The following is a 144,179-nucleotide window of genomic DNA, read 5'->3' as shown; positions in this document are numbered from 1 at the left end:
GCCATATCTCCTGTCCCTTCCCACACATAATCCATTATTTTCTCCCTTCCTTCTCCCATCCAGTTCCTTCCCTCAATCTCCCTCCAAGACTATTTTATTCCCCATTCTAAATGAGATTCAAGCATCTGCACTTGAGCCTTTTTTCTTGTTTATCTTCTTTGGATCTATGAGCTTTATGGAGGGTATTCTGTAGTTTATGGATATTATGAACTTATAATTGAGCAATTTCAACAAGCCTGCTGAATCATATTTTTATAGTAGTATATCAACATTGAAATTATAGTTCAGTAAGAGTGAATGTCAGGAGGGGCAAAAATTAAGCAAAAAGCAACTTAAACATCGATCAAATCACATATTTTACCAGTTGATATTCTTATAATAATAATACTCTACCACCATAAGTAATTGTTACCTCTCAGGCGATTTTTTAAATGATACCAAAATTGGCAGGTAAGTGATTTTTTTACCAAATAATTATGGTTTTTTTGACTAAGATCAAATATGATAAATATATTGTTTTGATATCACTTACTGGCATTTTTTCTCAAACATGATGTATATTGCATTAAATGTTAAGGTATTATCCTACCTCCGAAAAAAAAAAGAAAAAAATTACGGTATCAGTTTTAAATTTTAATATTTATTTTAACCAAACCTATAAAGTAACAGGTTGCCTTATGTCATGTTTGTAGACATTCAACTTCTTCCTTCCTTCCTACTTTTTCCCCATGCCCACTATGTCCCTAACACTTGCACTATTCTGTCTGTGTTATTCTTACGTTTACATTCATATTCCACATGTTCAATAACATCCAACCCATACTGTTTAAAACCCTACTCTCTAATTTCTTGAGATCCATTCCAGTTTAATGAACTCAAACAACTAACAGCTTCACATAAATACAAGTATAAGAAAATGAGATTCTATTATCTACATTGGAAAGAACACGTGGTATTTGCCTTTCTGAGTCTTTGTTACCTTACTTGGTATATTTTCTAGTTGTATCTATTTTCCTGAAACCATCATAGTTTAGTTTTCCTAGGGGTGAATGAAATACCATTGTGTATATAGTGTCAATCTTGCCTATCTACCTATCAATGAATATTCCTTACTATTCTCAATAAAAAAACAATAGATTTCTTTATGAATAACGATGAGAAATCTCAGATACATAAGTCAAGATTTATTACTGACAAACTAAGAAAAAAATTTTGAAAGATAAATATAATAACATCTTTGTGTTTATATTAACTAGAGATGTGTATGTTGATAACGTAGTATCCATAGTATTTTATACTAATTAAAAATGGAGAATATTTAATAATTTAGAGAAGGTTTGTAAAATTGTCCATCATTAAGTGATATTTCCACTAAAAATTTATTCTTTTTATAAAATATTTTGATATATATATACATATATATACATATATATATATATACATATTTAATTTACCTTCAAAATAAAGCACATTAAGAAGTTACTGGAATAAAATTCAATAAGAAATCCAAAGACCTGTTATATGAATAAACAGCAGACTAGGAATTATTGAAAACCTCTCCAGTTAAATTAAGAGACTTAGAAAGGAGTTAGCATTTTAATTGAAATACACATGTTTAACAAGATACAATAAAATCCTGAAACTCTAGCAAGATGGTTACAATGCATTCCTATCTGCTAAGGTTTCATCACACACATGGTACATGAAGAGAATGTATATATGAGAAATATTTATTCATAATTAACATTGTAACTTTCTTCATAAACTCAAGCAGACATGTATCTATTTTGTTGCTTAAAAAGTATGTACAAACTACGGATTTTGATAATAACACTAATATTTCAAAACTATCATGTAAACATGCTAAGATTTTAATACAAAAGCCAGAGGTTTCAGAGCAACCATAGAATCTTAAGATGAAAAAGAAAAATGTTCTACGTACATAGATAGGCATAATGAAGTCCCCAGATAACCAATACCAGAGGGGTCAAATTTATTGTCCTATATATTCCATAGAATTATCTGTCCCAGTTCATTATCCCTTAGCTCACTCTTTTCTTATCTTTCTCTGTTTCTTATCTTCTCAGAGCAGGTTGTATTTCTCACAAAATTTGTTCAAATCATCTGATCTTCACTCCAACAAAAAGAAGCTGTATACTTTAGAGGAAAACCAATTAAAGGTTCTCATTCTTTATTGTGCACCGTTTTAGATTAGATTTTGTATGCTTAATAGACATCTACACCTCAGTGATGTCCTTTCAAGATTGGTCTGAAATCCACCCTTAATTAACAATGTAAAAGCCCTTTAGCTAATCACAGAAAAGCCTTCAAAGTATATATATTTGGGTTTATTTAATAAAAATTCAGCTTGTAGTTTAAGCATAATAGTGATGGAAACATCTTTTCATGCATTTTCAGTGCCTTCACATTATTTTATAGCTAAAATATTGCATTAGACTCAAGATAAAATTGTTAACATCTTACTAAAATAAAATGAAAATTTTTTTCTTTGTATAATACAGAACTTATAATTGAACTTTTTTCGAGACAGTGTTTCTTTTGTATCCCTGGCATTACCAGAACCCTCTCTTTCCCTTTCTCTGTAGACCAAGCTGGCATTGAATTTGAGTTCTTCTGCCTGCTTCTACCTCCCCAGTGCTAAGATTAAAGGCCTGTGCCACCACACCCAGTGCTTTCTACATCTTTAACAAGCTCTTGTCTGATTATATTCCTAATCTTATGAAGTCAGTTCCCTAGAAGTACCTATAAGAAATCCAATACCAACATCATATTTTGCACACCTAAATCCATCATCCTGAGTTACTGATTGATCTAGTCACCTAACAAGCTCTCTGAGGGAACTGAAAACAACAAATAATTGCTTTCATTACAGGAATAAAGAAAAGGCCTTCTCACTGCACAATCTCATGATATCATGGAACAATTCTTCCAACATTACAAAGTGAAATCTCATAAAAATCCCTGTACCTGAAGCCACAGTTTCTTACCTTATGTTTGGTTGTGCACACTATGACTGCCATTTCATTATAACCTGGTTGAACCAAAAGGTATTCTCTTCCCCAAGGATCCATTTCTATTATATTGTCATAATCAGCCATGTTCATTTAAATTTAACCACCTAGCACACCAAAGTGAGGATTTATAAAATACCCAACAAAAAACTGGGAAGAAATGCTACAAAAATAAATTCATGCCTAACAAAGAAACAGAATGTCTTTTACTTGTTGTAACACAGCGTCTATACATTTTCATTGTATTGATTGGTTCTGGGTATATTTGCAAGCCAATAAAATTGTATTTAAAACAGGAAACAACTTGTGAGATTTAGTTCTGTCTATTCCATAGCCTATGAACACTATATTTAGATATCAATAGATATTAATAGAGAGCAATTTTCCATGTTGTGTCATTTCACTGTTTCTCAGATTTTTTTGTATAATTGAAACAGTATAGCTAAAGCTTGTTATTTAATATTTTCCCACTCCATTTCAATTTCTACTCTAATTCTGAATGATAAGTCTAACTGGAATCTGATTACATATATTGGCCCCATACTTATTTTCCTTAAAATCATGAAGCAAAGTTTTATATGCTAGAAAGTATATTTTTGGGAGGACATTTTTTTTTATTAACTTGAGTATTTCTTATATACACTTCGAGTGTTATTCCCTTTTCCAGTTTCCAGGGAAACATCCCCCTCCCCCCTCTTGTTGTTTATGGGTTTTCCCCTCACCATCCTCCCCCCCTTTTCGCACTCCCCCCAAAAATCGAGTTCACTGGGGGTTCAGTCTTAGCAGGACCCAGGGCTTGCCCTTCCTCTGGTGCTCTTACTAGGATATTCATTGCTCCCTATGAGGTCAGAGTCCATGTATAGTCTTTAGGTAGTGGTTTAGTCCCTGGAAGCTCTGGTTGCTTGGCATTGTTGTACATATGAGGTCTCGAGCCCCTTTGAGCTCTTCCAACTCTTTCTCTGATTCCTTCAACGGGGGTCCTATTCTCAGTTCAGTGGTTTGCTGTTGGCATTCGCCTCTGTATTTGCTGTATTCTGGCTGTGTCTCTCAGGAGTGACCTACATCCGGCTCCTGTCAGCTTGCACTTCTTTGCTTCATCCATCTTGTCTAATTGGATGGCTGTATATGCATGGGCCACATGTGGGGCACGCTTTGAAAGGGTGTTCCTTCTGTGTCTGTTTTAATCTTTGCCTGTCTATTCCCTGCCAGGTGTATTCTTGTTCCCCTTTTCAAGAAGGCGTGAAGCATTCACATTTTGATAATCCGTCTTGAGTTTCATTTGTTCTAGGCATCTAGGATAATTCAAGCATTTGGGCTAATAGCCACTTATCAATGAGTGCATACCATGTGTGTTTTTCTGTGATTGAGTTACCTCACTCAAGATGACATTTTCCAGTTCCGACCATTTGCCTACGAATTTCATAAGGTCATTGTTTTTGATAACTGATTAATATTCCATTGTGTAGATGTACCACATTTTCTGTATCCATTCCTCTGTTGAAGGGCATCTGGGTTCTTTCCAGCTTCTGGCTATTATAAATAAGGCTGCGACGAACATAGTTGAGCACGTGTCTTTTTTATATGTTGGGGCATCTTTTGGGTATAAGCCTAAGAGAGGTAGGGCTGGATCCTTAGGCAGTTAAATGTCCAATTTTCTGAGTAACCTCCAGACTGATTTCCAGAATGATTGTACCAGTCTGCAATCCCACCAACCTTGGAGGAGTGTTCCTCTTTCTCCACATCCTCGCCAGCATGTGCTGTCACCTGAGTTTTTGATCTTAGCCATTCTCACTGGGGTGAGGTGAAATCTCAGGGTTGTTTTGATATGCATTTGGGAGGACATTTTAATGGAAATTTAGTTCATCCCTTTTCATTAGTTGTTTCTGAATGACTTTATTATTTACTAATTTGTTTTAGACTTTTAGAAGTATTATATTGTTGTGTGTGTGTGTGTGTATGTACATACATATGTATATGTGATAGTTTAAATCTAATTTGACGAGAGAAAGTTGCTTGAGTGTTATTAATAATTTATGGACACAGTGACTTTTTGTATATGCTGTGTATATAACCTTGAAAATATGTACTTTATGGTTCTCCAAGAGCAATGATCAAATATGTATACTAGATCAAGCATACTAATTTCAGTTTTAGCTTTTTCCACACTAATTTTATCTCATTAGATGTCAAGAAAGAAATAAACGGAAGCATGAATCATCTCTTTACTCCAAATATAGGTAGACTCAATGATATATCTTGCTTTTGTACATGATTGCTCACCTTTAGTTCATAAATTATATATTTAATTTGCTCTATTTATATTAGAAATGTGTGGCATATTGTATATAGGTATTCGTTGATAATTTCCTTCTGTCAACAAACATTAGGAATAAAGGATTTATAAACATTATTACAAATTCTAAGATCATCCAGCTTCTTCCATAGTCAAATACCAAAATGCATAAATATCATAAACATTTTGTAATTTTAACTATTAACAGAAGTATTTGATGTACCATTCCTATAAAAATATTTTGATATTAACCATTAAAATTTTTCAAGGCGTAGTATAACTATTAATAAAGGTAAGTATAGTCAAATTGTTACTATCTTTGAATCACAAATGATGTCAGTATTTTACATAGCCAAATATGCATAAACATGTAATTTTACACCTGGATTCCATAAACGTACATTGATACATTTCCACTCAAATCACCTGGGTCCAACTTACACGCATTCTCACAATTACACTATTACGCACACACACACATTCGTACATTCTTGTAATTACATACTTACACAGACATACTTACTTCCATATGCATATAGACCAAAAGACCAAGCACCAGTGCAGAAAAATGTGTTCCAATCTTTATTACATAGAGAAAGAAATCGCTTCTATCCTTTTAATGCTAAGTGAATTAAACCCAAGTTTGTAAGAGAAAAGGCTTGCTCCTTTTAATAAGAGTGAGCCTGAGTTGGTATTATGAAATAACCATTTCTGTCCTATGGTAAGGAGAAATATGCCTGCACCTTCTGTTCTTTCCAGCGTCTTCTCTTTTCCTCTTCTTCTCTGCATTCTGCATATTACTCTCTTATGTTACCTATAGTCTCTAAGTTATTCTTCTCTACATTTCTTCTTAGACCAGATATTTTTGACTCAGTTCTACTAAGCTCAGTTCTCCTTAGCTCAAAGCTGACTTTTCAGCTCAGCCCCTCTCCAGCTCAGTCCATCTGTCTCTGTCCTTCCAGTTCAGTCCTTCTCTCTCAGTCCTTCTGTGTGTCTTTTCTTTCTCCTCAATACATAAACATATTTCAGAATACATGATCACATGTTACAAAGTTCATCACTAGTTCATATGAAAGATCAAACCATAAATTGTAATACAATTTACAACCGAGAATTTTTATATGAATATCCATCAATTATAATTATCTGGCTAAACATTCGTCACTAGGGTGAGCTCTACAGGTTCACTGAATATCTAAAACCATCGTTGATAGAGAAATTATTTCCAGACAAACCCAGGAAATATCTTATCCTCTGTCCTTGCACCTGTAACAAACCGTTTGTTCTCTTTTTGTGACTGTTGATAACTGTTTTGCAACCTCTTGGAATGTGTTCTGAGTAGGAGAAAGTCTGTTTATTATCTCAGAACAATTAACTGGTGACACCTGGGAGACTGGCAGTGTTCTCACTGCAATTTTGATTATTACAAAGAGACTTATAGCAGTCCCACTATAAAAGAGCTTAATATCCATTGATATAATTTTAGGAATTATTGTAGAATCATTATTAAGACTAAATAATTCATCTATTTGTCTGTATAGCATCACTACAGGACAGTACAACTTCATAGGCCTGTAGAGATCTGCTCCAAAGGGGTGTACTCTTACTCAATGATTGTTATATATGTCTAATAATAACAACATGAATAGCATTTCAATAGCAGGAAGCTTTCTCAAAATGAATCCCTTACAGCCTTACTTTTAAGGGCAAACCAGTTGTGGATTATAAAATAATCCAAGACTATCCATATGAGGATGATCACCTGCTAGTTATTAGCTTGTCCTGTTATGGCTCCTGACACTTTCTTCTCAGTCCCACACGGTACCTTCTCCAAAACTGACAATATGATCCATCACAAAACAGGCCTCAACATATACAAGAAGATGGAATTTATCCCATGCTTCCGATGAGATCACTACAGACTAAGAATGGACTTCAATAACAACAAGATCCACATGTACATGGTATCCGAGGAATGATTTACCAAAGGAGAACTTATTCAAGGAAGAAATAAATAAAAAAAATTGAAGACATTTTGAATAACGAAAAAGACAGTGTAACTTGGAACACAAAAATGCAATGCCAAGAGGAAAACTCATAGCTCTGAGAGGCTCCACAATAAAACAGGAGCTAATAAAGACTAGCAGTTTGACAGAACACCTGAAAACTCAGAATCAATAAAATTCCAAATACACCAAGAGGACTAGACAGCAGGAAAAAATCCAACTCTGAACTGAAATCAACCAGGTAGAAACAAAAGGAATTATATAAAGAATCAACAAAACCAGGAGCTGGTTCTTTGAAAACTCCAGAAGATAGGTAAATCCTTAGTATTCAAATTAAAAATAACAAAATCAGAAGTGAAATAGAGATCTAACCTTAGAAAATGATGAAACTCAAAAAATTATCAGATCATACTATAAAAGTCTATACTTAACAAAATGGGAAAGTAAGGATTAAATGGATAATTTTCTGGACAGATACAAGGTACCAAAGTTGAATCACGATCAGATAATCCATCTAAATACTCCCATAACTCCTAAAGAAGTAGAAACAGTCATTAAATGTCTCTGAACCAAAAGATCCCAGGACCAGAAAGGTTTAGTACAGATTCTCTCAGACGTTCATAGAATACCTAATACCAATATTCTCCAAACTATTCCACAATCTAGACATAGAAGGAACACTACACAATTCCTTCCCTGACACCACAGTTATGCTTATAACTAAAGCAAACAAAGACCCAACAAAGAAAGAGAATTTCAGTCAATTTTTTCATGAATATCCCTGCAAAAATTCTCAGTAAATTTCTAGCAAGGCAAATCCAAGAACACATCAAAGCAATGATCCATCATGAACAAGTAGGCTTCATCCTGGAGATACAGGGATGGTTTAATATACAGAACCTGATCACTAATCAAGCTAATCCCACTATAAAAACAAATTCAAAGAAAACAAAACAAACAATCATCTCATTAGATGCTGAGAAAGCATTGTCCAGAACCTACCCCTTCATGTTAAAAGTCTTGAAAATACCATAAATTCAAGGACCATACTGTACTCACTAAGAACAATATACAACAAATCAGTAGCCACATCAGACTAAATGGAGAGAAACTTAATGCAATCCCACTAAAATCAGGAACTAGATAAGGATACCCACTCTCTCCCTACCTTTTCAATATAGTATTCGAAGTCCTAGCCAGAGTAATTAGAAACAATTGGAGGTAAATGGATAATATTGCTAAGGAAGTATTCAAAATGTCACTATATGCAGATGATGTGACCCCACAAATTCCACCAGTGAATTTTTAAGACTGATAAACAACCTTGGCAGAGTGGCAGAGTATAAAATAGATTCAAACAAATAAGTAGCCTTCCTCTACTCAAAAGAAAAACAGGCTGAGAAAGAAATTACAGAAATGACACACTTGACAATAGTCAAAAAGCATGTAAAATACCTCAGTGTGACTCTAACCAAGCAAGTGAAAGATATGTAAAAGAACACATGTCTCTGAAGAAAAAAAATTGAAGATCTCAGAAATTAGAAAGATCTTCCATGTTGTGTATTGACAGGATTAATATTGTAAAAATGGACATTTTGCCAAACGCAAACTACAGATTCAACGCAATTCCCATGAATATTCCAACTCAATTCTTCACAGACATAGAATTGGCAGTTTGCATATTTATTTGGAATAAAATAAATCCCAGGATATGGAAAACTATTCTGAAAAATAAAAATATTTTGGGGAAATCACCATCCCTGAGCACAAGTTGTATTACAGAGCAATGTATGATCGAAAACTGTATTGTATTGGCATGAAGACAGGAAGGTACATAAATGAAATAGAAGTGAAGCCCAGAAATGAACCCACACAGCTATCGCCACTTGAAAATTGACAAAGGATCTAAAACCATCCAGTAGATAAAAAGATAGTATTTTTTTTAGACTGTGCTGTTTCAACTGAAGGACAGAATGTAGAAGAATGCAAATCAATCAATTCCTATCTCCTTGTACAAAGCACAAGTAAAAGTGGACTAAAGACCTCCACATGAAACCAGATAAACTGAAACTAATTAATGAAATAGCAGGGAAAAGCCTTCAACACATTGGTACTGGGGAAATTTTCCTGAATAGAACACCAAAGGCTTTTGTTCTAAGATCAAGAATCAACAAATGGAACATCATAAAATTTCAAAGTTTCTGTAAGGCAAAGGCACTATCATTAGTTTCATACAGCAACTAAAAGATTGGGAAAAGATTTTTCCCAATCCTAAATCCAATAGAGAGCTAATATCCAATATTAAAAAAAAAAAAAAAAAAAAAACTCAAGAAGATTTACTCCAGAGAATCAAATACCCTATTTATTAGTGGGGTACAGTTCTAAACAAATAAATTCTCAACTGATGAATATTGAATGGATGAGAAGCAAATAAAGAAATGTTCAGCATCCATAGTCCTTGTGGAAATGCAAATCAAAACAGTCCTAGATTCTACTTCATACAACTCAGAATGCCTAAGTTAAAAAGTCAGGTGACAACAGACTCTGGCAAGGGTGTGGAGAGAAAGGAACACTCTGTCACTGTTGACATTACAAGCTCTTAAAACCACTCTGGAAACCAGGCTGGAGGTTCTTCAGAAAATTGAACATAGTATTTAGTAACTGAGGACCCAGCTCTACCATTCGATGGCATATACCCAAAACTTGCTCCTACCTACAACAAGGACACATGCTCCACTATGTTCATACAGGCCTTATTTGTAAAAGACAGAAGCTGGAAAGAACCCAGATGTCTCTCAAATGAGAAACAGATTCATATAATGTGGTCCATTTACACAATGGTGTGTTACTCAGCTATTAAATAGAATGACTTCATGAAATTCATAGGCAAATGGATGAAACTAGAAAATATCATCCTGAGTGAAGTAACAAAGTCACAAATAAATGCCCATAGCATGCACTCACTGGTAAGAGGAAATTATCCTAAGAGCTCAGAATATCCAATATAAACTCATATACACTCTGAAGCTTAACAAGAAAGGCCAAATTGGGACTGCTTCAATCCCAATCAGAAGGGGGAAGAAAATTATCATGGGAGGCAGATGGAGAAAGGACCCTGTGTGGGAGAGGGGAGTGAAATAGAAAAACAGGAGAGCAGGATCAGATGTGGGAAGAGACAGGAGAGAAGCACAGAGGACCAAGACAATGAGAATAGAAAGAAGGAACAGTGGAGGATTTGGGTAACCTCTAGAATGTCCCAGATTCTAAGGATGTGACAGGTTCCTGAACCCAAAAGTGATGACATTAGCCAACATACACAACAACAATGAAATTAAACCTGAAGACAACACCTGCAGTAGATAGACATGTCCCCCAGTGCAAGGATGGGACCAGTCACCCATCTCTTATTAAATCAGAGTTAGTCTGTGTAATGGAAATGCAGGGGCAAATATGGAGCAGAGGCTGAAAGAAAGACCATCCAGCAATCTGCAGACGCCAAAATAGACACTGTTGCTGATGCTGAGCTGTGCTTGCAAACAGGAGTCTGGTATGGCTGTCCTCTGAGAAGCTCTGCCAGAACCTGACTGATACAGATGCAGATATTCACAGCCAACCATTGAACTGAGACTACACTTCCCAATGGAAGATGAAGGGGAAGGGCTGATGTTGCTGAAGGAGACTGTAATTAGAGGTAGAACAACGGTATCAATTAACCAGACACCTTAGAGCTCCCATGGCCCTAACCACCAACCTTAGAATATACATGGTTTGGTACCCTACATATGTAGCAGAGAACTGCCTCATCTCACATCAGTGGTAGGGGAACCACTTGGTCCTTTGGATGCTTGATTCCCAGAAAAGAGTGATTCTAGAGGGGTGAAGAAAGAATGAATGGGGCTTGCGTAGTCTCCCTCTTCGAGACAAAGAGGAGGAATATGTGGAGGTGTGGTTCATGGAAAGGGGATAATATTTGAAATATAAACAAATACAATGCTTAATAATACTACTAATAAAGGAGTGGTATTTTCCATACATTACCTTACTGCACAGGTTAGCTTGGAACATTTATTGTTGCCTAGATGCATATTTCTTCCTACAGTACCTGACATCTTGTTTCTCTGAGGAGTGTAGCCTTAGATCTTCCTCTTCATTCAAAGAAGGAATAAATCTTAACTACTTTCTCCAAGCAAGGGTGATTGTAGATATGTCTGTAAAAGGCAGGAGGCATTTGTAAAAGCTAATTTTTCCTTTGATGATAATGAAGTGTCCTTCCTTATGCTTTTTGATGACTTTTGGTTGAAAGTCAATTTTCTATAATATTAGAATGCCTATTCCAGCTTGCTTCTTCAGACAAATTGCATGGAAAATTGTTTTCCAGACTTTTACTCTAAGGTAGTGTCTTTCTCTGTCCGTGAAGTGTGTTTCGTTTAGAGCAATACCCTGGGTCCGAATTATGTATCCAATGATCATTCTGATTATTTTTAGTAGCAAATTGAATCCATTAACGTTGAGAGATATTAAGGAATAGTGATGGTCCCTTTCTATTATTTTCATAATTGAGGTTAGTTTATGTTTGTGTGCTTCTCTTCTCTTTGTTTTGTTGTGAAAAGATTAATTTCTTGCTTTATCTATCATTTTACTTGCCTCCTTGTTTTGGGGTTTTCTAGTTAGTGTCCTTTGTAGGACTGGATATGTAGAAAGATATTGTGTAAATTTGATTTTGTCATAGAATATCTTTGTTTCTCCATCTATGTTAATTGACAGTTTGGCTGGATACAGTAGCCTGAGATGGCGTTTTTGTTCTCTTAGTGTCTGTACAACATCTATCCAGGATCATCTGGCTTTCATGGTATCTGGTGAGAATTCTGGTGTAATTCTGATAGGTTTGCTTTTATATGTTACTTGACATTTTCCCTTACTGCTTTTAATATTTTTTATTTCTTTTCCCCATTTGTTGTTTTGTCTATGATGTAATGGGAGGATATCCTTTTCTGGTCCAATCTATTTGGAGTTTTGTAGGCTTTGTGTATGTTTATGGGCATCTCTTTCTTTAGATTTGAGAAGTTTTCTTCTATAATTTTGTTGAAGATATTACTGTCCCTTGATGTTGACAGTCTTCACTCTCTTCTATACCTGTTATCCTTAGGTTTGATCTTCTGATTGTGTCCTGGATTTACTGTATGTTTTGGGCTAGCTGCTTTTCCATTTTACATTATCTTTGACAGTTGTGTCAACGTTTTCTATGGAATCTTCTGCTCAATAGATTATGTCTTCTATCACTTTTATCCTGTTGTTGATTCTCACTTCTCTAACTCCTCGTCTCTTTCCTAGGTTTTCTATTTACAGGGTTTTCTTCCTTGTGCTTTCTTTATTTTTTCTATTTCCATTTTTAACTCCTGGATGGTTTTGTTCATTTCCTTCTCCTGTTTTGTTGTTTTTCCAGTAGTACTTTAAGGTAGTTTTGAGTTCCCTCTTTCAGGGATTCTACTTGTTTACTTCTGTATTTTCTCTTGTTCTGTACTTTCTTAAGGGAGTTATTTATGACCTTCTTAACATCGTCCATCGTCATTATAAAACGTGAATTTAAATCTAGATCTTTCTTTTCTGGTATGTATAGATATCCAGTGTTTGCTTTGATTGGAGATTTGGGCTCTGATGAGCCCAAGTAGTCTTCATTTCTGTTGTTTGCATTACTATGATCGCCTCTAGCCTTCAGGTAGAATCTGAATTTAGCTTGTCTTCCTCTTTCAGACAGTGGCTGGACCATCCTGTAGGCTAAGGTGTCAGGACTGCTGTAGACCCGTTTTCCTGTTTTTTTTTTTTTCTCAGTTAATGGAAGAGAGTATTTTGTTCTCATGCATGCAGTTGCTCCTGTCCATGGGCTTTCATCTGTCTCTGTGGGCAGGACCCAGAAGGAATTTCCCATACTTCTCCTAGGTACTTCTGTGATGGGAGGGCATACAGAAGGCACAAGGTGTTTTCCTCTTGAGTCAGGAATCTGGGCAGAGAATAGTCTCCTCTAATTTCCCAGGAGTGTCTGCTCCTCTGAAGGTCTAGTTCCCCCACCATCAGGATTTTTGTGCAGAGAGCACTTAGTCCTGTTCTGCTCAGATCCAGGCACAGTCTGGAACATGGTGCTCCTGCAGTTTTACTCCTCCTATATTCCTGTGTCCAGAGGCACTATGCTGTTTTGTCTTGGGCCAGAAATGTGGGTAATGGTGGGCAGAAGTGGAAGTCTCTGTTCCTTGTAGGCCCACTATTGCCAACATTCCTGGGTGGTTAGCTCTCCCACAGTGTCTAGGAGCAGGGAGATCTGGGATGGGATCAGCGAGGGTCAGGAGCCAGCTAGAAACTGGAAGTCCCTTGTCCTAGAGGAGTTCTGCCTTTGCATGTCCGAGTCCACCAGTCAGGTCAGTTAGAGGAGAAAAGTTGGACTCACCTCTGGTCTTAGGCCTGAACTCGCTCATTGGACTGACTTTCAGCTTTCAATGAGGGCTGCAACCAGAAATGTCTTGCCCCTACTGCTCCTGGGTCCCTTTGCCCAGGAGGCCCAGATGGAGCTGGGTGGTTTTTTTTTTCCTGAGTCAAGAATATGAGCAGAGTTCTCAGGGTTTTTTGCCCCTCTGATGGTCTAAGACTTCCCCACACCACATGAGATTTGGGTGTTGAATACTGTTTGCACCAGTTCATATCCAGGTGCAGTTTGGACTGCAGGGCTCCTGCAGCTTGACTGCTCCTATATTCATGTGTCCAGAGGCACTATGCAGTTTCCTCTTGGACTAGGGATGTGGATAAAGGTGGGCAGAAGTGGTAATCTCTCCTTCCCTTATTTTTCAGTATTGCCCACTCTTCTGGGTGATCAACTCGCTATCCCTCAGAGTTTCCAAAGGAGTTTCAAATGTTCATTCCCTATCCTACCTGTCTGCAGTCTTTCCAATTCTCTCCAAAGTGTGTTGAAAAAGACCCCTCTGGTCAAGGGGAGGTACAACAGGCCCCATCAGACAAAGAGGACTTCAAAAGTTATTCTCTTAAAGGTAATCTCAGTGATTTCTCATATTCAACAAATGGGTTAAGTCAAACCCACTCTCCACATGAGACTTTACTACCTTCTCCAGCTTTCAAAGCAGTGCAGAGAACTATGTCAACTCAGAAAGACATCAAAGACATCCCCCATCTCCAACAATGTGCCTTATACAATCTGCTTCCTGTAAATGCGTTTGAAACCTGATTCTGCTGACAAAGGGGATTTCAGAACTTCTCTATTAAACCAAGAGGACGTTCAAGAGTCCTCCACTCTTAAAAATGGGCTTAAATCATCACTTATGGTCCAAGGGGGACAAAATACATTCACAAATCCCCAAGTGAACCTCATAACACACATACCAGCCCAAGCAGAGACAAAATTTTCTACATGTACACCAATAGATCAAGGATCATTGCCAGTTTCAGAATGTGATCTTGAGTGTTCCACACCCATGCAAGATGTGGTAGAAAATTGTGAGTCCATCCTAGGGACGCTTGTGCATTCTGCACATAAAAAATGTGATCTAGCACACTCACCATCTCCCCCAGTACTTCCAGTGTTCCTAAACAACAGAGAATTATTCAAATATCCTCTACCATTGAAAAGGATACTCCTGACTTGTCATCAGGCCCAAAAGAGACAAGTTTATCACAGCACACAGTCTATGAGCCATGGAGTCTCCATATTTATACAATGTACAGAGATGATAAAACATCAACTACCACCTCAGGGGACTCTAGGTCGTTCTGTCCTGAAAGGAGAGGCTAGAAAATTTTCCACATATACATCAGAGATGCTAGAATTTCCCAAAACTGAGCAGGATTCTGAGTAGTATTCTAACTCATAAAGAGACTGTGGGGCAAGAAACATCTACAAAAGGAGTCCTACCCACAGCCTCATCTTTAGAAATGGCTAGTGGATATGACACATATACAAAAGATGTTCTAGGATATATTCCATCTGTAGAGAAGGTTATGGTTATGGATCCAACCATATGCAAACGAGGAGTAGGGGAACATGATATGCAAACTACAGTGTTTGTACCATCCTCAACATCTCAGGAAAGGGATTTCTAGGATGCCAGTTTTGCAAAAGAATACTTATGACCTCCGCAAACTTCACAGGAGGCTATAGCAACTTCCTTATCTCCTCAAGATCAGCCATCTTCCCCAACTGCAGAAGAAGCTACACACTCTTCCAAATATGCCAAAGGTTGCCCCTTCTTTATAACCACAAGTGGACCAAGAACATGTGCCAATTACAACAAATGCTCTGGATTTTACCTTATCTTCTGAAGGGGCTTTGGAACCTGTTTTGCCTATCAGGCAGGCAAGGGAACCTGACATTTCCATACTAAAGTCTTTTTCCACTTCTCAGGCAGAAGAAATTTTTCCTGGAACTTCCACAATTCCACAACAATACCCAGAAACATCCTTATCTGCTCATGAGGCTCTCAGATCTCTCACATATGTCCATGATGCTCTAGGAGTTGTACATCTTCAGAGGAAGCTCTAATACCTTCCCCTGATTCTCATGTCACAGTCAGGATTTCTACATATATACATGGTACATTAAGACCTTCCTCTTCAGAGAAGGATGGCTAAGGACCTACTGCATCTGAACAGCATGCTTTACAACTATCCCCAGCTACCCACATGGATTTATTTCACAAATCCACTCAGGGGATATAAAGTTGACATTCTCCCTCTACCAAAATGGACCACAGGCATCCAGTTTATAGAAACAAAATGTTAAGATTTGATCCTTCTGATGTAGTCTTGAGAAAATTCTCCTCTAAGAAGGACAGTTTCAAACTTACCCCTTCTCCCATCTTCACCTGCCAAAGAGACAACAAAAGCTACAATTACCTCACGAGAGTCTCCCACCTTCTCCATCTGTCCAAAGGTCTTTGGATTTTCCAAAAATGATGAAGGTATTGTGGAAAGTTGCCAATTCTTACAGGGGCATGCTGGACATTCCATATTGTCCCAGATGCTCAAGTAACTCCTCCTTCTATCAAAAAGGCAGGTTCACCATCTGTCCTAGGGTTTCAGGGAATTTCTTCACCCCACTCTAGGGCTCCAGAAAGTGTTCTCCATGCTCAAAGTGATTTGTCATTGTGAAAATTAGACTTCAAAAACACCGTATTTTTTTTTTATATTTCCAAAGGTCTGAGGGATAGTCCACATCGGAAAAACATCATTTAGACCTTGTGCCATTAGCCAAAGTATATCAGAAAAATTCCATATCTTCCAAAGCATCTAAAAATCAATCTGGCTCTAGCACTCTTCCAGGCAAATATTTACCATCAGCAATACAAACCTCAGGACAATCAAAATCTAAAAAGGGGTATCTAGAAAATTTACCATCTGACCAAAGCTATTTAGGAGGTTCAGCAACTTCTCCAAGAGGTCGGTGAATCTAGAGAACAAAAGAACTAAAGCCATCTTCCCAGGGTATTTTCCCAAGACCCACACATTTCTTCTTTTATTTTATGCCAATACAGATGTCCAGCTTCCTTCTCCCCATCTCTGATCTCTTCATCCTATATGTGCTCCCTCTAAAATACCTCTTTACTCTGAATTAGAGGCCAATTATTAAACCATAGTTACGCAGAGGGAATATCTGAGAGGCAGTTGCTGTCAAACAACACTTGTCATGTCACAGAAGAAGCTAGGGCTCTCCAGGATACAAGAGATTTTTCATGGAGGGCCTAATGATGAGGTCACTGAGAACTGCCATAGTCCAACTGCTGAACAGATTTCCTTATTTTGACCAGATTCAAGGGTGCCCTTTCCAGGATGTCTCCTGTGACACTGTGGAAAACTTGACGTACTCCATCACGCTAAAGCTAGAGACTTCTCTCTGCTTCATTACTGGTTAAATGCTCTGAATGGAGAAAGTTAATCAGGGGCTTGGCATGGGTAGAAAAGATCTAGGAACACGGAGATAAGGAGACTCTTCTGAAGATTAATGTTATTCCCAGGTCCAATTCTATGACATAATGTTCAATTCCCTAGGTTTTCTCTGTTTCCCAGGTGCCAGTATTTTCCCTATAGACCTTTAATTGAGTGAATATTGTGCTACATTTTCTGATTATACATTCATTCACATGGGACAATTTATATTTTCCTGCATGTGTACTAAAAAATTTCATTTTTCCAATTACATTTTTTTGCAATGAATATGGCTACAAACGGGGCCCAGCTATAGAGCTAATATAACAGTGTAAATGTTGTGTACCTCCTTCAAATGATAAACTCCCAAAACCTCATTTTATCCATTAAGTAGCAGACATCAGTTAAGCAAAGGACAACATGGAGTACAGAATATGGTTCTGTGGTTCTATTAGATATCAGTTCTCTAATATCGACCTTCCTGTGGTCCCATGGCAAGACAGGTCCACAGGGTTTTGGATGTTTGACCATGATTCATTCTTCAGGCTAAACATCAGTTTTTGGGTGATGGGCGACAAGAAGAGTGGCTTGAGGTCCAGTGAAACCTCAACTTCAATAGGTTGTAAGAACACGAGGGAGTCTATTTGGCATTGTCATTTGTGGATCCTGGATTCTTGACCTAATTACGCAGAATCCATGTAAATATTTCATCAAATCTCATAATAGTAGGAGCCACCAAATAAATAAATATATATATATATATATATATATATATATATATATATGATAGATAGATAGATATAGATAGATATAGATATAGATATAGATATAGATATAGATATAGATATAGATATAGATATAGATATAGATATAGATATAGATATAGATATAGATATAGATATAGATATAGATATAGATATAGATATAGATATAGATATAGATATAGATATAGATATAGATACATTGTTTGATATATTGATAAACCAGTCACTAGATAGGATTGTTGAAGCTAAGAAGAGCATGCTGCCAGGAACTTGATATAGATCTTTCATGAGAGACACAACTAGAGCATGTCAAATACAGAAGTGAATGCTAGTGGCAAACAAGAGAACTCAAAATCGACCTCTATTTTATGGATGTTGAGAAATGATTACTCGAGCTGAATGGGCTTTCAACCCCACAACAACAACAATTTCAACTAACCAGAGATTTCTGGTGCTAAACCAATATTCAGAGACTGTGTCTGGACAGACCTATGGCTCCAACTGCATAGGTAGCAGAGGACGGACTTGTTGGGCCCCAATGGAAGGAGAAGCCCTTGGTCCTCCCTAGGTTTGCCTCCCAGTTCAAGGGAATGTAGTGGTGCAGTAAAGGGGACTATAGAATAAGGTTAGTGGGACTGTTTAGGGATCTCATGGACAGGAAACTGGAAAAAGAAATAATATTTAAAATGTAAATATAAAAATATCCAATTAGAAAAAGCAATAAAAATTGCTAAAAAATAAAAAAAGAGAGAGAAAAAAAGAAAAGTTAACTGCCAGCTAATCACACCTATTCACGCAGAAATCTAAAGGGTAACTGTCAGGGAATGGTAGTCAGAGTAGTACTTGTGGAAAGACTGAGATGATGAAGTCTCCAATAGATGCTCTGCCCTCTCCCAGATGTCAGGGACTGACACAAACTGCACTGTAGGAATACAAAGCAAGGAGGGGTTTACTCCGAGCTGAGGACACAATACTTGTCTTTTCCTTCTTCCTTGGGACCTTTCCCTTCTGTTAAAAATATAAAAGCCATGAGCTCTCAGGAAACAACTAGGCCCTTTCCAACACCTGGCTTTTGGAATAACAAAATTAATGATATAAACTCTCTGACTACAAGGAACCATAACAAGCAAGGAAGTCCAGATGCTTCTGAGAGGCCCTCAGCTCCTGATTCCCATATGTTGAAGGCTCAGATAAAGGCTATCTCTTCAGCAAACCCACTCAACCCCTAACCAGGTCTCACTGAGCTTTCCAATGGACCAAGTATTTCTTTCTTTTTTATACAAAGAGAGAAGGCCAGCTTCTTTCTCCCCAACACTCTTCTCTTTATGCTCTTTCTTCTCATTCCCAAATGGCTGTTTACTCTAAATTAGAGACAATTAGTAAACCTTAGAGGTACTGAAGGATTATCTGAAAGGCAGTTGCAGTCAGAAAAACACTTGTGACATCACAGAAGAAGCTAGGACTCTCCAGGATACAAGAGATTTTTCAGGATGGGCCTAATGATGATGTCACTGAGAGCTGCTATGGCCTACCTGATAAACAGCTTTCCCTACATTGACCAGATTCAAGAGTGCCTTTTCCAGGAGTGTCTCTTGTGACACAGTGGAAGCCTTTATGTACTCCATCTCTCTAAAGCTAGAGTCATCTCTTTGCTTCATTAGTGGCTAGATGTTCTGAATGGAGAAAGTTAGTCAGGATCTTGGCATGGGTTGAAAAGGTTTAGGAACATGGATTGTAGGAGATTCTTCTGGATAATTATATTCCCAGGTTCATTCTTGTCACATACACTTCAATTTCCTATGTTTTCGCTGTTTTTCAAAGACAAGTATTTTTCTTACAGATCTTCAATTGATGAAATATTGTATTAATTTTTTTCCTACATTCCTTGAGAGGGGATATTATATATATATATATATATATATATATATATATATATATATATATATATTCCTGAATATGTATTAAAAATTGTTTTCCAATTCAATTTTTTTGCAATGATTTTGGCAAATATTGGGACCAGGTACACAGTGAGTATGACAGTGTAAATTTTGTGTACGTACTTCAAATAATAAACTACCAAATCCTTATTTTTTTCAAAAATTTTCAGACATCAGTAAAGCAGAGGACCACATGGAGTATCGAATTTTTTTCTCTAGATTTTTGGTATCAGTAGTACAGTATCACCTTCCAGTGTCCCAGGGACAGATTTGAGGGTTTTGGATGCTTTACCATGATTCTTTCTTCAGGCCAAACAAAAGATTCAGGAGAATGGGCAGGGAGAGGAATTACTGAAGTCCAGGGAACCCTGAACTTCAGTAGGTTCATAAGAACAGGAGGGAGTCTATTTGGCATTTTAATTTGAAGATTCTACATTCTTGACCTAGTTGCACAGAATCCATGTTTAAATTCCACCTTACTTCATCACTGCAGGAACCATCAACGTGTGTGTGTGTGTGTGTGTGTGTGTGTGTGTGTGTGTGTGTGTGTGTATGCCACCAAAAATAGATAAGATTGATGAACCTAAGAAGTTCATTCTGCCAGGAACCAGATATATATCTTTCCTTAGAGACATGCACATTAAATGCGAAAGTGGGTGCTAGTGGCAAACCAGTGAACTTAAAATGGATGTCTTGTTGGTAGATTTTGAGAAAGTATTACAAGAGGTGAAGGGGCTTTAACCGCATATGAACAACAATGCAAATCAGTCAGTGCTCTCTGGTACTAAACCAATATTCAATGTAGGTACACAGACAAAACTATGGCTGGTTATGTCCTTCTTAAGCATCAATGGAAGGACAACCCATTTGTTCTCCCTGGGTTAGACTCACAATTCAATGGAACATAAAGGGCCAGTAAGGGGCATAATAGAACAAGAGCAGGAGTCTGGTTAAGGATCTTATGGGGAGGAAATAGGAAAAGGAAATAACATTTGAATATAAATATAGAAATATCCAATTAATAATAAGGAATAAAATATGGTAAAAATAAAAAAAATGAAAGAAATTAAAGAAAAGAGCAAGACCAACTATTCACACCTATTGACTCAGAAATCTAAAAAGTAAGAGTAAGCTAGTGAAAAGATGGAGACGATGAAGTATCTACTAGGATCACTTCTCTATCAAAGAGAAAAGGGTCAGACACAAACTTCACTAAATGAATCCAAATCATGGAGCTTACTCTGAGCTGCGGACAAAAGACCTGTCTTTCCTTTTTCCTTAGCAACTTTTTCTTCTGTGAAAAAAAATAATAAGAGTCAGGAGCTTTCAGGTAAACAACTATGCCCTTCCTAACTCTTGGATTTTGTAAGAAATTAATGATATAAGCTCTCTGAAGTCCAGGACCCATAACAAGCAGGGAAATCCAGATGCTTCTGAGAGGCTCCCAACTCCTGATACCCATATGTAGAAGGGTCAGATCAAGGCTATCTCTTCAGAGAATTCATTCAAAACCAACGCAGGACTCACCAAGCTTTCCCATAGCTAATGTATATCTTCCATTTTTTTTTTATACAAAGACAGAAGGTCAGCTTCCTTCCGCCCATCTCTGATATCTTCTTCCTCTTTGTTCTCCCTCCCTGTTTACTCTGAATTAGGAGCCAATTAGTATACCCTAGAGGTACTGAAGGAATATCTGCGATTCAATTGCAGTCAGAAAAACACTCATGATGTCACCGAAGAAGCTAGGTAAATGCAGGATACAAGAGATTTTTCAGGGAGGGCCTAATGATGTTGTCACTGAGAGCTGCCATGGCCTACCTACTGAAATCCTTTATTTACATTGAGCAGATTCGAGGGTGCACTTCACAGGAGACTCTTCTGTGACACAGTAGAAACCTTTACATACTACATCTCTCTAAAGCTAGAGAATTCTCTTTGCTTCATTATTGGGTACATGCTCTGAATGGACAAAGTTAGTCAGGGTCTTGGTATGGGTAGAAAAGGTTTAGGAACATGGAGTGGAGGAGATTCTTCTGGATAATAATTTTATTCCCATGTCCATTCCTGTGACGTACAGTTCAATTCCTAGTTTTTCTCTGTTTCCCAAGGACACGTATTTTCCATCAAGACTTTTAATTGAATGAATATTGTATTACATTTTCTTATTGTACATTCCTTGATAGGGGACTTTTAATATTCCTGAATATGTAATCAATACTTATGTTTTCCTTTTCAATTTTTTTACAATGATTTTGGCAACAAAGATGGCACAGCTATAGAATGAATATAACAGTATAAATACTCTATACCTTCTTCAAATGATCAACTCCCAAATCCTTATTTGCCAAAAAAATTACGAGACATCAGTAAAGCAAAGGACAACATGTACAATAGAATGAGGTTCTGTAGTCCTATTAGGTGTCAGTTCTCTAATAACTACCATGCTGTTTTCCCAGTGACACTCTGGAGGGTTTTAGATATTTTATCATGCTTCTTTCTTCAGACAAAACATGAGATTCATTTGGATGGGAAGGGAGAGGAATGGCTTCAGGTCCAGGGACACCTCACCATTACTAATTTCATAAGAAAAGGAGAGATTCTATTTGACATTGTCATTTGTGGATTCTTTATAATTGAGCTTGCTACAAAGAATCAATGTAAATATCATTCCTAATCTCATGTGTGTAGGAGCCACCAAATATATATGTAAATAGATGAATATTATCCATTATATTATGATATATATATATATATATATATATATATATATGTGTGTGTGTGTGTGTGTGTGTGTGTGTGTGTGTGTGTGTGTCCAGCCACCAAAACTAGATAAGACTGTTGAATCTTAGAAGGCATGCTACCAGGAACAGGATGCAGATGTTTCCTGAGAGACACAGCTCAAGGACATCCAATTCAGAAGTGAAAGCTCGTGTCAAACCAGTGAACTGAGAACGGACCTCTTGTTTTTAGATTTTGAGAAACGATTACAAGAGCTGAAAGGGCGTCAACACCATAAGAACAAGAATGCCAAAAAAACAGAAATTTCATTTTCAACCAATATTAAAAGAATGTATATGGACAGGCCTAGTGCTCCAACTGTGGAGGAGTATGGCCTTTTTGGTCACCAAAGGAAGGAGAACTCCTTTGGTTTAATGCCTAGGTTTAACTCCCAGTTCATGGGAATATCAAGGGGCAGTAAGGGTGGTTATAGAGGAATTGGATGGGGACCGCTTATAGATCTTATGGACAGGAAACTGGAAAAGGACATAACATTTGTAATGAAAATATAGAAATATCCAATTAAAGAAGCAAATAACTTGTTAATTTAGAGAAAATGATAGAAGTTATAAAAAAGAGAACTGCCTGCTAATCATCCTTATGACTCAGAAACATAAAGAGTCATGGACAATGCATGGTAGTCAGAGTAATACTAGTTGAAAGATTGAGATGATGAAGTCTCAACTAGAAGCACTTCTCTCTCCAAGATGTCAGTGTCAGAAACAATGTGCACACTAATTTCTTCATCCCTCACATAACTGTAGCCTTTTATTTTTGATGTTGAAAAATAAATCGAGGCTTGCATTTGAGAAGCATCATTGATCATAGTATTCTGCTAATGCAGTTTATCCAAGATTCTTTTTTTTTTTTTATTAACTTGAGTATTTCTTATATACATTTCAAGTGTTATTCCCTTTCCCGGTTTCCGGGCAAAATCCCCCTCCCCCTCCTCTTCCTTATGGGTGTTCTCCTCCCAACCCTCCCCCCATTGCCGCCCTCCCCCCATAGTCTAGTTCACTGGGGGTTCAGTCTTAGCAGGACCCAGGGCTTCCCCTTCCACTGGTGCTCTTACTAGGATATTCATTGCTACCTATGGGGTCAGAGTCCAGGGTCAGTCCATATATAGTCTTTAGGTAGTGGCTTAGTCCCTGGAAGCTCTGGTTGCTTGACATTGTTGTACTTTTGGGGTCTCGAGCCCCTTCAAGCTCTTCCAGTTCTTTCTCTGATTCCTTCAACGGGGGACCTATTCTCAGTTCAGTGGTTTGCTGCTGGCATTCGCCTCTGTATTTGCTGTATTCTGGCTGTGTCTCTCAGGAGCGATCTACATCCGGCTCCTGTCGGTCTGCACTTCTTTGCTTCATCCATCTTGTCCAATTGGGTGGCTGTATATGTATGGGCCACCTGTAGGGCAGGCTCTGAATGGGTGTTCCTTCAGTCTCTGTTTTAATCTTTGCCTCTCCCTTCCCAGCCAAGGGTATTCTTTTTCCTCATTTAAAGAAGGAGTGAAGCATTCTTAAATACACAACTGCCATAAAATCCCAGAACACACAATTTACTTATTACTAAGCAAAATTAGCACTTCAAAGAGTATTTCAAGGTTGTGCCATTTTGGTAACTAGAACGGCTAGGTACTAAGTGGGAGTATTTATTTAATTTAGTGTTTAAAAGTATTCTTCTTTTATGTGTGTGTTTGCCCGAATATATGTAAGTTTACCTTGTGTGTACCTAGTCCCTTCAGAAGTGAGGAGAAGAAAATGAGTCCCAGGCATTGGAATTGCAGATGGCTGTGAGCTGTCATGGGGTACTGGGAACTGAGCAAGTTCCTCTCCAAGATCAACAGGTTTCCTTAGGTACTGAGCCATTCATCCAATCCTATTTTAACTTTAAACAAGTGTATTCATTAAACTAGTAGGTTAACAAAAACCTACAATCAGTCCCCTTGTACTGCTCTCTTTTTGCACTCCCTATAGACAAACATTTGTAATTATCCATCCCATTTGCCTCCATAATTGTAAATGTTTTGATTAGTCAGTTTTAAACATTATCAATGAGCTGACAATTAGCTTTTAAATAAAAAAAATATGCCAGCAAAAATCAGCAAAAGGTTTCCATAGGGCATCTCCTCAGTCTTCATTCTGAATTCTTCAGATTAGTTCCTACCCCCTGCCCTAACTCCTCTTCTTGCTACACAGTGTATCCTCTTCTATTTTCATGTCACATGTGGTGATCACTACCATCCCCTCCTGCCTTAATAGCTCTTTTTAACCCTTTCATGGTCCCCTTTCTAGTTTCATTTCACACACACCCAACCTAGGTTCCTCATTGAGAGGAGGCAGGCAGAATTTGTATGACACTGTAACAGGATTTCAGAATGAAGGTAAACTGGACTGCACAATGCCTTCTTCACTTTTTTCTTATAAATTTACGATTATATTTCAAGAAAGTATAACTTTATTTTCTAGAGCATTAAAATATAAAATAATAAGGGTTTGGGGATTTAGGTATGCGGTAGAGTGCTTGCCTACCAAGTGAAAGTCCCTGGGTTCAGTCCTCAGCTCCAAAAAATAAGAAAAAAGAAAAAAAAACAAAATATATAATAATAAAGAAACTGACTGACAGAATCTATTTGCCAATATCACTGTATGGAATTCTACAAATGAGAAGTGTATGGCAGAAAACAAACTAGCATTGATACAGAGCCACTGAACTTACACAGTGAGCACAGGAAACAAATGTGTCCAAGTGTTTACTAAACACAACAACAGTCATAAAAAACCCATGTGTGGTGATAATGAAGCAGCTTTACCTGTCCCTGCTTTCTTTCTTTCTTTAAAACGGTACTAGGGACTGAAATCTGCATCCTGTGTCTGCTTGTGCCTGCATGCTGACACCTGGCCCTGCCCCTTGTTTCCCTTTAGTTGAGAATTATAAAAAAGTATGTTCAATGCTCAGTGATGTTTCCTAAATTCTCATGTGAGGATGACTGCTTCCCTGCAAGGGCTCACACGAGGCCCTGATGCACACAGCATTTGCTTACGTATGCTGCTCCAGTCTTCACAGGCAACTTTCTCTGCCCAGGACCCCACAATCACATTCTTTTCAAAACACAAATTTGACATAATGGTGACATTTTGATATAGGTCAATACATTAACTCAGGCTTAGAGAGATGGTTCAGCAGTTAAAAACACTCTCAAGATGTCCTGAGATCAAATCCCAGCAACCACATGGTGGCTCACAACCATCTGTAATGGAATCTGATGCCCTCTTCCGGTGTGTCTGAAGACAGCTACAGGGTAGTCATATGCATGAAATAATATATAAATCCTTAAAAATTGTTAACTCAATCTCTATGCTATCCACAGCAGAACATTAGGCCAATAAAATTATCAAGAGTTAATGAAGTCTAACACTCTTACTTTGATAATCTTCTGCAGACTTCGCTGTCTGAATGGCCTAGTTGGTGTACAGCTGCGATTGGATAAAACAGCTAGATTCCCAGTTCATGGCTCAATGTTTTCAATATCTAATCACATTTACCTTTACTAAATCATCTGTGTAAGGATTCTTGTTCTTTTAATTTAAAATTCAACATCTCTTAGCCCTGTAACTCTAATATGCCAGTAAAATCAGAAATAATATAATATAATATAAAATATATTATATACAATATATGACATATATATTTTTTCTCCCACTTTGATTGGGTGGGCACTCAATTCTAACAAATGTCCCACTGGCTCTACTACACAAAAAAGAAACAGATACGGTGTTTTGTGGACTATATTGGTATCTGGGATAATTGTTTTGTAATCATATTAGTTAACTAGACCTGTGTCAGTACTGCTGTATGACCTATCTAAAGATATATCTAAGATAAGTGTAAATGTTCCACACATGCTTTTTGGGGGTATAAAATTTCTTGACAGAGGAAATTGTTATCTCCTGCATTCTTATCAAAGAAACCCCAGTCCATCTTGAGATCCCAGATGAGGATATAGCAGGAGCTGATGATGCAAAAGATGACCACAGGTAAAAGAACACCATGGTGTCAGAGTGACTTCGTTCTGGAGAAAGAGGAGAGAAGAGGAAAAGGAAAGAAAAGGTTACTAGATTGAATTACAGTTCCTTAGTGAAGGTAGATTCTTCATAACACCATAAAGAAATCAAACTGTTAAAACAAACATCCTTAAAAGAATCCTTGTCAAACAATGGTTAATAACAAATATGACTTCTCTGATGTGCCTCAACAATCATTGAGCTACCAGTATACAAAATTATACAAATGTTTACTAGGGGTCTGTAGCATTTCAGTGTACTCTTTTGATGTCTAAACATGAAATTTAAACTTCTACCACAAGGTGACAGCTTAGGGTAAAAGATGGGGAGAAAAACAATGCAGAAACCACAGGAAGAGCCTGCACCACTTTCTCTCCAAGAGCATCTGGGGTGTTTTTAACTTTAGAGTATCCTTCACACACTGGATCATCAATGCTTACCCTTCAGGAGCACAGAGGACTCCAGAGAAAATGCTGAGAACACAACAGAGGTTGTGTCACTTACTTGCCCTTTATGTTTATGGAGCCGAGCTTCCCGCAAGCTACAGAGATACATGACATTCCCTCCACGCCTCCCCCAACTGAGGCATCACCCATTCAAAGGCTAATCTGTCTTTATGCTGGAAACTTTTGGCTTTATTCTGAGAACACAATAAAGCACATCAAATCAGAATAAAAACAATTTGTAAACATAGTCATACATTTTAAACTTTTTGGTTTTGAGTGCCATTTGCTTTCGGAAATCCTCCTATGGTTATTTCATTTGTCCCCTTGATGTTCACCAGTTTCAAGATATGGCTAGATAACCAATAAACTGGTTCTGAATTACCAGGAAAAATAATGGTGCACAGGATCTAACCTCAAAATGTTTTTTAATTTTGTCAGTTTCTCATACTGTCTCATGCATTCTCCACAATTTGTCCTATTAAACAAGTATTTACTGTTCATTTTATAGTTATTAATGAGGTGAGTATGGAATGATCCAAAGGTAACTGATAATTTGCTGGGTATCAGACATTTGCTACATAAGTGAAGCTGAGTTCAAATGAAGTACAAGGAGCTGCAAAAAACATTAAGGAGAATGGGAGTTTCCCACAGAAGAAAATGCACACCGGCAGCATTTGTGATATTTCTAGAAAAATAAATATACAATATTGTGAATGCTAGGAGGATAAAGTGAGGTCATTCAAGGTTGAAGACATTTTTGAAAAGGTTTTAGGTATGAAAGTGTGTTATGTTTAAAAAAAATGTTGTTTATATCTAGGGTTTATAAAACATAAAACAACACACAAGATAGTTTGTAACCACTTGAAATAACATTGGAAAAGACATAGGTTTTGATTTCTGAATGCCTTTTTGAACCTTAGGGTCATTATTTTATTCAAATAAATGCTCAGAAATTTACTGACACAAGAATTGCACAGTCAGAAAGAGCTGATACCTTGCAGGCCTAGAACAACTGGAGTCAGTATGTCTTATCTCATAAGATACATAACTGTTTGCTGACACAGTCATTATTAAACGGTAAGGCATATAAACTTACAGCTAGGTATATGTTAAAATAATAGACACTCAGAATGTATCACTTCTTCCTGGTGTAAACTCTTTTTCTCTACCCTTCGCAGGTTGCATATATTCTATCTGGATGATAGAAACACTGTGCATTGTTGGTCTACTGTATATCTTCTTTCAACTCCACATGCAACAGTAAGTGGCATAAAACTGCGTCTGATGGGAAAATTTATATCATGGAAATCAAGAAAGACTATAACAGAGTATTCCCAATCTGTACTCCCACCTCAGAGCTGGTTTATTAAATAAATATACACCAGCATATGACTTACTTAGCTTCCTTTAGACAGTTAGTATGAGGTAAAGGCAAGTGATCCTAATTGGATCTATCAAAAAAAGAAGAAAATAGAGGAAGAGGAGGAAGAAGAAAAAAGGATGAAGAGGAGGAGGAAGAAAAGAAAGAACAGAACAGAACAGAAAGGCTCTGTTTTGATAGGAAACAATCTCCAGGTTTAATTCACTGTGGTTATTTGAATAGGTTTGGCCAAACAGACTGAAGCCTGGGTCCAAAGAGAGTGGCACTATTAAGAGGTGTGGCCTTGTAGGAAGAGACAGCTTTATTTCTGATATGTTCATGCTAGGCCCACTGTAATATACAGTTTCCTTATGTTCCCTTTGGATCAAGATGTAGAACTCTAAGTTCCTTCTCAGCATCAGTCTGTCTCTTCTTTGTCATGCTTCACACCATGAAAATGTATTAAACTTCTGAAACTTGTAAGCCAGCTATAATTAAATGTTTTCCTTTATAAGAATTGCTGTGATGATATTGTCTATTCACAGCAATAAAGTACTCAGAAAGTCATAAGAATTTTCTTCATAAGCATATTGGTCTAAATATTTATATTAGAACACTGAATTTGAATTCTAAGTATGTAACAAAAAACTTGTTATCTAGCTATATTTGGATTTCTTCAGAGGTCAGTTAAGTAGTAGGACTTATCAGCTTCACGGGTAATTAAAACACGCTCACAACTTATCTACCAAGGTTTGCAAAAATAAAGCAAATTCAGGAATGGATTGATATCCAGTCTTCAATATTTAAAAAAATAAGATGGAAGATGCACATAGAGATTAAAAGACAAGATATTTGATGATAAATTAGCAACTTTCAAAATGAAATGTTTATGATAAGCCATGTAATCTACAAATTTTATTTCATTTTAATAATAGTAATAATAATAATAGTAATAATAGTAATAGTAATAAATTAACTAGCTTGCTAGTAAGTGAGGACTTGCACATAATAAAGACATATATCCAGTAAGTCATATGCTGGTGTTTGTCAAGTGAGCATAAGTAGTATCAAGTCTTATTACTTTATTAGTTAATGAAGAAATAAATATAAATTAATGTCAGAGGAAAGTATTAATACTGAAACAAAACACAGTATACTAATCTCCCTGCATTTCTTCATTTTTGGCTTGTCTTTATAATACAATTGTTAAGATGGTGTGAGCAGCTTCCTATTTCTAAGCCCATTTATTCTATGAAACTTGTAGGAGAAACACATTTAGTTGTACTGGCTTTTAAATATCTTCACAGACTATTCCAGAGTAGGTTATATTTTACGTCAGATATCAATGATGCACCCATGCTACATTTGGGACTCATTTTTTTATCTTCCCTATTTCCCTAATAAAGAATGTTCCTCCTTTAAGTCCTCCTCCTTCTTTGGTATTCAGAGGACATACTGGAAGGATGCTACCACCACTTTAGTCCAGCAATTACACCGTAATCTCTCTTGGCTTACCCTGCTAGTCCACTTTAGTAATAGTAAGGATCACAGAAAATCAAGTCATTGCTATTCTGCCAGAGGAGTCTCTTTCTTACTCATCTGCCATATTTGAAGCAGAATATATGGAACAAATTTATAGAACTGATATCTATTGAATTTAAAATAAAAATAAATTTCATATCAGTTGCTGAACAACAGCCATGATAGGAATGAAAGTGAAATAAGAAGGGAGAGGAGTGAAAGGTAGGAAACCAGAGCACCAAACAGCAACCCATCTCTTTTTGAAAGGTGCTTAATGGGGCAGCATGTGAAGGGTGTCTATCCTCTCAAAAGTCTCCTACTCTGATAATTAACACGTTGAAACCAAATTTAGATAAAAAGTTAAATGGGGCATACTTTGGAGTAAGCTGAATTATGCCTGAGGTTTGCGCATATGAAAATTTGCATTTATTCCTATAATCCCCCAGATCAAACTACTGATTTTTGAGATTACTACTGTTCTCTGAGAAATTAATAGGCAGAAAATCTGCAACATATAATAATGTAAAAGCTGTATGACCTCTGAAGAAATTATAGCCTGTACTCTGACTAATTATATGTTGCATGACATCCTCACAGTGACAGGCAGCAGCCGTGGGCACAGATCCAGCAGTCATGAGTTCATGACTCTCAGCAACTGGTAATCCCCAGTGCAAATACTCTGATATGTTGTCGGCTAAATGCATGAAATCCACTTAGACAGACCATATTCTCAATGCTCATGAATTACAGGACACAACTTTCTCAACCGTCAGAAGTATGGGTGCCTAGTCACTGGTCATCAGTGACTTTTAGTGCACATATGATTCCACATGGTACTCCTTAGGTGATGACCATCTTCATCTTTGAGTGTGAAAAGCAGCCATTCTCATTTTCATTCACAGTTAAAGATACGACAATCCGAGAGACGGGAGGTACAAAATAACTGGTTTTGATCTGAGTTGGAAGCCAGACTCTATCACTTCCCAACCTTATGGTTACAGGAGACTTGTACTCTTACATAATTGGATGTAGAATGTGGCTAACTAGTCCTAAGAATAAAAAAGGAAAAGTGAAATAGCAATTCTATTCCGAAAATTTGTACCTCAGAGCATGCTTCCCTGATCCCCTCTCACATTTAAAGTGAAAAGGAAGTCCTAGAAGTATGGAGTACGATTAAAAATATTTCGACGCAAAAATACTCAATAAAATTCTGGCAAACCGAATTCAAGAGCACATCAAAACAATCATCCACCATGATCAAGTAGGCTTCATCCCAGGCATGCAGGGATGGTTTAATATACGGAAAACCATCAACGTGATCCATTATATAAACAAACTGAAAGAACAGAACCACATGATCATTTCATTAGATGCTGAGAAAGCATTTGACAAAATTCAACACCCCTTCATGATAAAAGTCCTGGAAAGAATAGGAATTCAAGGCCCATACCTAAAAATAGTAAAAGCCATATACAGCAAACCAGTTGCTAACATTAAACTAAATGGAGAGAAACTTGAAGCAATCCCACTAAAATCAGGGACTAGACAAGGCTGCCCACTCTCTCCCTACTTATTCAATATAGTTCTTGAAATTCTAGCCAGAGCAATCAGACAACAAAAGGAGATCAAAGGGATACAGATCGGAAAAGAAGAGGTCAAAATATCACTATTTGCAGATGACATGATAGTATATTTAAGTGATCCCAAAAGTTCCACCAGAGAACTACTAAAGCTGATAAACAACTTCAGCAAAGTGGCTGGGTATAAAATTAACTCAAATAAATCAGTTGCCTTCCTCTATACAAAAGAGAAACAAGCCGAGAAAGAAATTAGGGAAACGACACCCTTCATAATAGACCCAAATAATATAAAGTACCTCGGTGTGACTTTAACCAAGCAAGTAAAAGATCTGTACAATAAGAACTTCAAGACACTGAGGAAAGAAATTGAAGAAGACCTCAGAAGATGGAAAGATCTCCCATGCTCATGGATTGGCAGGATTAATATAGTAAAAATGGCCATTTTACCAAAAGCAATCTACAGATTCAATGCAATCCCCATCAAAATACCAATCCAGTTCTTCAAAGAGTTAGACAGAACAATTTGCAAATTCATCTGGAATAACAAAAAACCCAGGATAGCTAAAGCTATCCTCAACAATAAAAGGACTTCAGGGGGAATCACTATCCCTGAACTCAAGCAGTATTACAGAGCAATAGTGATAAAACCTGCATGGTATTGGTACAGAGACAGACAGATAGACCATTGGAATAGAATTGAAGACCCAGAAATGAACCCACACACCTATGGTCACTTGATTTTTGACAAAGGATTCAAAACCATCCAATGGAAAAAAGATAGCATTTTCAGCAAATGTTGCTGGTTCAACTGGAGGGCAACATGTAGAAGAATGCAGATCGATCCATGCTTATCACCCTGTACAAAGCTTAAGTCCAAGTGGATCAAGGACCTCCACATCTAACCAGACACACTCAAACTAATAGAAGAAAAACTAGGGAAGCATCTGGAACACATGGGCACTGGAAAAAATTTCTTGAACAAAACACCAATGGCTTATGCTCTAAGATCAAGAATCGACAAATGGGATCTCATAAAACTGCAAAGCTTCTGTAAGGCAAAGGACACTGTGGTTAGGACAAAACGGCAACCAACAGATTGGGAAAAGATCTTTACCAATCCTACAACAGATAGAGGCCTTATATCCAAAATATACAAAGAACTCAACAAGTTAGACCGCAGGGAAACAAATAACCCTATTAAAAAATGGGGTTCAGAGCTAAACAAAGAATTCACAGCTGAGGAATGCCGAATGGCTGAGAAACACCTAAAGAAATGTTCAACATCTTTAGTCTAAGGGAAATGCAAATCAAAACAACCCTGAGATTTCACCTCACACCAGTGCGATTGGCTAAGATCAAAAATTCAGGTGACAGCAGATGCTGGCGAGGATGTGGAGAAAGAGGAACACTCCTCCATTGTTGGTGGGATTGCAGACTGGTAAAACCATTCTGGAAATCAGTCTGGAGGTTCCTCAGAAAATTGGACATTGATCTGCCTGAGGATCCAGGTATACCTCTCTTGGGCATATACCCAAAAGATGCCTCAACATATAAAAGAGACACGTGCTCCACTAAGTTCATCGCAGCCTTATTTATAATAGCCAGAAAATGGAAAGAACCCAGATGCCCTTCAACAGAGGAATGGATACAGAAAATGTGGTACATCTACACAATGGAATATTACTCAGCTATCAAAAACAACGAGTTTATGAAATTCGTAGGCAAATGGTTGGAACTGGAAAATATCATCCTGAGTGAGCTTACCCAATCACAGAAAGACGTACATGGTATGCACTCATTGATAAGTGGCTATTAGCCCAAATGCTTGAATTACCCTAGATCCCTAGAACAAACGAAACTCAAGACGGATGATCAAAATGTGAATGCTTCACTCCTTCTTTAAATGAGGAAAAAGAATACCCTTGGCAGGGAAGGGAGAGGCAAAGAGTAAAACAGAGACTGAAGGAACACCCATTCAGAGCCTGCCCCACATGTGGCCCATACACATACAGCCACCCAATTAGACAAGATGGATGAAGCAAAGAAGTGCAGACCAATAGCAGCCGGATGTAGATCTCTCCTGAGAGACACAGCCAGAATACAGCAAATACAGAGTCGAATGCCAGCAGCAAACCACTGAACTGAGAATAGGTCCCCTATTGAAGGAATCAGAGAAATAACTGAAAGAGCTTGAAGGGGCTCGAGACCCCAAAAGTACAACAATGCCAAGCAACCAGAGCTTCCAGGGAGTAAGCCACTACCTAAAGACTATACATGGACTGACCCTGGACTCTGACCCCATAGGTAGCAATGAATATCCTAGTAAGAGCACCAGTGGAAGGGGAAGCCCTGGGTCCTGCTAAGACTGAACCCCCAGTGAACTAGTCTATGGGGGGAGGGCGGCAATTGGGGGAGGGTTGGGAGGGCAACACCCATAAGGAAGGGGAGGGGGGAGGGGGATGTTTGCCCGGAAACTGGGAAAGGGAATAACACTCGAAATGTATATAAGAAATACTCAAGTTAATAAAAAAAAAGTAAAAAAAAAAAAAAAGAAGTGATTAAGAAATGAAAAAAAAAATATTTCGACGATAATGCAGGGAAATTATTTTAAACCATACATAGAGGTTAAGGGAGCAGCTCTGTGGTAGAGCAACACTCTGCCTGTGTGAGACCTGGACTTGACATTCACATCAAAAGAAAAAAAAAACCCAGCTGGCGGGGATGTGAGCAATGGGAACATTACTCCATTGCTGATGGGAGTGACATTTGGAGATTTCTCAGAAAACTGGCAATAGTACTAACCCAAGACATAGCTATACCAGTCCTGAGCATATTCCCAAAAGATGCTCCACCATCCCACAAACACTTCCTCAATTTTATTCACGATAGTCAGGAATTGAAAACAACCTAGATGACCCTCAACTGAGGGATTGATACAGAAGACTTGGTACATCTACAGAATGGACTACTATCCAACTATTAAAAAAAATACATCATGAATTTTGCAGACAAGTGGATGGAGAATATCATCCTGAGTGATGTAACCCAATCCCAAAAGGACATGCCTGGTATGTATTCACTAATAAATGATATTAGCCAGAAAACACAGGATACTCATGTTACATTCCACAGACCTAAAGAAGCTAAACAGGAAGGAAGGCACAATTGTGAACACTTCAAACTCACATAGAAGGGGAATAAAAATGTCATTAGAGTCAGATGGAGGGAGGGAACTGGGTGGAAGAGGGGATGAGAAGGGGAATGGGGGGAATTCATTAGCAGGTGTGGGGAGGAAAAGGAGGGATGGCCAAATGGACATGAGAATGAGTGTAAATCTGCAACTGACAGGGGTAGGGGTGGGCAACTCCAAGGTGAGACAGACCTGGGATAAGGGAGTTGACCAAGGTCAATGGGAGCATCCTTAGCTGTGACTCACAGCACTGGGGATATGGTACCCAAAGAGGACACTTCCTGTAGCCAAGGCAGAAACCTTGGTGAAACAAGAGAGACACCATCCCATCCATGAAACTTGACCCAAAATCTATCCTGTCGTCAAGAAATGCAGGGACAGGGGATGGATCAAAGGCTTAGAGAATGGCCAACCAATAACTGGCCCAACTATAGATGCATCACATGGGCAAACACTAATCCCTAACAGCATTAATGAGTGTCTGTTATGCTTACATACAGGAGTCTAGCATGGCTGTTCCCTGAGAGTCTCCACCGAGCAGCTGACTCAGACAGATGTAGGTAACCAAAGGAAAAGAGTTGTCAGAACTTGAGGACTCTTATGTAAGAATTAGAAGGAAGAATTTTGGGACCAGAAGGGGAGTGGAACACCATACAAAGACCAACAGAAGCAACTCATCTGGATCTTTTAGGCTCTCAGAGACTGAATCACCAATGAAAGAACATACCCAGGTTAGACCTAGGCCTCCCTGCACAGAAGCAGCCTGGACTTCATGTCGGTCCTGAACATCTTGCGGTGGGTGTTCCCAAAAGCTGTTGCCTGCATGTAGGATATGTTCTAACTGGGCTGGCATGTCAGGTTTCAGGAGCAGTGGATATGCCTAGTCTTTTAGAGACTTGATGTGTAAGGGTTGGGGGATATCCAGGAAGAACCCTACCTAGTCAGAGGAGAAGGGATTGGGGAATGCGGAGAAGGAATGTGTGAGTCAGTGATGAGGAGGGGGCAGTGGGCAGGATGTAAAGTGAATTAAGTTAAAAAAATAATAATAAAGGGGGAAAAAACCCTAAGTGGTAGTGTCACATATCTTTAATCCCAGCACTTAGGAGGCAGAGGCAGGCAGTATATAACTGATAAGTGGGTTCAATATAATTCTAAAATTAGGAAAAGAAATTAAAAGAGGCAAAACAACCAGGAAACGAATAGTAAGGCAGGGGGAATCTGTTTACCAAATTGAGATGTAATATGCAGTTCCAGTATTGGCAAACACAAAACACAAATGAAGAATCTAGGAATGGACACCACAGCCCCCAAAATGCCTAATTGATCTTGAAAGCTGACGTTCAATAGAGCAGAGACAGCTCTTTTCAATAACACTAGTGTTACTCAAACCTGACAGCCAGATATAATAAAAATTTGACTATTTCAAAACATACATAGAAATTCAATCAAAATAGATCATGGACTTACCTGTAAAACAAGAAAATAGGACACCAATTAAAACGTGAAGACCGAGATAAAAAAAAAGAAAAGAAAAAAAAAAAAGAAAACTTCAGACCAAGGCCTTGGTAAAGAGTCTTCATACAAGGAAATATTGATAAACTAAACTTTGATTGTTAAAGGCCATGTTAGGAGGAAAAGCAGCAGCAGATGTTTCTTTGTGTAGCCCTGGCCAACTTGGAACTCTCTGTAGACCAGACTGATTTGAAACTCAGGGATACACCTGCCTCCACTTCCCTAGTGCAGGGATTAAAGGATGGGCCACGACTGCATGACTGGGGTAATATTTTTTTTTATAAAAACTACCAGATTTTAAAAACTACCAGATGAATTCTACCTAATATGTAAAGAACTCAACAAATTAAAAAAAAAAAAACTAATAGGAAATTCAACCAAGGGTGGATTGAAAACATACACTGATAATTCATCAAGAAACATGAAATTCCAAATGAAACGACTAAATTCCATTTAATCATCTAGCAGTCTGGCACATGTGCTTGCAAATTGCTCTACAGAGTGACAGATGAAAACTGAAGCGACCTCTGATATACTGAAGTTGTCCAGAAGTGTGCTAAAAAGTAGACAAAGCTCCTTTCTGGGACTGGGTCAGTGTTTGAGATGGCTGGCTGTTCTTCCAGAGGACCCAGGTTTAATTCCCAGCATCCATATGTTTCTTCACGACTACCTAAAACTCCAGTTCCAGAAGTTTCCATACCCTCTTCTGACTTCTAAGGACATCAGGCTCACACATGGTGCAGACATACATGCATGCTCAATGTTCACATTCATAAAAATATTAAGAGGAAGAGAGAGACATTCTCTAGTATTTCACTTGTGCTTTCTACATGTTTCTGTCACACCATGGAGCTCAACCAACCAAACTCAGACACAGGAGTCTTACACAGAAGGTAAACCTTACAGGAAACAAAGGAACTGTATTTTACACTTGTAAACCTATAATGTAGATGAGTGCCTCTTTCAGTGTAGCACAGTTCATATGGTAGCAAAGTAAGCCAGTCCTACTCTGTCTATATTTCCAAGGCCATGTTCCAGCTCTTGACATACCAAGGCTTTTCACTCAAATGTTTCTTTAAAATTATTTCTGGCAGAGGACTTGGTTAAATTGAAAGAGGGAGGTAATGAAACCTTACTGTAGGCAATGAAAAATTATGTGGGGGATTAATAAGAAAAAAATTAGAACCTTTTAAGTAGTGTTTGTTTGAAGAGGAAGACTTGGGTGGGGAGGTTTTTGATACAGGGTCTTACTATGTAACTTTGGCTGTCCTCAAACTCAAAATCCTCCTGACTCAGGCTCTCAAGTGCTGGGATTACTGGGCTATACCCCCACACCCAGCTGTGAAGTTCTTGATATAGGAAACAGAATAGTGTTTGTGTAAGTGTCAGGGAAAAGAAGGACCACCCAGCAGTTTCTACACTTTGTACAGTTTTCTTTGCTTTAGTCTTTCTGTACCAGAAATGAGATATGTTGAGTAGGTTATAATATTTCACTTTATTTGGTAAATGTTGATTCCCCTTGTGTAAACACGTAAAATTTTTGCTTTTAAAGAAGATAAGCTCTTTGATCTCCTTTAAAACCATTAAAAAATATGTACCAAGCACTGAGAAGCCTGCCTGAATCAAATGCAAATGCTGTTTCGATGAAATATTAGGTGATGACTAGATTTTTCTTTTCCTTTCCACTAAATAGAACGGAAGCAATATTTTACTGTATGAAACAAATTTTCTTTCCATATTTCAATGAAAACCATATACTGCATACTATTCAGGGTATCACTGAGGAGGCCAAGGTGTAGCTGAGTATAAGGATATGCTTAGCATGCTCAAGGCTTTATTGTAAATCCCCAACATGTGTATGTGCAATGTGTGCACATTTTTGTCCACTACATTTTAAGATATATATATATATGACATGTTTTATTTATTAGCATAATAGCCAACTTCCTAATTTTTTTCAATACTTCCTTTAAAATGTATTTTATTGGGGCAGGACAGATGGCTCGATGTTAAGAGCACTGGCTGTTCCTCTAGAGGATCCGGGTTTAATTCCTAGGACTCACATGGCAGCTCACAGCTGTGTGCAGCTCCAGTTCCAGAAGAATCTGGAGAGAGAGAGAGAGAGAGAGAGAGAGAGAGAGAGAGAGAGAGAGAGGTATAGATACACACACAAATGGTATTTTGTTTCAAATGTGTTCATGAATGAAATATGAATCTTTGAACACAGAGATTGGCTGCTAGCTGAATTCTTTTGTCTCCAAATATCAATGATAGCAAATAACTAATATCAAATATGTTTATTTTTAATATAACAAAAGAGGCCAAATAAATATTATCATAACTACTCTTCCTAAATAGGGTGCCTAAATGCTCACCCACAATGATTCTAAGTGCAGAGTTAATGCATCCACCTCTATCTTAACAAATCATGCAGCATAAAATAAAAACAACCACTTCACTGTATCAATTTTGAAAGTGCACTTAATACAGTGCTGTTACTATGGTAACCCAGGCAGACTAGTTCTTTGAAAGAATCACATCAGAGTCTAAAGAAGATCATGTCATGGTCTTTTACTCTTCTTTCCTCACGAATGTTTCTTTTGCAAAAGCCTCAATAGAACAATATCTACATAATTAGTCATTTTGTCTACCTTCTTTTGTCCCAGTAATTATTTCTAAAGACTTTGTTTTTTTAGGACACTATCCAGTAAAATAACCTAACTAGGTCTGGGGCAATGGCTCAAATGGTAGGGCATCAGCCTAGCAAACTGATGCCCTGAGTTTGATGTCCATCACCACATAATACTGGTTGTTGTTGTTGCACATTACTGTAATCCTAGCTCTTAAGAGGGAAACAGAAAGAAAGGAGTAGGAAGTTCAAAGTCAAGTTTGCTACATAATGAATTTGAAGCTAGTCAGACCTATGTGTGGCCTAGCCCTGTCTTTTTTTAATTTTTATGTGAGACTTGTAATTTTTGTTTTGTTTTGTTCTGTTCTGTTCTGTTTTTTGTTTTCTCATTCAAGACAGTGCTTTTCTGTGTAACTCTGGCTATCTCAGAATTCACTCTATAGACAAGGGTGGACTTAAACTCAAAGATCTACCTGCCTCTGTTGGGATTAAACGTATGTACTGATACCTCCTGACATGAGACCCAATCTTAAAGAAAGAAAAAAGGAAAGAAAGGAAGGAAGGAAGGAAGGAAGGAAGGAAGGAAGGAAAGAAGGAAGGAAGAATGGAAGGAAGAAAAGAAGGAAGGAAATGAAACCTGAACACAATTCAACGACAAAATTTTGCCATGCCAAGTTCTAGACTTTTTGGTACAAAAATGATTTATGTGTCCGATATGCAGCAATATTCAATTTTTTAAAAAAAAACTTTTTGATATGATCAACAAAATTAATAAACGGCTACTCCATTTTTCTCTCCAGGGCATTCATGCAGCAAGCACACCTATAAAGTCTATACCATGTTTTCAGGACGATTCTTACAATGATTCTGTGAAGTAAATAGGTATAGGTATTATTATCTCCACTTTAAAGATATAGCTATGTGTAAGACAAAACAGCCGTGACAAATGGGGTCAAGGGAAACAGAAGAAGGAAACATAATTACCCCTTACACTGCCAGGTGAGACTGGATGAGCCCTGTGGCTCAGTGACCACATGGCACACCACACTCAGGATCCTGAGCAAGAGCCTGGTATCAAAAAATAAAATTAAGGAGCGAGACAGGGTTACTCACTTCTGTAAACCCAGAACTTCAGTGGATATGGCAGGAGGACCAGACCTTCACGGTCATTCTCAGCTGCATGTCGTCTGAATGTCATCTTTTATCTGTGGTCTTGCAGGATGTGTGAGAGATTTGTGCTAAGGGTTTTACTGATCACTGCTCACAAAAAATAGTATAATAGAAGCCTTTCAAAAATATTTGGTTTTAAACCTCCACAAATTTACCACTTTAACCATTCCTTAGGATATACAGTTAAACAAAGCTCTATTATTTTAAATCAGATATAAGGAAATAATAATAATGTAATCTCACATTGTTTTGTTTTTGAGAAAAGAATATATTTACTATCAGTTTACATACATATGCAGTAGATAAGTAATCAATGCATCAAATATATTAATGTAAAACTCTACCACATTAACCTATAGTTAAATAGGAAATATATATATTTATTAGTACAGAACTGCTTCATTTATAAATAAATTTGCTGGCTCAAACTTCTGTTCACATTCCCTAGCCCCCTGTGATACTGGGGACAAAGCATCCATTTCCTCATAAGCCAACTGTTCAAACACAGAGGTCAGAAAACAACCTGATGGAGGCAGGTCTTTTTTCTCTACCATGGGTGCTCAGGGACTGAACTCAGGCTGTCAAGTTTTGCTTCAGGTGCCTTTACTTGTGAAGCAATTTGCTGGCCCATCCCAACCTTCATTGTATTTCTTCTTACATCGTGCTAAGGAATGACCACAGAGCTCCATGAATGACAGGTAAGCTATATTATTTATTTTGAGACAGGATCTTATTATGTTGCCAAGTTTTTCTGAACTCACTCTGTAAATAAGACAGGCCTTTGACTTGTAATCCTTTTGTGTTGTTAAAGTTCTTTATGTAAACATAAGTTCCTCAAGGCTGAGTCTCAATGCTGAGCTTCGTGATTGTAAACGGTGTGAAGACCCTAAGCCGACTTCCTTAGACTGTCCCTTTGAAAGTCACTCACTGTTCACGCCTGAGTCTGAACATGCCTGTGACTATCCAAATCTGTCAAATGTGTTCTCTGTGTGTGGGGAGCTTGGCATCAGTGTCTTCCCAGGCATTTTCTACCTTATTTTTTCAGACAAGGTCTCTGATTGAACCTGCAGCTCAATGACACCATAATATGACTGGAAAGCAAGTCACACTGTCTATCTCCCCAGAGTTGGAGTTATAGGTGTTTGCTGCCTTCCACAGCCTTTACATGGGTGTTAGGGACCAAATTCACTACAGCCCTAAAATGTATGCTTAGCAGGGCACCAGCCCTTACCAATCTGAAAGCTAAACATGTGACCAGACATCACAGATCTACACAGAGTTCCCCTTGTTTTGCTGCAGCCTGCTTATTTGCAGTGACCACCAATGTGATAAATGCACTGATTTATGTTTTTTTTTTCTGTATCAAATAAAATATTATGTGATCACCTCCAGTGGTTATAACCTGAGTCTGTGCTCCCAGGCTACGAGCACTTAGGTTTTCCTCAAGAATTAACTATCTCTTATTTCCTGGGGTGAGTGCTGTATTTTGTGTCAATAGCACCTACCAGCAATTTTAACTTCCTAATGAATATATTACTAGTATAATTTATCCCAATACTCATTTATATCTGAGACAGGATGCAGATGTTTCTGATTATTTAGTAAAAGAAGCCATATAGCATCTTTTACCAAATCAACTGTCAATTCTATGAATCAAGGTGCATACTGGTGTTGACTACTGGCATTCCTTAGGAGGAACTAAAATTATGGAATTCATGGGGATGTGTTTCCTTCACTGAGGTACTAAATTAAATTCTATCACTTAACAAGAATGGATACATTTTCAATACTATTCTAGCATTGACCCTATGTCATAATATGAATGTTCAGGGACACCAATATCATGGTACTAACAGTGCCCTCATCTGACATAGCATCAGATACATGTTAGAGCAACAGTAGTTTTGTACTTCTGAATATGTCTCCCAATAGAGCCACACAGAAAAGGTTACTGAGAACAATTTACGTGAGTATTTAAAAGCACTTTACTAATCTGCATTAGTCACAGCTCTTTGCACTGTATAAGGTGTGGGCTGATGCCCTGTACTCAGCAGACAAAGAAGGAATGCATTTTAGTGCAAGGATGGGATATCACTGATTGACAGTTCTTGGAAAAAGGTTAAAAATTCAAAAGGAGCGTCTGCATTTGGTTCTGAACTTAAAAGCTTTTTTTTTTTCTATTCCCAACAGAAGAGCAGTAGCAAGTCATAGCAGGATGCCTTGGAGATGAGAAACAGGAGCGATCAGAGAACTCAATTTGCAATTAAATGGACTGTAAACAATTCTTACAAGTTCATCAAAGAAAATGATTAAAAATAAACTTGGTTGCGAGAGGGATTTTTATGCACCTAACCATTTCTTAACCTCATTAATAAACAAGGAAATTTCAACCTCCCCAAACCCCCCAAGAAAAAATTAACAACAAAGTGCTCAAAAAAAAAAAAACACTCTAATGAACTAAATTAAAACCCCAGGCAGCTATACGTTTACAGCCACTGAGCAACAGACAGGATGAAACAGCATCACAATTCTTACCAACTGACTGCAAGTCTTACTGATAATAACTGCTAATTGAAATGAGATAAAAAACTGTATTCAAGGCTAAACTGAGATAACCCGGGTCTGGAGCCTCAGCAGAACCAACAGCAGGGATGGCAGAGTCCAGGGCAACAGATTGCAGTAGTAAGGGCTCAGATGGGAGACCTCAGCCTACCTTTGTGGGTGCTGTAAAGGGCTGGAAATGTCACGATGAAGAAAGTCGTAGAGTATTTGCCAGGCAGCATTTACTGGATGAGGAAAGGCTCTTCTTGTGTCACAGTACCAGCACAGGCACTGAATGAAATAAAGCCAAGCAGGAATGCACTGAACAGTGGCTCGCACTCTGTATGTATATCTGTGGCAAAATTCTGGTTCTGTGAAGATTTCAAAGAAGAAGGAAAACAATATCACAATTCAAATAAATTAACTGTTCATACCATTTAGTCTCACAGTACAGGTAACCATCAACATATCCGTAAAACCCTAACCCGTGGGTTCACAGTCACTTTCTCCTAGGCAGACACCGCTTGCTCGACCTCTTTAGTGGATGAGAAACCGGAGAAGCTGAGGTGACTACTGGGCAATGTTTTTTTGATTTCTGAATATCCTAGAACCAATTCAAACAATTTTGTACTTTTTTCAGTTGTAATAAAATTATAGGAAAAGAGTCTATGAATAAAAGGAAGAAAAGCACATGCTTTGTTCTATGACTTTAAACATAGGAAAATGTAGAAATATCACGGGTACTGAGACAACTTTGTAAGTGGCAAGTTACTATAAACATACACCCAGAGCACGCTCTCTATGGCCTCCTCATAATCATAGAATGCTTATGGCTCATTATTGTTTTTTATTGCTGCTCTGCAGTAATTTTTATTTTGGGGACAGGATTACATTTATGCACCCCAGGATGACCGACCACCCTATGGCTTCAGCCTCCCTTGCAGGGATTGCAGGGGCGTGGTGGCCTGCCACACCCAATTTATCATGATCTTTTCTGAGTACAAGCTAGATCTGTCTCCATTAGATCTTTGTTATTAATGCAGAATTCCTAACTAAATGAACTTGGCATCACCTAAGCATGAGTAAAGAGACAGAAGAAGGTCAAGACTTCTGAATTGACCAGGATGTTCTTTCTCACAGCATCTGACATGATTCTAAGCAATCAGTACATGGACCACTGGCACCTACAATGGCATCCTGAGCATTTCTATGAGGACAAGTTGCTGGCACTCTAGCAGTTGTGATACAGCTCCCAACACATATGAAGGTTGAGAGATTACTGCTGAATTCTTTAAGTGTAAGTTTTAGATATATTGGCAAGTGGTTGACTAAAATCATAACACAACCTAAAAGCCAAATAAATGTTTTCAGATAAGGAGATTGCTAACAGGGTGACAAACACATTTAATTAGATGTGCAATGCTGTTGGATGAGTTTTCATCATGACCTTTACTGGCATAGTTATCATTCCCAATAGTTCTTTGTTAATGCTGGCAATTCACTAGTGTGAATACAAAATTATACACTAACTTGTGGATCATTTGGCAACCAGCCCGCCTCTCATCCCATTTTAGTTCTAATTGTTAAAACAGATCATATATTCCAGGTCCATGTGAATCACTGACAGGCTGATCATCTGATCAGCCAACCAGAAATTTTAAAAGCCTACCTAATGGAAGGGAGCAGTAAATACTGGAAACTGAGAAAAAGAAAGGAAAAAAATGAGAAAACATAGAAACAGTTCTCTAGTTCAAGGCTGACCATTCAGAGTGACTGCTGGTAAAAAGGAAACCAATAAATCACACAGATACACAAAGCTCAGACAACGAGGGTGGGTAAAGTAGTAAAGTAGGAAGGAGTTGAATGCAAAATTGGAAGGTAAACAGTGGATGAGTGTGTGGTTGTTGTTGAGGAAAGCAGGAAGGAAGGGGAGGGAGAATATGCTAGCCATAGTGGTTCGTTCCTGTAGGCCTTCACTTAGAAGGCTGAGGCAGCAATGCAACAAGTTTGAGGCTAGTCTGTGCTACGGAGTAAGACCCTTTCAAGAAAAAATAAGTGACGGAAGCACAATAGGCAACCTGTTCTTAGGGTACAAAGCATTTGCTGGACAGGGGAGCACTTGGTTGACTACAAATCTCTGCTTTGCCTATAAAAGACAGGAAGGGCCAGACAGTGGGGGCTCATGCCTCTAATCCCAAAACAGGGAGGAAGAGGCAGGCAGATCTCTGAATTGGTGGCCAGCCTGGTCTACAATGTGAGTTGTAGGCAGCTGCACAGAAAAACCCTTTCTCAGAAAATCAGGGAGAGAAAAACAGGCAGGGAGTGTGATCATCTAAGGCCTGTTGCATTCTCTAAACTAAATTACACTCTTAGAGCATTGGGTTTCAAGCCCAGGGTCTTATGCACATGATGTATGCACTCTACCACTTGACTGCACCCACAGACTATATAATATTGATTTCACTAATGAAATGGTAATGACTGTGTTCGCCTTAAAATTTCCACAAAAATCACATCTGACCACTATTCTGAATATAATGATAAATCTTTTAAGCAACTAACTCATGCAATATATTCCCTTAGAGTTTATTGAATGGTATAGCTCAATTCTTATAACAATTCTCTTAAGGAGAATAGGTTGAGACAGAACTCACTATGTAGCTCAGGCTGACCTCTAACTTGAAATTCTCCTGCCTAAGTGCCAGGATCATAGTGTGTAACATCACTCCAAACTATGTCAATGGCATGTTTGCTGCTTTAGAGACATTAAGGGAGTTTTACTTTTGCTACTGTGAATGCTATCTTTTGATCAGGAAATTTTCATAGTACATTATTGAGGAATGAATATGTAGGTACAGTGACCATTATGAAATCAATTTCTCTGTCACAAGTTTAAGTTTTACCATAGGCTCCTGGAGTACAGCACCCTGGGCCCCATCACTGTTCTAACTGTAGGACTTGCTGTACCTTTTACTTCAAATTACAATACTAATTTTCCAATGTTCACTTCATTTTCAAGAGGCATATTTGTCTTGCTTCAACGGTTGCTTGCTCTCTTCTAGCCCTTTTCATATTTGTTTTAACAGACTTGATTATTATTATTCAGATTTACTCTTCGGATTACCACTAATGGCCTTCTTAAATCTCCTGTCCTCCTGGCTTTCATTCAGATTTCTATTTTCACACTAATTTAAACTATTACTAACCACTGTGACTCGTCAATACCTCCACATCCCTCTAATCTTTTTAAATCAAATATCTTGTGCGAACTGAGTGACAAAAGCACACTTCAACATCTGTCTAGGTCCAGGGCATCTAGGACTATTGGAGTAGAGATATGATAAGTCCATAAAAACTATTTTAGAAAAAAAGGAGGTTCTGAGGTACCCTGGGTGAAGTCACTTACTTTTATAGGTTTTCTGGCTTCTGAGCTGCTGCTTGTAGCCCAGCCAGAAAGTCTGGAATTAGATGCCCAGAACCACAGTACCTTGGTCAAGGTCAGAATCCTAAGGGAGGTGTGTGGAATGGAAACTGACTCTCAATACTATTATTGTTATCAGACAGAGATCCATAAATGGACCCAGAACTTGGTTTTTATTTTCCAAAATTATTCAGTCCCTCTTTTTTGATATGAACAGGGTGGCCAGTAACAGTTTGCCTGCATTGCCTTTGGATTGATTAACTTTAAAAACATTCTATAAAATATAGATGAGTGTCTGAGTTTTCTCATTGGAAGAGAGTTTCTTTGTGCTCTATTTGTATTGTTCACTGGATCTTAAGGAAACGCTTATCATAACTCTGGATAGAGGCTCTTTACTCAGATCTTTTCTTCCCAAAGGAGAAAGATCAGAGGTTACCTGTAGGAAAATAATTGCAGGAGATGCACATTCTGAAGCCATATTCGACTGTTGAGGACACAAGGAACTTAATTGGATCAATCCTAGGTATGCAATGAGATACTTCGGGAGAAGAAGAGGAAAGGGCACTTGGGCATGGCTGATGCACAGCATGATGTCATCAATACTAAAAAGAAAGAGGGTTGGTGTAGTTCTTCCTTATGTTAATAAATGTGTATAATTTTTTTAATGTTTTTTCTCTCCACGCATGGTTACGGAAAGATTGACATAATTTATTTATTATTATTTACATTTTAAATGTTATTCCCTTTCTCCGTTTCACCTCCAGGAACAAACTATCCCATCCCTCTTCCCCTGATTCTATGATGGAGCTCCTTATACACATACCACCTACTCCCTACAACCTCCATTCCCTGACATTCCCCTACCCTGGGACATTGAGACTTGACAGGACAAAGGACCTCTCCTTCCAAGTCCATCCTCTGCTACATATATGGCTAGAGTTATAGGTCAATCCCTGTGTACTCTTGGGATTGTAGTTTGGTCCCTGTTATTTCCTGGGGGAAGGATATTTTTAAAGTTGTCACAGATATAATTTTAAGGAAACAGGTGCAAAGCAGAGAGGAACATGTTGTTATAAACATAAGCACACATCTATGGAAGGAAACTAATTAGAATGTCCAGTAGTTCTTATGATGCCCAGCCATACTTCTCCAGATTTCCAGTGTTTTTTTGTCACTGAACTCAGCCATTTAACATTAAAGGAAGGCCATTCTAACTCAAAGAATCCATACACACATCCTTGTCTTTATAAGTCTTCAGGAAATAATAAAGATATTATCCCCAAGGAGAGAACTGCTTATTAGTTTTAATAAAAATTCTCAACTCACAATGACAAACAACAGAATGTTCAGAAGAGACAGAGATAGACAACACATAAACAAATGTATATAAGGAGACAATTAATGGTGGCTACAACACAATCATACACTTCCGAAAAGGGTCATTTGGAGACATCTCACTAGAATCTTGATGTCTGTTACCAGAAGTAAAAAAATGGCCATCACTATGTTCAACAGAAGGTGTTATATCGAGTAGTGAAGTGGCAAGATAAATGACAATTTCTATAGGCAATTTAGACCAGGGTATCACAGGTGAATGAACAACTCTGTTGAGTTTCTTTGTCTTGGTTCCCTGTTGAATGCCTCAGGTTGCACTTTGAAAGAATTCTTCAGATATCAGGGTCATAGTCCATGATAAAATGTATAAGTTGCTCAAACTGGTTACAATTTCAAAAAGACAAATCTAAGGCTTCCCGATATTACAGGGTAAAATCGACAGACACCTCAGAATGACCAAAGCTTGGAGGAAAACATTTTCAATAGACTAACTCCAAATGCAAATTGCCAGATTGAGTTTTAAAGACACATATCCTGTTTGGCTATTGAAGGGGGAAACAAGAAAGCAGTCTAACAAGAGTCAAGAACATGTGGTTAGCTATGTCATCTTCTCAGTTTCTAAAAGAAAGTTGGGTGTTCTGCCATAAAACTTATCAGGCCAGGGGGTAGAATCACGAAACAGCTTGAGCTTAGAAAAGATGGAGGGATGTTTGTCCTCATAGCCAATGTGAAAAGATAATAGACAAACTAATGCAGAATGACAAAGGGTGCAAAACCACCAGGCATGGAGATTGGTATCTAATGAAGTGCTTCTAATGGGTGAAGAAAATAAAACAGGGTAGTGAAGAAGGTATTTATAAATATAACCTAAGGTTGTATTTACACATGGTTGTCTAAATAACCATAACTAGTTGTAGAAAATGATTAATAATTGAAATCAATAATTGCTTCGTATTTTGTTAACAAAGTGTTTCTATAGATTTTTGTGTTTTCTTTCATCAATTACTGTACCATGCAATATAATAACAATTAGGACAATACAATCATTTTCATATTCATTTCAAATTTGAGATAATAAAGAGTGCCATAAATCCCATTTCACCTATTCTAAATCTATAACATGTTTGACATTGTGGAATTGATAATTATATCGCATTCAGTATAACTATGACCTGGTTTAATATATAATTCGTTTCGATTTGTATGTAGCATCATTCTACTATATCAAGGTACCATTATAATCTGGTCATTAATTTCATTTACAAATTATTCACAATATAAGGAAGTATGATGTTGTCTCAAGTTGACAAGAAGTAGACTCGTGATGGCTAATTTGGTTGCCTACTTGACTACAACTGGAATTATATAAAACCATAAAATAATGGGCATATCTTTGAAGAACTTCTGCTTTCATTCAATGTGACAAGATCTACTTCTAGTCTGAATATGTAAAATACAAAAACACACATTGAATCCAGATATTTAATTCTGCTACAAAGTGAGCAATTCCTTCTATTGGAAGCCTATATGAGGACATGGAAGAAAGAGGTGTTTGTTCTTATCTTGCTTGTTCTGTCTTGATAGAAAGTTTATTTCATTACTGGCATTAAATCTTAATTTAAAAGAATTCCAAAACCACAGAAGACAACTTAAGACATCATTCTTGGTGATGGAGCAACTATAAGATTCTTGAACTTAACTTTCACAGCCAGTCATTGTTGGATTAACTGGACCAGAGACTGTAAGTCACTCAAATAAATCTCTCCTCACCCCATATGTCCACAAACCAATACAGGCACACACACACACACACACACACACACACACACACACACACACACACACATATACATATATATATATATATATATATATATATATATATATATATATATATCAGATCTATACTTCTCTATCTGTTCATCTACCTACCATGATACCTAGATACCTAGACATATAAATAGACACAAACATTAATGTTAGGTTGTGTCAAATTGGTATAGACCCAGGATAGAGTAGGTGCCTCCAACCAAGTCACAGGGATTTGGTGCTTAATTCTTCTCAATCCAAGATATCTGTTACTGCTGTGGAAGCAAACTTCCTCCATAAATAGTACTCAGTTAAACAGGACATAAACAAAACTGTGCGAGAGTTTATAGGTATCTTAAGAAAAAAGATAAAGAATGCCAATAAAGAATTTTGGTTTCAATTAAACTTCATGCATTTAGACTCCGTCTTTAGCACTATGTTTCACGGCTCAATACTCTACTTTTTTTTCCCTGAGGCCTACATGCACAATGGACAACCAGGAAGACACTGCTTCAAGCACTTGCCAGCCAAATCCCCTTAAAGCACACTCTGCAGGAGTAAACTACACCCTCAATCTTGCACTCCATTTTCTGATGCACAACTCTGACTGCTTTCATGGAGACCAGCTGTGACTAGGACTAACCACATAAGGTCCTGCCCCAATTCCTTGTGTAACAAGACCCCTTAAAGCACACCCAGGAACCTTAAATAGCATCCTAATCCCTAGGGTCCATTATCTGGAGAACAACTTCCACCTCTTTGCTCTAGATTAATTTGGTGACAGAGTCCCCAATCAAAACTTATACTAGATACCATAGAAACAAGTTAAGCACCCAAAACCCAATAGGCCACATAGGCCATAAACATCTGTGGATAGACTCCTACTGGCCTTGAACTTTTGCAAGTAACTGGTGCTCTGGGACACACAGACTAGAAGTTAGAAAAAAAACAGGAATCAATGGTGTGGGGCATCCAAAAGCACTTTTCCAATGATAATCTCAGAAATAATCATGTAAATCAATAATAACTGCAAAACCAAGAGAGCTAAAGGCCAACATAAGATCACAATCAATAACTCCAGGGCAATTGGTAAAACCATGTTCTAGCTATCCTAAAGCAGCCTGTCATGAATATTAAATCACAGCTGCAGCAGAAAATGACCTTAAATCTAATCTTATGAAGATGGTAGAGAACTTTAAAGAAGTAATGAATAAGACCTGTAAATAAATATAGGAAAAGACGATCAAATGAGTGAAGAAAATGAATAAGATTGTACAAGGCCTGAAAAGAAAAATACAAGAAATGATAAAAACATTAAAATAAAGAAACCCTGGAGACAGAAACCCTAGGTAAGAGAACAGAAACTATAGACGCAAACATCAACAAGGGAATATAAGAGATGGGAGTGGCAATTGCAGCCATAGAAGACAGAAGGAATTAATCTATCAGTAAAGAAAAATAGTAAATCTAAAACCTCCGAGAAATATGGGACACTATGAAAAAAGTAAAAAACAAACAAACAAACCTAAGTGCAATAGTAATAGTTGGAGAAGATTCTCAGTTCAAAATTCCAGGAACAATTTTCCACAAAGTAATAGAAGAAACCTCTCCTAACCTAAGGGAAAAGATGTCCATGAATGTACATGAAGTTTACAGAACAAGAAATATGTTTGACTAAAAGAAAAGAAATCAAACAAATGTGTCCACATAATAATCAAAACACTTAATCTACAGAAAAAGGATATTAAACGGTACAAGGCAAAAAGCCCAAGAAACAAACATAGGCAAACTTAACAAAATTATATTAATTTTCAGCAGAAGGTCTAAAAGCCAGAAAGGCCTAGCCAGATGTCTTACATACAATAAGAGAACACAGATATAGGAAAAGATCACCATGGATTAAAGCTAGGATTAAAAATCAAGGAAAAGTCTCTACAAACTCATATAAATTAGACAACTCTTTACCGAATGACTGATGGCCTCGAGAGGACATACAGAAATTAAAAACATTCTAAAATTCAGTGAAAATGAAGGAGTAGCATACAGAAACTCATGAGAAACAATGAGAGAATTGCAAAGAGGAGAGTTCACTTCAAAAAGGGCCTTTCCAGTCCAATCAGAGAGATCACGTACCAGCAACTTAAAAACACAGGGGAAACATCTAGAAGAAAAAAAAAAAGAAAAAGGGAGGGAGACAGAAGGAAGTTATCAAACTCAAGGCTGGAATCAGTAAATTAGAAAAAAGGAACACAATAATATTATCAAGGATCCCAAGAGTTGATAAAATTAACAAGTTAGCTAATCTAATTCAAACATGGAGGGACACTATCCTAACTAACAAAATAGAGAAATGAAGGGAAATATAACGAGGAACAATGAGATAACTCAAAGAATCCTTAGATTTACTACAAAAGCATATACTCCTTAACATTAAAAAATCAGAACAAAATAGTCAATTTCAAATTTAAATCAAGGTAAACAACTTAAATGAAGGTAAAGCCCCTAAGGAAATAGAATCATTAAAAGTCTCCCAACTAAAAAAGGGGGTGTAGAGTATGGCAGATTGGAACACATGTGGGAATCCTCCATCTCTAAGGCAAAGGATAGGGAGCAATGGAAGAGGAGCATTTGAGAGTGGGAATGGGATGAGAGGACTTGGAAAAGGCTGTAGTCCAGATGCAAAGGGAAGAGATGAAGGGAATTAAAACAAAGGAATTACTGGCCATATGACCTAACTCTCCCGCAGTTTTCCTTACTGTGTTGCAGTCTTCCTTTCCCTAACTTATGTTCCTTGTCTCACACACTTGTGGGCCCCTCAGACATGGGCACAGAGCTGTCACACAGAAGAGCCTGGAGAAATATTTGTTGATTGTCTGCTGAGAAGAGGGCAAGCTGTAGAACACACCTCCTCTCATATTTTGATTTTCGCCAACTAGCAACCTTCTAGGATACTTATGGAAGGTGATTCCGACCAATTGTGGATGACAGAAATTTTCTTCAGTCCTTTAAGGGGAGAAAATGCAAAGCTGGGAGTAGGTGAGAAAGCCTTCTGAATCCTAAGTGAAAGCTTTGTGTGGAGTTCCTCTACTTGCTTTCTGGTAAATCAGGGAAGAACCAGGCAAGAGTGCTTTCCTGGCGTACTAGGATATTGTAATCTAGTTTGTATGCAACAGGGCCACCAGGGGAAAGGATGGTTAGGAAGGCAAGAAATAACCAAAGAGCCTTGTAAGAGTCCATTGTCTTGGAAGTATGTCTGACTAATGCATACTACACATCACCATTTAGAGCTCCTTCTTATGTCACAGTGGGAGCCTGTCAGTATATGACAATTGCGGCACCCTGACTGTACAGAGGATCTCTGAGACATACAATTCTTTATACACTAATCCTGATCTCTATAAGGTGTCAGGGGAGTGACCTTGGAGCACAGAGACAATAGGAAGACATAGCGCAAAACACACACCCACACACACACACACACACACACACACACACACACACCAACACCACCACCAACAACAACAACAAGAAAAACAAAAACAAACAAACAAACAAAAAACAGCAAAGAGGTAATTTGTTGTAGAAAGAAAATTAATCCCAATCTAGTGTTTTTACCCTGTCTTTGTCCATTTTATTCCCTGTTAAAAGACACACACACAACACACACACACTCGCACACACACACACACACACACACAACAAACATACATACACAATTTTATTTAGATAAGCTATTATGAGGAATGGAACTGGCCAGATATTTACACTCTATCTCATTAAAATCTATTGTCTATCTATAATTCCACACTATTAGTATGTTTTCTCTGGCCTTATCTTAAGTCCAATTAACCAGATGGTATGTCCATGCTTTTTTGAAACATCAACCATTGCATGTTCCACCTCTTTCACTCTTTTTCTCTTCTGGGTCTAATATGCCTTCCTCCTCCACCCTGACAGTAAATTCAGCCTCAAGTCTTCCAATGATCCCTTTTGGCTTCTTCAAACATCACACATACCTGTGTGTGTGCATGGGCATATGCATGTGCCTGTGAGTTTGTGTGTGCTTATGTGTGTGTGTGTGTGTGTGTGTGTGTGTGGGTGTGTGTGTGCGTGCGTGTGTGTGGGTGTGTGCATGCACATATTCACATGGTTAAAACACAAACAAACTTTGAACATAAAAAGAGAACTCATAACTCATTTGAAACAGCACTATTAGATGAGTTTATCAATCATCAAAAAAAAGTATTTCTGTTCTCAACTGGTGGCTTTTTACATACATGTTGGGAATTCAAACTCAGGTCCTCATATTTGCATGACAATGAAATCACCAAATATGACATCAGCCGAACAAATTACATTTGAATTTTGTAAGCTTCTTAGGTTTAGTCTACATGTTAGTTATAAATTCAGATACTATTTGTTTAAATACAAGTTGTATGGTTGCATAGAAATTTTTAAGAGTCCTCAGATGCCTGATAGTGTTGGTTCATGCCTTTAATTCCAGTACCTGATAATGGGTGGTTGTAACTGTGAACTAAAGGCCAGCCTGGTCTATGTAGTGAGTACCATGATACCCAGGGCAATACAAATAAAACACTGTTTAAGAAAACAAAACAAACACAAAGACAGACAAACAGACAAAAGTGGCCCTTTGTCTGGAGCAATCTAGGAAAGGCTCAGGCTAACAGGTGACCCTCCTTGATTTCTCTGACCATTTGCGTGGACTAAGATGCATGAGCTAGAGTTCCAAAGGGTCAAGAGTCTTCATCTGGGGATTGCTTCTTGCACCTGATTTGCCTTTCCTCTCAGACTTACAAGCACAAGAATTGCTGTGCATTGCCCTGTCCCCCAACAGTCCCCACTGAGTATCTGTCCTGCAGATCAACATAAAGATAAGCTTTCATATAATAATGTTGGTTAGATGAATTAATGATTTTATAGACTTCCTCATTTGCTTCAGATAATCTTAGAAATTAGGATTAAAGATATGATTTTAGTTGTTTGCTAGAAAGATGTAATAAAGCAAAACTAAAGGATAGAATGAGACCATTCCACTTAATAGTAAATAAAGGCTATATAATTATAAATACAAAAGTATTTCATTATTACTCTAAAAAGAGAAATAAGTTGGGGACGAATTTTTTTTCAAGGTAAATATTCAGGACCACGTCTTAAGTCACAACTGTGCATGAAGTTTAGGCAATGCCATAGGACACTGTTTCTTTCAAATTATAAAGAACATATAAAATGAAACAACCCTTTGAACATCCTTCTCTAACTCCCATGATTTGTAATATTTTATATCTGAGGTATTTTTTAAGATCATTTGTTTAAGGAGACATAAAAATGCCATTGAAAAGAAATAAGTTTGGTGCTTTGGGGGACTCTTTCTCTACCCTATCAATCCTTGCATCGATCCAACGATCCACCCAAATGTATTGGTAGGTCCTCTACGTTTAATATCCACATACATGGAGGTATATTTGTATGCATTTAAGAATGCAGAACACCTGTGGATGAATCAGCTGTTGGACTGAATGACTATATATAAAATGTACACCAGTCTAAGCACATTATCCTATGTAAAGTATTTAACAATAACCTTTGGAACATTTTACCTAGATGGAATTCTTTTTTGCATAGAGAGAATATTGTCTAAAATCTATGAAAAGGTAAAAGCACTAAACAAAAGGTTGTGCAGCTTTTTTTTTTTTGGTTCATCTGATATATATGGACATTATATATATGTATATATATATGTATATATATATATATATATATATATATATATATATATATATATACATCAGTGGGAGTGATGTCTTTCTTTCCCTTTTATATGAGGTTCAATAACAGTTAAGGAGCTCCCCAATCAGGGAGAGGCTCCTGGCTGACTTGCCAGAGAAAGCAGGAATAAATATTTTTCCTGAATTCCTTCTGCTAAATAGCATGTGGTAATCAACACATATTAACACTTGTTTAAGAACAAGTAATGAAGAGCTAAGGATTAGCACAGAACAGTAGGACAAAACGGAAATAGTTAATAAAGTGTCAAATTTGATGAACAAGTGATTCCCATATTTCTTTATTTATACTCATTTGGATCTGATCACAATCTATGGATCTGGTAATCAACTTCTTTGTTCTGGGTGAAGGTCCCCACAATGACTCTTCATTGCTCAGGGATGCCATCTTGTATTTACATGCTTTTGTGCTAATTTAACAATAATCCAGAATCATCCAACCTAGCTGTCAAATATCACATTATCTGATGTTTCCAAGCCAAGTAATTGCTAGTCCCTACTGGCCATGGCATATCACGGTGTTGAAAATCCATTGTAGCCCTCAGCAATGCTTCTTCAAAACTTGTCAGCAGCTGCTGTACTAATCCACACATCCTTTCATTCATAAACTTTCTCCTGTGAGAAAGAATAACCTATACAGCAGGCATCCTGTACTCTGTTGTGTACGATGTTATTCTTTCAGCCGACACATTTCACTGTGTACTTATTTTTTTTTTATTAACTTGAGTATTTCTTATATACATTTCGAGTGTTATTCCCTTTCCCGGTTTCCGGGCAAACATCCCCCTCCCCCCTCCCCTTCCTTATGGGTGTTGCCCTCCCAACCCTCCCCCCATTGCCGCCCTCCCCCCATAGTCTAGTTCACTGGGGGTTCAGTCTTAGCAGGACCCAGGGCTTCCCCTTCCACTGGTGCTCTTACTAGGATATTCATTGCTACCTATGGGGTCAGAGTCCAGGGTCAGTCCATGTATAGTCTTTAGGTAGTGGCTTACTCCCTGGAAGCTCTGGTTGCTTGGCATTGTTATACTTTTGGGGTCTCGAGCCCCTTCAAGCTCTTCCAGTTCTTTCTCTGATTCCTTCAATAGGGGACCTATTCTCAGTTCAATGGTTAGCTGCTGGCATTCGCCTCTTTATTTGCTGTATTCTGGCTGTGTCTCTCAGGAGCGATCTACATCCGGCTCCTGTCGGTCTGCACTTCTTTGCTTCATCCATCTTGTCCAATTGGGTGGCTGTATGTGTATGGGCCACATGTGGGGCAGGCTCTGAATGGGTGTTCCTTCAGTCTCTGTTTTAATCTTTGCCTCTCCCTTCCCTGCCAAGGGTATTCTTTTTCCTCATTTAAAGAAGGAGTGAAGCATTCACATTTTGATCATCCGTCTTGAGTTTCGTTTGTTCTAGGGATCTAGGGTAATTCAACCATTTGGGCTAATAGCCACTTATCAATGAGTGCATACCATGTATGTCTTTCTGTGATTGGGTTAGCTCACTCAGGATGATATTTTCCAGTTCCAACCATTTGCCTACGAATTTCATAAACTCGTTGTTTTTGATAGCTGAGTAATATTCCATTGTGTAGATGTACCACATTTTCTGTATCCATTCCTCTGTTGAAGGGCATCTGGGTTCTTTCCATTTTCTGGCTATTATAAATAAGGCTGCGATGAACATAGTGGAGCACGTGTCTCTTTTATATGTTGAGGCATCTTTTGGGTATATGCCCAAGAGAGGTATAGCTGGATCCTCAGGCTGTTCAATGTCCAATTTTCTGAGGAACCTCCAGACTGATTTCCAGAATGGTTTTACCAGTCTGCAATTCCACCAACAATGGAGGAGTGTTCCTCTTTCTCCACATCCTCGCCAGCATCTGCTGTCACCTGAGTTTTTGATCTTAGCCAATCGCACTGGTGTGAGGTGAAATCTCAGGGTTGTTTTGATTTGCATTTCCCTTATGACTAAAGATGTTGAACATTTCTTTAGGTGTTTCTCAGCCATTCGGCATTCCTCAGCTGTGAATTCTTTGTTTAGCTCTGAACCCCATTTTTTAATAGGGTTATTTGTTTCCCTGCGGTCTAACTTATTGAGTTCTTTGTATATTTTGGATATAAGGCCTCTATCTGTTGTAGGATTGGTAAAGATCTTTTCCCAATCTGTTGGTTGCCGTTTTGTCCTAACCACAGTGTCCTTTGCCTTACAGAAGCTTTGCAGTTTTATGAGATCCCATTTGTCGATTCTTGATCTTAGAGCATAAGCCATTGGTGTTTTGTTCAGGAAATTTTTTCCAGTGCCCATGTGTTCCAGATGCTTCCCTAGTTTTTCTTCTATTAGCTTGAGTGTGTCTGGTTAGATGTGGAGGTCCTTGATCCACTTGGACTTAAGCTTTGTACAGGGTGATAAGCATGGATCGATCTGCATTTTTCTACATGTTGCCCTCCAGTTGAACCAGCACCATTTGCTGAAAATGCTATCTTTTTTTCCATTGGATGGTTTTGGCTCCTTTGTCAAAAATCAAGTGACCATAGGTGTGTGGGTTCATTTCTGGGTCTTCATTTCTATTCCATTGGTCTATCTGTCTGTCTCTGTACCAATACCATGCAGTTTTTATCACTATTGCTCTGTAATACTGCTTGAGTTCAGGGATAGTGATTCCCCCTGAAGTCCTTTTATTGTTGAGGATAGCTTTAGCTATCCTGGGTTTTTTGTTATTCCAGATGAATTTGCAAATTGTTCTGTCTAACTCTTTGAAGAACTGGATTGGTATTTTGATGGGGATTGCATTGAATCTGTAGATTGCTTTTGGTAAAATGGCCATTTTTACTATATTAATCCTGCCAATCCATGAGCATGGGAGATCTTTCCATCTTCTGAGGTCTTCTTCAATTTCTTTCCTCAGTGTCTTGAAGTTCTTATTGTACAGATCTTTTACTTGCTTGGTTAAAGTCACACCGAGGTACTTTATATTATTTGGGTCTATTATGAAGGGTGTCGTTTCCCTAATTTCTTTCTCGGCTTGTTTCTCTTTTGTATAGAGGAAGGCAACTGATTTATTTGAGTTAATTTTATACCCAGCCACTTTGCTGAAGTTGTTTATCAGCTTTAGTAGTTCTCTGGTGGAACTTTTGGGATCACTTAAATATACTATCATGTCATCTGCAAATAGTGATATTTTGACCTCTTCTTTTCTGATCTGTATCCCTTTGATCTCCTTTTGTTGTCTGATTGCTCTGGCTAGAACTTCAAGAACTATATTGAATACGTAGGGAGAGAGTGGCCAGCCTTGTCTAGTCCCTGATTTTAGTGGGATTGCTTCAAGTTTCTCTCCATTTAGTTTAATGTTAGCAACTGGTTTGCTGTATATGGCTTTTACTATGTTTAGGTATGGACCTTGAATTCCTATTCTTTCCAGGACTTTTATCATGAAGGGGTGTTGAATTTTGTCAAATGCTTTCTCAGCATCTAATGAAATGATCGTGTGGTTCTGTTCTGTCAGTTTGTTTATATAATGGATCACGTTGATGGTTTTCCATATATTAAATCATCCCTGCATGCCTGGGATGAAGCCTACTTGATCATGGTGGATGATTGTTTTGATGTGCTCTTGAATTCGGTTTGCCAGAATTTTATTGAGTATTTTTGCGTCGATATTCATAAGGGAAATTGGTCTGAAGTTCTCTTTCTTTGTTGTGTCTTTGTGTGGTTTATGTATAAGAGTAATTGTGGCTTCGTAGAAGGAATTCGGTAGGGCTCCATCTGTTTCAATTTTGTGGAATAGTTTGGATAATATTGGTATGAGGTCTTCGATGAAGGTTTGATAGAATTCTGCACTAAACCCGTCTGGACCTGGGCTCTTTTTGGTTGGGAGACCTTTAATGACTGCTTCTATTTCCTTAGGAGTTATGGGGTTGTTTAACTGGTTTATCTGTTCCTGATTTAACTTCGATACCTGGTATCTGTCTAGGAAATTGTCCATTTCCTGAAGATTTTCAAATTTTGTTGAATATAGGTTTTTATAGTAAGATCTGATGATTTTTTGAATTTCATCCGAATCTGTAGTTATGTCTCCCTTTTCATTTCTGATTTTGTTAATTTGGACACACTCTCTGTGTCCTCTCGTTAGTCTGGCTAAGGGTTTATCTATCTTGTTGATTTTCTCAAAGAACCAACTTTTGGTTCTGTTGATTCTTTCTATGGTCCTTTTTGTTTCTACTTGGTTGATTTCAGCTCTGAGTTTGATTATTTCCTGCCTTCTACTCCTCCTGGGTGTATTTGCTTCTTTTTGTTCTAGAGCTTTTAGGTGTGCTGTCAAGCTGCTGACATATGCTCTTTCCTGTTTCTTTCTGCAGGCACTCAGCGCTATGAGTTTTCCTCTTAGCACAGCTTACATTGTGTCCCATAAGTTTGAGTATGTTGTATCTTCATTTTCATTAAATTCTAAAAAGTTTTTAATTTCTTTTTTTATTTCTTCCTTGACCAGGTTATCATTGAGTAGAGCATTGTTTAATTTCCACGTATATGTGGGCATTCTTCCCTTATTGTTATTGAAGACCAGTTTTAGGCCGTGGTGGTCCGATAGCACGCATGGGATTATTTCTATCTTTCTGTCCCTGTTGAGGCCCGTTTTTTGACCAATTATATGGTCAATTTTGGAGAAAGTACCATGAGGAGCTGAGAAGAATGTATATCCTTTTGCTTTAGGATAGAATGTTCTATAAATATCCGTTAAGTCCATTTGGCCAATGACTTCTCTTAGTCTGTCTACATCACTGTTTAATTTCTGTTTCCATGATCTGTCCATTGATGAGAGTGGGGTGTTGAAATCTCCCACTATTATTGTGTGATGTGCAATGTGTGTTTTGAGCTTTAGTAAGGTTTCTTATACGTATGTAGGTGCCCTTGTATTTGGTGCATAGATATTTAGGATTGAGAGTTCATCTTGGTTGATTTTTCCTTTGATGAATATGAAGTGTCCTTCCTTATCTTTTTTTGATGACTTTTAGTTGGAAATTGATTTTATTTGATATTAGAATGGCTACTCCAGCTTGCTTCTTCTGACCATTTGCTTGGAAAGTTGTTTTCCAGCCTTTCACTCTGAGGTAGTGTCTGTCTTTGTCTCTGAGGTGTGTTTCCTGTAGGCAGCAGAATGCAGGGTCCTCGTTGCGTATCTAGTTTGTTAATCTATGTCTTTTTATTGGGGAGTTGAGGCCATTGATATTGAGAGATATTAAGGAATAGTGATTATTGCTTCCCGTTATATTCATATTTGGATGTGAGGTTACGTTTGTGTGCTTTCATTCTCTTTGTTTTGTTGCCAAGACGATTAGTTTCTTGCTTCTTCTAGGGTATAGCTTGCCTCCTTATGTTGGGCTTTACCATTTATTATCCTTTGTAGTGCTGGATTTGTAGAAAGATATTGTGTAAATTTCGTTTTGTCATGGAATATCTTGGTTTCTCCATCAATGTTAATTGAGAGTTTTGCTGGATACAGTCACCTGGGCTGGCATTTGTGTTCTCTTAGGGTCTGTATGAAATCAGTCCAGGATCTTCTGGCCTTCATAGTTTCTGGCGAGAAGTCTGGTGTGATTCTGATAGGTCTCCCTTTATATGTTACTTGACCTTTTTCCCTTACTGCTTTTAATATTCTTTCTTTATTTTGTGCGTTTGGTGTTTTGACAATTATGTGACGGGAGGTGTTTATTTTCTGGTCCAATCTATTTGGAGTTCTGTAGGCTTCTTGTATGTCTATTGGTATCTCTTTTTTTAGGTTAGGGAAGTTTTCTTCTATGATTTTGTTGAAGATATTTACTGGTCCTTTGAGCTGGGAGTCTTCACTCTCTTCTATACCTATTATCCTTAGGTTTGATCTTCTCATTGAGTCCTGGATTTCCTGTATGTTTTGGACCAGTAGCTTTTTCCGCTTTACATTATCTTTGACAGTTGAGTCAATGATTTCTATGGAATCTTCTGCTCCTGAGATTCTCTGTTCCATCTCTTGTATTCTGTTGTTGAAGCTTGTATCTACAGCTCCTTGTCTCTTCTTTTGGTTTTCTATATCCAGGGTTGTTTCCATGTGTTCTTTCTTGATTGCTTCTATTTCCATTTTTAATTCCTTCAACTGTTTGATTGTGTTTTCCTGGAATTCTTTCAGGGATTTTTGCGATTCCTCTCTGTAGGCTTTTACTTGTTTATTAATGTTTTCCTGTGCTTCCCTAAGTGTGTTCATGTCTTTCTTGAAGTCCTCCAGCATCATGATCAAATATGATTTTGAAACTAGATCTTGCTTTTCTGGTGTGTTTGGATATTCCATGTTTGTTTTGGTGGGAGAATTGGGCTCCGATGATGGCATGTAGTCTTGGTTTCTGTTGCTTGGGTTCCTGCGCTTGCCTCTTGCCATCAGATTATCTCTAGTGTTACTTTGTTCTGCTATTTCTGACAGTGGCTAGACTGTCCTATAAGCCTGTGTGTCAGGAGTGCTGTAGACCTGTTTTCCTCTTTTTCAGTCAGTTATGGGGACAGAGTGTTCTGCTTTCGGGCGTGTAGTTTTTCCTCTCTACAGGTCTTCAGCTGTTCCTGTGGGCCTGTGTCTTGAGTTCACCAGGCAGCTTTCTTGCAGCAGAAAATTTGGTCTTACCTGTGGTCCCGAGGCTCAGGTTTGCTCGTGGGGTGCTGCCCAGGGGCTCTCTGCAGCGGCAGCAACCAGGAAGACCTGTGCCGCCCCTTCCGGGAACTTTAGTGCACCAGGGTTCCAGATGGTCTTTGGCTTTTTCCTCTGGCGTCCGAGATGTGTGTGCAGGGAGCAGTCTCTTCTGGTTTCCCAGGCTTGTCCGCCTCTCTGAAGGTTTAGCTCTCCCACCCACGGGATTTGGGTGCAGAGAACTGTTTATCCGGTCTGTTTCCCTCAGGTTCTGGCGGGGTCCTGTCGCTCCTGGGCCCTCCCCCACGGGAGCCCAGAGGCCTTATACAGTTTCCTCTTGGGCCAGGGATGTGGGCAGGGGTGAGCAGTGTTGGTGGTCTCTTCTGCTCTGCAGCCTCAGGAGTGCCCACCTGACCAGGCGGTTGGGTCTCTCTCTCACCGGGTCTGGGAGCAGAGAGCTGCTGTGGGGCGGGATCCGCGGGTCACTGTGTACTTATTATATATCGCAAACACTATTGGGAAACATCTGCCTATCCAAAAATCTCAAATGAAACCAGGATGAACTTTAAAAACTTTAAAAACGATTTTTCATGATCAGACCTTTAGTTCAGGCTTTGAAACATAACAATACACATTGATTTTCCTTATGGAAGAATAAATTCCTGACAAGAGTAGGGAGAGATTGCTGTCATCTCTGTAGAATATTAACATCAGTATCCCATTTATGTGATATGGAGAGGCTTCGATACTGTACTGTGTAAATAATATGATGTTTTTGGTGTAGTCTGTCTAAATAACAGTGTGACATCCATATAGATTCCTGACCCAGCATATACGGAACCCGGAGGATTCAGTCAGCTTGCTAAAGCCACTAATAGAGGAATGTTGCTCACCAACTCCTTGTTGTTGTACACCTTATTGGACTACTTGCTACTGGGTGTCAAGGTTCAGAACAACTTTGTCATATATATATGACAGGAAACAAATTGGGGAAAGGTCTACACCAATGCTACACCTGACAGAGGGCTATTAACTAATACATACAAAGAACTCAAGAAGTAATGCTTCAGAGAGACAAATAACCCTATTAAAATTGTGGTCCAAACTAAACAAAGATTTCTCAACTGAGGAATATCAAACATTTGAGAAGCATCTAAAGAAATGTGCATCATTTTTAGTCATCTAGGAAATGTCAATGAAAACAACCCTGAGATTCCACCTCCCACATGTAAGAAAGGCTGAAATAAAAACTCAGGAGATAGCAGATGTTGATAAGGATGTCAAAAATGGGGAATGCTCCTTCTTTGTTGGTGGGATTACAAACTGGTTCAAACACTCTAGAAATCAGTCTGAGATTCCTCAGAAAATTAGAAATTGCACGACCTGAGGACCCAGATATATTTCTTTTTGGCATATAACCAAAAGATGCTCCAATATACAAAAAAGAGACAACCTCAACTATGGTCATAGCAGCCTTATTTATAATACCCAGGACTTAGAAGGAACCCTAATGGCATTCATCAGAGGAATGAATACAGAAAATGTGGTACATCTACGCAATGGTGTACTACTAGGGTATCAAACCAATGATCTCAAAAAAGACATAGACAAAAGGAATGAACTAGAAAATATCACACTGATTGAGGTAATGCAATCACAGAAAAATACACATTGTTTGAAATCACTGAAAGTGAATATTGGCATAAAAGCTCAAGTTACCCAAGATGCAGTCCACAGACAACTGGAAGCTTAAGAAAAGTACACACAAAATGTGCATGGTTCACTCCTTTTTAAAAGGTGGAACGATACTATTTAAGAATTAAGAGCAGAGACTGATGGAATCCCATTCAGATCATGCCAAACATGTGGCAGAAATATGTATGTATGTATATATATATATATATATATATATATATATATATATATATATATATATCACTCACTAGAATAGATAAATTGATAAGTTTGATAAAGCTAAGAAGTGCATGCTGACAGCAACTGTATATAGATCTTCCATGTGAGACACAGCTAGAGCACATCAAATACAGAAGTGCATTCTAGTGGCACATCAATGAGCTGAAAACGGACAGTAAGGGGGTTATATAAGAGGAGGGGGACCAGATAGAGATCTTCTGGGCAGGAAATTGGGAAAGGAAATAAGATTTGACATGTAAATATAAAAATATCGAATAAAACAGGAATAAAATTTGCTTAAAATTAAAAAAATGTAAGAAATAAGAGAAAAGAAAGCTGCCAGGTAATCACAGCTATTAACTCAGAAATCAAAAGATCATTGTCAGGGAATGGTAGTCAGAGTAATACTAGTGGAAAGACTGAGATAAGGAAATCTCAACTAGAATCGTTCTCTCTCTGAGATATCAATGTCAGACACAAACTTCACTATAGGAATCCAAAGAATGGAAGAGTTAACTGTGAGAGGAGGACACAGTACTTGTCTTTCTCTTCATCTTTAGGACCTTTTTCTTCTTGACAAAAAGAATAAAGGCCATGAGCTCTCAGGAAAACAACTGTGCCCTGCTGAACACTTGGCATTTGGAATAAAGAAATTAATGATATAAAATCTCTAACTTCCAGGAACCAAAAGAACAGGGAAATCCATATGTTTCTGAAAGGGCCCAAGCTCATTATTCCCATATGTGGAAGGGTCAGATCAAGGCTATCTCTTCAGAGATCCCACTCAACCCCTACTAAAGTCTCTGTGAGCTATCCCAAGTATCATATATTTCTTCCTTTTTTTTGTTACACCAAGTCAGAAGGCCAACTTTCTTCTCCCCATCACTGATATCATCATCCTCTTTATTCTCCCTCCCAAATGGCTGTTTACATTGAATTAGAGACCAATTAGTTTACCCTAAAGGTACTGAAGGAATATATGAGAGGCAGTTGCAGCCACGACAATACTTGTGACATCACAGAAGAAGCTAAGGGCCTCCAGGCTACAAGAGATATTTGAAGCAGGGTCTAATGATGATGTCACTGAGAACTGCCATGGCCTAATAGATAAACAGTTTTCCTTACATTGATTAGAATTGGAGTGCCCTCTCCAGGTATGTCTCCTGTGACACAGTGCAAACCTTTACGTACTCCATCTCTCTAAAGCTAGAGAAATCTCTTTGCTTCATTAGTGGTTACATGCTCTGAATGGAGAAATGTACTCAGGGTTTGGCATGGATAGAAATGATTTAGGAATATGGAGTGGAGAAGAATCTTCTATATAATAATTAATTGCCATGTTCATTCCTGTGATATATAGTTCAATTTTCTAGGTTTTCTCTGTTTCCTAAAGGCCAGTATTCTCCGTACAGATATTTAATTGAATAAATATTGTATTTCACTTTCTTATTGTACATTCCTTGATAGGGGACTTTATAAATATTCCTTAATTATGTACTCAAAAATATTTTGGTTTACAATTTCATTTTTTGGAATGATTTTGGCAACAAAGGGGGCCCAGCTATAGAGTAACTATAACAGTGTAAATATTGTGGACCTACTTCAAATGATAAACTCTCAAATCCTTATTTAATCCAAAATAGTTTGGTGCATATATATATATATATATATATATATGTGTGTGTGTGTGTGTGTGTGTGTGTGTGTGTGTGTGTGTGTGTGTGTGTGCCAAAAGTCTAGCAGATTCTGAATGGCCATTTCTTCAGTCTCCTAAGAAGAATGCATCCCTACCCCTCTTATGGATATTTTATTTACCCTTAAGGAAGGCGTGAATCATGTGCATTTTGTTCCTCCTTCTTGAGTTTCATGTGGTCTGTGCATTGTATCATAGCTAATTACAACATTTAGGCTGATATTCAATAATCAATGATTATATACTTTATTTGTTTTTCTGTGATTGGGTAACCTCACTCAGGATGATATTTTGTAGGTCCATCCATTTGCCTATGAATTTCATGCACTCATTGTTTTTGATAGCTGAGTACTAGTCCATTGTGTTAATATAGGCCATTTTCTGTATACATTCTTCTGGTGAAGTACATCTGGGCTCTTTCCAGCTTCTGGATATTATGAATAAGGCTGCTATGAACATAGTGTAACATTTGTCCTTGTTGTATGTTGGAGCATCTTTTGGGTATATGCCCAGGTAAGGTATAGCTGCGTCTTCAGCAAGTGCAATTTTGGAGGAAACTCAGGACTGATTTACAGAGAGGTTTTACCAGTTTGCAATCCCAACAACAATGGAGGAGTGTTCCTCTTTCTCCATATACTTGACAGCATATGGTGTAACCTGAATTTTGACATTAGTCATTCTGACTGATGTGAGGAGGTATCTCACGGTTGTTTTTATTTGCATTTCAGTGATGACTAAGTATGTTATACATAACACAAAGCGTTCTAAGAAATGATATTCTCCTAACTGGTGGTCTAGATATAGCTCTGTGCCAATTGATCCATTTCTCTGTCCTTCAAAGTTAAAGGCCAAGAACATCAATGAAATCCTCACAAAATCAGATATGCAGAAGCCAATAGAAGGAACAGTGTCAGAAAGTGCCTAGAACACATTTGCACAGGAGAAAATTTTAAGAACAGAACACCAAAGGTTCAGACTCTAAGAGCACCAATCAATTTACGAAATCCCATCATTCTGAAAACTTTCTTTAAATCAAGTACACTGACAATAGGAAAGCAGCAACCTACACATTTGGAAAAGAGTTTTATGAACCATACATCTGAGAGAGGGCCAAAACCAAAAATATAGAAAGAACTCAGAAATGTAAACTCCCAGACAATCAAGCAACACAACTTTTAAACTGGATTACAGAGCTAACAAAGAATTCTCAACTGAGGTAGCTCAGTAAGTGAAAAACATATCGAGAAATGTTTAACATCCTTAGTTCACAAAAAGGCAAATCAAAATGAACACAAGAGTCTTTGTTAAAACAATCAGGATGGCTAAAACAGAACATTAATGCAGTAGCATAGTGGGCTAGAATGTAGAGAAAGTTTAACACTCCTACAATGCTCGTGGGATTTGTAGCTGGATAGTCACTTTGGATGTCTAAGTGGAGGTTCAGAGAAAATTGCACATAGCTTTACTTGAAAACCCAGCTTTACCACTCACTTAAACAAATAGACTCAATCTTGATCCACACATAACACGGACATGTGATTGAAGATATTCACAGCAGTCTTACTTATAATATTTGAATGCTGGAAACAATCATGGTATACCTCATCTCCACTCAGGAATAAATATAGAAAATATGCTATATTTAAACAATGGAACATTATTCAGGTATTAAAAATGAGGACACCAAGAGCTTTGTAGACAAAGGATGAACTGGAAAATACTGAAGTAACAGAGATCGAAAAGGACCAAACATGGGATGCACTCAGTGACAAGCAGATCTTAGCCCTGCTAACAGAATACCCGCTATACAAATCCTTTATAACATGAAGGGTAATATGTTAGAAGGCCAAATTGTGGATGCCTGCAATCCACTTAGGAGGGAGAACAAAATAAACATGGAAGGCAGAGGAGTGGAGGAAGAGAGAGTAGCTAGAGGTGGAAAATGATGGACAAAGTGGTGGGAGTTGCAACAATTAAAAGAGACAGTGGAGAAATTCAGAGGAAATGTGGAGTAAATAAAAATAAGCATCAGTTGTTGGTGGTGAACTTGGGTATCTCCAGGAAAATCCCTGATGCCAGGGATGCAAGTATATCCCAGAAACTTACTGTGATGGTGGTAGTTTAAATACCGAGCAGGAAAATAGATAGAACAACTAGAGACTGCCTCCTGTAGCTCGACATGCCCACCTGTGAAGGGATGGTGCTGCCCACACAGCTCACAATTTTTATCTATAAATGTCAAATCTAAAAAATCTAAATACAAAAATTAGCAGAGACTGTAGGAAAGGCAATGCAGATACCACCCAACCAGAAGATCAATTTCATCCACAGACTCCAAATACTCGGACTATTCCTGATGTCAAGATGTGCTTGCATTAAGACCCTAATACGTCTCCCCTCTGAGGGGCTCTGCCATCTCCTGACTGTGACCGATGCAGAAAAACCTAAGCATTTGACAACACCTGACAGCCACAAAAGAAGAGTTAGGGGAGTGAATTATGGATCTGGAGTGGATTGGAACCCAATATGAAGAACAAAAGTATCCACTAAGTTTTCTCTTCAGATGTTCAGGAAATTTTCCATCTCCTAGAGTATGCTTTGTCCAGTCCAAGACTTCTGCTACAAAGATATCAGAGCATATGTGGAATACAACTGCCTCATCTGCCATATCTGGGAAGGGAGGCAATTGGTCCTGGGAGACTTCATATCCCAGAGAAGGTGGATGTGGTCATGTAGATGGGGTAGCACAATATTAGAAAAATGAGGATCAGAATACCTTAGTGGTTTCAAGAAAGGAAGACCAATTTGGGAAATGACATTGGAAATGTAAATAAAAAAATAGATTATTTTACACATATAATGTATATAATATAATACATTTATGTTTACAACAGAGATATTCACGTCTGTCTCATTAAGGAATATATATTTCATTATCTATACTATAGGTTTATTGAAAGTTGAAATCCATAATTTTTGTGAGTTTCTTATTATTGAAAATTCACATAGATATACCCAATCAATGTTTTATTTTATGTCCTTATGGCTATAAATCTTTAGTTACGTCGACAAAAAATATTTTTTATTTCTGTTTCATTAGGTTTCCATTCAATGCCTCAAATGTCTCCTAATTTAACTGTACATCTCTATATTCCCTCCATTGTCATCCTCTTCCCTCTTTCTTCAAATGTGACATTCCCGTTCCTGACAGTGTTCCTCTGCAATCCATAAGTACATGTGTAAATGCCAAAGTGAGGACAGTCTGGACCACATCCCTTGACATTTACAATAAAGTAATCATAGCAATACAGTGTGGAGACTTAACATTCAGATTAAAGTGAAAATGTATCCCATTTTTCTTTTTTGATCTGGATTATCTCATCTATGATGACGCTCACAAAATACATTCATTGTCCTGAAAATTACATGCTTTCCCATTCCAATCTGTTAAAAGCACCACATTTTCTTTATGCATTCATTTGTTAAGGAACAACTTGAACATTACCAAATATTCAAGGGTTTCTATACTAGGATGAATCAACATTTGGATATATTTTCCTCGAGTTATTTCCATTTCTGCATTCCTGTAGAAACATCATATTGATTTCCAAAGTTGCTGTACAAGTTTGCATCCCCACCAGGAGAATAGGAATGTTCCACTCCCTCCACAACACAAGAAACAAAAGTTGACTCATGTGTTATAAAACTAAATTTTCAGAAAGGGAGGAAAAAAATCTCAGAATAATTTTGATTTGCATTTCAGTAATGTATAAGGATGATAAATATTTCATTTTCGATTCTTAGTCACTTGAATTTCTTCACTTTTGAATATTTTGTTTGGATATGTAGCCCAATATAATTATGTTTTCTTGATATATAGTGTTTTGGTTTTTATAATATGATTTATAGAAGCCCGTTGTTGAACATGTACATGGAAATAAAGCTTACTATTTTTGAAAAAAACCACTTTAAACTTATTAAATAAAATTACAAAATGCACTCATTAAACTCACAGAATTGGCAGATCTGTTGTAACCAACAGAAACCATAACGTAGCTTCATTAAATATCCCTATATAATAAAACATTTTCTATATACATAATATTGAGGAATATAGTTTATATATTTTACTCTTTGAGAATTTCCACCAAGGAATTTTGATATTTTTATCATTTTTTACACATATCACTCTATTTCTTTGAATCCTACCTGTGTATATCTTCTTCATTAAAATAGTGTTTAATAACTCTATGATAAACCCTTACTAATATTTTTTCAACCCTCCAACAGAAGACACTAACTGTCCATAGTATGTCAGGTAGTTATAGCAGCTTTCAGGTCTTTTCACTGGATTCTTGACTGTTGACTGGCTTGAAGCTGTGTAGGAAGCCACAGCTGCTATGTGACATGAGGGCAGCACTTCTTGTATCCAGAAGACGCTTCATGTCTGATCCCATCCACAATTTGGGCACCTACACTCTCTTTGCACCTTGTTTCAGGATGGCTTTTTAGCCTTGGGGAAGGGGTATAACATGTGTATCCAACTCATTATGGCTGAAATCAATAAAATGTAGACAACTATATAATGAAAGAAAGGAAGAGGTCACCCTTGGAAGGTATTAACAAGATCGTCATACCCTCTGGCCATGTTACGTAATGAAAGGTTTGAATTAATAAAATGAAAGAGAATATAGGAAACATGGAGAAAACTCAGACTATTTAGATTTACAGTCCCAAATCTAGAATATTTTTAAAGCATTCGTGATTTACTGTGGGAAGCGTGTTTAGCGGAAATCCCAAGATGGAGCTTGGGACTGCTACCCTGTCTCCCGACCAGAACGTGAAATTAAGCCACGCCCAATCATGAGAGCTGCACCGGTGCACCATGACGATTGAGCAGGCCATGTGACATGGACCTATGAATGGAGGTTATGCAGACTGGACGGTTGAGGTGGTTGAGGGCGCATATAAGGGAGTGGGCTCGGGGGCTGGATGGAGACATTGTTCTGGCTTGCAGAAAAAGGGTTCCTGAATAAACTGCTTTGGGAAGAACATCATTGTGTCACACCTTTCCTGCTGGTCAGGGTTGGAAGCGACAGGAAAAAAGAGTTACAGAAGACTGGCAGAAAGAAAGGAAGTTATCACACATTAATTTGCACCTATACACACATATTCTCAATAAAATACTTGTGAACAGATTCAAGACAACATTAAAAAATAATCTTCAACCAGGTAAGCTTTCTCCAATTCCCAGACTTACAAGTTTGATTAGTCTTGGGGAAGCTATAAGTATGGAGGATATAGTTCAACATAGTAAAGGCAAGTTACAAGAAGCCCACCACAAGCATTGTGCTAAAGAGAGAAAAATTCAAAGCAGTTCTACTAAAAGCAGGAAGAAGACAAGTATATACACTGGTTTCATACCTATATATTACAGTATTTGTAATTTTACCTAGAACAATATGACAACCTAAGAAGATCCAGGAATACAAAAGAAAAAATGAAGAAATCAAATTGGTCTCAGTTGCAGATGTCATGATACCATTTTAAAAACTCTAAAAATGTGTCAGTCTCTTAAGACTGAAAAATATGGTCATAAAAGTAGAATATCATACGAACACACATAATTCCTGAGACTTCATTTATGCCAATCCAAACCATACTGTGAGAAAATATGGGTAAAATTCCCCTCACAATAATCTGAAAATATAAAATAAAATATTGTGGATAAAAATATTTAAAATGCAAAGAGCACTATGAATTAGCTAGAAGTGATCCTGAATAGAGACAATTGTTCTCTGAAAGATTAAGTTTCTTAAAGCTGAAAATACATTCATAAAATAGTAGAATTCAAAGTGAACACAGAAAACACGTTATCTTTCCTGTTTTCCAATTTCAAACAATAGGAGGGAAATCAAGGAAATATTCCACTTGAAACACTCTTAAAGTATATAACAAAATACCGTAGATTAGCATAGTTTTAAAGCATAATATTAGTTATAAGACATATGAAGTAACCATGATCCATCCAGAATATATATAAGAACGTTCCAGCTGATGTTCTGAAGAACCTTAAAGACTTGAATACATCAAATCTTTTATAGTTTTAAGGATAAGTAGATAATATAATAATGTCAATTTTTGATTAATTAAAAAGTTAATGCAATAAATATTGATTAGAAAATTTTACTACAATAAATCACCTACTTTTACGAAACTCAAGAATTTGACTATAATTATTCTGCTATGGGACAGAGGACAACTTTAAAATACAAAGTGCTAACATGTCTAGGGAGATAATTTTAAAGAGAAATAAAGAGGGAGGAACAATATCATGAGATTAAAAAAAAGTAAGAGTTACATACATATGATGTTGTTGGCAGAGTAAATATTTCAAAAGATTGGAGCGTCCAGGATTGATTTATTGTTTTAAAAGTGAGGTTACATACCAGCAGGAGGATGGACTATCGGATCAGATCTCAAGAAAATGCCAAATGTTCTAGTTAGTACTACTATGTTTTAGTAAATATAAATGCCAATGTGGGAAATTGAAGGTTTTATTCACAACACAAGTTCCAGTTCATAATCAATGGAATCCAAGAAAAGAACACAAGGCAGCAGCATGAAATGAAAGAGGAACTCTGCTTATTAATCTGCTCAGCTACCTTTCTCTACAACCTCCTCAGCTTACTAGTGCTGGTACCATCCACAGTGGGCAAAGTCCCCATACATAAACTAGCCATCAAGAAAATGCAATACACTGATGCCTACAAGCCATTCTGATGGAGTCAGTTGCTCAATAATGCATTGTTTAGACAGCCACAATAAGCAATCACAGTAAGCCATAAAAGGAAAATAGAAAACTTAGTCAATGCAAGGTAAGAGTACCCCTTCATGAATGGAATTTGAGGTCAAAAGTGAAGTTCTATGTGAGGAAGAAATTAGAAGGATTTATGCCAGAAATCACACATTATTTAAAATAAAAGTGACAACAAGACAAAGCTACCAATAAAATATTGTTAAGTTTGACATTTTGAAACCTCTTCTGGAGATTGAAAGGTAGCCTCAGGAAATGGATTTTGGCTGGCAGCACCATTGAACATCCAGTATTTGGTGGAGGATTTTCCATCAGAAGCCTTAGCTTTACCACAGAGGCTAGGTACAAAATACAAATCATAGTCAGTCAACTGATTGGCATATCTTGTGCTCCAAAGAAAAGGAACAGTTCATTTATTCATGATTTGGTGATGACTCTAACTCATTTCAGAGTCATAGATATTGCCAGCATATAGAAAACCATAAGACCCATTGTCAAACAGCAGTATTCTCCGCATTGCCCACAGTCACCATAGTAATACCAGTGGTGAGCTCTACAGTATTATTTGTTTCTGTTTCCTGTTTTTGCAGCTTATAAACCTTGTTCCTTGGACCCAAAGAGAAGTTTCAAATAAAATAATGAACAATTTTTGCATTGAAAGCTATTGGTGGTTTGTAGTGTAGTTAAAAATGAGGACCACAAACAATCTTCACTTGGTCTTCTTCTTTTAGGATTGCGGTTGATTCGGTTTTGCTTTTGCTTTTTGTTTCATTTTGTTTGTTTTTTTTGTTTAATTATGTTTTCTTTTTCTTTTTGTTATTTGTACATACAGAGATCAAGAAGTGGTCAGAAGAATTTCAAGTTCAAATTCATATGGCTGGGAAGAACCCAGTCTTTCTACCACGTCCACATTTTTTGCTGTACTAGGGAATTTCTCTTGCCTTTAATGTTGCCCATTTCCACTTTTTGGATCCTTTTATCTTGGCATAATTAATACTATAAATATATTATAATTATTTGAATTTCAACTCTGAAACTCTAATTGCTCTATCTCCCTCCCAAAACCAGAGATATGGATTGAGTCTTGTTTGGTCACGTTTTGATTCTTAGATCGGGAATCTTCCTGCAAACACTGAAGGTCCTGTTCCAAAATTGATTCTGTATAGTTCAATAAAGATGCTCTTGGCCAATCAGTTGTGTGGATATCTAGTATTCCTGCAAACAGGCTAGTAGACACAAGGGTGAAGAAAGGATTTAAGGGTGGAGTAATAGCTACCAGTCATGTGAGATCTAGTATGGAGTGGCCATTGATGTAGCAGGCAGGATGTTAGAAACACAGTAAGATGAGGGCATATTGGGGTGCTGAGCTATGACCAATGAAACTGAGCAATTAAGCTAGGGCTCATTTAGAGGTGTTGAGGAGGGAGTAAAAAGGACAGCTTGCTATTTGTTAGAGGCTTAAAAAAACTTGACAATAGAGCTAAAGCACATCAAATGTTCCTCAGCGTATGTGGCTTTCAAGTGCATTCTAAGGGAATCTGATCAGCTCTGGTAGCTTGGTCTTCCTGGAGCTTACACTGAGGCAATAGGAAAAACCTTCTGCAGAGTCTTATGAGAGCAATCCATGACCACAATGAGCGTGTCCAAATTGACCTTGACCATGAGAGTTAGAGCTGACCCACATGTATCTTTTGATTATAACCATTTCTTCTATGTGATCTTTTAGTGTTCTATTTGTTCAAAACTATTAGTGAAGAAGGTAAAATGGTTCTAAAGGCTATTCTTGTTTGTCAACTATTCATCTGAGATTATTTAATCCCCAATGATAGAGGGAATATGTGAAGAATTTCTTAATAATATAAGGTCAATGTCAAATGTGCTTCTTATATGGATCTTTGGAGTAGGATGTTGCATCTTTACCCTAGAATTTTATCAAGATCTATTCTTTATATTTATTTTTTCAGGCATCTGCAGATACATCCCTTTGAAAAATGAATCCTTCTCACTAGAGACCATAGAGAGAACCTGCATTTCAATGATAATTAAATGTCATTTCAAGACATCAAATCAAAATATCAAAGTGAGAATGGAATAAATTTATTAGGACAGTGTTTTGCGAACAACTTCTTTCACAAACAGCCTTGGAAGGAGAGTTCTGATATTTTGCATTTTATATTTGACTTTGCTCGTACTCTGACACAATCAACTCAGAGCTGTTTGGGACTTTATGGGCAATTAAACACGACAAACAGAGCTGAATGCATCATATACTCTGCCGTCTGTGTTAATATGGCTACAGTGAAGAACAACCATGCTAAAGCTATTCATCAGTTTCTCAAACAACATCCTCATACAAGTGTGGACTTCTGTGGGTTGTTGGATGAATAGATTAAAACACTGGCTGAGAGTTGCCAAGGCAGATGTGGGATGGTACATGCTTGGGGCATGAAAGGCCTGTGTGTAGATCATAAACAACTTCATAATATTCATTGCTTTAATAATTACTAGGAAGTGGACTTCTGTAAAATGACTTCAGAAGACCAGCATGGTAGGCAAACAGTAACTGATTCCCTGGAGATTTAAATGATCTGGATTGTGAAACATGGACTTAGAGGTAGAGACATGTCAGAACATGAAGACTGGAAAATCAAACTTCTGTTGCCTCTTAAGTTTCCCTACCCCATGGTTTGAGGCAAACAGCAACAGATTTTTTGCACTGAGGAATAGAATGAAAGCCAATTTGTTCTAAATCCCAATCCTAAGAAAATACTGAAATCATCTGTGACGCACTTCAACTCTCAGCATGGTTGAATGTCTGCTGTCAGCATGGGCTTTTACAGCCATCCCTTTTATAACTGCAGAGCTCCAAACTGCTTCAGCAACATCATTATATTCTCTTCCTGTTGCAGGGAGATTAGATCACTGTGACTACCTATGCAGTCTTTCTCTACCTTTAAAGATCCAAGGAACTATTCTCACTCCAGTGACCTGTTGTAAGTAATCTTGAATCGCATTGTTGTTGTTAGTAGATCTAATCTCTTCGAATCCCAGAAGACCATGTGTCCAAAAAAGTTGATTGAGGAAGTCTTGGGTGTTTCTGTAGTATTGGCAGGTGTGATTGATGAACAGGACTGCCTTCCCAGACTAGATCTTGCAGTTCACATACACCTGAGCCATTCTGACAGCGTGCACCTTCCCAGAAATGAATGTTCAGTTGAAGATACTGGTCTGTTTGAGAATGGCAATCCCAGTCTATTCTTAACTATGCCTTTTATTTGAATCCCCATAGAAAACATGGAAGAATGAAGCTTTTACTTTTTCATGTTTGCACTCACAATGCTACCAAACCCTCACATACATTAGAACCTGCATACTGAAAATTTATCCATATACCTATTACCAGATGAGACACCAAGCCTTTTGGACTAATAAACCAATGGATTCTAGGAGTTTACAAATAGTCAGCCATTGTTAAATTATGTCGTCCACAGTCTGTGATCATTTTGAACAATCAGATTCCTATATACAGAGAGATTAATCCTTTACTATCTGTTGGGAACACCAACTACTACACCAGTTATCTAGAGAAGACCTTTTATGTCAGTTTGTCTCTAGTAAGAGTTTCAGCTCAGTTACAAATTTCCAATGGACACATTCCCGTAGTCTGACTTTCAAAGGATGCTTTGATACAGCCCTTCTTATTTTCTATAGTTCTTGGCAACAGAATTAAAATATCAATTGTAATCTATCAATGAAATGCACCCTAATTTATTTGCATTAGTGCATCAGAGAGAAGGATTATAGGATGAACAAGAATTGAAAAACAAGATGTCCTTCCTTCTGAGAACCAAGACCAGGAAATCTGAACTACATAGAAATCTGAGACAAGTTGTCTGAAGTTTGTTCTTTCCTTCAATCATGGATCTCCTAGTGAAGGAGCTCAGGTCTCATGAGTTGGCAAAAAATAACTTTATTCCTGAGCCAGATCAACTGCTGAATACCTCTTTCATGGACCTGAAGAAACTCTGTATTCATCCTGCTATAATGTGTATATATCTATGTATCATTCATAGAATGGACACTTTACTGTTTGTTTGAAAGCAACAGTTTGTCCCTGAAGAGACACTAATTTCTTCTTTCGCACATTATTTCACAGGCTGATGGTGGGTCTCATAAGTTTATTCTGGAAGTTGCTTTACAATAATCATTCTCTGATCTGGAAGAGACCCTTTTTAATGTTATGAGATCTGTTAGAACCATATCAACCATCATTTTCCATTCCCAGTTTAGTACTGAATCATTCTAAACTAAAGGTCTGTGGTCTCTGATAAAGGCAGCATCTCCCCAGACTAGTATTAATATTGCTCTTGGCACTGCATTTATGATACATCAATGTGATTTCCTTACCATTATCATCCCCAGGAGAGTTTTTCAATTCTTCATTTCATCTGATGGGTCTAATCTACATCGTCACCCAGGATGATATTTGAGAGTTTTGCTAAAAATTTTTAAAAAAAGAAAGAAAGAAAAGAAAGGAAAAATGAAAGCTTATCTCACCAATTGACTCAGAACTTAAATGTTATTCAGTGGAAATACTAGTGGAAAGATTGAGATGATGAAGTCTCAACTAGAAGGACTTCTCTCTCCCAGATATTAGTGTAAGAAACAAACTGCACTATTGGTATTCAAAGCATGGAGGAGTTTGCTCTGAGCAGAGGACACAATACTTTTCTCTCCCTTATTATTTAGGACCTTTTTATATTTTATGAAAAGAATTAATGCCATGAGCTCTCAGGAAAACATCTGTGACCATCCAAATACTTGGCTTTTGGAGTAAGTAAATGAATGATATAAAATCTCTGACTTCCAGCGGCATAAGAACTGCGAAGTCCAGATGTTTCAGAGAGGCTCACAGCTCTTGATTCCCGTATGTGTAAGGCTCAGATCCAATCTATCTCTTCAGTGATCCTACTCAACCCCTACCAAGGATTCACTGAGATTTCCCAAGGACCACATATTTCTTCCTTTTTTTTTTGACACCAAGTCAGAAGACCAGCTTCCTCCTCCCCATCACTGATCTCTTCATCCTCTTTCTTCTCACTCCCCAATGGCTCGTTTTTCTGAATTACAGGCCAGTTTTAAACTCTAGAGGTCCTGAAGGAATATTTGAAAGGGAGTTGCAGTCACAACAACACTTGTGACATCACAGAAAAAGCCTACCTGCTAAATAGCTTCCTTACATGAACCAGATACAAGGGTGCCCTTTCCTGGTATGTCTCTTGTGACACAATGGAAACCTTTACGAACTCCATCTCTCTAAATCTACAAACTTATCTTTGCTTCATTAGTGGTTACATGCTCTAAATGGTGAAATTTGGTCAGGGACCTGGCATGGGTAGAAAAGATTTAGGAACATGGAGTGTAGGAGATTCTTCTAGATAATATTTTATTCCTAGGTACATTACTGTGAAAAACAGTTCAAATTCTAGGATTTCTCTGTATCACAAAGGCCAGTATTTTCTCTACAGACCTTTAGTTTTAATGAATACTGTATTTCACTTCTTACTGTATATTCCTTGATAGGTGATTTTATAAATGTTCCTGAATGTGTACTCAAACATTCTATTTTCTAACTCATTTTTTGCAATGATTTCTCAACAAAGGCGCACAGCAATAGACTGAGTATAACAGTAAATATGGTGTAGCGACATCAAACGATAAACTCCAAAATTATATTTTATCCAAAATTTCCAGATATCAGTTAAAAAAGGACCATATGGAGCATAGAATTTTCTTTTCTAGTCACTTTTGATATCATCTGCAAAAATATCTACATTCTAGTGTCTCAGGCCCAGATTTAATTGTTTAGGATGTTTTACCATGTTTCTTTCTTAAGGCCAAGCAGAAGGTAGAGGAGGATGATCACAAAGAAGAATGGCTTCTGGACCAGTGAAACCTCAACTTCAATAGGTTCATAAGAACAGGAGAGAGTCTACTTGGCAATGCCATTTGTGGATTCTACCTTCTTGACCTATTTGCGCAGAATCCATGTTAAAATTCCACCTAACTTCATAATTGTAGGAGTCACCAAAAGTATATATAACAGCCACCAAATTAAATAAGATTGATGAAGCTAAGAAGTGCATTGTACCAGGACCTGGATGTAGATATTTCCTGAGAGACATAGCTAAAGCATGTCAATTACAGAAGGGAATGCTAGTGGCAAACCAGTGAACTGAAAACGGACCTCTTGTTGGTAGATTTTGAGAAAGGATTACAAGAGTTGAAGGTGATTTCAACACCATAACAACAACGGTACCAATGAACCAGAACTTCCTGGTACTAGACCAATATTCAAAGACTTTACATGGACAGACCAATTTCTCTAAATGGATATGTGGCAGATGATGATCTTAATGGACACTAATGGAAGGAGAAGCCCTTGATCAAACCCAGAATTGTCTTATAGTTCAAGGGATTGTCAAGGGGCAGAAAGTGTCATTAAAGAAGGGATAGTGAATAGGTAGGTATTTTACAAGAAGGAAAATTAGAAAGAAAATAATATTTTACAGGTAAATAGAGAAACATCTAGTTTAAAAAAAGCAATTAAATTTGCTAAAAATAAATAAACTCAAGATATAAAAGATAAGAAAACAGTCATCTAATCAAACCCATTGACTCAAAATTCTAAAGTGGTATTCAGAGTAATACTAGTGGAAAGACAGAGATGATGAAGTCTCAACTAGAAGCACATCTCTCTCCCAAATATCAGAGTCAGATAAAAACTGCACTATAGGAATCCAAAGCATGGAGGTGTTTACTCTGAGCTAGGGACACAATACTTGTCTTTCCCTTCTTCCTTAGGACGTCTTTCTTTTGGACAAAAAAAAAAAAAAAGGCCATGAGGTCACAGCAAATCAACTGTACTGTTCCCAAAACTTGGCTTTTGGAATAAAGCAATGAATGATATAAACACTCTGACTTCCAGGAACCATAAGAACTTGGAATTACAGATGCTTCTGAGGAGCTCTCAGCTCCTGATTCCCATATAGTGAAGGCTCAGATCAAGGCTATCTCTTTAGTTACTCCAGTCAACACGTATGAAGTATGCACTTAGCATTCCTAAGGACGACGTATTTTTCTCTTATTTTAATACCACGGCAGAAGGCCAGGTTCCTTCTCCCCATCATTGTTGGGCACTATGGGAGTAGAAGCCTTTTGTCCTCCCTAGCTTTGTCTCCTAGTTCAAGGGAATGTCAATTGGCAGAAAAGGGGTTTTGAAAAGAAGAAAAGGGAACAGATATGGATCTCAAGGGCAGGAATCTGGGAAAGGAAATAATATTTTAAATTTAAATATAGAAACAACCAGTTTAAAAAAAACAATAAAATTTGCTAAAGAGTAAATATAATGAAAGATAAGAAAGAAAACTGACAATTAATCACATATATTGACTCAGAAATCCAAAGTGGTATTCAGAGTAAAACTAGTGGAAAGACTGACATGATGAAGTCTCAAACAGAAGCACTTCTCTCTCCCAGATATCAGTGTCAGACACAAACGGCAGCATAGGTATCCAAAGCATGGTGGAGTTTACTCTGAGAAGAGGACACAATACTTGTCAATCCTATCTTCCTTAGGACACTTTCTTTTTTACAAAAAGAATAAAGGCTATGAGATCTCAGGAAAACAACTGTGCCCTTCCCAAAACTTGGCTTTTGAAATAAAGAAATAAATGATATAAATTCTCTGACTTCCAAGAACTATAATAACAGGGAAGTCCAGATGTTTTTGGGAGGCTCCCAGCTTCTGTTACCCTTATATTGAAGGCTCAGATCAAGGCTGTCTCTTCAGCCATCCCATTCAATCTGTACCAATGACTCACTGAGCTTTCCCAAGGACCATGTATTTCTTCCTTTTTTTATATCAAGAAAGAAGGCCAGCATCCTTCTCCCCATCTCTGATCTCTTCATCCTCATTGCTTTCACTCCAAAATGGCTGTTTACTCTGAATTAGAATTCAATTAGTAAACATTAGAGGTACTGATAGGGAGTTTCAGTCACAACAATACTTGTGACATCACAGAAGCTAGGGCTTTCCAGGTTACAAGAGATGTTTCAGGGAGGGCCTAATGATTATGTCATTGAGAAGTTCAATGGTATACCTGCTAAACAGCTTTCCTTACATAGACCAGATTCGAGGGTGCCCATTCCATGTATGTCTCCTGTGACACAGTGGAAACCTTTACATCCTCCATCTCTCTTAAGCTAGAGATTTATCTTTGATTTTTTAAGCAGTTACATGCTTGGGATGGAAAAAGTTAATAAGGGCCTTGGCATGGGTAGAAAAGTTTAAGGAACATCTAATGTAGGAGGTTCTTCTAGATATTATTTTTATTCCCAGGTTCATTCCAGTGACATAGAGTTAAATTTTCTTGGTTAACTATGTATCACAAAGGCCAGTATTTTCCCTACAGTCCTGTAATTAAATGAATATTGTATTTTACTTTCTTATTGTACTTTCATTGACAGGGCATTTCATAAATATTCCTGAAAGTGTACTCAAATATATTAATTTCCAATTCCATTTTCTACAATGATTTGGCAACAAATTGTGCCTAGCTATAGACTGAGCATAATGGTGTAAATACTGTGTACTGACTTCAAATGATAAACTCCTAAATGCTTATTTCATCTAAAAATTACCAGACATCAGCAACACAAAGGGCAACATGGACTATAGAATTCGGTTCTCTAGTCCCATTTGATATTAATTCTGTACTACCTATCTTCCTGTGTTCCCATGGCCAGACTTGAGGGTTTTGGATGTTTTAATATTATTCTTTCTTAAGTAAAAACCTTAGATACTGGAGGATAGGCAGGGAGAAGAATGGCATTACCACCAGTAAAACCTCAAATTCAATATGTTCATAATACAGGATGGAGTCCATTTGACATTGTCATTTCTGAATTCTACATTCTTTACCTAGTTGGGAAGATTCTATGTTAACATTCCACCTAACTACCTAGTTGTAGGAGCCACCAAAAGTATATATATATATATATATATATATATATATATATATATATATATATATATACATACATACATCTGCCACCAAAACGATATAAAATTGATGAAGCTAAGAAGTGCATTATGCCAGGAACAGATATAGACCTTTCCTGAGAGACACAGCTAGAGTATGTGAAATACAGTGTTAAATGATAACGGCAAATCCTGAACTGAAAATGGATTTCTTGTTGGTAAATGTTGAGAAAGGATTACAAGATCTGAATGGGGCTTTAATCCCCATAAGAACAATGCCAATGAACGAAACCTTTCTGGTACTAAATCAACATTCAAGACTGCACATTACAGACCAATGGCTCCAATTCCATATGTATCAGAAGATGGTCTTGGTGAGCAACAATGGAAGAAGAGGCCCTTGGTCCACCCTAGGTTTGATTCCCAGTTCAACGGAATGTCAAGAGGCAGTAAGGGGGTTATAGAAAAAGGGGAATTGGACAGGTCAGGGCTCTTTTGGAGAGGAAACTGGGAAAGGAAATTATATTTGAAAAGAAAATATAGAAGTATCCAATTAAAAAAGCAATAAATTGCTTAAAAAATGATATAAGTAAAAGAAAAGAAAATTGTCAAGGAATCATACGTATCGACCCAGAAATTTAAAGGGTACCTGTCAGGGAATTGTAATCAGAGTAATACTAGTGGAAAGACTGAGATGATGATGTCGCAGCTAGATGCACTTCTCTGTCACAGATATCAGTGTCAGAAACAAAGTGCACTATAGGAATCCAAAGCAAGGAGGAATTTACACTGAGCAGAGGATACAATACTTGTCATCACTCCTTCCTTAGGAACTTTTTCTCATGGAGAAAAATAATGAAAGTCATGAGCTCTCAGAAAAACAACTGAACCCTTCCGAACCCCTGCCTTTTGGAATAAAGAAATTAATAATAAAAAATCTCTGACTTCCAGGAGCCATAACCAGCAAGGAAATGCAGATGCAACTGAGAGGCTCTCACCTCCTGAATCCAATATGTTGAAGGTTCAGATCAAGGCAATGTGTTCAGTGTACCCTCACAACCCCTACACAGTACCCAGAGCTTTCCCATGTACCATGTATTTCTTCGTTTTTTAAACTAAAACATTAGGCCAAATTCGTTCCCCCCATCTCTGATATCTACATCCTATTTGTTCTCCCTCCTAAATAGCTGTTTAAACTAAAATAAAGGCCAATTAATAAACCTTAGAGGTACTAAAGGAACGTCTGAGAGGCAGCTGCAGTCACGACATTACTTTTGATATCACAGAAGAAGCTAGGGCTCTCTAGGTTGCAAGAGATTTTTTAGATACGGCCTAATGACATTATCCCTGAGAATTGCCATGGCCTACCTGCTAAAGATCTTTCTTTATATTGACCAGATTCTAGGGTGCCCTTTCCAGGAGTGTCTCCTTTGACACAGTGGAAACATTTATGCAGAACATCTCTCTAATGCTAGAGAGTTCCCTTTGCTTTATGAGTGGTTACCTGCTCTGAATGGACAAAGTTATTCAGGGTCTTGGTATGTGTAGAAAATACCTAGTAACATGGGATGTAGGAGAGCCTTCTGGATAATTTTATTACCAGGTCCATTCCTGTGACAAACAGTTCAATTTCCTAAGTTCTATCTGTTTCCCAAAGGGCATTGTTTCCCTACAGATATTAAAATAAGTGGATTATGTATTTCATTTTCTAATTGTTAATTCCTTGATAGGGGACTTTATAGATATTCCTGAATGTGTACTCAATAATTCTGTTTTCCAAATCTAGTTTTTTGCAATGATTTTCGCAACAAAGCTGGCCAAGCTAAAGAGTGAATTTAATAGTGTAAATATTGTGTACCTACTTCAAATGATAAACGCCCAAATTTTTATTTAATGCAGAAATTACCTGACATCAGTAAATAAAAGGACAGCATGGACAATAGAATGCAGTTCTGTAGTCACATTAGATATCATTTCTTTAATATCTACCTTCCTGTGTTCCAAGGGTGAGACTTCAGGCTTTTGGATGTTTTACAATGATACTTTCTTCAAGCCAAACAATAGATACAGGATGATGAGAAGGGAGAAGAATGGCTTGAGTTCCAGTAAAACCTCAACCTCAATAGGCTCATAAGAACAGGAGGGAGTATATTTGGTATTGTCATTTGTGGATACTCCATTCTTCACCTAGGAGCACAGAATCCATATTAAAATTTCACATAATTTCATAGATGTAGAAGCCACCAAATATATATATATATATATATATATATATATATATATATATATATATATATATATATATATATATATATGCAGAGACAGAGACAGAGACAGAGACAGAGACAAGGATAGATATCTAGATAGATAACTAGATAGATAGATAGATAGATAGATAGATAGATAGATAGATCAGCCACCAAAATTAGATATGATTAAGATTAATGAAGCTAAGAAGTGCATGATTCCAGGGACAGGTTATATATATTTCCTGAGAGACACAGCTAGAGCATGTTATTTACACAAGTGAGTGCCAGTGGCAAACCAGAGATTTGTAAATGGACCTCTTCTTGGTAAATTTTGAGAAAGGTTTACTAGAGCTGAAGATGCTCTACCCCATCAGTAGAACAATGACAATGAACAAGAACATTCTGGTACTATACAGGTATTCAAAGACTGTACATGGGCAGACCTATGGGTCCAACTGCATATGTAGCAGAGGATTGCATTGTTGGACACCAAAGGAAGGAGAGGCCCTTGGTTCTCCCTAGGTTTGACTCCCAGTTCAAGGAAATGTCGAGGGGCAGTAAGGGGGGTTTAAATGTAAAGGAAGGGAAACGTTCAGGTCTTTTATGGAGAGGATACTGGGAGAGGAAAAAAAACATTTAAAATGTAGATATAGAAATATCCAAAAAATATTAAAATTAACTTAAAAATTAAAAAAAATCAAAGAAATATAAGTAAATAAAACTGCAAGGTAATCAGACATATTGATTCAGAAATCTAGAGGGACACTGTCAGGGAATGGTAGTCAGCATAACACTAGTGGAAAGAATGAGGTGATGAAGTTTCAAATAGAAGCGTTTCTCTCTCCCAGATATCAGTGTCAGACAGAAACTGTACTATAGGAATCCAAAGCTGGAGGAGATTACTCTGAGCTGAGCATACAATACTTGTCTTTCCCTTCCTCCTTAGGTCTTTTTCCTTTTGGGGGAAAAAATAAAAGGCATGAGCTCTCAGAAAAAAAAAAACACTATACCTGTCCCAACACCTGACTTTTGGAATAATAAAATTAATGATAAAAAATCTCTGATTCTCAGGAACCATAACAAGCAAGGAAAACCAGATGCTACTGGGAGGTTCGCACTTCCTGAATCCCATTATGGAAGGCTCAGATCAAGACTACGTGTTCAGTGAACCCTCACAACCCCTACACAGCACTCACTGTGCTTTCCCATGTACCACATATTTCATTTTTTTAAACTAAACAGAAGGCCAACATTCTTCTACTCATTTCTGTTATGTACATACTCTTTGTTCTCCCTCCCAAATGACTGTTTGTACTTAAATAGAGGCCATTTAGTATTCCCTAGATGTACTGCAGGAATATCTGTGATGCAGTTCCTTGTGACATCACAAAAGCTAGTGCTCTCCAGGGTACAAGAAATTTTTCAGGGAGGGCCAAATGATGATGTCACTGAGAACTGCCATGGCCTACCTGCTTTCCTTATATTGACCAGATTCAAGGGTGCCTATTCCAGGAGAGTCTCCTGTGACACAGTGGTAACCTTTATGTACTATATCTCTCTACAGCTGGAAACTTCTCTTTTCTTCATCAGTGGTTACAGGCTCTTAATGGACCAAGTCCGTTAGGGGCTTGTATTGGGTAGAAAAGATCTAGGAACATGGGTTGTAGGAGATTCATCTGGATATTATCTCTATTACCGGGTCCATTCCTGTTACAAACAGTTCAATTTTCTAGATTTTCCCTCTTTCTCAAAGGCCATTTTTTTTCTCTACAGGCATTTAACTGAGTGAATTTTGTATTTCATTTTCTAATTGTTCATTCCTTGTTAGGGGACTTTATAGATATTCCTGTATGTGTACTCAAACATTCTGTTTACCAATTCTAGATTTTTGCAATGATTTTGGCAACAAAGGTGGCCAAGCTATAAAGTGAATTTGCAAGTGTAAATATTGTGTATCTACTTAAAATGATAAACTATCAAATTTTTATTTTATGCATATACATAGCTGCCTGAGTAAATAAAAGGAGAGCAGGGACAATTGAAAATGTTTCTGTATTCCCATTAGATATCATTTCTGTAATATCTACCTTCCTGTGTTCCAAAGGGTGATATTTCAGCATTTTGGATGTTTTAAAATGATTCTTTCTTCTGGCCAAAGATAAGATAAAGGAGGATTGACAGGGAGGGAAGAACTTGAAGTCCAGTGAAACCTCAACTTTAATAGGCTCATAAAAACAGGAGCGATTCTATTTGGCATTGGCATTTGTGGATTCTACATTCTTGACGTAGCTGCTCAAAATCCATGTTAAATATATATATATATATATATATATATATATATATATATATATATATATATATATATATATAAAATCAGCCACCAAAACTAGATAAGATTGATGAACCTAAGAAGCACATTCTGTCTGGAACCAGATGTAGATCTTTCCTTGGGACACACCTAGAGCATGTCAAATACAGAAGTGAATGTGCTGTTGCAAAAATATAAAAATAAAAGTAGTCTTTTACCCCGCGAACACTTTCACCGTAGTTTCCCAAGCCTCTGCTAGATATCTTGGTTGAATACAGCCCTACTCCTCATCTGCCCAGTGTCTCTTACTGCCACACACATTCTTACACTCAAATCCTCACATAAAAGAACACACAACAAAATAATCTTTGACCCAATTGATAAGATATAATAGCCCACTTAAGCATACCAAGCCTGGTACCATCCATACCTTTGGAACATTAATAACAACAAGTAAATACACAGAGCAGAATCTTAACTTCACCTGCCATGGCTTCTCACCTCTCCTCTTTCTGTCTCCCCTTTTTCCTCTAGTCTCTTCTACTTCCTTCAAACTTCTTTCCTGCCCATCCTTCCTTCCTCCAATGATAGGCCTCCTTCTATACTGGACCTGCCCCTCACCTGTACTTCACAAATTTAATGGTAAAGTGGTTTTGCAGAATTCACCTGAGTTCTGAGTACAGGACAAGGCAGCTGTCCTTAGAGCAGTGGATTAGCATCAAAATACAGATAACTTCAGTGTAAACAATGTTTCCCACTTTTTGTCCAGTTAAACAGACTTTTCATTTATATATCAATTGAGTAAGATTATTACCATTCAACAATTTATAAAGCATTTGATATATTCAACACCCAGTCTGTCACTATATCAGTTAGAAATAACATTTAGTTCTTCATTTCAGCTTGAGAAAGGCTTAAAATCTATATTATGTCTTGGCTAGCTTGTATACTATCTGATAACTATCCAAAAATATCTATATCCAGATTTATACGGCCTGATAAGCAATGAGACTATAATCAGTCTCCAAACGCGCCAGAAATCTGAGAAAGACCAAATATCTATACACATAGGAAGCCTAAGACGACTTCTAGTACTGAGAGGTTGTAGAGACAAATTTCCACTAGCACAGTCCACTGTTAGCAACATGTGAGTGGGATACTTCCTCCACTTTTCAGTGTTTTTTCCTAAATATTGACTTTAAAATGCATTTAGCATAATAAATATTGAGGAGGATGGAGGGAGGGAGGAAACTGAATGGGAGGGGAGGTAGGGAAGGGAGTGGGCTTTGGAGGAATTAGTTATAGGGAAAGCAGGGAAAAGAGAATGGAAATCACAAGTGTGGGGTGCACATCTCAAGGAAGATCCAGAGAACTGGGAAAGGCGAGTCCCCAGGATGTCTATGGGGGTGACTGTAGCAATGAGGGTATAGATCCTTAATTTGCCAATTCTGTAGCCAGGAATGACTAACAGTGATGTGACAAGGAAAAAAAACCCACCCATTAAACCTTCAATCCAAAGTGAACACAGCCTACAAGATCTTCAGAGACAAAGATAGAAACAGTAGACATGGAAGGAATTTCCAACCAATGGTTATTACAGATTGAGACCTACCGCGTGAGCAATCACCTATCTCTGATACATTAAAGATATTCTATCATGCTTGCAGACAGATTCCTAGTATAACTTTCCTCTCTGTGACTCCACCCTATAGCTGAGAGAAACAAGTGTAGAGATTCACCACCAAACATTAGCTGGAGCTTGGGGAGTCTTTAAAAAAACAGGTGAAGAATCGAGGCCCAGATAATATGAGGGACTTCACAGAAAGACCAATAGAATCAACTCATGGGGACTCTTGGGGTTTGTCAAAGATTGAACCAGTAACCAGAGAGTGAATATGGACTGAGCCTGAGCCACCAGGACATAGGTAGGAAATATATAGCTTTGTCTTTTTATGGGTTCCCCTGACAATGGGTGTTGGCGTACCTTGAAGATGGAGCACCGATCTTGGGATGTAAAGTGAGTAAATAAATGAATGAATTTTAAAGAAACAGATGTCCCATCTACATACAACATGTTTTGGGGAAACCCAATTCTACTTGTTCGGTACCCACATGAAGACAAAGCCTGTGGATTGCCTATATCCTTAGAGGCCATAATCCTTTTCATTCTGTTCTTCCATCTGTGTCCCCAAGCACCACCCCTGGTATGGCTAATGGATGTGTGCTTCTGTCTGAGTCAGCAGCTTAGTGGAGTGTCTCAGAGGGAAGCCATGTTAGACTCCTTTCTCCAAGCATAACAGAGTGTCAGTAATAGTGTCAGGGATTGGTGCTCATCCCTGGGATGGGCCTCGATCTGCACTAACCATTGGTTGATATTTCCTCACTCTCTGTTCTATGCACGGCGCCTTCATTTCTTGTGGTCAGAATAAATTTTGGGTCAAAAGTAGGTGTCTTTATCACTCCATTTGGGTTGCTCTCTGGCTACCGGAGATTGCTTCTTCAGGTCCATATCACTGAGGCTGTGAGTCTCAACTAAGGAAACACCCATTGATTCATCGGCATCTTTTACCCCAGCTCTCTGCCTCTTTCTGGATATGACCTCTACCTCCTCAACCCATTCATCTAGGCTGCTGTGTCTGTCCTCACTAGCAGATGGTGTGATCAAAGAGACTAGATATGCAAGGTGAGGAGATACCCGAGGGTTCCCCTCCTGCTCAGAGGAGAAAAGGCTGGGAGAAGGATTGTGAGAGGGGTGAACTGGAGGGGGCAGTGTGCAGCATGTAAAGTGAATAAATAAACAAATAACTATGAAAATAACTAAGTCTACTTGAAGGTAAGAAGCAGGTGTGTGTGTGTAAGTAAGTAAGTAAGTAAACTTGAATGTAAGAGCAGTGTGTGTGTGTGTGTGTGTGAGTGTGAGTGTGTGTGGCTGTGTATGTATTTGTGTGTGTATGTTATATATATATATATATATATATATATATATATATACAAATACATATATACATATATATATATATATATACAAATACATATATACATATATACATATATATACATATATATATGTGTATATATATATGAAGTTAAGAACAGGTGGGTGTATGTTTAATATTAAATTAAAATATTTGAGAAAACAGTAGTCTATGCAGAAGACAGGACAATTAAGTCACTATATTTACAAAAAATGGTGTTTGCTGCAGATGAATGAATGATTCGGTGATTAATAGCATTATCTGTTCTTCCAGAGAACCCGTTGACAGCTCACAAGTGGCTGTAATTTCAGCATCACGGAACCTCACACCTTCTTCAACCTCCTGGACAGTAGGCATGCATGTGTTGCACATGTGAACAAGCATATGTACAACTAAAAGTATAAAAACAGAAGAGCAGTTCCTGCTTGACATAATTTGATTTTCGTGAATATTCATAGTAATGATCACAGTCAAATAAACACTTTATTGTTCTATAGCGCAATGAAAACCACTAAAAGGTAATGATCACATAAGTCACTTAAAATCTATTTATTTAAAAAATTGCAATAAAAATTTGCAGAAATGAATTTAAAATTTTATTAATATATGAATTAAAAAATATTAATATTCTCATATAGAGCTGAAAATAATACTTTACACATATTTCTTTGGCTTGTATAAATATTGCAGTTTGTGGTTAATTTGCTGCTGGTTTTTGTAGGAGTTCTTTTCCAGGTATTAGCCCATAAACTCTATAAACTCATGAAGAATACACTACAGGAACGTAGGCTCTATTGTGTTGAATCCAGGAAGGTTGCTATATGTTTTCCTTCTTGTCTGATCAATTTTCTCTACGTACATTACAAGGATATTTTTGTTCATGGGTTCTTCCACTTTTGTCAAGCTGATAGCTGATAGCTGATTACTGGAGAATATTTAATTTTTGAAGATCATTTTTGAAGATATTTCCTAATGTCTGCACTATCAATGATATAGATTTTCAAATGTGTGGCCAAAGGAACAGCTATCAAGGGACTAAACATGACTTTTAACTAGTGTTGCTTTGTCTTTTTGAAAGAAGTAATCGGAAAGGGATGCTGTTTGTTTTAAGGGACTCTGGGGGAAAACAGGAAGGAGGACAGCATTTGAGACATAAATAAATTAAAAAAATAAATAAATACAAAAAATAAAGAAGAATTCAAACTATACAGGAAAAACCGATTTAATTGCTAGGAAAGAGTATGGTTTTATGTCGTGTCCTAATTCCTGAATTTTTATACTTTAAGCAATCTAATGACTAATTCTCAAAAATCAGAAAATTGAAAAAAAAATTGTTACAAGTAACACAGTAGGTTTACCAAATCATAACAACAATGTTTCTAGAACTGTACACTTTCTATGCCCATATCCAATCCAGAAATCCAGTTAACATTTACTTATTACATATCTTAAGTCATTCAGTTTTGTGATAATTCATTACTATTTTTATCTTCTGTGACCACACCTTTGAAGATAACTACTTACCTTGCAAGAATGTCTCTGAATTTGGATTTGCCCAGTTGTTTTCCTCTTTTAGGTTGAGATTATATGTACTTGACACCGATACCACAAAGTGTTTCTTGCTTCGCTTATCGCAGTTAAGCATTAGGAGGATATCTGTCATCTTAACAAGAACCAAATATGGAGCAATGAAATTATTTTAAATTATTTTCCTTTCATATTTAAAATATTTTAATGTATTTTCTTTTGTATTTCCTTTTAAAGTAATAGAAGTTAAAAGAGAATTACTTAATGCCTATGAAAAGACTGTGTGTCTCTTCAATACTTTATGCATTGCTTTCAACATCTCGTCATTTTTTTACCAACATTTTGACCTGAATGGTCCTTACTCCATGTAAGTAGACTCAGAACAATGAGTCTGAGGAGAATATAATTACTGTCTTTCTGTATGGGTGACTCATGCCTAAAACAATACTGTAGTTTTGGTGTCATGGTAATGTGTCAATGTCTTCAATATTTTCAGCACACTTAAATGGAATTTTATTTTTGTTTCATTATACTCATAAAGACTCAAGATTCTAATTTTATATTATTTTATTTTACTTTTGAATAGCAACCTGAATCTAATTACATAACTCTAGCTGACTTTTATATTTGTATTCGGTCACTTGTAAACCCACTTCAGTTCCTGTATGTGAATGCATATTTGTGTGTGTGTGGATGTGTGTGTGTAAGTGCATGTGTGTATGTGTGTGTGTGCCTGTGTGTGTGTGTGTGTGTGTGTGTGTGTACATGTGTGTGTGTTTATCTGAAACTATGATATTGATCTTGAGAATCACCTGGCTGAAATTCTTTTCCACAGCCCTTTTAGAAATCAAAAAGTGGAGGAAAGACTACTCCTGTTCCAAAATAATAGACACTGGGTGAACAGAACTGAAGTATGGACTGATCAAATGGTACACAAAGCAGAGGTTAACAATTCACTCTCCTGAGAACTAATTAACAGTTCCAGTCCAATGCAAAGAATTTACATGTACTGAGGAATATGGAATTGTATTATAATGAGCTGAGATCATGTACAAACAATTTCTGAAAGATTTCCAAATAGCTAAGAATGGATACAGAGAATTTTCAAGACCCTGAGACATTAACATGTGGTTTAAACTCTGTCCAGAGGAAACCACTTAAGTACAGGATTAATCTACTAAAGTAATTTAGTAGCAAGCATACTTTACAATTGTTTGCAATTAAGCATGGTGGTGAATAAAGAGAACACTTTAAAAAAAGGTATGTTTCTTAAAGTTTGTTTCAAGACAGCAAGAAAAAGCACAGTTATTATTTTTTTTCTTTCTTTCACAGACTTTGCACCTTTTTGAAAGAGCACTTTGGGATCCTTAATTACCTATTTATTATCAGAACTTTCTTCAGACCCAGAGTTCTTTTCAGTCCTGTCTTGACTTCTTCGTACTTTAAGCAAAGATGATGGGTTCAGCATGGATATCACTGTGGTATGGAAGATGACCAATAGTTTTTCAACTCCTTGTGGGTGGTTAGATTTGGATATCAAGTAGTTTTTTCCCAACCCTACAAGGCAACCTATTCCCCATGAAACAATTGCCTTGTGGGAACATACCTCACTACTCATTTGGGCTGCAGAATGAAGCAGGTCCATACAGTGGACAAAGGCCATGGCTGGCAATAGGAAGAACTCAATTATACAAAAAGTGTGAAGAAAAACGTCTGTGTGGAACATCCCTCCTGAGAGATTCCTCAGATCTCACTTTCAAGGCTCTCCATATATTGGGTATGACAGAACTAGTGTAACCAATTTTCAGGATACATAAGTTCATCAGAAAAATGTACATGGGGGTGTGTAGAGATGGACTGGTGCAGATAATAAAGGCAATGAGAGCAGGATGAGGGTGAACAGGAGGAAGCATTCTCCAGGTACCTCAAACTTCTTGGCAATTGAAAAGTATTTGACAGACAAGTCCTTTTCCTGCCACAAAGAGCAATTGACACAATTTGCACTCATCTCCTGGAAGACAGAGCATTAAGCCATTAGAAGGATTCTTACAGATAAGAGATATTGATTTTTTAATACTTTTAGACACTCAGTTACATCAGAGTCAAAGTCTTTCTCTGTAGTCACAAAAATCAAAGCTTAGAAGTGATTTATTCTCACAGATTTTCATATCTAACACTTTCTCTCTTAACACCAGGAGATTTTCCAAAGTGTGTTAAGCATTGAGTCAAGTGTCCAAATATTTACAAAGCTGGTGCAAACTTGTAGTCTTTGCACTAATGCAGTTCAGGCAGAAATTTTCCCATGGGTGAGTTCAGTTTCACATGCTGTATAAGCAATCATTGAAATTAAGGAAAAGAAAACCTTGACTGTATCTCAACTTTTTCCCCATTCTAATCAGTATCTAGTTATAAATGTTATGCAGAAAAATAGATCAACCTACTTATTTCTATGCTTTCGTATTGCCACAGTATAGTCTCTCCAACCACCCTGTGTGTGTGTTGGGTCCCGATTATTCTCTGATTGCTATTATGAATATTCAAACCCACACAATAAAGGTATAAATTCCTCAAGACCCATTAATTTGAAGATAATGCAAAATCAAGTAATCATTTGATAAATAAATGATAACTGTTTTTAATACATAGAATTAAAGGCAAGGCACATATTGATGTCTACACAGTAAGGAGGTCATCAGAGAAGCTTTTTAAGATGTGTAAAGTGAGACATGGAAGTGAAGAATGATCAACCAAACAACACCATACCCCTTCGTGCCACAACCTTCAATATGACAGATGGTATTTGTAACTTAATAATTAACGTCTCTATATAGAACATGTTTTTTAGCAGGAGTATCACTGCATAGGCGTTAAATTACTATTTTCTTAATATTTTTGTGATATTCTATCAACCAGACTTTTGATTTAAATAAATAAAAAAAAGAATAAAAGATGTATTGTCTTGATATGTAGTCCGGGCTAACCTGAAATTCCTAATTTCTCTGTCTCAGTCTCTTGAATGTGAGTATTCTAAGAACAGGATATGGTGCCTGACTTGACAGAAATTCCTTCCTATTCTTTATTCTCAACATCATAGAATTCCAACAAACTACCTGTATTTCTGTACACATAGTATTTATACAGTTCATCCCTCTTTGCTCATTTTTGCATATGGCACCTGTGGTGTGATTGCTTGGTTACTTTCATGGAAAATTGTTCAGTTCCAGCAGAGCCTAGTCTGTTTTCAAATATCTACCTTTTCTTCTCTCTATAGTTACACTCTGTTTTTCACAATGTCACTGCTAAAGTAGCTGTTAGCACTGTGGTGGTGACTACTTTTCATCTTGTTCACATTGTTGCTTTATATGGAGACTGAGTATGGACTGCAAAGTTCTTATCATTATGTTTACCATCCTTACCAATATCTGAGCTCTCATGTAATGAGGAACTCCAGTGCTAAGCGTACTTTGGTTCCTTGGGGATTCTGCCTGTCCCTTCCCATTATATCTTCTGAAGTTCAGTCTCATGTCCCTCAAATATTGGAATGTGGCAAACTCATTTTTCTCACACTCTGATAACTTTTCCCTTCAAATGAGATGTCCTTTCCTGTTTTGTGGAGTGTATATGTATTTCCTGAAGTTTGGTTTTTCTTGACAAAAAATATACCACTTTTTCCTGACAAGTGTAGAGTAGGAGATATCACCAGCCTCTTAGGTTCCCTCTCTATTCACTTGATATAATGAAATGTCAGAGGTATGTGAGTAGATCAGCACATGGTTAATCCACAAATCAAATGTGATCTTCAGTATTTCCAAATTTTAGATAAATAAACATGTTATCTATGTTTATAAATACCATATAAGACACACACACACACACACATACACACACTCACACACACACTTGTATGCCTATATATTCATGCAGAGACAGAGACACAGAAAACACAATAGAAAAAAGCACGTAGAGGTTGTACATGAATTAAAATGTTAGTATAAGCAACAATGAAGGATAACAGTATTTGTTTACATCCTGCTTCACCATTTGATCACTTATAAACACTGCTAAGAAAAAAAGCATTCCCCATGAGTTTGCTTCTGTATGAATAAGTTAATTTCCCAAATCACTTAAGTTGATCAGGTGTGGAATGCGTGTCAGCTACATGGGTCATGAGCTTGTGTGCATGTCTAGCCACAAACATTTTAGATTTACATTTGGGTACACGCTATTTTGGGGAATTTCTCACCACAATACATAATTTTCGTTTCTGTTCAATAATTGATCACTAGATTAATTTTCTATTTGGGTTAATGAAAAAACACAGCTCTCCAAAACAACAAAAAAAGAAAAACAATACACGATTTTCTTGTGGGGGCAGGGGACATAGTCAGGTATAATACTTTATTAGATCTATTAGATTGATCTGACCCATTCATACAAAAGTTATAAAAATCTAAGTGTAGAGAACATAGGGTAGACTTAAAACTCTGACAGTTATGAAGCGAGAGTGCTGTTGAACATACTTGACCATTCAGTGGACTCTGTTCTTGTAGAAAAATAAATGCTGGAATGCATAGGTTTCTATTGTTATGCATTTCACACTTATTTTAATGTAGTGTAAATATTTGTCCATTTTAAAATAAAAGAAACAAAAAACCAAAACAAATAAACAGCCTTCCCACAGCGAACACAGAGAATGACTATATTTTTAATATGAAATATTTTTAAAGCAACTTACTTTTCATTAGTAACTTCTGTATTTGTATAGTTAGCTCTCTAGTTAGAGAGTGAGGCCTTTCTTCTCCCAGGTAAATTTCCAGAATATTAACTCAAGAACTAGAATGTTGTATTTACATTTGGATGTGTGCAATAAAAATGACTCACGAGAAATCCTGAGGTTTCATAAAAGAAAACTTACTAAAGCTAAAAGCACACATTGCACCTGACATGATAATAGTAGGATATTTCAACACCCCATCCTCATCACTGGAGAGATCTTGGAAACAGAAATTAAACAGAGATGTAGAGAACATAATAGAAGTTATGAACCAAATGGATTTAACGGATATTTATAGAACATTCCATCCTAAAATATAGGGATATACATTCTTCTCATAACGTCAGGGCACCTTCTTCAAAATTGACCACACAATCGGTCCCTCAGCAGACCTCAACTGATACAGGAAGATAGAAATAATCCCATGCATTCTATAAGATCACCACACATAACACTTGTCTTCAACAATAACAATAATGTCAGAATGCTCACGTATACATGGAAGTTGAAAAATGCTTTACTCCATGACAAATTGGTCAAGGACGAAATAAGGATAGAAATTAAAGACTTCTTAGAACTTAATGAAAATGAAGACACAACATTCCCAAACATATGTGACACAATGAAAGCAGAGCTAAAAATAAAAACTTATAGATCTGAGTTCTTGCGAAAAGAAACAGGAGAGAGCATATATCAGGAGCTTGATAGCACATGTAAAAGCTCTAGAACAAAAAGAACTAAGTAAACCCAAGGGGGTAGAAAGCAGGAAATAAAACTCAGAGATGAAATCAATGAAGCAGAAATGAAAAGGACCATACAAAGAATCAACAAAACCAGGAGCTGTTTCTTTGACAAAAACAATAAGATAGATAAACCCTTAGCCAAACCAACCAGAGGTAAAAGAGACTGTATCGAAATTCACAAAATCAGAAAAGAAAAGGGAGACATAACAAGGGAATCTGAAGAAAGTAAAAAAAAAAAAAAAACAAAAAAAAACATCAGATTCTAGTATAAAAGCCTATATTCAACAAAACTACAAAATCTGGAGGAAATGGACAATTTCGTAGACAGATACCAGGTAGCAAAGTTAAAACAGGAACAAATAAACTATCTAAAGAACCCCATAACTCCTAAAGAAATAGAAGCAGATATTGAAAGTCTCCCAACCAAACAGAGCCCAAGTAGAGATGGTTCAGTGCAGAATTTTATCAGACCTTCTTAGAAGACCTCATACAAATATTATCCAAACTCTTCCACAAAATTGAAACAGACAGAGAACTACCACACTCCTTACATGAATCCACAATTACTCTTATACTTAACCCACACAAATACTCAGCACAGAAAGAGAACTTCAGACCAATATCCCTTATGAATATTGATGAAAAATATGTATAACATTCTTGCAAACCGAATCTAAGAACACATCAAAAAAATCATCCATCATGATCAAGTAGACTTGAACCCAGGGATGGAAGGATGGTTTAATATAGTAAAATCCATGAATGTAATCCATCATGTAAAAAAACCTCAAAATTAAAGAGCACATGAACATTTCATTAGATGGTGTGAAAGCATTTGACAAAATTCAACAATCCTTGTAGATAAAAATCCTGGAAAAATCAAGAAATGAAGGCTCATATCAAAACATAGTGTGAGGCTGGGGATTTAGCTCAGAGGTAGAGCGCTTACCTAGGAAGCGCAAGGCCCGGGGCTCTTTCCCCAGCTCTGAAAAAAAGAACCAAAAAGAAAAAAAAAACATAGTGTAAGAAATATACAGCATACCTGTTGCTAACATCAAACTAAATGGAAAGAAATTTGAAGCATTCACACTAAAACCAGGAACTAGACAAGGCTGCCCAACTCTCTCCCTACTCATTCTAAACAAGACTTCATGCCATAGTCAGAGAAATCAGACAGCATAAGGGGTTCAACCAGATTCAAATTGGAAGAGAAGGTATCAAAATATCACTATTTGCAGATGATATGATTGTATATACTTAAGTGACCCCAAAAGTTCCACCAGAGAATTTCTCAACCTGATAAATTACTACAGCAAAGTGTCAGGGTATAAAATTACCTCAAACATACCACTATCCTTCCTCTCCTCAATGGATAAACACGCTGAGAAAAAATAATGAAATCACACACTCCACAATAGTCCCAAATAATAAAAAATAACTTGGTGTTAGTTTAAACAAGCAAATGAATGATCTCTATGACAAGAAGTTCAAGTATCTGAAGGAAGGAATTGAGGAAGATCTCAGAACATAGAAAGAGATTCCTTGCTCATGTATTGACAGGATTAATTTAGTAAAGATGACTATTTTGCCAAAAGCAATGTACAGATTCAATGCAATCTCCATCAAAATTCCTACTCACTTCTTTAATAAAGCTAGAAAGAGAAATTTGCAAATTCATTCCGAATAAGAAAAAAGCCATGTAGCTAAAACTATCCTCAACAAAAAAAGAACTTCTGGGGGAATCATCACCCCTGAACTCAAGCAGTATTTCAGAGCAATAGTGATAAAAAAACTGCATGGTATTGGTAAAGAGACAGATGGATAGACCAGTAGAATAGAATTGAAGACCAAGTAATGAACCCACACACCCTATCGTTTGATATTTGGCAAAGGAGATAAAACCATCCAAATGAAGAAACATAGCATTTTCCAGGAATAGTGCTGGTTCAACTGGAAGTCAGCATGTAGAAGAATGAAAATAATCCCAATTTTATGACCATGTACAAAGCTTAAGTACAAGTTAATCAAGGACTTACACATAAAACCAGATACACTCAAACTAATGGAAGAAAAGGTGGGGAAGAATCTTGGACACATGGGCGTTGGAGAACATTTCCTGAGTAAAACACTAGTGACTTATGCTTTAAGATCAAGAATTGACAAATAGGAGATCATAAAACAGCAAAGTTTCTGTAAGGCAAAAGACACTGTCATTAGGATAAAACTGCAACCAACGGATTGGAAAAGATTTTTGCCAATCCTATATCTGACAGTGGATAATATCCAAAATATACAAAGAACTTAAGAAGTTAGACTCTAGAAAGCAAAAATATCCTATTAAAAATGGGGTAGAGTGAGTTACAAGACATTCTCAGCTGAAGGTTTTCAACTGGCCAAAAAACACCTAAATAAATTTTCAACATTCTTAGTCATCAGGGAAATTCAATCAAAACAAATCTGAGATTCCACCTCACACCAGTCAGAATGGGTAAGATATAAATCTGAGGTGACAGTAGATGCTGGCAAGGATGTGGAGAAAGAGGAACACTCCTCCATTGTTGGTGGGATTACAGACTGGTACAACCCTTTTGAAAATCATCTGAAGTTTCCTCAGAAAATTGGACATTCCATTACCTGAGTACCCAGTAATACCTCTCTTTGCCATATAACCAAAAGATGTTCCAATAAACAACAGTGCAATATAGTCGAATATGTTCATAGCAGCCTTATTTAAAATAGTCAGAAGCTGGAAAGAACCCAGATGCCCTTCAAGAGAGGAATGGATACAGAAAATGTGGTACATCTACACAGTAGATTATTACTCAGCTATCAAAACAATGACTTCATGAAATTCATAGGCAAATAGAATAACCTAGAAAATATCATCCTACATGAGGTTATTCTATCAAAGAAAAACGTACTTGGTATGCATTCATTGGTAAGTAGATATTATCCAAAAAGCTTGAATTACCCATCGTGCAATACACAGACCACATGAAACTCAAGAAGGATGATTAAAATTCAGATGCTTCACTCCTTCTTTAAAAGGGGAAACAAAATACCCATGGGAGGGGATAAGGAGGCAAAGTTTATAACTGAGATTGAAGGACCTGCCGTTCAGAGCCTGGCTCACATGTAACCCATACATATACAGTCACCAAAACTAGATAAGATGTATGAAGCTAAGAAGTGCAGGCTGACGATAACTGGATATTGATCCCTCCTGAGAGACACAGCCAGATTATGTCAAATACAGAGGCAAATGCCATCAGCAAACCACTGAACCAAATCAGACCCCAGTTGGAGGAATTAGGGAAAGGATTGAAAGAATTGAAGTTAATAATAACAATCTCAACCAAACAGAGCTTCCAGGGACCAAATTTCCAACAGCAAGACTATACATGGCCTGACCCATGGTTCCAACTGCCTGTGGCAAAGGATGGTCTTGTTGAGAAACAATGGAATGAGAAACAATTTTTTTTGGACAATGTTGTACCCCCAGTGTAGGAGAATGTGGGGAGGTGTAGGGAGGCTGTGAGTGGAGAGGTGAACTCCCTTATAGAAGGGTAGGGGGAAGGGTTAAGGGGCTTGTGGACTGGAAACGTGGAAAAGGGAATAACATTCGAAATGTAAACAGGAAATATCCAACAGTGAGAGAGAGAAAGAGTGAGAGAGAGAGAGAGAGAGAGAGAGAGAGAGAGAGAGAGAGAGAGGGAGAGGAGGAAGAATAAGAGGAAGAATAAGAGGAAGAATAAGAGGAAGAAGAAGAGGAAGAAGAAGAAGAAGAAGAAGAAGAAGAAGAAGAAGAAGAAGAAGAAGAAGAAGAAGAAGAAGAAGAAGAAGAGGAAGAGGAAGAGGAAGAGGAAGAGGAAGAGGAAGAGGAAGAAGAAGAAGAAGAAGAAGAAGAAGGAATTGAAAGCAAAAGAAAAATAAACTTCCATTCTTCCCCATTCCCTCTCTTCCTCAGCTGTTGTTTAGGCAGTCATGTTAGTGAGATGCTATAAGTGTAATTTCTGGTGTTACTTTGGAACACCATCTCATAGTATACTTTAGTCTCTTACAATCTTCTTTCCCCTCTTCTGTAATGTTTCTCAGCCTTGAATCAAGTGACGTTTTATAGATAGATGCATTGAGACTGCACCTGAAATTTCTATCCTGCATTTTGAAAGGCTGGGATTTTTACTGTGATCTTTGTTGCAGAGACTGTAATTAATTCTGTAATTAAGGACACATGACTTTGATTGATGTTAGGTATGATACTGGCTTAAGTAAGTAAGGGACTGTATATACTCCCCCATAGTCACAGCTGCAATAGCCTTATTTATGTGGCTAAATTACCAGTACCATCCATGTTCATTGAACAGGACTTAAGCAAAATTAGAGAGCTGTTGGCTATCAGCAAGCTATTTCTGCCACTGCACTGCCCTTATGTTTATCCTGTGATGTTGATCATTGTGTTTTACAGGCATGATGTGAACAATCACTTGAAACTGACAAGACTGGTGATTGTAATTACATGCTATACTAGAAATTAGACCTGTGCCTGGCACATCTTTCTCTTTAATAGTTACTTTCTGATACTCAGGAGAATGTAAAAGTTAAATTTAGTCTTAAACTAACAAAAGGAAATTAAACTTTTTCCTGCTATAGAGCGTTTTTTAATTGAAGCAAAATAAATATTTACTTGATGTTGGGGAAATATAATTTAATAGTATAATCCAAACACCTTTTAAGTGATTGAAAGTCACATGTAGTTGGTAGCTGTCATACTTTCTAAAATTGGCATCAGGATTATAACGATGAAATATTCTCTGCTTTATGCAAATACATAGGAATAATGAACAAAATTACGTATCAAGCTTCATGCTTTAGGTAAATAATTGCATTTATTCAATTGTATATAAGATTATATCATATTAGCTAGGTTTCAATTGCATAATAATCATGATTAAATTATTAATTAAATATTAAAATAAGCATACTTGGGTTACCAAGTATAAATGGAAAATAAAATATATTAGAATAACCAAAAATATTTATTAAAAGCAAAATGATGAAAATATTGTTTACATAAAAGCATCCTGGAGCTATATGTCACCTTAAAGTTTTATAGTGTGTTCCAGTGAGGTGTCCCAGCAGATAAAATTTCATGCCTTGAAAAACCAAGAACCTAAATTTGATACCTACACATATATGTTTTGAAGACTTCAATATTCACCACAACACCTGCACACATAAAAGGCTACACAGAATATTAATAATGAGACTAATGAGAACAATAATAATAAGAAAAAGAAAAAAAACAAAACTATAGGAACATTTTAAATAAATAATATATTGTATTGGTCTTAAAATAGGAAATTAAACACATTTTCTTAGTACACTAACTATTCAAAGGAAAACTAACAGGCTTTTACTTCATTCTATATGAAAGCAAAAACACATGAGATCGATTGTGCAGAGGACAGAAACAGACACTTATCCAAGGTTCTATAAGAAAAATTTGAAAGATCTACAGTATAATATTAACATATTTAATCAAACACATCTTACGATGATAAAGGAAAGAAAACTGGAAAAAATGATGGCTGAGTGTAGTCTCAACACCTAGAATGTGCCAAGATGTCTCAAATACAAAGACACCAGAAATACATGAGAAAATGATAAATAGGTTGATTTTATTATGGAATAAGTATTGTAATATTAGCTTAGTGGTTAAGAGCACTTATACTCATAAGAGCAAACACATTCATTTTCCAACATCCACGAAGCCACTTGCAACCAGCTGTAACAGCAGCTCCAGGGGATCTGACATCTCCTGGTCTCCCCAGGTGCCTGTGTCCATGTGCACAAATCTATTCATACGCATTCACACATAACAGATCACTCAAATAAAAAAGATTCATGAATGTATTTTCTGCACATATTATGAATAGTAAGCATTCTACATATGCAAACACAATTGCTACAATATAATAAGAAAGAAGAAAATTCGCAAATAGTATGAAGAGTAAATTAAGGATTAAAGCTTACACAGTTCAGTAAGGATAAAATGTTAAACTTCACTATTGAATTGCAATGTGGATGTTAAAAAAATCTAACATTTGAATTTATGAGTAAAACTATTTTATAAATTATTTAAATACATTCCTTCCATTGTACAATCTCCTTGTCCCCTCACACAGTTACTCATCTCATTCCACCTCTTCCTTCCCTGACTCCAAGACGATGTTCCCCAGATCCTGCCAGGCCCCATAATCCCTGGGGCCTCAAAACTCTCAAGGTTTAGGTCAGACCAGGCAGTCGTCAGCTATACATGCGTCAGGGCATCAGATCAGATAGTGTATGCTGCCTGGTTGTTGGCTCAGCGTCTGGGAGATATCAACAGTCCAGAATAGTTGAGACTGCTGGTCTTCCTATAGAGGTTGCCCCCCACTTCAACTTCATCAATCCTTCCCCTAATCCAACAACTGACAGAAATCAGAGACTGATACCGTTTTAAAATATATGTATCATTTAATTTTGAATGGTACACTATGGGTTCTTTCACAAAAAATTGATAGCATTATGAATTTATTATAGTCTTCAGAGATGGAAATTTGGCAGTATTTATACAAGTATTTCATTACTTTACAGCATTGAGATCATTCCAACAATGTGTTTTGTAATTTAAACAAAATATATTGTAAATAATCACCACTGAGTACAGTGCCAAAGTCAGTGTCCATGCTGATTTTCTGTAGCGAACTTTACTTAATGAAAATGAAAATAATCTGAATGCCACAATTAGGTTATTATTTAAACAAATGAGTAATCTACCATTTATTAAATGCATGATATTCCATGAAGAAATTCCTCATGCACATGTATTCAAGATATATTGTTAAATGAAAAACAAATGAGATAATATTGCATTATGTAATTAAACTTTATAAACAGAAGATTAACATATATTCTATAATTTTGTCAATGTAGAGTAAACCTGATACAAGAGCATGGGAGGCAGTAGACAGAACACTGGGAGTTCTAGGTCATTTTGAGCTACACAATGAGATCCAATTTTAAAAACAAATAGATCTGATTTGAAAGAATATCTGCCAAACCGATCTTAGTGGTTACATTTGGAAGTTTTAAGAAAGCAAGTTATTCTTTGACAATTCCATACATGCACAACACATGTATGGAAGCCCACTACACTCCCAATATCTTATCTTCCCCAACCAACATATCCTCTTTAGACCAAATCCCCTCAGCACATGCATATCTTTTATTTTTCTTTCATGACCCCCTGGATTTAACCTGAGTCACTTCTGTGAAAAAGACCATGAAGCTATACACTTAACAACTGGTAAGACACCAGTGGCTACATCATTTTCTATTCTCCAACACTTCGCTTAGTTCCTTTGAATAGGCAGGGTCAATATTATATAGGGTCTGTTCAGATAGATGTAAGTATTCTGAGTTCCTGAGTGCCACAACTGTATCAAGGTCAGAAGACAGCACCTCACAGATTTCCTTACCTATTAATTAGCCCTTGAAAGAGGCCAAGCCCTGCATATCACCTTATCTCTACACTGGAAGTTATCTCCGGTGGATAATCATTTGAAAATGAAAACTTAGTTTTCTCCAAGGGAATCTCACTGGGTAACCAAACTAATTTTAAGGGTAGAATTCGTATAAAGAAATAAGGGAACTGAACAACATCTTTGGGGGATCCTTGTCTCATAATATGACAGGAGTTTTTATTCGGAATGTCTTTTTCCTTTTGTTATTTATTTATTTATTTATTTATCTATTAATTTTTACTCGGTATGTTTTGTGTATATATTTTTTCCTGGTTTTCTGTTTCCATGAAATACCTGATTGTGTGAATGGAAGTCTGTGTCTCTGTGTCTGTATCAGATTCTTGTAGCCTGCATTGGCTCTTTTCTATCTGTTGTTTTGTTCTATTCAAATTCATGAACTTTCATTTTATTTTTATCCCTTAGATGACTGTTTGTTTTCTAGTGAGAGTCAGAAGAATGTAGATATAGATGACTGGAGAGGAATAGAAGAAGGAGGGAATAGAGGAAAGGGAAATCATAATTCAAATACATTGCATGAAAAAGTCAAATTTTAAGAAAAGAATTTTAAAAAACATACTTTCTAGTGCCTGTCTGCCCACTTTTCTCAAAGGCTTAACAAATTTTATATTAAAAGTTAATAAAAATATTTTAAATCCTTTCCAAGGCAAGGAAAATTATTTGTTTACAGCCAATCTGGAACTACAACTATGGGAGTGAAGCTTCTGTAGAGTTGCAATATTGCAATAGGAAATTCTTTAAATGCTTTCAGAGATATTAATCCACGGAAGTCCAGTGGGAGTTTCACATGATGGATGTTAGAAATTTTCAATGGGAAGATATACATTTTCGATACTTCAGTTTTCATGCAACTCTTCAAGATCAAATTAAATGTATGGGATACAATCAAGGAAGAGGTATGATCCTTTGAAATTTTCACAATTAACCCAAATAATACTAAAATACCATTAATAATTCAGAATATATTGTATCCTAAGCCCACATCAGCATGACAAATAAGAAATAGAAGTAGATGTGTATCAGTGGATAAAAGCTGTTTCTGGAGAGGCACTATTTTATTTCTGGGACAATTTCACTTCGTTGGTTAAAGTAAAGTTTGATAATGAAGGCCTTGCTGTAAAAGATCATTCTCTCTCAACAGGAATTTCAAACCCTGATGTACAGCACGCTAGCATTTCAATCAATCATCTGAAGAAACCTTGATAATGTCTTTATAACATTAAAATGACTGTACAGAAGTTAGTGTTAATCAACATCTCTTCTTCAAGCAAAATACTTCTCATTTCATCCTTTGGTGTAACAAGATTCCAAATTCAATTTCATGTAAATTAGATGAAGATGATGATGTTGATGTTGATGATGGTGGTGGAGGGGGTGGTGGTGTTGGTGGTGGTGTTGGTTGTGGTGGTGAATATGATGAAGAAGTCAAAAACGATCTTTTGGGACAGAGAACAAAGCCCATACTATATTCAGTGTTTTTCCTATCTTTATTGTGTCTAGGATCGAGAGTGGAAAATAATCTATTGTAAGTGCTATGTTTGGAAGGAAGAGGTTTAAGCTCATCAGTAGCCCACTATCCATTACAAGAGAAAGCAAATTTGTCCTGAGAAATATATATATATATATATATATATATACATATATATACATATATATATATATGTATATATATGTATATGTATATATGTATATATATGTGTGTATATGTGTATATATGTATATATATATATATATATATATATATATATATATATATATACACATGAAACCCTTACCATAAACATAGCAATGAATCAATTTAATTATGTGAGGCAGCAAATTGCCTTTCAGAGTTTAGCTAATTAATATAAAGTGATCATGTACAGAGTGCACTCCCTGGCTGTCAGGACCAAAGCCCATGAATTTTAGATCTTGTTGTCCTAGGATTTTAAAAGTGAATGACATAATTGATGGCAATGTGCAACTCTAAAAGTCTTACTATATAAGTCACAGAGACACCATAATATATGCTGATTATCAGGTTAGAACTTTTATATTCATAAGTATTTGGAGATTCAAAGAGTAAAATTGTTGAGGTTAAGAACAGGGCATTTTTAGGTTTGCATTTCAATCTCTAGTGTGCAGTTTGGTTTTGGTGGATCATTACACAGTGTTTTATTTTATTTTATTTGAACAGGTGATATAAGTTAACTGTACAGATTAATGAGTCTCAGTTTGATATTTCCATAATACAGACAGCATGCACTGAACTAATGTAACTACATTTTTTCACTGAATATTCTGAAACTTACAAAAAGTTAGGATTCTCCATTCTATTTTTGGGAAAAAATGACTTCCATAGGATATAAAAATCCTTAATATATTTTCAGAACTTTTTCCTTATTTTAGAATTTTATTTATTCTTCACACACGAATACAATGTACCTTGATCACACCGATCCTTAACTTGGTTCTACTCTCTCTGGATTCATTCCATTTCCAGCTTCATGTTCTTTATATTTTCCTGTTTTATTTTCTTTATAATCTATTGGTTCACTGATTACTGCCTGTTGGGATCTTCCCTAATTCATTGTCTTAACTGTGTACAGGACTTGTGCATACGACTGTAGACGCAGTGAGTCCATTGGTCCAACAACTGTTTCATCTATAGATGTCACGGTTGAATCCTCTCACTCCCCAATTTTGCCTTCTCCTTTTCTGCTGTTTCCCCATCCTTATGCTCAGCTTTCTTCTTCTCATGGTCTTAGCACTTATATAAGTTACACAGATCTACAGTAATTACTGCACAGTACACCTATACATTTCTCTGACCACAGATCATTAAAAGTAGTAATGTATGGATAAAAACAGTTAGTATTGGAAGGCAGTATAACAACATGGCCATTTAGCAAAACAGGAATAGTAGGATCCTCTCTATGGGCATGTGAGCCATGGGGAAAATGTGACCGTGTTTACATGACATCTGACTTTCCTTCAATAGTAGAGGCTTCAAAGTCAAACAAACAGCAGTTGGCCATTTTCATAAAATTTATATAATTGTCTTCATATTTCTGGATTTTCAACTGGCACAATGATATCTAGTTTCATCAATATCCATGCCAATGATAGAATTTTGCTCTTTTGATGGTTAAAAAAAAGGTCTGGTGCCTATATAAATTATTTTTCCAATTTTGTAACATGGATATTTTGAACAGTGAGAAGGTAAATACAGTCATGGAGTTATACCTGGAATAGACATATTCCTCAAGGTACATATTCCTTCAGTGTTACTATTGAATCACAAATAATTTCAGTTTTCAGTTTTATATTAATTTCTTTAGTAGCTATATTGAATTTTAGATCCAACAAACATATACCAGGGTTCTTTGTTCCAGCAACACTATACAAACACTGTCATTTGTATTTGTACTTCATCAACAATTTGTGGGTTTAGTAATTTTCATATAATTTTTGATAATTACTGTGCCATTATTTTAAGCATTTAATCAACCATATTGCATATTTAATTGCATTACTTTATTTCTGATGAATAAGATATTTTGTGTCTTATAGATATGATCCATACATCAGATAAAGAGCCAGTAAAGTTTCTCCATCGTTATTTAGTTGGTATCTCTTAATGACACTCCATTGTGAACATGTGCCATATTTCCTGTATCCATTCTTCTGTTGATAAGCATCTAGGTTCTTTCCAGCTTCTCCTATTATAAATAAGGCTGCTATGAACATAGTGGAGCACGTGTCTTTGATACATGTTGGGGCATCTTTGGATATATGCCAAAGAGAGGTGTAGTTGGGCCTTCAGATAAATCAATGTCCAATTTTCTGAGGAACCTCCAGACTGATTTCCAGAATTGTTGTTCCAGTCTCCAATCCCACCAAAAATGGGGGGTGTTCCTCTTTTTCCACATCCTCGCCAGGGTTTGCTATCAGCTGAGTTTTTGATCTAAGCCATTCTGACTGGTGCGAGGTGAAATATCAGGGTTGTTTTGATTTGCATTTACCTTATGACTAAAGATGTTGAACATTTCTTTAGGTATTTCCCTGCCAATCGATATTCTTCAGAAGTGAATTCTTTGTTTTGCTCTGAACCCCATTTTTCAATAGGGTTCTTTGTCTCCCTGCCGGCTAACTTCATGTGTTCTTTGAATATTTTGGATATACACTCTCTATCTGTTATAGGATTGGTAAAGATCTTTTTCCAATCTGTTGGTTGCCATTTTGTCCTAACAACAATGTCCTATGCCATACAGAAGCTTTGCAATTTTATGTGATCACATTTGTCAATTCTTGATCTTAGAGCATGAGCCATTTTTGTTTTATTCAGGAAATTTTCTCCAGTGCCCATGTGTTTGAGATACTTACCCAATTTTCTTCCCTTAGTTTGAGTGTATCTGGTTTGATGTGGAGGTCCTTGATCTAGTTGGACTAAAGGTTTCTACAGGGCAGTAAGTATGGATCAATTTGCTTTCTTCTACATGCTGACCTCCAGTTGAACCAACACCATTTGCAGAAAATGCTATCTTTTTTTCCATTGGATGGATTTGGCTCCATTCTCAAAAGTTAAGTGACCATGGGTTCATTTCTGGGTCTTCAATTCTATTCCACTGGTTTATATGCCTGACTCTGTCTTAAAGCCATATGGTTTTTATCACTATTGCTCTGTAATACTCCTTGAGTTCAGGGATAGTGATTACCAGGGAAGTCCTTTTATTGTTGAGGACAGTTTTAGCTATCCTGGTTTTTTTTTCCAGAAGAATTTATGAATTGTTCTGTCTAACTCCATGAAGAATTGGACTGAAATTTTGATGGGGATTGGAATGAATCTGTAGGTTGCTTTTGGTATAATTGCCATTTTTACTATATTAATCCTGCCAGTCCATGAGCATTGGAGATCTTTCCATTTTCTGAAATCTTTTTCACTTTCTTCGGAGACATGATGTTCTGCTCATGTGCTTATATCTTTTACTTGCTTGGATAAAGTCACCCTGAGATATTTTATATTATTTGAGGCTATTTTGAAGGGTGTCATATCCCTAGTTTTTTTTTCTCCGCTTGTTTAGCTTTTGTGCAGAGTTATTTTTATCCCCAGGCCCTTTGCTGAAATTGTTTATCAGGCTTAGTAATTCTCTTGTGGAACTTTTGAGGTCACTAAGTATACTATCATATCATCTGCAAAGAGTGCTATTTTGACTTCTTCCTTTCCAAACTTAATCCCTTTGACCTACTTTAGTGTCTGCTTGCTCTGGCTAAGACGTCTAGAACTGTATTGAATAAGTTGTGAGAGAGTGGGCAGCCTTGTCTAGTCCCTGATTTCAGTGTGATTGCTTTAAATTTCTCTCCACTTAGTTTAATGTTAGCTATGTATTTGCTGTATATATTTAGGTATGGGCCTTAAATATCTGTCCTTTCCAGGACTTTTATCATCAAGGGATGTTGAATTTTGTCAAAATCTTTCTCAGCATCTAATGAAAGATTTTCATATTTGAGTTTCTTTATGCAATGGATTAGATTGTTGGTTTTCTGTATTAAAACATCCCTGCAAGTCTGGAATGAATCCTTCTTAATCATAGTGTATTATTGTTTAATGTGATGTAGGATTAGGTTTGCAAGAATTTCTTTGAGTATTTTTGTGTCGATATTGGTAAGAGAAATTAGTCTGATGTTCTCTTTCTTTGTTTGGTCTTTCTGTGTTTTAGTTATTACAGCAATTGTGGCTTCATGAAAGCAATTCGGTAGTACTACATCTTTTCAATTTTATGGAATACTTTGCACAGTATTGTTATGAAAATTTCAGTGAATTTTGGATGGATTTCTGCATTAAACCTATCTGATCCTGGACTCTTTTTGGTTGGGAGAGTTTTGATGATTGCTTGTATTCCTTTGGGAGTTATGAGTTGTTCAAATGGTTTATCTTTTCCTGATTTAGCTTTGGTACCTAGTATTTGTCTAGGAAATTGTTCTTTTTCTCCATATTTTCAAGTTTTGTTGAACATAGGCTTTTGTAGTAGATTGATTTTTTTTTAAATTTCCTCTGATACTGCTGTTAAGTCTCCCTTTTTAATATTTGATTTTGTTAATTTGGACACTCTCTGTATCCTCTGTTTAGTCTGGCTGTGGGTTAATATATACTGTTGATTTTCTCAGAGAGCCAGGTATTGGTTCTGTTGATTCTTTGTATAGTCCCTTTTTTTCTACTTGGTTGATATCAGCTCTGTGTTTGATTATTTCCTGACTTCTACTCATCCTGGGTGTATTTGCTTCTTTTTAATCTAGAGGTTTTAGGTGTGCTGTCAAGCTGCTGATGTATCCTCTCTCCTGTTTCTTTCTGTAGGCACTCAGAGCTATGGGTTTTCCTCTTAGAACAGCTTTCATTGTGTCCCAAGAGTTTGGGTGTATTGTACCTTCATTTTCATTGAATTATAAGAAGTCTTTAATTTCTTCCTTTAATGTTTCCTTGACCACATTTTCATTGAGTAGTGCATTATTCAACTTCCATGTATATGTTGGTGTTCTTTCCTGATTGTTTTTGAAGAACAGCCTTAGCCCATGGAAGTCTGGTAGAGTGCATGGAATTATTGCTATATTTCTGTATCCTTTGAGGCCTGCTTTTTGACTGATTATATGATCAGTGTTGGAGAAAGGGCCATGAGGTGGTGAGATTAATGTATTTCCTTTTGTTTTGGATAGAATGTTCTCTAAATATCTGTTAAGTCCATTTGATTTATACCTTCTGTTAGTCTCTCTATGTATCTGTTTAATTTCTCTTTCCGTGATCTGTCCAGTGGTGAGAATGGGGTGTTGAAATCTCATACTCTTATTATTTGCGGTGCCATATGTTCTTTGAATTTAGTAAGGTTTCTTCTTTGTATATAGGTGCCCTTGTATTTGCAGCATAGATATTTATGATTTCGAGTACATCTCGGTGGATTTTTCCTTTGATAAATATGAAGTGTCCTTCCTTATGCTTTTGAAGGACTTTCGGTTGAAAGTTGATTTTGTATGATATTAGAATGGATACTCCAGCTTGCTTCTTCAGACCATTTCTTTGGAAAGTTTTTTTCCAGTCTTTTCCTCTGATGTAGTGTCTGTCTTTGTCTCTGAAGTGTGTTTCCTGTAGTGCAACAAGCTGTGTCCTCAATACATATCCAGTGTGTCAATCTGTGTATTTTTAGTGGGTAATTGAGTCCATTGATGATGAGAGATATTAAAGAATAGTGATGGTCGCTTTCTGTTATTTTCATAATTGCAGGTTAGAAAATGATTGTGTGCTTCTCTTCGATTTGTTGTGAAAAGATTAATTTCTTGCTTTATCTATGATGTTATTTGCCTCCTTGTTTTGGGGCTTGCCAGTTAGGGTCCTTTGCAGGACTGGATATGTAGAAAGATATTCTGTAATTTGGTTTTGTCATGGAATATTTTGGTTTCTCCATCTATGTTAATTAGGAGTTTTGCTGGATACAGTATCCTGGGATGGTGTTTTTGTTCTCTTAGTGTCTGTATGACATCTGTCCAGGATCTTCTGGCTTTCGTAGTATCTGCTGAGAATTCTGTTTTAATTCTGATAGGTCTGTCTTTATATGTTACTTGACCTCTTCCATTACTGCTCTTAATATTTTTATTTGTTTTTCGATTTTGGTGTTTTGAGTATTATGTGATGGGACGATTTCCTTTTCTGGTCCAATCTATTTGGAGTTCTGTCGGCTTTGTGTATGTTTATGGGCATCTCTTTCTTTAGATTAGGGAAGTTTCTTTCTATAATTTTGTTGAACATATTACTGTCCCTTGATGTTGACAGTCTTCACTCTCTTCTATACCTGTTAAGCTTAGGTTTGATCTACACATTGTGCCCCGCATATCCTTTATGTTTTGGGCTAGCTGCTTTTCCATTTAAATTATCTTTGACAGTTGTGTCAATGATTTCTATGGAATCTTGTGCTCCTTAGATTATGTCTTCAATCTCTTTTATCCTGTTGGTGATTCTCGCACCTGTGACTCCTGGTCTCTTTCCTAGGTTTTCCATTTTCAGAGTTGTCTTCCTTGTGCTTTCTTTATTGTGTCTATTTCTATTTTTAACTCCAGGGTGGTTTTGTATATTTCCTTCTCCTGTTTTGCAGTTTTTCCAGTAGTTCTTTAAGGTACTTTTGAGTTCACTCTTTCAGGGATTCTACTTGTTTACTTCTGTATTTTCTATTGTCCTTTGTATTCTTAAAGGAGTTATTTATGACCTTCTTAACACATTCCCCCGTCATGATAAAATGTGAATTTAAATCTAGATCTTGCTTTTGTTTAGATATACACTGTTTGTTTTGATGGGAGAATTGGGTTCTGTTGTGCCTAAGTAGTCTTGATTTCTGTTGCTTGTGTTCCTGACTAGCCATCAGGTTGTCTCTGTAGCTAGCTTCTCTTGGTCTTTCTGTTGGTGGTTGACCGCCCAGTAGGCTTGTGTGTCAGGATTGCTGTAGACCTGTTTTCCTGTTTTGTTTTACCCAGTTATGGGAACAAAGTATTCTGTTCTCAGGCATGTAGTTGCTCCTGTCCACTCCCTTTCATCTTTCCCTGTGGGCGGGAATGAGAAGGAAGTTCCCATACTTCTCCTAGGTCCCACTGTAGGGTGGGGACACTGATGGCACAAAATGTTTTCCTCTTGAGTCAGGAATCTTGGCAGAGTGTAGTCCTCTCTGGTTTCCCAGGAGTGTCTGCTTCTCTGAAGGTCTAGTTCCCCCACACTCAGGATTTTGGTACAAGGAGCTTGTTTGAACAGTTCAGTTCAGATCCAGGCACAGTCTGGAACATGGTGCTCCTTTAGATTTACTCCTCCTATATTCCTGTGTCCAGAAGCACTAGGCAGTTTTGTCTTGGGCTAGAGGTGTGGGCAATGGTGGGCAGAAGTGGCAGTCTCTGTTCCTTGTACGCTTGGTATTGCCCACACTCCTGGGTGATCAGCTCTCTCTCCCACAGCATCTAGAATCAGGGAGCTCTGGGCCAGGACCACAGAAGTTCAGGAGCCTGCAAGAAACTGGAACTGACTGGTCCCAGGGCAGTTCTGCCTTTGTGTGTCCTGAGACCACCACTCAGCTCACTTCAAGCAGAAAAGTTTGATTCACCTCTTGTCTCAGGCCTGAAGTCACTCGTTGGGCTGACTTGCAGATTTCCATGAAGGCTGCAACCAAAAATGTTCTGCCCCTACTGCCCCTAGGTCCCTATTAACAGGAGGCCCAGATGGAGCTAGGTGTTTTTTTCTTGAGTCAGTACTGTGAGCAGAGTTCTCAGGGGTTTCTGCCCCTCTGACAATCTAAGACTTCCTCAACCCACATGAGATTAGGGTGTAGAATAATGTTAGGACCAGTTCAGATCCAGGAGCAGTTTGTACTGCATGGTTCCTGAAGCTTGACTACTCCTATATTCATGTGTCCAGAGGCACTCTGCAGTTTCCTCTTGGGCTAGGAATGTGTGCACCGGTGATCAGAAGTGGCAATCTCTCCTTCCCTGTGGTCTCAGTATTGCCCACTCTTCTGGGTGATCAGCTTTCTGTCCCACAGAGTTTCCAAAGGAGATTCAAATGTTCATTCCCTATCCTACAGGTCTCCAGTCTTTCCAATTCTCCTCCAAAGTGTATTGGAAAAGACCCTTCTGTTCAAGGGGAGTACAGCAAATCCCATCAGACAAAGAGGGCTGCAAAAGTTCTTCTCTTAAAGGTTATCTCTGTGATTTCTCATATTCCACAAATGGATTAAATCCTGTCCTGTCTCTCCATGAGACTTTACTACCTTGGCCAGCTGCCAAAGCAGGGATCAGAGCCATGTCCACTCACAAAGACAGACAAAGATGCCTCCCATCTCCACCAAGTGCCTTATGCAATCTGCTTCGGGTAAAATGAGTTTGAAACCTGATTCTGCTGACAAAGGGAATTTCAGAAGTACCCTATTAAACCAAGAGGACCTTCAATGTCCTATACTATTAAAAATGGGCTTAAATAATCACTTATGGTCCAAGGGGGACAAAATCCCCAAGTGAACCTCATAACACACATACCAGCCCAAGCAGAGACAAAATTTTCTGCATTTACACCATTATTTCAAGGACCACTGCCAGTTTCAGAAGGGGCTCTTGAGAATTCCAAACACATGTAAGATGTGTTAGAAAATTCTGAGTCCACCCAAGGAACTCTTACGCCTTCCGAACATAAAAAAATATGTTCTAGCACCCTCACCATTTCCCCTTGTACTGCAAATGTCCCTATACAACAGAGAATTATTCAAATATCTTCTACCACTGAAAAGGACCCACGGGACTTGTCATTAGGCTCAAAAGAGCCAGGTTTATCACAACACACAGTCAATGAGCCATGCAGGCTCCATATTTATACAATGTGCAGAGAAGATAAAACATCTCCTACATCCTCAGGGGACTCTAGGTCATTTTGTCCTGAACGGAGAGGTTCCAAAATTTTCCACATATAAATCAGAGATGCTAGAATTTCCAAAACTGAGCAGTATTCTCTGAGTAGTACTCTATCTCATAAAGATTCTGTGAGACAAGAATCATCTACAAAAGAGTTCTACCCACAGCCACATCTTTAGGATTGGCTTGTGGATTGGACACATGTGCAAAAGATGTTCTAGGACATATTCCATCTGTAGAGAAGATTATGGGTCGAATCATATGTGAACCAGGAGTAGGGGAACATGATATGCAAACACCAGAGTCTGTAGCATCCCCGAAATCTGAGGAAAGGGATTCCTTGGATTCCATTAGTGCAAAAGAATGCATATGACCTCCGCAAACTTCACAGGAGTCTATAGAACTTCCTTATCTCCTCAAGATTAGCCATCTTCCCCAACTACAGAAGATGCTACACACTCTTCCAAATATGCAGAAAGGGTTGCCTGTCCTTCTTTATACCCACAAGCGGACCCAGAACATTTGTAAAATACTTCAATGGCTCTGCACTTTTCCTTACCTTCTGAAGGGGCCTTGGAACCTGTTTTGCCTGTCAAGCAGGCTAGGGAAACTGACTCTTCTATACGAAAGTCTGTTTCCTCTTCTCTAGCAAAAGAAATATTTCTTGGAACTTCCTCAATTAGTCAACAATATGTAGAAACATCCTTATCTGCTCATGAGGCTCTCAGCCCTCTCACATATGTCCATGATGCTGCAGGAGAGGTCTCATCTTCAGAGGTAGCTCTAATACCTACACCCCATTTTGATGTCAGTCAGGATTTCTAAACATGTACAAGGTACATTAAGACCTTCCTCATCTGAGAAGGATGTCTTAGGATCTACTGCATCTGAACAGCATGCTTTACAACTATCCCCATCTACCCAAATAGATTTCTTTCACATGTCCACTCTGGGCAGAAATACTCGATATTCTCCCTCTACCAAAATGGACCACAGGCATCCAGTTTCTAGAAACAGTGGTTTAAGGTTTGTTCCTTCTGATGGAGTCTTGAAAAATTTCTCCTCTAAGGAAGACAGTTTCAACCTTCCCCCTTCTGCCAAAAGAAATCTTGTGCTATCTTCTTCTGCAAAAGAGACACCAAAAGCTACAACTACTCCTCAGGTGAGTCCCACACATTCTCCATCTGTCCAAAGGGCCGTGGAATTTTCAAAAAATGACGAAGGAAATGTGGAAAGTTACCAATCCTTTCAAGGGAATGCTGGACATCTCATGTCCTCCAAAGATGCTCAAAGTGATTTGTTATTGTCCAAATTAGACTTCAAAAACACAAAACCCTTTTACTTTTCCAAAGGTCTGACGGAATGTCCACATCAAAAAAAAATCATTTGGACCTTATGCCATTAGCCCATGCATCTAAAAATCAATCTGGCTCTAGTACTCTTCCTGGAATACATTGACCACCAGCCATACAATCCCCAGGACAATTGAAATCTAAAAAGGGGTATCTAGAAACTTTACCATCTGCCCAAAAGTCTTTAGGATGTTCAGCAACTTCTCCAAGAGCTCGGCGCACCTAGAGAACAAAATAACTATAGTCATCTTCCCAGGGTATTTTCCCAAGAACCACATATTTCTTCTTTTATTTTATATCAAGACAGAAGGCCAGCTTACTTCTCCCCATCTCTGATCTCTTCATCCTATCTGTTCTCCCTTCCAAATGGCTCTTTACTCCTAATTAGAGGCCAAATAGTAAACCATAGATATATAGAAGGAATATCTGAGAGGTAGTTGCTGTCAAGATAAACCTTGTGATGTCACAGAGGAAGCTAGTGTTCTCCAGGATGCAAGAGATTTTTCATGGAGGGCCTAATGATGATGTCACTGAGAAGTTCCATGGCCTACCTGCTGAACAGCTTTCCTTACATTGACCAGATTTGGAAGTGCCCTCTCCAGGAGTGTTTCCTGTGACACAGTAGAAATCTTTACATGCTACATCTCTCTAAAGCTGGAGACTTCTCTCTTCTTCATTAGTGATCACATGCTCTGAATGAAGAAAGTTATTCAGGGGTTTGTCATGGGTAGAAAAGATCTAGGAACAAGGAAGGAAGGAGATTCTACTCGAGATTTAATTTACTCCAATTTCCAACCTTCTGACATAAATTTCAATTCCCTAGATTTAATCTGTTTCCTAGTTGCCAATATTTTCCCTACAGAATTAATTGAATGAATATTGTGCTACATTTTGTGACTGGAAATTCATGGACCGTGGGCATCATTTATGTTCCTGCATGTGTATTTAAAAATTTCATTTTTCCAATTCCATTTTTGCAATGAATTTGTCAACAAATGGGGCCCACTTATAGAGTGAATATAAGAGTGGAAATATAGTGTACCTTCTTCAAATGATCAACTCCCCAATCCTTATTTTAATCTATAAATTACCAGACATCAGTTAAGCAAAGGACAGTATGGACTATAGAATTTGGTTTTGTAGTTCTATTATATATCTTTTCTCTAATACCAACCTTCCTGTTTGTCCAGGGAAAGACTTGATGATTTTGGATGTTTTACGATGATTCTTCCTTCAGGCCAAACATTAGTTTCTGGGTGATGGGCAGCAAGAGGAATGGCTTGAGGTCCAGTGAAACCTCAACTTCAGTATGTTATGAGAACAGGAGGGAGTCTATTTGGCATTGTCATTTGTGGATCATATATTCTTGACCTAGTTAGGCACAATCCATGTAAATATTCCATCAAAAATCGTAGTTGTAGGAGCCACCAAAAGTATATATAAGTTTAAAAGTATATATAAAGTATATATATGATAGATAGATAGATATAGATATAGGTATAGATAGATATAGAAATAGGTATAGATATAGTTATAGATATAGATGATATAGATATAGTTATAGATATAGATGATATAGATATATATTTTAGGTATAGATATAGATGATATAGATATAGATAAGGATATAGAGATAGAGATAGAGATAGAGATAGATAGATATAGATTGATATAGATATATAGATATACCAGGCACCAAAACTAGATAGGATGATTGAAGCTAAGAAGATCATACTGCCAGGAACTGGATATAGATCATTCATGAGAGAACCAGCTAGAGCATGTCAAATACAGAAGTGAATGTTAGTGACAAACCAGAGAACTGAAAATGGACCTCTTGTTTTAAGATGATAAGAAAGGATTACAACTGAATGGACTTTCAACCCCATAAGAACAACAATTCAACTAAGTAGAGATTTCTGGTACTAAACCAATATTCAAAGACTGGGCATAGACAGACTATGGCTCCAACTGAATAGGTAACAGAGTATGGTCTTGTAGAGCCCCAATGGAAGGAGAAGCCCTTGCTCCTCCCTAGGTTTGCCTCCCAACTCAAGGGAATGTCAAGGTACAGTAAGGGGGGTTATAGAAGAAGGTTAGTGGGACTGTTTAGGGATCTCATGGACAGGAAACTGGGATAAAAAATAACATTTGAAATGTAAATATAAAAATATCCAATTAGGAAAAGTAATAAAAATTGCTTAAAAAATAAAAAAAAAATGACAGAAAAAAAGAAAAGTTAACTGCCAGCTAATCATACCTATTGACTCAGAAATCTAAATGGTAACTGTCAGGGAATGGTAGTCAGAGAAATACTAGTGGAAAAACTGAGATGATGAAATCTCAAATAGAAGCACTTCTCTCTCCCAGTTATCAGTGTCAGACCCAAACTTCACTATAGGAATCCAAATTAAGGAGGACTGTACTCTGAGCTGAGGACACAATACTTGTCTTTCCCTTCTTCCTTAGGACCTTTCTCTTCTGGGAAAAAATTATAAAAGCCATGAGCTGTCACAGAACAACTGGGCCCTTTCCAACACCTGGATTTTGGAATAAAGAAATGAATGATATAAACTCTCTGACATCAAGGAAACATAACAAGAAGGGATGTCCAGATGCTTCTGGGAAGCCCTCAGTTCCTGATTCCCTTATGATAAGATAAAGATAAAGGCTATCTCTTCAGCAAACCAAGTCAACCCATAAACAGGGCTCACTGAGCTTTCCTCTGGGCCAAGTATTTTTTTTTATTTTTTTATACAAATACACTCCCAATTGGTTCTTTATTCTGAATTGAAGGCCAATTATGAAACCCTGGAGGTACTGAAGGAATATCCAAGTGTCTGTTGCTGTCAGCACAACACTTGTGACATCACAGAAGAAGTTAGGGCTTTCCAGGATACAAGAGATTTTACATGGTGGGCTTAATGATGATGTCACTGAGAATTGCCATAGCCTACCTGCTAAACGATTTCCTTACATTGACCAGATTTGGAGGTGCCATTTCCAAGAGTGTCTCCTGTGACACAGTAGAAACCTTTACATATTCATCTCTCTAAAACTAGAGACGTCTCTCTGCTTCATTAGTGGATACATGCTCTGAATAGAGATAGTTTGTTAGGGGCTTGGCATGGGTAGAAAAGATCTAGGAACAAGGAGTGAAGGAGATTCTTCTGGAGATTAATTATTTCCCCAGGTCCAATCTTTTGACCTATAGTTCAATTCCCTAGGTTTCGTCAGTTTTCCATATGCCAGTATTTTCCCCACAGAACTTTAATCGAGTGAATATTGTTTTACATTTTCTGATTGTACATTAATTGACAGGAGACATATATATTCCTGCATGTGTACTCAAAAATTTCATTTTTAAAATTCCATTTCTTTTGCAATGAATTCGATAACAAACTTGGCCCAACTATAGAGTGACTACACAGTGGAAATGTTGTGTACATACGTCAAATGATCAACTCCCAAATCCTTATTTGATCCTAATATTACCAGACATCAATAAAGCAAAGGACCACATGGACTATACAATTCAGTTCTCTAGTCACATTTGATATCTGTACTACAAAATCTACCTTCCTGTATTCTGATTGCCAGACTTGAAGGTTTTAGATATTTTACCATGATTCTTTCTTAAGGCCAATATAAGAAACAGGAAGATGGCAGGGTGAAGAAAGCTAGAAGAACAGTGAAACCTCAACTTCAAGTACAGGAAAGAGTCTATATAACATTGTCATTTGTAAATGGTACATTCTTGACCTAGTTGTGCAGAATCCATGTTAACATTCCACCTAACCAAATAGCTGGAGGAGGCACCAAAAGTGTGTGTATGTGTGTGTGTGTGTGTGTGTGTGTGTGTGTGTATCAGTCACCAGTAATAGATAAGATTTATGAAGCTAAGAAGTGCATTCTGCCAGAAAACGGATATAGATATTTTTTGAGAGACACAACTACAGCATGTCAAATAAAGAAGTGAATGCTAGTGGCAAACCAATGAACTGAAAATGGACATCATTTTGGTAGAATTTGAGAAAGGCTAACATGAGCTGAAGGAACCTTCAACCCCATAAGAACAACAATGCTAATGAAACAAAGTTTTCTGGTACGAGACTAATATTGAAAGACTCTACGTGAACAGACCTATGTCTCCAAATCCAGAGAATGGCCTTGTTGGGCACCAGTGGAAGAAGAAGCCCCTGGTACTCCCTTGGTTTGATTCACAGTTAAAGAGAATTTGAAGGGACAGTAAGGGGGGTTATAGAAGAAGTTGAGAAGGACTGGTTAGGGATCTAATGGGAGGAAACTCTTAAAGGGAATAATATTATAATTGTAAATAGAGAAATAAACATTTAAAGAGACAAATAAATTTGTAAAAATTAAAAAATAAGATATAAAAGAAAAGAAAACTGACAGCTAAACACAGCTATTGACACAGAAATCTAATGGGTCACTCTCAGGGAATGGTAGTCAGAGAAATAATATTGGAAAGACTGAGATGGTGAAGTCTCAACTAGAAACACTTCTCTTTCCCGATATCAGTGTCAGACAAAAACTAAACAATAGATATAAATAGCATGGAGGAGATTACTTTGAGCTAGGGACAAAATACTTGTTCTTCCCTTCTTCCTTAGGTCCTTTTTCTTCTTGTCAAAAAGAATAATAGCCATGAGCTCTCAGAAAGAAAACTGTGCCCTTCCCAACACTTTTGAAATAAAGTAATGATAGAAACTCTCTGAGTTCAAGGAACCATAATATTCAGGGAAGTCCAGATGCTTCTGAGAGTTTCCCAGCTCCTTATTCCCATATGTGGAAGGCTCAGGTCAAGGCTGTCTCTTAAGAGAACCCACTCAACCCCTACAAAGGTCTCACATAGCTTTACCATGGACCACATATTTCTTCTTTTTTATACCAAGACAGAAGGCCAGGTTCCTTCTCCCCATTTCTGATCTCTTCATCCTCTTTTTTTTCTCTCCCAAATGGCTGTTTATTCTGAATTACAGATCAATTAGTAAACTCTAGAGGTACTGATGGAATATCTAAGAGGCAGATGATGTCACAACACTTGTGACATCACAGAAGAAACTAGGGCTCTCCAGGATACGAGAGATTTTTAATGGAGGGCCTAATGATGATGTCACTGAGACTTGCTATGGCCTACCTGCTGAACCAATTTCCTTACATTGACCAGGTTCAAGAGTGCCTTTTCCAGAAGAGTCTCTTGCAAAACAGTCGAAACCATTACATACTACATCTCTCTAAATCTATAGATTTCTCTTGGCCTCATTAGTGGTTACATGCTCTGAATGAAGATAATTAGTCAGGGACTTGACATGGGTAGAAATCACTTAGGAACATAAAGTATAGGAGATTCTTCTACATAATATTTTTATTCCCAGGTTCATTCCAGTGACATACAGTTAAATTTTCTAGGTTTTCTCTGTTTCCCAATGGGCATATTTCCCTATAGACCATTAATTTATTGAATATTGTATTACAAAAAATGTGATCATGTTTTAGTTTTCTTCTCTTGCATAGTGTTGAAAAAGTGATACCCAATACAGTATTAGAACAAATATTACATAGTAACCTAAAGAAAACAAATTATTCCCAAGTCCAACATAACTTCATAAGTAAGCAATTTGATTTTACAGAGAAATGGTTAAGTATTGTATTATTTATCTTCAAAAATACTCTTATAAGAATCTTTAAATAAACAGTAATATAAACATCTGTATAAAAATGTCATCTACTTCAAATTATCAGAATGCACATCTGTGATTGGGAATCATTATTAAATCCTATCAGGAAGCAGAGGGTAAAACTGGTTCAGAAATCAGTCATCAACATTCCAGCCTTTGTGACAGTCACACCATAAGTCTGTGCTGCCATTGTTCTTGATCCCTGACCTTAAAAGACCCCAGCCTTTCTGAACTACCAATTGTTCCATACATTGTTTTTTATAACAGAGTCAGTACGGAAAAGATCTTAGCCAGCTTCACAATCAATTTTATTTTTCCAAAAGCTTTTTAAGGGTTGTGGTCCTTTTTAAGGGTTGTGACAATTCTACATTTCCTTGGTCAACGATAGAAGCACTGATCTACCCAAGGGGCAATTGCTAAAAGACCTGGACCACGGTTATTGCAAATGCCAATGGCTCTGCCCTCTGAGTGGTGGGAAGCTCCATGAGGATTTTCATGCACTTCTTAGATTAAGAGAGAATGATTGCAATAACTGAGTGACACTCTGTGTCAAGTTCTCGTGGGGTTCATGACTCACCAAGGTCCAAGGAGACTGTGCTGAAGAGTGGGCCATACCCCAGGAGTTCTAAAGCTGTGTGTAAAGCCTCCATCACAGGCCTTGGCCATACTCCATGTCAGAATCAATTTTGAACTATGCTTTTACCCTGGATAGAATTTCAAATACTACAAAGAATAGGGAGAGTGGGCAGCCTTACATTGTCCTTGATTTAATGGAATTGCTTTATGTTTCTTTCCCTTTAGATTGATGTTGGGTACCGGCCTGCTGTCCATTGCCTCTATTATGTTTCTGCATAGGAATCGTATCCCTGATTGGTCTCATGCTTTTAACATGAATGGTGGTTGGAATATTTTTGCAAGCTTTTACAGCATATAATGAGATTATCATGTGGTTTTTCTCTTTCAGTTTCACTTTATAGTGAATTATATTGATGGATTTTCAGAAATTGAACCATCCCTGCCTCCCACTAGAAATTAATAATTACACAGCATAAACTACAGAAAGTATCTCACATTTACATGCATACTCCAATAGCTCCCCAGAAAACAAAAACAAAAAATACAAACAAAAAAAACCATGCACCCCACTGAAGAGAAGTAATACTCACATACCTTCTCAAACATCCCAATCGAAAACACAAAAACCAAAAACATGCAAGCAAAAAAACCATGCTTCCGCAACATCTCATTAATACCTTTAAGCATTAATGTCCTCTACTCAACAGTAAAAGGACACAGGATAACACAATGGATTTAAAAAAGAGGAAACATCCTTCTGTTGCACCCAAGAAACACAATCCAGGTACCGAGCTAGACACAACCTCAGACCAAGGGGTTGGAAAAGTTTTTCCAAGCAAATGGACACAAGAAACAAAATGGTGTAACCATTCTAACATCCAGCAAATCAGACTTTCTACCAAAGCTAATGAAAAGAGACTGGGAAGGACACTTATTATGCATCAGAGGAAATATCCACCAAAATGGCATCTCAATTCTGGATGTCTATAAGACAAAGACAAAATAAGCAATATTGGTTAGAGAAATATTGCTGAAGTTTAAATATCACATCGAAGCTCAACATTAATAGTGGGGTCCATCAATGTCCCACTCTCACTAAGGGCAGACCATTGAAACAGAAACTAAAATAAATAAATAAATAAATAAATAAATAAATGATGTCCCTAACACGGGGTTCAATTAAATTGACCACACTGATATCTACAGTATAGTTCACATGAACACAAAAGTATACACTCTCTTTTCAGTACCTCATGGAACCTTATCCTAAACTGACCTTGTTCTCCCACTCTAAACAAGCCACAACGGATACAGAAAGACTATGCTAAGCATTGGATCTTCTCAGATCGCCAGGGATTAAAACTGGACTTCAACAATAAGAAAAATTATATAAACTCATTGAAATTCAAAAGCTCCAAACTGAAGAACCACAAGTTCAGAGAAGACAAGAAAAAGAAAAAGCATTCCTAGAATTTAATGAAAATGAAGGCACAGCTTCCCCAAACTTAAGGGACGTAAGGAAAGCAGTGTTAAGGGGAACATGCATATGCAGCACAGGGAGCTTTCATAAAGAAATCAGAGTGACCGCACACTAGCAACTTCCCAGCATACCCTAAATCTCTAAAATAAAAATAAGCAAATACATATTAAAGTAGGGGACAGAAAGAAATGATCAAACTCGGGGTGAGAGTGATCCATCAGAAACAAAGTGAATACAAAAATTAACAAAAAGTAGAGCTAGTTCCTTGGGAAAATCAAGCAGACATACAAAGCCCTAAACAAATAATGTAATAGGAGGTAAGACAGCATCCAAATAACAAAATCAGAAAAGAATAGGGAGCCGCATAGACGGACACTGATGAAAGTCACAGAATCATTAGGTGTCAAAAACCTGCTGTCTGCAAAATTAGAATCTCTGAATTAAATGGATGATTGTATCGAAGGATAACACTGACCACAGGTAAACTGAGGTCAGATAAACTATGTAAATAGCTCTACAACCCTTAAAGAGTAATTTAACCTTTAAACAGTAATTAAAAGTTTCCCCACTGTAAAATTCCCAGGGCCAGATTGATTGAGCGCAGACTTCTACCAGATTTTCAAAGATATCTCAACCTACGCCTAAACACAGAAACAGAAGGAAAATAGCCAAACTGATTCCATGACAGCATTGTCGCCCTGACACCAAAATCACAAATCAACTCAACAAAGAAAGAATTTCAGACGAATTCCCTGACGAACATTGGTGGAAAAAAGACTAGGTAAAATGCTTGAAAACAAAATCCAAGGACATTTCAATCCGCCATCCAGCGACATTTAGTAGGCTTGCTCCTGAGGATGCAGGAGTGGATCAATCGATGAAAACTGATCAAAGTGATCCACCATATTAACAAACTGAACTGAAAAAAATATTCTGCCCTCAGCACTTTACATTAAAGTGGGAGTTCTCCTTTGATTTTACTTTTTGGAAGTTGCATATCATGCAATATATATATATATTAACATATTAAATTGTTATATCTTAATATTATATTATATAACTAATATTAATGTATTATATTAATATTAACATTTTGTATTATACATTAAATTATATTAATATGGTAAATATAATTAATATTGATATGTTATGTTATGATATTAAATTAATAAATAGTGATATAATAAATTAAATGAAATATTATATTAATATATCAAAATTAATATATTAATTATTAATATATTTAATATGAATTTTTAATATGCACTATTACACAATGGTGTGAAGGAGCAGAATTGAAGAAACAAAGAAAAAAATGCAAGACTATCTCTTTAGATGCTGAAAAAGCCTTTGACAGAATAAATCGTCCTTCGCTATTTTTGGTCTCAGGGAGACCAGGGATGACAGTCACATACATAATGCAATAAAATACTAAAATAAATACAAAAATATTACATAAAATGAAATAAAGCAGTCCACCAATTAATACCAAATATGGGGGGGAAACAAAAGGCAATTCGACTAAATTGGAGAATGAGAACAGACTGCTCATTTCGCAGCATCCTTTCAGAAAAGTCCTTAAATTCCCAGCTAGAGCAATAAGACAACCAAAGGAAGTCGAGGGGATGATATTGGAAAATCAGAACTCAGTGTATCACCATTCACACATCATATAATAGTGAACATATGTGATCCCAAAGATTTACCAGAAATGACCTACATATGAATAACACCTTCAGCCGAGTGGACGGATGAAAAATTAAATGAAAATAATCTGTCATGCAAATGACAGAGAGGCTGAGAAGAAATTAGGGAAGGAATGCCATTCACAATGGGCATATGTGTGTATATATATATATATATATATATATACATATATATATATATATATGATATGAAATATAAAATAACTCTAACCTAGCACATCAGAAACATGTCTGGTGTGAACTCCAAGTCTCTGAAGAGAGAAACTGAGGAAGGTAGCAGAAGACAAAAAGACCTCCCATGCTCACGGACAGGTAGGATTAAGAGATTCAAAGAGGCCATCTTACTTTTGGGTGAAGATACAAAATTGCTATCTCACTGTCAGGTGTGACATGGTTGCCAAAGTGCATGCACGACAAGAGGCAATCTTGCAGTCATGTGTGGAGTCAAAGACGACATCTTGCTATTTGGGTTTGACATGGTTGCCCAATGAGCACATGTTACCTCATTGGCTGTGGAGGCAGGGTCAACCTGAAACATCTCTAGCTTTCTAACATGCAGATGGTGTCACAATTTCTAAATCACATAAGTCACCGAAAATAACCAGGGTAAAAATCTCTAACAGAGGGATGGCAGCCACTACTGGAGAAGGAAATGGATTTGGCGTCTGTAAGAACAAACTGCTCATGCCACACCATTCAATCAGCCCAAGCATCATTGGATGAGGAGATCTAGATTTAGATACTGAATGTTTAATGTTTTCTTGGGAAATTTTAGCCTGCTCGCTACGGTTCACTATTATCAGGAAATATTTGAAATGGTATACTATGCAGCTGTGAAAAATAAGGACATTTTGAAGCTGCAGTCAACTAGATAGAACGAGTTGAGAAACCTGAAACCTCTGAGTGAGATCATTGAAGACCTCGAGAAAAGGGAACACTGGGCCTGGGTCACTGAAGACACAGAATTCCATAGAAATTACAAGAGACATGACTGAAGAAGGAACAACTTTGTCTACTGGACTATGGAGCAATGGTTAGAGACCCTACAAGGGGAGATCTCTATTAACAGAAAATTTAATCCAGAAATACTGTTGAGGAAAGCTTGTTGGAATTTCTGAACCCAATGAACCCATAAAAAAAACACACAATCTGGTTATTATAATTACTATCTATAAATGTGTATTGGGCAGATCTAACGCTATCATAATGTATTCCCCAACCAGAAAACACGTTGCTACATGTGCTTTCTCAAGGCCATATGGATTCTTTCCATCCTCTTTTTCTTCAGTCCTCTACCTTCCCCTCTTACCCTCTTCTGCCTCTCTACCTAACCCCACAGCCAAACCTCCAGTACCAACTTTCCACTCTGGCTCTCAGTAATAGGCTCTAGCATTTACTGACCAGTTAAAATGGGAAGAAGGTTCATATGCCATCTCCTAAGTCCATGACAGAGGGCCAGTCGGGGGGAAACCTCCTTTGAGGAAGCAGATAAATATCAGGATACAAATTACTTTTGCTGGGGGAAGAGCAAATACTTATAATGCTTTCCATATCTATCCAGTGGATTCTGATAAAATGGGGAATATTCTTCCTAAAGAACTGGCTATACTACATCTTGTCTTATATCTGAAAAGACCTCTGCCATACCGCAAGGACATGTACTCCATTATGTTCATAGTGGATTTCTTCATAAAGAACAGAAAATAGAAATAAGCCAGATGCCCCTCAACCAAACAATGGCTACAGATAATGTGGTTCCTTTACACAATGGAATACTACACATATATGAAAAATAAGGACATTGAGAAGCTGCAGTCAAGTAGATGGAATGAGAAAGTATTATCCTGAATGAGGTTACTGAGACCCAAAGTAACATGTACATATTCACTTAAAGGGGGTTTTAGCCATAAACTACAGAATTCACACACTAAGATCTACAGAACCAAAGAGGATAAACAAGAAGAAAGGACCAAGAAAAATTCTTTAATTTCACTCAGAAGGAGGAATAAACTAATGAGAAGAGGCAGATGGAAGGAAAAGATTGTGTGCCTAAGGGGATGGGAAGGTAAATGGGGTTTGAGAATCATTTCTTGGGAGAGACGGGCAAGTGGGACTGAGGGCCAAGAGAATAAACTGAAATCAAAGACTGGGCAGGGTGGGTGCTATCTCTGTGATTTCCCTGCAGTCTGGGATGGGTGAGACTGCCCCTGCGTCCATGAGAGTGACTTTAGCTGAGACTCTTAACAGTGGGGATACAGATACTGAAATGTTCACTTTCTTCAGCCAGAGAGGACCCAAGGTGGAAGGATAAGGACCCAAAGCCACCCCCAAAATTTTGACTCAGAAATTGCCTCCACCATAAGAAACACATGGACAGAAATAGAAAAGGAAATGAGGGAATGGCCAAAGGATAAGTGCCCGGATGTGAGCCTTATCCTAATGGCAAACGACAAACACTGACATTATTAGTGGTCCTTTCTTGTGTTTGCAGACGGGAGGGTCGCCTTATGTCCTCGGCAAGGCTCCATCAAGCAGCCGACAGACACAGAAGCAGAGGTGCACGGCCAAATAACGGACGGAGCTCAGTGATTCTCACTGAAGAGCTGAAGGAAGGACTGACAGAGGTAGAGGAGCACAATGGTCTTCACGTGTGTACACTAAACCTGTCGCCTGTCTGTGGATCCTGTTCTCTTACTCGGGCTGCGTTTTCAGTACCTGATGGGAGACAATGAATCTAGTTCTGCAGAGACTTGATGTGCCAGGGGAGAGGTTGCACCAAGAGGGGTCCTCCACTCTGTCAGAGAAGAAGGGGAGTGAATAGAAGGAGGGGCTGTAAATGGGTGGAGCCTGGAGGAGTGTGGTGAAAGGGCAGCATTCAGAATGTTACCTGTTGAATATATGCAACTATTCAAGCAAGGGGCGCAGGCATGACATCACTGGGATGGGGGCGTGAAATCATGGGTGTTGGGCATGACATCGTGTGGGTGGGACATGACATCATGAAAGTGGGACATGACATCATGGAGGTGAGGGCATGATATCATCGTGATGAGGGCATGATATCATGAAGCATCATGGAAAATAGTTGAAATTAGGAAAAAAAAACACCCCAAACACCCAGAGAGTGAACTGAGACCTAGGGAGACAAACATGGCGCACGTTTACCTATGGATAGTATCAGCTGTGAGATAAATCTTATTCTATCTACAATCCACAAATGGAGAGAGGTCACAGGAAAGGTGAAGGCCGGTGAGGGGAAAGCATTGACCTCTCTGAAGGAAAACTGGAACAGATTCTGTGGATGAGTGAGGGCGACTGAGGACATGAGCAGAAGGTCAGAGGGGAAGAAGGAGAGATAGCGCGGTGCAAAGAGAACCGGCCAGAGTTGGGGACATACGGGTTAGTGCAGAAACTTGATGGATGAACTGGTTTATTCACGGCATCTAGAGGGCAACCTCCCGAGGATGTAATCTGATAGAGAACGCAGAGTCCGAACCTTCAATCCTTTGAAGTCAAGGGAGTAGGACTTCAGGATTGGGGATGGTCACATTCAGTCAAGTCGGTTTCTGAGGAAGTCAAATGGAGATCCCTGAACAACAGACGGATGCTGGGACAGAGATTATAAAAGCTCAAGCAAATGATGCCTTCCTGGTACCTTAAGCCTCTTATCGATGTAAATGCACCCGAAAACCCCTTCCCCCTCTCCAAGATTTGCGTAGCCCTTGTTCAACCTGAGTAAAATATATGCACACAGCACGTCCCTGAATACCTTCTAAGAGAGTTGTGACACTGAATACCTTGGAGCAACCCCCAACTCACTTGCAGGCTGACCAATAATGTGTTGACCGACTAGTTCCTGGGGCCACTTCATCCTTTTGCACCTAAACACTCTAGGAAGCATACATCAGAGGTGTGTGTGTGTGTGTGTGTGTGTGTGTGTGTGTGTGTGCGTGTGTCTGTGTCTGTGTGTTTCTGTGTGTGTGTATTTTTATGTGTGTGAGTGTTTATGTGTGATTGTTTGTCTGTGTGTCTCTCTGTGAGTCTGTGTGTGTGTGTCTGTGTGTGTATTTTTATGTGTGGGAGAGTTTGTATGTGTGTGTTTCTTTGTGTGTCTCTCTGTGTTTATGTGTGTCTGTATATGTGTGTATGTGTGTCTGTCTCTGTGTCTGTGTCTCTGTGTGTGTGTTTCTGTCTGTTTGTCTATTGGTCTGTGTCTCTCTGTGTATCTTTGTGTATGCGTGTGTGTGTCTGTTTGTGTTTGTGTGCATATGTGTGTGTGTGCCTGTGTGTGTGTGTGCATGCATGTGTGTGTGTGTGTGTGTGTGTGTGTTAGTCATGCACAAGCTAACCATCCTTACACACAGACTGTCTGGTTTGCTTTTCTTTTTGGAAGGTTGGCAAATCTTTCTCTTGTCCTAAGAAAAGACCACCCTGGTTCTCAACTCTCTGTGAATACATGACAGGTTGAGTGATTTTCATGTATGAGGAGTCTGTCCTAGTGAGAATTACTTTAATTGATACAATAACCCTTGAAAAAAACGTCTCTACATTTACTTTCCTTAGTCTGTGATCCCTTGAGGGGAATATTCCATTATTATTATTATTATTATTATTATTATTATTATTATTATTATTATTATTATTATTGTCATCATCATTATATATCATTATTATTATTATTATTATTATCCCAGAATTATTCCATTATATTATTGTCTGCGCTGTTACTAGTTTGCTAATATTCACTGATGCCAGGAAGATTATGGTTCATGTGGGTCCCAATGGACGGCCTTGTTTTAGTTCTTGAAACTGAAAGTTTTATTTACATGTTCCCTAGAGCAAATACATGCAAGTACAGAAAGTTCCTTGGTCTTCTTCATGAGACTGACACCCTCACGTAGTCCTCTGATCTATTTGAGAAAGAGAATTTGGACGAGCAATGGAAAGGTTGGTGACCAAAGACCCAAGGTAGGGAGAAATAATACAATTTTTCACAATGTTTCAGGCTTTGAGGATTGGTAGACATTAAATAACCATCTCTTCATTCATAGCAGGAATAGTCAAAATTATTAAATAATAGTAGGCTGAAAAATTTAACAACATATGTATGATGACTAATTTAAATTCCATATTTCGTCTCTGGAACATTATGTATTCTTTTTCAGGTTCTTCTTGTAATTCTTTGAAAAACGTGGAAACCAGTATGTGTTTATCTGTACACATTCATAAAGCATGGCCGTTGCTCTAGTGATGGACAGATGACATGACTATCAGGAGACAGACTGACTTCTTGCCAAAAGAGTAAATCTTCATGTTCACGGAGCCAGTTTCATTCCTAGGTGCAAATGTTTAAAATACCCTGAGAATGCTTCCTCCAGCTACCGTTTCCTATACGTGGTAATATCCTAGGGTGTGGGTTTGTTCTTTGCATTTTGTTTCAAGATCTACAAGAAAGTTTCGATTGTGTATACTATTTGGAGATGTTGTCTTTTATCTTTTCTATCGTTGTATACTGGGTTGTAGACACTCAGCATTTTCTGATCCATCTCTCACATGAGGGGCTGCAAATGAGATGAGTCTTCATCAGGAAAAAAGGAAAGAAGACAGGTAAGGTAATAGATGACTCCCTGATGTATTTATCTCCTGTGAATATGAGATGACTGTTGTCATCAACCTGTTTATATAAACTTTAACTTTACAACAAAGTACACTTACATGAGTTTAAACCGTTGTACTTTTCATTTTGTAAATATTTGCAATAAAGGGAGCATTCAAAGTAATAAAGTTGTGTGATGTATGTAACTCTTTTAACAGATTCCCTTGTATAACTTAATAGAATATATAAATGGTTTTCCTTCAAGTTGAATGTAATAAAGACAGTGACTCTTATATCAATATATGTAGTAATTGTGGCCTCTATAAAATTTAATATGTTCATATCTTGCCTAAACATCGACCATAATTACTGAAATTCTCCCTATACTTACTCAGTATTTTTCCTAAATATTGACTTTAAAATGCATTCAGCAGAATAGATATTGAGGCGGATGGAGGAAAGGAGGAAACTGAATGGGAGGGGAGGTAGAGAAGGGAATGTGTAGGAGGAATTGGATATAGTGGGTTTGGAGGAACTAGGTATAGTGAATGAATGGAAAAGGGAATGGAAATCACAAGTGTGGGGTGTGCATCTCTAGGAAGTGCCAGAGACCTGGGAAAGGCAAATCCCCAGGGTGTCTATTGGGGTGACATTCGCAATGGGGATAAGGATTCTTAAAATGCCACTTCTGTTGCCACACATGACTACCAGTGATGTGACAAGAAAAAAAAAAAAAAAAAAACAACAACCAAAAAACCTTCAGTCCAAAATGAACACAACCTACAAGACCTTCAGAGACAAAGATAGATAGAGCAGACATGGTAGGTACGTCCAACCAATGGTTAGCACAGATTGATATCTACCCCGTGGGCAATCACCGATCGCTGACACTATTACAGATACTCTATCATGCTTGCATACAGAATCCTAGCATAACTGTCCTCTTAGTGACTCCACCCAACAGCTGAGAGAAAGAAGTGTAAAGATTCACCGCCAAACATTAGCTGGAGCTTGGGGAGTCTTCAAAAAAACAGGTGAAGAATCGAGGCCCAGATATTATGAGGGACTCCACAGGAAGACCAATAAAGTCAACTCACAGGGACTCTTGTGGTTTGCCAAACACTGAACCACCAACCGGAGAGTGAACTTGTACTGAACCTGAGCCCTTAGGACATAGGAAGGAAATGTGTAGCTTTTTTTCTTTTTATGGGTTCCCCCGACAATGGGTGTTGGTGTACCCTGAAGATGGGATGTAAAGTGAGAAAATAAATAAATAAATTTTAAAGACACAGATGTCTCATCTATAGACAACTTGTTTGGGAAAGCCCAATTCTAGTTGTTCGGTACCCACATGAAGACAAAGCCTGTGGAGTGCCTATACCCTTAGAGGCCATAATCCTTTTCATTCTGTTCTTCAATCAGAGTTCCAAGCTCCACCCATAGTTTGGCTAGTTGATGTCTGCTACTGACTGAGTCAGCAGCTTAGTGGAGTCTCTCAGAGGGAAGCCATGCTAGACTCCTTTCTCCAAGCATAACAGAGTGTCATTAATAGTATCAGGGATTGGGGCTCATCCATGGGTGGTTTTCAATCTGCACTAACCATTGGTTAATCATTCCACTCTCTCTGCTCTATGCACTGCCTTTTTATTTCTTGTGGTCAGAATAAATTTTGGGTCAAAAGTTGGTGTCTCTATCATTCCATTTCGTTTGATCTCTGGCTACAGGAGATGTCTTCTTCATGTAGATATCACTGAGGCTGTGAGTCTCAGCTAAGGAAACACCCATTGATTCAAGGGCATCTCTTACCCCAGCTCTTTGCCTCTTTCTGGATATGACATCTACCTTACCACCCTTATCCATGTAGACTGCTGTGTCTGTCCTCTGTAGCAGAGGATGTGATCACAGAGACTAGATATGCGAGCAGAGGAGATACCTGTGAGGTCCCCTCCTGCTCAGAGGAGGGAGGGCTAGAGGAAGGATTGTGAGAGGGGTGAACGGGAGGGTGGCAGTGTGCAGTATGTAAAGTGAATAAATAAACAAATAGCTTTGAAAATACCTAAGTATACTTGAAGGTAAGAAGCAGTGTGTGTGTGTGTGTGTGTGTGTGTGTGTGTATGTAAGTAAGTAAGTAAACTTGAAAGTAAGAGCAGTTGTGCATGTGTCTGTGTATGTGTGTAAGTAAGTAAACTTGAAAGTAAGAGCAGTTGTGCATGTGTCTGTGTGTGTGTCTGTGTGTGTGTCTGTGTGTATATATTATATACATATACATATATATATATATATATATATATACACATATATACATATATACATGTATATATACATATATATATACATATATATACATATATATGTATATATACATATATATATACATATATATATATGTATATATACATATATATATATGATGGCAAGAAGCAGGTGGCTATGTGTTTAATATTAACTTATCACAATTGAGAAAATAGTGGTTTATGCAGAAGACAGGACAGTTTAGGCACTATATTAAGAAAAAAATGGCGTTGCTGAAGATGAAGGTATGATTCGGTGATTAATAGCATTATCTGTTCTTCCAAAGAACCCAGTGCCGATATACAGCTCCCGAGTGACAGCTCACAAGTGGCTGTAATTTCAGCATCATCGAATCTGACACGCTCTTCAACCTCCTGGATACTAGGCATGGATGAGTTGCACACGTGAACAAGCAGGTAAAACTCTTACATATGTAGGACAAAAAGAATAAAAACAGAAGAGCAGTTCCTGATTGACATAATTTGATTTTTGTGAATATTCATAGTGATAATCACAGTCAAATAAATACTTTAGTAATCTATAATGCAATCAAAGCCACTAAAGTTAATTATCACGAGTCACTTAAAATCTATTGATTTAAAAATTTGCAATAAAAATTTGCAGTCATGAAATTAAAATTTTATTAATATACAAATTAATAAACATTAATATTCTCATATAGAGCTGAAAATAATACTTTCCACCTATTTGTTTGGCTTTTATAAATATTGCAGTTTGTGGTTAGTTTGTTCTTGGTTTTTGTAGGAGTTCATTTCCAGGTATTATCCAATAATCTCTGTTGAGGCTCTCTTATGTTGAATCTAGGAGGGTTGCTATATGTTTTTCTTCTTGTCTGATCATTTTTAACTATGTATATGACAAAGATACTTATGTTCTTGGATCTTTCCAGTATTGTCAAGCTGATAGCTTATAGCTGATAACTTGAGAATATTTAATTTTTGAAGATCATTTTTGAAACTATTTCCTGATGTCTGTACTATCGGTGTTGTAGATTTTCAAATACATGTAAAACAGCTATTCAGGAACTAATCATGCCTTATGTCTACTGTTGTTCTGTCATTTTAGAAGAAGAAATCAGAAAGGGATGGGGGTTGAGGTAAAGGACTCTGTGGGGGAAGACAGGAAGGAGGGCAACATTTGAGATATAAATTAAAAAAAATGAATAAATACCAAAAATAAAGCTGAAGTCAAAATGTACAGGAAAATCAAATTTAATTGATAGGAAACAGTACTCTTTTTTTATCGTAATCTAATTCCTCAATTTTATATTCCATAATCCATCTAATGAGTAATTCTCAAAAATCAGATAATTGAAAAACATTAACATATTACAAGTACCACAGTGATTTGAGCAAATCATAAAAGCAATGGTTCTACTACTGTACATGTTCTATGCCCGTATAAAATCCAGAAATCCAGTTGACCCTTAATCATTACATATCTTTGTTTATTCTATTCTGTGATAATTCATTACTATTTTTATCTTCTGTGACTACACCTTTGAAGTGAAATAATTACTTTGCTAGAATGTCTCTGAATTTGGATTTGCCTAGTGTTTTTTCTCTTTTAGGTCGAGATTCTATGTACTTGGCAGAGATGCCAAAAAGTGTTTCCTGCTTTGTTTATCTCAGTTCAGCATTAGGTGGATGACTGGCATCTTAATAACACCCAATTAAGGAGCAATGAAATTATTTTAAATTACTTTTCTTTTGTAGTTTAAAATATTTTAATGTATTTTTCTTTTATATTTTCTTTTAAAGTAATAGAAGTTATAGGAGAAGTACTTGAAGACTATGGAAAGACTGTGTGTCTCTTCAAAACTTTAGGCTTTGTTTTCAGCTTCTCCGTCATTTTTTTCCAACTCTCTGGCCTTAATGGTCCTTACTGCGTGTAAGTAGACTGAGAACAATGATTTTGAGGAGAATCTAATCATTGTCTTTCTGTATGGGTGACTCATGCCTAAAATAATACTCTAGATTTAGTGTCATTGTAATTTATATTTTAAAGTCTTCCATATTTTCTGCACACTTGAAAAGAATTCTATTTTTCTTTCATTATACACTATTCTAATTTTATTTTATTTTATTTTATTTTATTTGGGAATAACAACCAGAATCTAATTATCTGACACAAGCTGACCATTTATATTAGTCTTCTGTCACTTGTAAACCCACTTAATTTTCTGTATAATGTGCAGATAAATGCATGTGTATGTGTGTGTGTGAGTGTGTGCGTGTTTGTGTGTGTGTGTGTGTGTGTGTGTGTGTGTTTATCTGAAACACGGATGTTGATTTTGAGAATCACCTGGCTGAAATTCTTTTCCACCGCCCTGTTAGAAATCATAAAAGGGAGGAAAGATTACTCCTGTTCCAAAATAATAGGCCCTGCGCGCCCAAATCTGACATGTGGACTCACCTAATAGTACAAAAAGCAGAGACTAACAATTTACTGACCTGAGAACTACTTAGCAGTTCCAGTCGAATGCACTGAATTTACATGTACTGAGGAGTTTGGAATTGAAACATAATGTGCTGAAGTATTTTCTTGGAAGATTTCCAAATATGTAAGAAAGGATACAGAGGACTTTCAAGCCCCTGAGACATTAGCATGTGGTTTAAACTCTGCCCATATCAAAATCTTTAAGTACTGGACTAATCTACTAAAGTTATGTAATAGCAAGCAAACATTAATATTGTTTACAATTAAGAATGGTGGTGAATATAGAGAACACTCTAAAACAAAGTTATGTTTCTTAAAGTTTCTTTCAAAACAGCCAGAAAGATCACAGTGTTTTGTTTTCTTTCTTTCACAGACTATGCACATAATTATTATCACAATTTTCTTCGAACCCATATTTCTTCCTAGTGCTTCCTTGATTTCTTGGTTCCTTATGCTATAGATGATGAGGCTCAGCATGGATGTCACTGCTGTATAGACCAAGAGTTTATCAACTCTTGATGTGTGGTTATATTTGGGCCTCAAGTAATTTTGTCCAAACCCTACAATGGAACCTATTTCCCATGAAATAATTGATAAATGGACACATACCCCATGACTCATTTGGATTGCATAGTTAATCTTGCCAATACCATAGCCAAAGGCCATGACTGCCAATAGACAGCACTCAGTTATACTAAAAAGTGTGGAGAAAAACATCTGTGTGGTACATCCCTCCTAAGAGAGCCCTCAGATCACACTGACAAGCCTCTCCATATCTTGGGTATGACAGAGCCCCTGTAGCCAATTTCCAGGTTACATAAGTTGAGCAGAAAGAAGTGCATGGGGTGCGTAGAGATGGACTGGTGCAGATAGCAAAGACAATGAGAGCAGGATAAGGGTGAACAGGAGGAAACATTCTCCAGGGACCTCAGAGAACTTGGCATTTGCAAAGCATTTGAAAGACAAGACCTTTTCCTGCCACAAAGAGCAATTGACACAATTGACACTCATCTCCGGAAACACAGAGCAGTAAGAAGTCAGTAGGATTCTTGCAGATGAGAGATATTATTTTTTTAGTATTTTAGAGCCTCATTTACATCAGAGTCAAAGTCTTCTTCTGCAGTAACAAAAATCAAAGCTTAGAAAAGATTTTTTCTCACATAATTCCATATCTAATACTTTCTCTCTTAACACCAGGGGATTTTTTTAAAGTGTGCTAAGCATTGAGCCAAGTGTCCATATATTTACAAGAGAAGGTGGAAACATGGAGTCCTGCCACTAATGAAGCTCAGGCACAAGATTTACCTTGCGTTTAAGTTCAGTTTCACATGCTGTACAAGCTATCAATCAAAGGAAGGAAAAAAAAAACCTTGACTGTATTTCAATTTTTACCCAGTCTTATCATTAACCTGTCATCAATATTATACAGAAAAACTGATCAAAACACTCATCTTTATGCTTCCTGATGCCACAAGTATAGTATCTCCAACTATAGTGTGTGTGTGTGTGTGTGTGTGTGTGTGTGTGTGTGTGTGTGTGTGTGTGGAGCCCAGATTATTCTCTGATTGCAATTATGTATATTCAAACCCACACAATAAAGGAATCATTTCCTAAAGACTCATCGTTTTTGAAGATAAAGTAAAATCAAAAAATCATTGGATATATAAATGATTACTGGTTTACATACATAAATTTAAAGCCAGGGTACATCTAGATATCTGCACAATAATGACGTGGTCAGAGATGCTGAGCCATGAAAGAGAAGAAGGATCAACCAAACAGGATCATAACCCTTCATGCTACATCCTTCAATAATGCAGCTGTTATCTGTAACTTAATAATACCTGTCTCTTTATAGAACATGTTTTCTTAGTGAGAGTATCACTGCATAGACATTACATTTCTGTTTTCTTAAAATTGTTCATGATATTCTATCAATCACACTAGTGATTTGAATTTAAAAAAAGAGAAAAAAAGAGGTGTTGTCTTGATATGTATTCCAGGGTAAACTGAAATTCCTTATTCCTCTCCCTCAGTCTCTTAAATGTGAGTATTGTAAGAGCAAGACATTGTGCTGAGCTTGATAGAAATTTCTTCCTATTCTTTCATCTCAACATCTTAAAAATCTACCAAATTGCCTGTATTTATATACACATAGTATCTATACTGTTCATTCCTCTTTGCTCACTTTTGCATAGGGCAGCTGCTGTGTTGCTTGGTTACTTACATGGAAAGCTGTTCAATTCCAGCACAGCCTGGTCTGTTTTCAGATATCATCCTTCTCTTCTTTCTACAGTTACATTCTGTTTTTCACACTGTAACTTGTAAAGTAGCTGTTAGCACTGTGTAGGCTTTTCACCTTGTTCAAATTGTAGTCTTATATGGAGACTGAGTATGGTCTACCATCCTTACCAACCCATGAGCTGTCATGTAATGAGAAGCTCCAGTGTTTAGCTTATTTTGGCTTCTTAGGGATTCTGCCTGTCCCTTCCCGTTATATCTTCTGAAATTCAATCTCATGTCTCTCAAGTATTGGAGATGTGGCTTACTCATTTTTCTCCCAGTCTGATATCTTTTCCCTTTAAATGACATAACCTTTCCTGTTTTGTAGGGTGTATATGTGTTTGCTGAAGTTTGGGTTTTGTTGTCAAAAAATATTTTTTCCTGACAAGGGTAGAATTGGAGATACCACAAGCCTATTAAGTTCTCTCTCTACTCACTTGATATAATGGAATTTCAGAGATATGTGAGTAGATCAGTCGCATGGTTGATCAACAAATCAAATGTGAGTTTCAGTATTTCCAAATTATAAATACACATGTTACCTATGTTTACAAATTCCATAAAAGACACACACACACGCACACACATATACACACACACATGCACAAACACTCACATGTATGCCACATACACATGTGTTCCTATATATTCATGCAGAAACACAGACACAGAGAAACACAATAGAGAAAGAGCACATGAAGATTGTACATGAATTAAAATGTTAGTATAAACAACAAAGCAGGGTAACAGTATTTGTTTACATACTGTTTCACCATTTGGTCACTTAAAGACGCGAGTGAGAAAACAATGTATTCCCAATGAGTTTGCTTGTGTGTGCAATAAGTTAAATTCTCAAATCACTCAAGTTGGTCTGTTGTTAAATGCTTGTCAGCTACATGGGTCATGAGCATGTGTGCATGTCTACCGACACACATTTCAGATTTACCTTTGTGTTCACTCTGTTTTGGGGAATTCCTCATAATCATTCATAATTTTCGTTTCTATCCACTAATTCATCACTAGATTAATTTTCTATTGGGGATACTGAAAAACACAGTTCTCCAAACAACAACAACAAAAAAGCAAAACAATACATAGTCCCTCATGGGGGCTGGAGACTTAGTCAGGTATACTAGCTTATTACATCTATTAGATTAGATCTGCACCCATTCATGCAAAAGTTATAAAAATCTAAGTGTAGAGAACGAGACAGACTTAAAGCTCTGACAATTATAAAACAGGAGGTCTGTTGTACAGACCTCTCAGTGGACTCTGGTCTTGTATAAAAATTGCTGGAATGCAGAGGATTCTATTGTGATGCATTTCACACCTATTTTGATGTACTGTAAATATTTCTCAATATTAAATTAAAACAAACCTCAGCCCACATCCCTGATGCAAGGAGAAATTGAACAGTACTTCTGGACACTGGGATACAGGAACAGTCAGCCACAGGTACCCACGATTCGGGTCTGTAACAAGGCCTGCACTGAATGGCCAAACAGTTCCCTGTAAGCAAATCCCTTAGGGGAGAGAGCTGGACCCTCAGGAGTGTGGATAATCCTGAGAAGTCAGAGGAGAATACCCAGCTTCCCACCATAAAGACCCAAGAGGGTTTTGCACAGTGCCAACTTTGCCCATGGAGGGTAAGTACATACAGGAACAGTCAGGGTCAGGATCAATTGATTCCTGCCTGTTCCTAGAGCTGGAAGAAGGTCTCCAGGAGTGCCTACACATATGGGAACAGAACACCTGTTCGCAGGAAAGGCTAAAAGAAAACAAGAAAAGAGTTCTACCACAGTGCTGACACAGAGGGCTACAGCAGGGTCAAGTCACTCACAGAAGCAGTAAGGCAAGTGAACACCAAAGACAACCCAATAACTAGGAGCAGGCGAAGAAACCTAACTAACAAAAACCAATACTACTTGGCATCAGCAGAGCCCAGTTATCCCACCTAAGAAAATACTGGATATTTAAACACAGCAGAAAAGCAAGACTTAGATTTATAATCACATTTGTTGATAATGATGGAGGACTTTGAGGGAAACCTAAAGAATCCCCTTAGAAAAATGCAGGAGAACACAAGTGAACAAGTAGAAGCCCTTCAAGAGGAAAAAAAAAATCCATGAAAGAATTACAGGAAACATCACCAGACAGGAAGATGACTTGAAAATAGATATAGAAATAATAGAGAAAGTAAAAAGTTGACAAAGATGGAGACAGAAAAACAAAGGAGGAGACAAAGGGCCGTAGATACAAGAATCACCAGCAGAATGCAAGATATAGAAAAGAGAATTTCATGGACAGGTGATTCCATAGAAATCATCCACACAACTGATGAAGATAATGGAAAACAAATGTTCCTGGCCCAAAACATACAGGATATCTAGGAATAAATGAAAGTTCAAACCTGAGGTTAATAGGTATAGAAGAAAGAGAAGACTCCCAACTTGAAGGGCCAGTAAATATATTCAACCAAATTAAAAAAGAAAAGTTCCCTAACCTAAAGAAAGTGATGCCCATAAACAAACAAGAAGCCCCCAGAACTCCAAATATATTGGAGCAGAAGAGAAATTACTCATATCACATAATAGTCAAAACTCCAAATGTGCAAAGCAAAGAAATAATATTAAAAGCAGTAAGGGAAATAGGTCCAAGTGAAATATATAGTCAGACCTATAAGAATTACACCAGACTTCTCACTAGTGACAATGAAAGTGAGAATATGCTGGACGGATTTCAAATAAACCCTAAGAGAGCACAATTGCCAGACCAGGTTACTGTATCCAGTAAAACTTTCAAGGATCATAGACAGAGAAACCTAGATATTCCATGACAAAACCAAATTTATGAAATCTCTTTCAGCAAATCTAGGCCTACAAAAGAAAATGCATGGAAAACTCCAACACAAGGAGAGAAAATACATCATACCAAAAACAAGAATATAATTTCCTTGCAATGAAATGAAAAGAGAGACAAAGAAACATAATTCTACCTCTGACTAGGAAAATAACTATCTCTCAACATCAATGAACTCAATTCGCCAATGAAAAGACACAGACTCACAGAATGGATACATAAAGAGTAGCGAGCATTTTGCTGTAGACAGGAAACACACCTCAGAGACAAAGACGGATACTACCTCAGACTACATGACTGGAAAACAAATTTCAAGAAAATTGCCTGAATAAGCAAACTGAAGTTAGATTATAATATCAATTAAAATTGACTTTCAACTAAAAGTCTTTAAGAAAAAGATAAGGAAGGACATGGCTTTCTAAGGAGGAAAAGGAGGATTATGACATCATAGTCATGAAAGGAAAAATCCACCAAGATGAACTCTCAACCGTATGTATCTATACTCCAAATGAAAGGTGACCTGCATTCATAAAAGAAACCTTACAGAAGTACAAAGCATACATTGGACTTCTCATGATAGATAATAGTAGGAGATTTCAACACTCCACTCTTATAACTGGAGAGATCATGAAAACAGAAATTGGACAGAGATGTAGAGAAATTAACAGAAGTTATGAACCAAATTTATTTATCAGATATTTATAGAACATTCCATCATAAAAATAAAAGGATATACATTATTTTCAGAAACTCATTGAACCTTCTCCAAAATTTACCATATAATCAGTCCCTAAACAGGCCTCAACATATGCAGGAAGACAGAAATAATCACATGGATTCTATCAGATCACCACACACAAAAACTGGTCTTCAACAATAACAATAATGTCAGAAAACTAACGTATATGTGGAAATTGAACAATGCTCTACTTTATGACAATTTGGTCAAGGAAGAAATAAAGAAAGAATATAAAGACTTCTTAGAACTTAATGAAAATGAAGATACAACAGTCCCAAATATAAGTAACACAATGAAAGCAGTGCTAAGAGGAAAAGTTATAGCTCTGAATGCTTGGGAGAAGAAATAGGAGAGAGCCTATATCAGCAGGTTGACTACACACCTAAAAGCTCTAGAACAAAAAGAAAAAAGTAAACCCAAGAGGTGTAGAAGGCAGGAAATAATCAAACTCAGAGCTGAAATGAACCAAGTAGAAACAAAAAGGACTTTAAAAGAATCAACAACACCAGAAGCTGTTTCTTTGAGATATATAACCCCTTAGACAGACTAACCCGTGGTCACAGAGAATGTATCCAAATTGACTAAATCAGAAATGAAATGGATCCAGAACAAAGAATCTGAAGAAATTCCCAAAATCAGGAGATTCCACTATAAAAGTCTATATACAAGAAAACTGAAAAATATGGAGGAAATGGACAATTTTCTAGACAGATACCGGATAGCAACGTTAAATCAGGATCAAATAAAGTATCTCAATGCCCCATGAATCCTAAAGAAATAGAAGCAGTTATTAAAGGTCTCCCAAGCAAAAAAACAAACAAAAACAAAAAAAAAAAAAAAAACCCGTTGCAGAAGGATTCCTTGCAGAATTTTATTAAACATTCACAGAAGACTTCATACAAATACTGTGCAAACTAGTCCACAAAATTGTAACGGAGCGCTACCAAATTGCTTCTATGAAGCCACAATTACTCTTATACCTAAACCACACAAAGACCCAACAAAGATAACTTCAGACCAATTTCCTTTATGAATATTGACGCAAAAATACTCAATATAATTCTTGCGAACCGAATCTAAAAAACAATCATCCATCTTGATCAGGAATGCAGGGATGTTTTAATATACAGAAAACCATCAATGTTATCTAACATGTAAACAAACTCAAAGATAAGGACACATGGTCATTTCATTAGATGCTGAGAAAGCATTTGACAAAATTCAACCACCCTTCAGGGTAGGGAGCGGCTCGGTAAAATAAAGATGGTGCCCACATCCAGTCCTGTCTGGTAATAATCAGTTTATCCCACATGCGCAGGCTTGTCCCCTTGCCAGGGCAGCTGAAGAATAATGAGGTGATCCGTATCCCTCCTGTGGTGAACTCAAAGGAAGATAGTCGACAGGGTTCCCCCTTATTCAGAAAGCTTGGATGATCGCCCCGCTACTATAAGCAGAACTGTCAAGTGAGGCAGCTCCTGACGGCCGGTGCAGTCTCGAGAACAGTCCCTCTCGAGATTTGCTTGTTTCTCGAGATCAATGTACATTCGAGTTCGGCCTGCTTCCAGTTCAGAAGTGTCCATGGTTCTTGGGAGAGAGAGCCATACTCAAAGAATACAGCTTAACTGATGTTCTCCACGACTCACCATTGGAAAGCACATTCACTGCCCCTTCACGGGGTAGTAGGCCATTTGACATTTCTTGTTCAATTTCCTTAATGACTCAATGGGCAAACGTGTGGAGAGGGACCAGCGAGCCTCATACCGGACTTTACCCTCAGACCATGCACCGCCTATATCCCAGCCTCCACAGCCTGTGAACCCCTTCAGTGCCCTCCAAGATGATTATAACATAGGACTCCAATGGTGGAAGCACTTGAAGGGTTCCCAGCCACCGCCGCCTGGACCCCCTTCAGTGTCCACCAACCAGATTGCAACATCCTATCCCAACTGGGGAAACACTTGAACAGCAGAAACCCGAGGGACTTTGCACCTCCGGGACATCTTAGAAGGACTCGGCACAAGTTCAGATGCACAAAACCTTATGAAGACCAGAGATTAAAGAAAAGCTGTTACAGAAAAGCTACAGAAACTCAAAGATCATATAAAGGCTTCAGTCAATAAGAGGGCCCTAAACCCCAGAAGGGAACTGACGGAGTACAAGAAATGGACAGTTCCACTTCCTTTGAGGGTTTCTGAGGGCATGAGTAATCCACTGACCAAGGTTAGCACATCACTGAGTAACCCACTGGCCAGGGATACCAGAACATCTGCTTTACATCCTGCTACTAGAAAAAGAGTGGCCTCATCTTTAGTGCCCATTCTTGGGAAGATGAAAAAAAAAAAAGGCAGATTGTCTACTGGGTTTGAAGAACATGTGGACTATGACGAGTTGGTAGCCAGAGTGCCTGCAACATCTACAAAACACAGTAGTGGAGAGAGCAGTGAAAGTCTCAAAGAAGATCACACCGTGCCTGGGCCACCATCTGCTGACTCTTCTACTGAAAAACTGGCACAGGTAATTTCCCCACACATTACAGGTTCCCAACATCCTTCCCTATCTAGACATGGAGAACTTGGATCTCCCATTTTTCCCCAAGATGTTCCTACCCACCCAAGACTTTCCGGAAATAACTAAATGTTTCCAATGTTCTATAGGTTTTTTCCACATTTGTCAAGGTGTCCAAAATTCCAACCACATATCCTGAACGGAAAATCATACATTCTCCTCTTCCAGAAGGAGTGTTTTTTTTTTCAATCATTATTAACTTGGGAATTATTAACTTGGGACATTTCAAATGTTATTCCCTTTCCAGGTTTCCCCGTTAACATTTTTCTAGTCCCTCCCCCTCCTCTTCTATAGGGGTGTTCCCCTCCCGGTCCTTCCCCACATTACTGCCTTTCTCCCAAAAATGCCATTCACGGGGTGTTCAGTCTTGGGAGGACCAAAGACTTCCCCTTCCACTGGTGCCCCTAATAGGCATTGATTGATACATATGAATTTGTAGTCCAGGGTCAGTTCATGTATAGTTTTTGGGTACTAGCTTAGTTTCTGGAAGTTCTGCTTAAATGGCACTTTTGTTATATATGGGGTCTCAAGCCCCTTCAGCTCTTTCAGGCCTTTCTCTGATTCCTTCACCTGGGATCCCTTTCTCAGTTCAGTGGTTTGCTGCTGGCATTTGCCTAAGTGTTTCCCATATTCTGGATTTGTCTCTCAGTAGAGATCTACATCTGGTTTCTGTGAGCCTGCACTTCTGTCCTGCTTCATCCATCTTATCTCGTTTGGTGGTTGTATATGTGTGGGCCCCATTTGAGGCAGGCTCTGAGAGGATGTTCCTTTTGCCTCTGTTCTATAATGTGCCACCCTATTCCC

At 37.5% G+C, this 144,179-nt stretch overlaps 1 long non-coding RNA gene across 1 annotated transcript; it reads right to left on the bottom strand.

Moving 5' to 3' along the window:
- Positions 1-26,498: 26,498 nt before the first annotated feature.
- Positions 26,499-116,487, bottom strand: LOC147998032 (uncharacterized). Its single transcript, XR_015647453.1, has 7 exons — positions 116,292-116,487; positions 115,285-115,339; positions 90,259-90,397; positions 83,192-83,389; positions 76,567-76,657; positions 42,911-43,109; positions 26,499-26,797 (listed from the first exon to the last, which is right to left on the bottom strand). It is a non-coding gene; the product is annotated as an uncharacterized LOC147998032 (long non-coding RNA).
- Positions 116,488-144,179: the final 27,692 nt, after the last annotated feature.

This window comes from Rattus norvegicus, chromosome Y (assembly GCF_021556685.1).
Source record: "Rattus norvegicus strain SHRSP/BbbUtx chromosome Y, alternate assembly SHRSP_T2T, whole genome shotgun sequence".
Taxonomy (NCBI): Eukaryota; Metazoa; Chordata; class Mammalia; order Rodentia; family Muridae; genus Rattus; species Rattus norvegicus.
This window is presented reverse-complemented; position numbering and strand designations above follow the sequence as displayed.